Source organism: Lactuca saligna, chromosome 6 (genome assembly GCF_052625555.1).
Source record: "Lactuca saligna cultivar CGN05327 chromosome 6, ASM5262555v1, whole genome shotgun sequence".
Taxonomy (NCBI): Eukaryota; Viridiplantae; Streptophyta; class Magnoliopsida; order Asterales; family Asteraceae; genus Lactuca; species Lactuca saligna.
Genome location: NC_136422.1, coordinates 95185780 through 95329958, shown reverse-complemented (window position 1 = coordinate 95329958; position 144179 = coordinate 95185780). Strand labels below are relative to the sequence as shown.

General features: G+C 38.7%; 3 protein-coding genes and 1 long non-coding RNA gene across 4 annotated transcripts; 1 reads left to right on the top strand and 3 right to left on the bottom strand.

Annotated features, from left to right (window-relative positions):
- Positions 1-57820: 57820 nt before the first annotated feature.
- Positions 57821-58897, bottom strand: LOC145002125 (uncharacterized). Its single transcript, XR_013661832.1, has 5 exons — positions 58756-58897; positions 58605-58667; positions 58369-58514; positions 58216-58262; positions 57821-58129 (listed from the first exon to the last, which is right to left on the bottom strand). It is a non-coding gene; the product is annotated as an uncharacterized LOC145002125 (long non-coding RNA).
- A 528-nt stretch (positions 58898-59425) lies between these two features.
- On the bottom strand, positions 59426-61885 carry LOC145002794 (uncharacterized). Its single transcript, XM_078961990.1, has 2 exons — positions 61864-61885; positions 59426-60023 (listed from the first exon to the last, which is right to left on the bottom strand). The coding sequence occupies exons 1-2, from the start codon at positions 61883-61885 to the stop codon at positions 59524-59526; spliced, it is 522 nt and encodes a 173-aa protein (XP_078818116.1). The 3' UTR covers positions 59426-59523.
- Positions 61886-104180: 42295 nt separating this feature from the next.
- Positions 104181-104734, bottom strand: LOC145002793 (zinc finger BED domain-containing protein RICESLEEPER 2-like). The gene is made up of 2 exons (XM_078961989.1): positions 104730-104734; positions 104181-104640 (listed from the first exon to the last, which is right to left on the bottom strand). The coding sequence occupies exons 1-2, from the start codon at positions 104732-104734 to the stop codon at positions 104181-104183; spliced, it is 465 nt and encodes a 154-aa protein (XP_078818115.1).
- A 22188-nt stretch (positions 104735-126922) lies between these two features.
- On the top strand, positions 126923-128695 carry LOC145002792 (uncharacterized). Its single transcript, XM_078961988.1, has 2 exons — positions 126923-127672; positions 128045-128695. Exons 1-2 carry the CDS (start codon positions 126923-126925, stop codon positions 128693-128695), a joined length of 1401 nt encoding a protein of 466 aa, XP_078818114.1.
- The last annotated feature ends 15484 nt before the right edge of the window (positions 128696-144179 follow it).

The following is a 144179-nucleotide window of genomic DNA, read 5'->3' as shown; positions in this document are numbered from 1 at the left end:
GCAGCGACAGAAGTAATAGCAGCGTGGACTGCCACAGTTTTGTGCTTCTTGGAGGGTCCTTGTGAATTCTGATCCTTTCGCTTTTTCCAGAAAATGTTCTTATTCCCACTACACTCATTCAGATGCCCCTGATCACCTTCATGAATTTGGGGATACGTGTTACTTCCTGGTCTGCTAGACCTGTCAGGGTTCAAGTGCGCCATTACAGCCATCACTGCGGCAGTAACAGACGAGTCTGCTAATATGCTACGTCTTCTCCAAAAGATTTGCGGGATACCTGTCTAATGAAGACCTGAGAATACAAGCAGTTTTGAAAATATCAGCATAAAGCTGGTGAGTTCATAAGCGATTTGTTTCTATAAAAGAACAAGTTTCCTTTGGTTTTCTGTAAAAGTTGTTATCCAAGAAAATCCTATATTTTCTTATATGAAAAGTTGAGTTATATGTTTGTTACACAATTTGGTTATGAACAGTTCTGTAATCCCAGGAAAAACCCTTATTTTCCTTAAAAGTTTGTAGTTGGTTATCGATTCGGAATACGGTGTACAAGTATCTACCATACTTATAATGTTTGTGTGAAGTTTCCTGAAAGCCTGGTTATCCTTGAAAAGTACGTTAGTTTTAACACGTATATAAAACTATTGTGTGAGAAGTAAACTAATTCTTAAGGTTGTTAACTTACTAGGTTTCTTATTACCAACAAGTAAATCTATGTTATCTAAATTGCGAGTTCCATAACCATACGATAGACTAGATATGGCAATAAGAAGTCCAATATCATTTTATGACTTTTGTCACCCGTAGACCTGCAGGTCCCTCTGTAACTAGTAGCAAGGTGCGGGATAGTCATCCCCGTATAGATCTATACACTCAAGTCACGCTCTCCGTCCAGAAGATTCTGGTTATATGGGTGGTCCTCCACTCAGGTATCTCTGTGGAGTGTTTCAGAGGATGTGTCTCCAATTTTTAAGATTAATAAATTTACAAGTAATAATGTGAAAAATCCTATTTTAAGTTCTAGTTGCAAAGGGGGTCCTTCACTCGCGTATCACTGTGGAGTGTTACAAAGGACGTCTAAATTTCTAAGATTAATGATTTTAACAGTAACGAAGTGGAAAATCATTTGTGAAATATACAATATAACACTGTATAATAAGATTTGCAATCAGTTTGAAAACTAACTCTACAAGTCAAATGCTTGGTTGATACGGTTTCGATTGTTAAAAGCATACGAAATATGAAACATTTCAAATGAAATAATAAGTTTGAGTGTCACACCCCCAAACCAAGGATGGCGGAAACATCCGGAGGTGGAGGACTTCATGTATAGTATCACAACCACAATTTCAATAGTAATTTAAGCAAACACAACCAACATATATATAATTGAAAAAGTTACATCACTTGTATGAATTACATGTTTCAAAATCAATTACAATACGTTGACAAGATATGAAAAGTTTGACGCCTTAACGTCCCATCCTCAAAAGCACTTGATTACCTGTTTAGTGTTTTCCTGAGAATACAAGTTGTTTGAAAAGTGTCAACACAAAGGTTGGTGAGTTCATAAGCTTTTATTAATAAACTTAGTAGAAGTATTTCACATGTAAATGTCGCGTTTGTTTCAGAAAAATGCGATATTCTCCTTGAATTCCGTAAAATGTAGCCTTATAACCAAAGACCAAAATGTATAAGAAATCATCCTTACTTAGTAGAAATGTTGTGAGTTTAAAATGACATGGAAAGTAAATTTTTACTCAACCTAAAACCTACTTCGGTTTTATGAAATCCCGTAAACTTTATGAATTGTTAACTCCCTAGGTGAGTCGCTATAATCATACTGTGACTATGTGAACCTGCCACAACGTTTCTCAGGCGTCGCGAAAATGAAATGACATTTGTCACCCGTAGACCTGAAGGTCCCACTGTAGCTAGCAGCAAGGTGTGGGGTGTCAAACCCAATATAGATCTATATACAAGTATCACGTTCTCCCTCAAGGAGATTGTGATTATAACTACCAGGAATTATATCCCGCACTCGGACGTACGGGGAGAGAGAGAGTCTCACAACATAGGTTAACAAGTTTACGTGAAATGTGTGTGAATATAAATCTTTCTTGTATGAATGTACCCTTTTTGTACGAGTGTGTTGAGTGATGTATCATAAACTATACCTATTATAGTTTATCTAAAACGTATGTAGTATGTATGAATTCTTTTATGGAAATGTATTAGTGTTGTGAATTTATCAAACTATACTTTTTATAGTTAAATATACGTGTTCTAAAGTGAATGAATAATATTTAATATGAATGACTTAGTTTCAGTTCATAATGATAAACTAACAAGGAAACACATTCAAATATTAGAACTTATGATTATACACTTTGCTCAACATAATACAAAGTGTTATGATATTTACATGCTGTTGGCTAACTTTAGCCATTCTACCCTGTTTTGGAAAAATCATAAAAAACTCATACGAAGTTGAAAACTAGATCCGTAAATTCTGAGAGTTCACAAAATGTGTCTAGTTTACTCATAATTTTTATCACGATTTTTAATGACCTCCAACTTGGGTGAAAAAGTCCATAATCACAGACTGGTCCGGATTGTTGTTTGAAATGATAGGCAGTTTTGTAAAAATCACCATAAATTGTAGAAAAATCGTATGGAGATGTGCAAGTAGTCATTTTAAAGCTACAAACTTGAACTATTTGAACCTTGTACAGGTTTGAAAAAAAAAATGTTTAAGATGCCCAAAACAGTCCGTGAATGGAGTTGAACTTTTCTGATGAAGGCTGTTAGAAATATTTAGTTATGTTCTTGGTGTTTTAACTTGTATTTCCCCCCTGAAAACTTGAGAAAACATGAAAATGTAGGGGTATGAACTCACCTTAAGTGATTTCAGTAGATGATTGTTGAAGAATGGAAGTGTTTAGTTCAAGAACACTTGGAGATGCCTTGAAGATTTTCGAGAATCTAACATTATAGTTATGGAGTTTGTGTAAGCAATCAAAGATTTGAGTAGAAGGAAGTGAAATAATAATAGGGAGGATGAATTTTTTTACTTACTAAGAGTGGAAGAACACTTGAAATCAGCCTTGAATCTCGAAACTTTGTGTAGAAAAAGTTTGAGAGAAAAGTGGTGTTTGTTACTTAGTGGAATGAGAGAAATGAGAGAAAATGAGGAGTGTGGTTGTTTGTTCCAGCTCAAAAAAACGTGGGAGTGAGTGAAATTTGAGTGTAAGGGGACATTGAAGTGACATAGGTAAGGTGGGGAGGTATGGCTGGTCATAGAGTGGGTGTGGGGTGGTTGCTTGTGTCATAAGTTAAGGCAAAGTCAACACTCCACCTTAAATAAATCCCCCATTAGATCTTTATTATTTAGATAATGATTTTCATAAAAATGTGATTAAATTGTGAATATTTAGAGTTTATTATGTTAAAATATAATTGCTGGAGAAAATCCCGCGTTAAAATAATTAAAAACGGGCCTTAAATGCAAAACTACGCGAAAACCAGGAAGAAAGGCATTCCTAGCGAGACCTCTCGGTCCCTAGGCCGAGGTTCGGTCCTTGCTGGGGGCTGTAGCCGGAAAAGAAACGAACAGAGGGAAGCGAAAGGGGCGAGGAAGTGAGAGGCGAAGGCGAGAGGGGGGCGAGGTCCAGAGATAAGAGGCGACGCGTCCGACCGAAAGGTGCCGAATGAACAGTGGTGAACAGTACCTTCGGGTTCGGTTCCTCCTGGGCGAGGTTCGGGTTCGGTTCCTCTTAAGCAGGGTTCGGTTTCGGTTCCTCCTAAGCAGAGTTCGGGTTCGATTCCTCCTGGGCGAGGTTCGGGTTCGGTTCCTCTTAAGCAGGGTTCGGTTTCGGTTCCTCCTAAGCAGAGTTCGGGTTCGGTTCTTCTTAAGCAGGGTTCGGTTTCGGCTCAAGAGGGTTTGGCTCCTCCTTGCTCTCAGTCCCTAAGAGGACCTCCGGGTCCTAAGAAGCTTCTCTCTTCTCGAGAGGTTTCGGCTCCTAATGTCTATTTTTCTCGTTTTTACCCCGTTTTAAGCCGTTTTTGATACGGTTAAGCGTCGGAATGACCCGAATGATTCTAAAAAGTTACGGGAAACTTTGGAGAGAGATTTGGGAGAGATTTTACATACTTGGAGTGATTTGGGAGGGATTTGACATTCTTGGAGAGATTTCTCATACAGAGAGATATTTGAGAGAGATTTCACATACTTGGAGAGATTTGGGAGAGATTTCACATACTTGGAGAGATTTGGGAGAGATTTCACATACTTAAAGAGATTTGGGAGAGATTTGACATTCTTGGAGAGATTTCTCATACAAAGAGATATTTGAGAGAGATTTCACATACTTGGAGAGATTTAGGAGAGATTTCACATACTTGGAGAGATTTGGGAGAGATTTCACATACTTAGAGAGATTTGGGAGAGATTTGACATTCTTGGAGAGATTTCTCATACAAAGAGAGTTTTGGGAGAGATTTCACATACTTAGAGAGATTTCAAATAGAGAGATATAGAGTGAAAACGATTGAGAGAGGTTTCGAGTGTGGCATTTGTGAGTGTCCGGCTTCGCAAAGTAAGGTCCACAAACACTGTTAAGCCTTGTTTAAGGATCTTACACATTCCCGATGAGTATTCAACATGGTTTTTATCAGTTTAGTTCGTCGATTTACTCTAAGGCTCAGGAAATTTTAACACAAGATTTTTCCCAATTGAAGTTTTCCCATTAATATAGCAAGTTATACAGTATGAACATAACATAAACTCTAATACACAAGGTTTAATCGAGTTGACCGGTTTGACTTGATGACTCGACTTGACTCAAGATTGACGATTGTCATATCATCCCCCCGTTAGAGGGAATTTCGTCCCGAAATTTAAATTCGGCTGAGAACTTCAAGGGTTTGGGAAAAGATGTGGATACTTTTGCTTCATTTGATCTTCACGTTCCCAGGTAAACTCAGGCCCTCGTTTCGTGTTCCAACGAACCTTCACTATGAGTATGCGACTTTGTTTTGTTCTCTTGATCTCTCGATCCATGATCTCGATGGGTTCCTCCACAAAGTGGAGATTTTCATTAACTTCGATTTCTTCGAGTGGTATTACGAGTGTCTCGTCAGACAGACACTTCTTTAAGTTGGATACGTGGAAGGTAGGGTGTATATTACTAAGTTCTTGTGGTAGTCGAAGTTTGTACGCCACAGGACCAATCCTAGCAAGGATTTCGAACGGACCGATGTACCTTGGGTTTAGTTTCCCTCGTTTACCGAAACGTATCATCCCCTTCCAGGGAGAAACTTTTAGTAGTACCCAGTCTCCGACCTGGAATTCTAAAGGTTTGCGCGCTTATCCGCGTAACTCTTTTGTCGATCACGCGACGCTTTTAGTCTTTCCCGAATTTGAATGATCTTTTCTGTGGTTTCCCTTATGATTTCAGGCCCAGTAAGGGTGCTATCAGGGACTTGCCCTCTAGCTAGCTAAGTATCTCCAACTTCAGCCCAACACAGTGGTGATCTACACTTGCAACCGTAGAGAGCTTCGAATGGAGCGACTCCAATGCTAGTGTGATAGCTGTTATTATAAGAGAATTCGATAAGCGGTAGATAGGTATCCCATGCCTTACCAAAATCTATCACACAGGCTCTCAGCATGTCTTCCAATGTCTGGATGGTTCTCTCGCTTTGTCCGTCAGTTTGTGGATGGTAGGTCGTACTCATGTCTAGCCTGGTTCCCAGAGACTTCTGTAGGGACTGCTAGAAACGCGAGGTGAATCTACTATCTCGATCAGAGATAATGGATGTTGGTACACCATGTAGTCGCACGATCTCTTTAATGTACGTCCTGGTTAACTTCTCCATCTTGTCTGTTTCCTTTATTGGCAGGAAGTGCGCGGACTTGGTCAATCTGTCCACAACCACCCATATGGTATCCATCCCACCTGATGTCTTAGGCAGTTTGGTTATGAAGTCCATGGTTATTCGCTCCCACTTCCACTCGGGTATATCCGGTTGTTGAAGTAGTCCTGATGGCTTCTGATATTCCACCTTGACCTTGGCGCAAGTGAGGCACTTGCTCACATAAGTAGCAATTTCAGCCTTCATGTTTGGCCACCAGTATAACCTTTTGAGGTCGAGATACATCTTATCTGACCCAGGGTGAATGGAGTATTGAGTCTTGTGGGCCTCGTTCATTACAACGTCTCAGTACCCACCGAACTTCGGTGTCCAGATTCGATTCATGAGATAACGAGTTCCATCCCCTTTGACTTCCAAGTTCTTATCCATCCCCCTTAGTGCTTCGCTTGCCACGTTTTCTGGTTTCAAGGCTTCTAATTGGGCATCCTTGATCTGGGTGGCCAGTTGGGAGTGGATGGTCATGGCTAGGGATTTTACTCGGCAACCCGAGTATTCATTCCTGCTTAAGGCATCGGCTACTACATTGGCCTTGCCCGGGTGGTAGCGAATTTCACATTCGTAGTCATTCAGTAATTCCACCCATCTTCTTTGGCGCATGTTAAGTTCTTTCTGATTAAGAATGTGCTGGAGACTTTTTGTGATCAGTGAAGATGGTGTACTTGGTGCCGTAGAGGTAGTGCCTCCAGATCTTCAGGGCGAACACCACCGCTCCCAGTTCAAGTTCGTGGGTTGTATAATTAACTTCATGTGTCTTCAGTTGCCTTGATACATAAGCGATGACTTTTCCCCTTTGCATGAGCACATAGCCGAGGCCTTGATTCGAAGCATCGCAATACACCACAAAATCATCAGTTCCTTCTGGAAGAGACAAGACTGGTGCGCTGCATAGGGCTTGCTTTAGTGTCTGGAAGGCGGCTTCTTGTTTATCTTCCCATTCGAACACCACCCCTTTCTGAGTCAAGGTAGTGAGAGGCTTAGCGATCTTGGAGAAGTTTTGTATGAATCTTCGATAGTAGCCTGCGAGTCCCAAAAACTGTCGGATTTCTGTTGGCGTTGCAGGTGTTGACCAATCTTCGATTGCTTTGATCTTTGAGGGGTCCACATGTATTCCTTCTTTTCTTACTACGTGGCCAAGGAATCCTACTTCACGGAGCCAAAATTCACACTTTGAGAATTTGGCGTAAAGCTTCTCGGTTCTTAAAATCTCCAGAACTAGTCGTAGGTGTTGTCTGTGCTCTTCTTCGCTCCTCGAATAGACTAAGATATCGTCGATGAATACGATGACGAATTTATCCAAGAAGGGTCGACACACTCGATTCATCAAATCCATGAACACTGCAGGCGTGTTTGTTAACCCGAATGGCATCACTACAAATTCATAGTGCCCATAGCGAGTTCTGAATGTCGTCTTGGGGATATCCTCTTCCTGAACTCGTAGTTGATGATAGCCCGACCTCAGGTCGATTTTTGAAAAGTAGCTGGCTCCTTGGAGCTGGTCGAAGAGGTCATCGATTCGGGGTAGGGGATAACGGTTCTTGATAGTGAGTTTGTTTAGTTCTCGATAGTCTATGCACATGCGAAAAAACCCATCCTTCTTCTTTACAAATAAGACTGGTGCTCCCCAGGGCGAGAAGCTTGGCCTGATGAACGCTTTGCTCAATAGTTCACTCAACTGGCTGGATAGTTCTTGCATTTCTGCCGGTGCTAAGCGATATGGAGCCCTGGCGACGGGGGTAGCTCCTGGGATTAAATCGATTTGAAATTCGACTTGTCGTGCGAGTGGTACACCTGGCAGATCGTCTGGGAAAACATCAGGGAAGTTGCATACTTCTGGAATTTCTTTGATGTCCTTCACCTCCTGTTTCTTGTCTACGATGTGGGCTAAGAAAGCATGGTATTGCTTTCGGAGGTACTTTTGGGTTTTAACACAAGAGATGATTTGTAGGTTCGCACTAGATTTATTGCCATAAACGGTGAGAACGCTACCATTCGGCAGATTGAGACGGATGGCCCTTTCGTAACATAGAATGTCGGCACGATGAAGGCTTAACCAATCCATACCAATGATTATATCGAAGCTTTTTATGGTGACCGGCATAAGGTCAATTTTGAACAAATGGTTGTCTAGAGTGAGAGTACACCCTATGTAAATATCATTAGCGTGCTCAACCTTTCCATTTGCCATTTCTACGATGTAAGAATCTTCTAGTGGTTGAGAATTTTGCTTAAGTATATGTTTGAATTGGTGACTTATGAAACTTCTTTCTGCCCCACTATCGAAAAGTACGCATGCATAAGAGTTATTGAGGAGGAACGTACCAGTAACCACAGAGGGATCCTTGACTGCTTCTCCCTGCCCTAAAGTTACGACTCTCCCTACACCCCCCAGCATTAGGGGCTCGTGCCTTGGGGCAGTTCCTCCTGAAGTGTCCCGTTTCACCACATCCATAGCAGGTTTCGCTTGCTCCGGTGTTGGCGGTCGTAGCGATTTGTGCGGCGGGTTGGGTAGTCGCTCTACAGAATCGTGCGGTGTGCCCCTTTTTGTTATAGTTATTGCAGTGTAACTCTCGACAAGCACCGTTATGGTGGTAGTTACACTTGTTGCACTTGGGAAGAGTTCCCGTATACTGTTTCGGCGGCGCTAGAGCGACAACAGTAGTGGCGGCACGAACAGCAACAATCTGTTGATTTTTGGCGGGGTCCTGCATTGGTTGTTTCTTTTTATTGCCCCAGAATTTCCTCTTATTGTTTCCTCCTTTTGTTCGGTCGGTGGTGGTTATCACGGTACCACGGCTAGCCCTGTGATCTATGAGTTGTTGTGCCAATTCCTTGGCGCTCTCAAAGGTAGTGGGTTTCGAGGCCAATACACTATCTTGAATCTGGGATGACAGCCCCCAGAGATATCGTTCCACCTTCTTCTCTTCTGGAGTGACCATTGTTGGACAGAGAAGTGCTAGGTCGTTGAAACGGGCAGTATAAGTTTCAAGATCAACGCCTGTCATTCTGAGGTTCCAAAGTTCTTCTTCAAGTTTTTGTATTTCCCCCCTCGGGCAGTATTCCTTTAACATTAGGGCTTTCAAATCCTCCCAACTGATTGCGTTAGCTACTGCGGGAGTAAGTGATTTAACTCGGCCATTCCACCAAGTAAGTGCTTTTCCAGTGAATGTGAATGCCGCATACTTGACCTTGCTCGCTTCGGGACAAGCGCAGATTTCAAAAACTGCCTCGGTCCTTTCAAACCATTGCACCAGCGTGATAACGCCCCCGCTTCCATTGAAAGGGTCGGGTTTGCCATTCGTGAAGTCTTTGTAAGAGCACTCCTTCGTACGCCCCGTGCTGTCCCCATGAATGGAATTGGTAGCTCCGGATCCAGAACCGCCAGAACCATTGGTTCCCATTTGCGCCATTGCTGCCGCCACGGCTGCCGTTACTGCAGCCTGGAACATTGCAGGATCAAACTGCAGAGGTGGTGGTGGAGGCGGCACTGTGTTGTTGGAAGGCCTTGGTCTTTTCCTTGGTGGCATGGTTCTGTCATAAAAAAAAATGACCAGTCGGTAAGACTTCAATAGTGAACTGTTTGTGTGATCTGGTTATGATGTATAGTGCCAAACATTCAATAAATAAAACACATGCCAAATTTCATTGATAACTTTTAGTACATAACGTTTAGAGGGAAAAGTTTGACCTCATAAGGGTCTACATTACATCGTTACAAAAGATAGTCTTGGCATTACAAAAGCCCTTTGAATAGTGTAATCACATAGTCGCAGGGTCGACCTACATACAAAGAGTAGCACCAACGCGTACTCATAAAATTTTACTACCAAGATGTGAGAATAGTAACGAGTTCTAATCACTGCGACCCTTCTTTGACGGAGGTTGCGATGATGTCGATGCGCCCTGTAGTTCCGCCAATCTGCGTTCGGCTGCAACCATTCTCTCTTCGAGTGCCATGTATCTTTCCCGATACTCTCTTGTTTCTGCTTGAGCTGCGAGAAGGTCTTGAATGAGTTGGTCTCTGTGGTGGGAGTCTCATTCCAGGTCTCTAGTGCGATCAGTACTAGACTGTACGATGGCACTTAACTCCCGGACCTGATCGGTCGTCGTCCTACCACGATCATCCATACTTGCTATTCGTTGTATCGTGATGGGGAGAGCTCTGTCAGCCGGTCCACCATGAGTGAGATCATAGTAACCCCGTTGGTAGCCATATGGTGACCGCTGGCGTTGTTGTCGGCTCCATCTTTCGATCGTTGTTACCCAAGGGGGTTCAGGTCCGTCGTATCCAAAACGGTGCGCGGGTACCCTCGCGATGTAGGGAGGGTTGATTACTTCTGGTGGTTCCTCCGCTTCGTTCCAAAACATGACTATCTCATCACCTTCCTCTTCTTCCTCTTCGTCTTCCTCTTCTTCTTGGTCGTCTTCCTCTTCTTCTTGGTCGTCTTCCTCTTCTTCTTCTTGTTCGTCTTCCTCCTTGGGCTCCTCCTCGGGTTCCTCTTCGGGATCCTCCTCGGGATCCTCTTCGGGATCCTCCTCGGGCTCATCATCGATCCATCCCGCGTTTCCCTGATTGGGAAAATAGGGGTCCCCGGGTATATGAAATCCTGCCATGTCGTCTGCACGAGAAAGGGGGTTAATTAAGAAGCACATATCGGAAAATAATAATCTGGCGCTATAGAAACGTACAAATACTCCTATAGTATTTTTAAATGTTTATATTTGGTTCTTAGCGTGTTCTTTACGGATTGTAATTAGGTTATCAGATTTGTCGCTCATTACGACTATTCCTTAGTGTGCGTAATTTATTTCCTTGGACGGATATAGTTGATCAGGCTATATCCCTCCCAGAACTGATTACACATGCTAAGGCGTATTAATAATGTTCGGCTCCTCCTCTTTCAATTTATGTTCTCCTAAGTTATGACACCATGCTAGTATAGAATGCATGTAAGTATACTTTAAAACAAGAAATTATTTGTTTTCTAAAAGAACAACTCGTTAAAGCATTTTTAGAATCAGAGACTTTTAGTCCCAAATGTGTTTATAGTTTGTATATCTTATGTGGTTTGACATACTTAATTCACTATAAACCGTGCTCTGATACCAATCTGTCACACCCCCAAACCAAGGATGGCGGAAACGTCCGGGGGTGGAGGACTTCATGTATAGTATCACAACCACAATTTCAATAGTAATTTAAGCAAACACAACCAACATATATATAATTGAAAAAATTACATCACTTGTATGAATTACATGTTTCAAAATCAATTACAATACGTTGACAAGATATGAAAAGTTTGACGCCTTAACGTCCCATCCTCAAAAGCACTTGATTACCTGTTTAGTGTTTTCCTGAGAATACAAGTTGTTTGAAAAGTGTCAACACAAAGGTTGGTGAGTTCATAAGCTTTTATGAATAAACTTAGTAGAAGTCTTTCACATGTAAATGTCGCGTTTGTTTCAGAAAAATCCGATATTCTCCTTGAATTCCGTAAAATGTAGCCTTATAACCAAAGACCAAAATGTATAAGAAATCATCCTTACTTAGTAGAAATGTCGTGAGTTTAAAATGACATGGAAAGTAAATTTTTACTCAACCTAAAACATACTTCGGTTTTATGAAATCCCGTAAACTTTATGAATTGTTAACTCCCTAGGTGAGTCGCTATAATCATACTGTGACTATGTGAACCTGCCACAACGTTTCTCAGGCGTTGCGAAAATGAAATGACATTTGTCACCCGTAGACCTGCAGGTCCCACTGTAGCTAGCAGCAAGGTGTGGGGTGTCAAACCCAATATAGATCTATATACAAGTATCACGTTCTCCCTCAAGGAGATTTTGATTACAACTACCAGGAATTATATCCCGCACTCGGACGTACGGGGAGAGAGAGAGTCTCACAACATAGGTTAACAAGTTTACGTGAAATGTGTGTGAATATAAATCTTTCTTGTATGAATGTACCCTTTTTGTACGAGTGTGTTGAGTGATGTATCATAAACTATACCTATTATAGTTTATCTAAAACGTATGTAGTATGTATGAATTCTTTTATGAAAATGTATTAGTGTTGTGAATTTATCAAACTATACTTTTTATAGTTAAATATACGTGTTCTAAAGTGAATGAATAATATTTAATATGAATGACTTAGTTTCAGTTCATAATGATAAACTAACAAGGAAACACATTCAAATATTAGAACTTATGATTATACACTTTGCTCAACATAATACAAAGTGTTATGATATTTACATGCTGTTGGCTAACTTTAGCCATTCTGCCCTGTTTTGGAAAAATCATACGAAGTTGAAAACTAGATCCGTAAATTCTAAGAGTTCACAAAATGTGTCTAGTTTACTCATAATTTTTATCACGATTTTTAATGACTTCCAACTTGGGTGAAAAAGTCCATAATCACAGACTGGTCCGGATTGTTGTTTGAGATGATAGGCAGTTTTGTAAAAATCACCATAAACTGTAGAAAAATCGTATGGAGATGTGCAAGTAGTCATTTTAAAGCTACAAACATGAACTATTTGAACCTTGTACAGGTTTGAAAAAAAAAATGTTTAAGATGCCCAAAACAGTCCGTGAATGGAGTTGAACTTTTCTGATGAAGGCTGGTAGAAATATTTAGTTATGTTCTTGGTGTTTTAACTTGTATTTCCCCCCTGAAAACTTGAGAAAACATGAAAATGTAGGGGTATGAACTCACCTTAAGTGATTTCAGTTGATGATTGTTGAAGAATGGAAGTGTTTAGTTCAAGAACACTTGGAGATGCCTTGAAGATTTTCGAGAATCTAACATTATAGTTATGGAGTTTGTGTAAGCAATCAAAGATTTGAGTAGAAGGAAGTGAAATAATAATAGGGAGGATGAATTTTTTTACTTACTAAGAGTGGAAGAACACTTGAAATCAGCCCTGAATCTCGAAACTTTGTGTAGAAAAAGTTTGAGAGAAAAGTGGTGTTTGTTACTTAGTGGAATGAGAGAAATGAGAGAAAATGAGGAGTGTGGTTGTTTGTTCCAGCTCAAAAAAACGTGGGAGTGAGTGAAATTTGAGTGTAAGGGGACATTGAAGTGACATAGGTAAGGTGGGGAGGTATGGCTGGTCATAGAGTGGGTGTGGGGTGGTTGCTTGTGTCATAAGTTAAGGCAAAGTCAACACTCCACCTTAAATAAATCCCCCATTAGATCTTTATTATTTAGATAATGATTTTCATAAAAATGTGATTAAATTGTGAATATTTAGAGTTTATTATGTTAAAATATAATTTCTGGAGAAAATCCCGCGTTAAAATAATTAAAAACGGGCCTTAAATGCAAAACTACGCGAAAACCAGGAAGAAAGGCATTCCTAGCGAGACCTCTCGGTCCCTAGGCCGAGGTTCGGTCCTTGCTGGGGGCTGTAGCCGGAAACGAAACGAGCAGAGGGAAGCGAAAGGGGCGAGGAAGCGAGAGGCGAAGGCGAGAGGGGGGTTCGGTCCGGAGATAAGAGGCGACGCGTCCGACCGAAAGGTGCCGAATGAACAGTGGTGAACAGTACCTTCGGGTTCGGTTCCTCCTGGGCGAGGTTTGGGTTCGGTTCCTCTTAAGCAGGGTTCGGTTTCGGTTCCTCCTAAGCAGAGTTCGGGTTCGGTTCCTCCTGGGCGAGGTTCGGGTTCGGTTCCTCTTAAGCAGGGTTCGGTTTCGGTTCCTCCTAAGCAGAGTTCGGGTTCGGTTCTTCTTAAGCAGGGTTCGGTTTCGGCTCAGGAGGGTTTGGCTCCTCCTTGCTCTCAGTCCCTAAGAGGACCTCCGGGTCCTAAGAAGCTTCTCTCTTCTCGAGAGGTTTCGGCTCCTAATGTCTATTTTTAGAATGATTCTAAAAAGTTACGGGAAACTTTGGAGAGAGATTTGGGAGAGATTTTACATACTTGGAGAGATTTGGGAGGGATTTGACATTCTTGGAGAGATTTCTCATACAGAGAGATATTTGAGAGAGATTTCACATACTTGGAGAGATTTGGGAGAGATTTCACATACTTGGAGAGATTTGGGAGAGATTTCACATACTTAGAGAGATTTGGGAGAGATTTGACATTCTTGGAGAGATTTCTCATACAAAGAGATATTTGAGAGAGATTTCACATACTTGGAGAGATTTGGGAGAGATTTCACATACTTGGAGAGATTTGGGAGAGATTTCACATACTTAGAGAGATTTGGGAGAGATTTGACATTCTTGGAGAGATTTCTCATACAAAGAGAGTTTTGGGAGAGATTTCACATACTTAGAGAGATTTCAAATAGAGAGAGATAGAGTGAAAACGATTGAGAGAGGTTTCGAGTGTGGCATTTGTGAGTGTCCGGCTTCGCAAAGTAAGGTCCACAAACACTGTTAAGCCTTGTTTAAGGATCTTACACATTCCCGATGAGTATTCAACATGGTTTTTATCAGTTTAGTTCGTCGATTTACTCTAAGGCTCAGGAAATTTTAACACAAGATTTTTCCCAAGTGAAGTTTTCCCATTAATATAGCAAGTTATACAGTATGAACATAACATAAACTGTAATACACAAGGTTTAATCGAGTTGACCGGTTTGACTTGATGACTCGACTTGACTCAAGATTGATGATTGTCACATTTAGCACAAGATATTCTTGTACTTTTGCTTGTATCCCCCCCTAAAAACATTGAAAACACGGAAATAGGTGTAGGGGTATGAACTCACCAGACGAGAAATGTGTTGGTTTGATGCTAAGTGTCAGTTTGGGGCTTGAATACACACGAGGTTCCTATGAAATACGAAGAGGTACATGATTGTATTTAATTAGACTTTGAACCACTAATTAATTAAGATGGTACTCTCTGATGCGCAAAAACACTTCATTTCAAGTGTTAGGAGTGATTCGGGTAGCATCTAAGGAGGTGTATGGTCTAGATACGGAGTTTTCTCTTCAAGAGTAAACTCCAAAGGGCGTTTTCGGCCCAATGACCATATCCGCATGAGTTTAAGACCGTTGATAGCTTCATTTTATTTACTTATTTTTATAGTTTATTTTAGTACATTTCATTCGCATTTTAGTTAACTTTCATGCATATTTTCCCTTTTGTTATTTTTATGACCATTTCGGGGTACTTTCTAGTTTCTTGAGCATTATTGCAGATTTTCTTGGAAACTAGCGGGGCGGCACTCTTGCGAGGCGATTGGGCTTGAAGGGAATTGGAGATTTCATGCTTGATGGCTATGAAGGTGATTCATGGGGGTGGACTTGTCAATTGCTTGAAGGCTTGGAAGAATTGAGCTTTAAATTTGAAAGATGCGGGGGAACATTCAAGCGTATGAAAATTATTAATCGGGCGAGTTCACGAGCTTTGGAGGATTTAGAGAGGTCAAATTGGGCTTTAAATGAAGAAAAACTTGAAGAAAATGGGCTAGGAGGTGATTGGATTCGATCTGGGCTAGTGGGATATGCTTTAGAGGCCCAAAATCTCAAAGGAGCCCATGTCAGGTGCCACCCGCGCAGCAGCACGCGGGTCGCGCAAGGCCCTGCAGGGGCAATTTCGGAAATCCTTCTTTTGGGCTATTTGAGGAAGGTTGGTGCTCATCTTTTGGATACACTTGCACATCCGATTTTTGGAGATTCTCTCTGGAGTTTTGAAGACTTTTGAAGGCCAAGAACCCTTGAAGAACACCATATTTTTACCTCTTGATTCTTGCTTAATGTTTGGTACAAATTTCTCTAACTTTGTTTCTTTGTGTTTAGCCATGCTTGGCTAAACTAATCTTGGTTGACTTTTGTTTAATCCTTTGAACTTTTGTTGAATGTTGAAGAATCCATGAACATGTTCTTGAATCTTTATGGAAATATTTTGTGTTTTAACATCTTATCATTACTTGTATGTTTTAGTTCATGAGTTTAAATGTGTTTGTGGTGATTAGTTGGCTAATTTCTTGATTAAGTAAAGGATCCTCAAATTAGCAAGCAACAAATGATTTTTGTGTTGATTTTACTTCACACAATCATAAAAACATTTCCTCCAACATGGTGGTGAAAGCATTTGACCCCTCTTGGATTTGGTGACTTTTTGGTTCTTAATGCTAGTTGACTTTCACTAATTACATGCTATTTGGAATTAGTGACTTTGACTAAGGAAATTGTTATGAGCTTCTCTAGCCATTTCAACAATTAAGAAAAGTCTAGGTAATCTCAAGCTCCTTGGATTACTATAGCCAAATTGAGGATTTAAAACAAGTATTGCACCATTGAATTCTAATGATATGTTCATCAAAAGTCAAAGTGAGAAAACTTTAAGTCAACCATCTTTCCCTTATTGATTTTACATCAAATTCTTATTTTTGTTGCAATTGTCTATTTAAATCATAGTTAATTCTAGTTAGCATCAAGTATTCAAAACACCAAAACCCCCCATTTTATTTTTATTGTTATTTTACAAGTATTTTTACAAAGAGATTTTTCATAGAGTTAGAAATTGAACCAATCTCCGTGGATTCGATCCCTTTACCACTATACACTATTTTAGTGTGTAACATTTAGGGTTATTATTTGTGTTGGCCTCGACAACCACCAACCGTAAACTCATGGGTGGTGTGTTCTTGGTTGCTTAATGGTCTTACAACACTTGTGGGATAAGGCTAGGTTCAGTTCTAAGGAAAGGGAAGTGAATTGATCAACATATGGATCATTTTAAGGAGTTTACGAGAAGTGAATTGATCAACATATGGACCATTTTAAGGAGTTAACGGCTGTAAACAAGGATTTTATAGTTGTAAACTCTCATGTACCCTTTCCTTTTGTGTTTTGGTTATCCTATGTTAAGCACAAGTGGTTCTAGTCCAAAGTACAAGTCATGGAAGGAAGTTAGGGCACTGTTTGACCACTTTATAGGAGTTTACGGCCTAGGAACCATTCCTTGGGGGGTTTACGGCCGTAATCTCCTAAGGAGGTGGTTTCTCTCATGTTTAAGGTCCCTAACACAATGGTGGTTGGTTCTAGACATTATTCCAAGGCTTAGGAGGTGTTCAAGGGGCATTTTAACACCTTAATTGGTGTTTACAGTCCTTGAATGGGTGTTTACAGTCCAATCATGCTCTTGGGCCGTAAACTCATGTTTACTCCCCAAATGTTAAGATTTTGGTGTTCCAAGTACATTCATGTAAGCCCCTAAGTCATAGCTGAGCTCCAGAAGTGGTTTGGAAGGGTTTTGGGGCTCCAAAACCCCATGTAAGGGTGTTTACGGTTTGGGATTGTTCCTGGGCCATAAACACATGTTCTTGGTCCTTTTGAATGATTTAAACATGAATTTGAAAGCTAAACATGCTAAACTATAAGTTAGGATTGATCACATACCAAATTGGAGCTTGAAAAGGGATGGTTTTGGATCAAAGTTTGGATTTGTAGAGAAAGAGTTGTGAGAGAGTGAAAAAAGCTTCAAATGAGGTCCTCTCAGCTTTATATATGGTTTGAGTTTGAGATCCGGTGGAAATCTACCCGATACTAACGTTAAACGAGGCTTATGGTTGTACCCGATTTAGTCGTTGTAACCCGACGTGCTTGAAACTAAAAATTTTCCAAATAAAAATTTCGAGCGTTTTCACGTGTTTCAAATTGGTTTGGACACTCACGAGGTCATAATAAAAGTCTCAATTTAATTACCCAAATAAAAATGTTAACGGGAAAATTGGAATATAAGCGGTTTTATTAACGGGAATGGGTTACAGCGATGGAATAAATTACGGGTTGTCACAATGCCATCCTTTAGTTCTTCATCTAAATCCTTTCTTGTTCATTTTCAGGGATGAGTGCTGGCACTCTGTTGTTTTGGTAGACGCACGGGTGTCCTGTTTGTTTTTCCTGAAAGTAGGAATCTTCTAACAAGGGAATGTCTGAGTTTACCTCTTCTTTGCTTTCCTCGTATCCTTGTGGTTTCATCCTATATTAGAATTTAAAGTTTTTTTAGTATTTGGTATATCACACTATCTTGGTCAATTGCAAGTTTGTTGAACATTTAACTTATATTTTTACAATATTTTTAAGAAATCAACTACTTTGCTAACGTTAGATAGTGCATAAATCTGACCATAATAAAACTTAGGTGTGCAACTAGCTTTAGTTGTGGCATCTACTGGGGACCCTAGTTGAATATTTGATTTCTAAATCCTTGTATTCTTCTTATCTTGTGTTAGTGTTTTGTCATAGAGGGACTGAGCTTTTATATAACTTTATATCTTGCATTTGTTTGTGTATTATTAATTAATATTTGTTTACTTCAGGTCTATCTAATATTGTAACACCCCGTTCTTTAAGGATGTACTTATAAGTTCGTGAGATTTAAGAGGAAGGGTAATTCTGCTCCTTTTGTGAGAAATGAGTTTCATCCAAGAAGGTTTCGGGCTGGTGTATAGATCTATGTATATTGAAGCTTTGTCACCATTCTTGTCCCAAAGCCCTCACCTTGTTGCATATTTCGATTTGCTCAAGATTATTTGTCCTTTCAGACCTTTGGAGAGGTCTTGAGTGAGAAAAATGAAGTCCCAAGGGCTGTAGTTGTTCCATGTGTGAGATATATAGGTCTTAATGGATTAACACATTGGATTAAGAGCTTAAGGATGTCCCAAGTGATAAAGTCTGAGACTTTATAAATTCTAATCATATTTGGCCTATGGATCTGAAGTTTGGGCTTAAGAGCTTAAGCCATTAAGAGGTTAAAAGGACTTAATGAGCATTGCAGTTATGCCCCGCGTAACCTCCGAGTACGCCCTGCGTAGTGGGCCAAAGCCCCGATCCTCATTTGCGTTTCATTGCAGTACGCCCAACGTACCAAGGAGGGTATGCCCAGCGTACTCCTCATGTGTGACTTTCATTTTTGGGCTTTGAGTTTGGGTCGTTGATGGATAATTGGTTAATGGGCCAAGTCTGGGAATTTATGGATAGAGTATATTGGGCCCAATTATTGTTATGGACATTGGTTCTAGGCCCATTTGGTGAAGTGCGCCCCATTTAGTAAATTGGGCCAATGTTGGACTTTGTATGAGATTTGGTGTAACACCCCGAAATATCAAGAGTAGAGTTGAAGGGTTAAAAGTGTAAATCTTGAAGGGCAACTCGGCGAGTCCATGGATAGACTCGACGAGTAGGGTCGTGACTTTGGTCGCGTGTCAAGTGACCTACTCGGCGAGTCCAAAGATGGACTCGGCGAGTAGGTGCTGAGTGGAGAAAACCCTAATTCTCGGGGTTGAGCCCTATATAAAGAACTTAACATCCATTCCCCTAGCCTCTTTACTCATCCTCAAGTCCAGAAACCCTTAGTATTCGTGTGTGTGTGGTTAAAAGTGCATTTGGGAGCTTGAAGGGTATTTGTTGAAGAAATCTTGGGAGTTTGGAGGCTTGGAGCAAGGGGCTTTCCTTGGATTCGAGTTTCATTGCAGTTGGGGCGTTCTTTTGAGGTAATATCTTGTTCTTAGGCTGTTACTCATATGGATTCATCATTTTGGGGTTTATGGGAGCTTATCTTGGTATGTTTTGGAGTTTGGAGGTTAGATCTGAGGTTGCTACCTCAGATCTGGAATGGGGGAGGTCTAAAGTGCATTAAAGTCCCTGTGTTTGAATGCTTAGTGAAGCCATCATGTCCCAAACCCTAGCTCTAAAGTGTATAAGCCCTAGATCTCTTTGGATTCACGTAAAGTTTGCCACTTTATGTGATGGATGGGTTGTAGGAGACTAGATCTATGTTTTAGATCAATTGCATGGCCTGGAATGCTTCTGTATTGATTCAGACCGGTGGTACTCAGCGAGTCACAAGGGTGGACTCGACGAGTTGCTTGAAGATGAGCTGGAACTCGACGAGTTGGATGAACAACTCAGCGAGTAGGTTGAAGATAGCCTTAGACTCGGCGAGTCTTGTCGAAGAATCCCAATATTTTCTGGTTGAGTTGAGAATCGATGAGTCAAGGGATGACTCAGTGAGTTGGGTGCGAGTGGACCCAGAGTTATTGGACTCGGCGAGTCTCGGGGTGACTCGGCGAGTCAGGTCGCGGATTGAGGGAAGTTCTGAGCTTGGGGACTCGGCGAGTCATCGGGTTGACTCGGCGAGTATAGTCAGTCAGGGGTTGACATTGACCGTTGTCCAGAATTTACTAGTTTGACTTTGTAGTGTTAGTCAGCTAGGATCAAGGTGGTATTAAGTAGAGATATGCTTGTGTTGTAGGAGGACAATAGCTCGGGAGATCGAGCGCCAGTGATTCTGAGATACGCAAGGTGAGTCTTCTCACTATACTTTACCTTGATTAGGTAACCAGAGTTATGTGACAAAGTATTTGTATGCTATGTATGTTATGTGTTATACTGCATTATTTCTATGTGATTTATGATGTGCGTGTTTACAGAGTTAGAACCTGAGGGTTCACAGAGTTGGGTGCACGGACCCATAGAGTTATAGCCTCGAGTGGCTAATATGTGTTATATGTGGTATTTTGGGGAACTCACTTAGCTTTGTGCTTACAGTGTTTGATGTTAATTGTTTCAGGTACTAGTGATGATCGTGGGAAGGCGCCGGATTGATCAGTACACACGCACGGGATTTATGATTTTGAGATCTTGGGATTTTGTATTACTTGGATTGAACGATTGAAAATGGCTGTTTTCTGAATATTAAATGAATTATGTTTTATAAAAATTTGAAAATTTTGTTTTGAAATTTACGGTGTTACAATTTGGTATCAGATCCTTGGTTTGAGGGATTCGGATGCACCTTCGGTCGTATTTGAACTCAAACCGAGGATTTGAGAAATTTTACAACCAAAACTACAAATTTTCTAAAAATAAAAAGATGTTTTGGAGACAAGCAGAGTGGAAGGTGTGTACGGTCAGCCAGCGCCCGAACATTGAATCCCCAAAATACCCTTACTTTTGTGTTATGAAATATTTATGATGCACTTTGTGTGATATTATTGCATGCTAGAGACAGGCTAGGTATTCCATATCTAAGGACTAGAGTGGCTTGATTTGTGATGCCTTAGCCTAGGAATTGCTTTTTTATGCGATGTGCTTTTCAGTATGTGATGAGTGAGAATATTTAGTTGGAGTCCTTGAGGGGATTCGAGTAGAAGAGTAATCTAGGGGAGATACCTAGATAAGTACCGTGGTACTTAGCAAAGGAGTAGTTAAAACCCGCAAGGGAAAGAGTTGCAGAGTTCGGTGGTACTTTCGGGGATGAGCTGGGCAAGCGGAGTTATCACCCAGAGTGAGTTATATATATCCTTCGATGCTCAAATGCTGCTTGCTTCGTGCTTTGTGGAACTCTCGATGATGGGAGTCAGCTACCAAGCGAATATGACGATGTTCAGGAGGTAGATGGCTGGCATCATTAGGAGCTCTTCAGCAACTGATGGTAGAGAAGTGTGAGAATCTAGGAAGAGCCTAGGGAGTATCTGTAGCCAGATGAGTGCGCTGATAGAGTAGAGAATTTTGCTGGAGAGCAAGCACGCGACGAAATTGGGGATCGAGAAGGTCGAGTAGCTACTTAGGAGCTCTGGGATAGTCCGTGTGGAAAGTATGTGTAGATGTGGCAGGTAGTATGGGCCCGTACTACTGAAGGCAGAGGACCCATACTTGATACAGGGGGTATTCTGAAGTTTCTAATGAGCGTATTGAGGAGTGATGTTATGGTTCAAGTACAATACATCGAAGCAGGTGGAGGATTGATGCTATGGTTCGAGTACCATACATCGAAGCAGATTGAGGAGTGATGTTATGGTTCGAGTACCATACATCGGAGCAGATGAAGGATTGATGCTATGGTTCGAGTACCATACATCGAAGCAGATTGAGGAGTGATGTTATGGTTCGAGTACCATACATCAGAGTAGATGAAGGATTGATGCTATGGTTCGAGTACCATACATCGAAGCAGATTGAGGAGTGATGCTATGGTTTGAGTACTATACATCGAAGCAGATGAAGGATTGATGCTATGGTTCGGGTACCATACAACAGAGAATATTGAGAAGAGATGTCATGGAATGGGTACCATGGTTCATAGTGAATGATGCTTATGGTTCTCCGGTTATCCGGTCTCGATTGATGAGGTATAGATTGGATGTTGTGGGTTTTAGGCCTGTGGGCCATGATTGAGTTCGAAGAGGCGTCCTTAGAGAGGAAGGTTGAGAGCCTTTCAGAGTATTTTGGTAAGGAGTCAGAGGGAGGAGAGAATTTCGGTCTGAGTGGAGCAATCAATCGATAGAGGAGATGTCACCTTCTATGACCTGAGTGGTGTTATTTATGTTCGTATGCGAACATGAGAGGCATGATGTTTCAGTTTTGGGTTTGGGGGTAAACCCTACAGGTTGTCATTGATGATGATTTTCCCTCCAGAGTATCAGGTAGCATGTGTGCCGCGAGGCAGTGATTATCATGAGCAGATAGTCAGTTAGGACTGAGATAGTCGAGGACCACGTTACACCTATTTGAGTATAGTAGGGCGTATTGTAGTGGTATCAGTGGGGAGTCTAGTAGAGTTTATCAGTGCAGTGGTTTTCGATCTATGTTGGGTATTGAATATGGGAGTAGGTCCGTGTTCTTGGGATGATCCATGTGTTGGAACATTGGTTGATGAGTCGAGGTGGGGGAGTATGATGATTTGTGGTTCAGTCTATAGGTCAGTGATGTTATTGGACAGTTGAGTTGTTTGGTATTGGATTGGTATGAGACCTGGAACGACTAGAGGCCATCGTGACAAGAAGTTCTTGAGGATTTCATCTGAGGTTTAGAGTCCATGAGATCGATTGATTTCCTTAAAGGGGATTTTCGGGCGTTGCGCAGCACTTGCCAGGGGCAGGTGCGATTCTGCTGGTAAAAATAATTGGCAGGATGGTTGTATGCCAATTGGGGACGGTTCGAACCATAGTGGGGGAGAACCGGGTATTTTATTGAGGGAACCAGAGATTTGTGCAAGAGCGGTTAGGGGTTGAATACAGGAACCTGCAGCTTGAATTCATGGGATCAGGGTTAATCGTGATCAGGGAAAGTGGCAGGGCGAGAAAATGCAGGTAGTATATGTCTGAGAGAGAGAGAGATGGGCGTCTCCACGGCATGTGGCAAATGGACAGGAATCTGGCAGTGGCCAGGGTCGTTTCAAGTGGAAGGCTCGTGATGACAGTATGGGAAGTCGAGAACTTCTGGGTCGAAGTATGGATTGTTTATGCCTTTTTGGGGTGGTTAGAAGATCATCGAGCAACCAACTTCTGGGCCGGTATGTGTATTCTTGCATGGATTCTGAGCAGTAGAGGAAAGGATTCTAGAGGATCATCAGTGTGTTCTGAAGCATCAGCGCTTTCTTTGTATTCCAAGTGAGTTTCTGGATACACTAAAGTTGCGCATTGGGTACAAAGAAGAATTATTATGAGGCTCAGAGGAATGTATTATTGTATATGTATGGTACTGGGAGTAGGAGAATTAGTGGTAGAGGCAGGACATTGTGATGTTCGGTGATGGTGTTCCGTGGTTTCCGCGTATAGCGTCTTGATTTCGGAGTTATTTAGAGTCTTGAGTTTGAAGCGACTAGTGATGTATCATGTATCTATGGTTCTAGTGGGAGCCCTTCGCGTATTGTCATCAAGAGGGAATTATTTAAGGAAGTGGATCTCCGCAGAGATGGGTTTTGCGTATAGAGGTTCCCGCTAGAGTCTGTAATGCATATTAGGGTAAGTGTGTAACTACCTATGATAGTCTTCGGTACATGAGTTAGTGAGCATAGAGTGGCGTTGTAATGAGAATGAGGGTATAGGGTGATACTACGGGCGGCCGTAGTATTCGCCAGTCAGAGGGTATTGTGATGCTACAGGGAGCTGTAGTACTCACAAGTCAGAGAGTGGGAGTCGTGGTACTGCGGGGAGCCGTAGTACTCACTAGTCGGTTGGCGTTGTGGTGCTACAAGGAATCGTAGTACTCACTAGTCAGAGTCTGTCGTGATATTGCAAGAAGCCATAGAACTCGCTAGACAGCAAGAGAGTGTGATGATGGAGTGTTCTCTAATCAGTGTACGATGCAGAGGAGTTTTAGGCTTGAGTAGCCTTAATATTGAGTTTTGGAGCCTAGTGGTAAAACCGGGGCGAGGCTGGGGCCTCCGCCTCTGTCGAGAGATTCAGCAAGGTGCGCAGGATATATGCGCAGCAGACTCCAGAGGTCAGAGTTGATTCGATCCTCGATCGGATTGTATTATTCGTATGAGGAGAAGAGAATTTAGTGACTTGCGAGTCACTGGGCCGGAATATTTGTCAAAAGGAGGAAGTTGGTGTGATATCTTGGGTCATGATATGTGTGAACTTTGGAGGTTCAGTTGTGGGGCCAAAAGCTGATCTGGTGTTCAGTATCGAAGAGGGATATGAGAAATGAGGTAGAGTTTACCTTGGTGATGTCTGAGGACACTGCAGAGTAAGCGAGCGATTCAGATGCTCGAGGACATACTTCGGGCATATATATAATAGATTTCGGAGAGATTTGTGACACCTATTTGCCCTTGGCAGAGATTTCCTACAACAACAGCCATCAGTTGAGCACCATTGTGCCACCCTTTGAGCTGTTGGATGGGAGGAGGTGTCGTTAGATCGGTAATTATTGAGCAGCGTGATTGCGGTGGTGGTATGGAGTGACATCATGTTGGGGTGACTGCGGAGGACGCGGAAGGGATTCCACGGGTGTAGAGCCAATAGTCTCAGGATTGATGCAGGGATGGAGTCTGGGACTCCCAGCTTGATTCTGATTAGGGAGTTGTGTGTGTAGTGGTGGTTCCCCCTGGGGATGTTGGAGATGTCGTCAGTGTGACGGGTTTTCCTAACTTGAGAGTGCGAGGACTGGTGCAGCATGTGCATGTGATTGCAAGAAGAGGACTCGTGGGAGTTGCTCAGAGATTGAAGAATGGGTCTTTCGGTCAGCATGGAATGGATAGAGTGGGTTTCGGATCAGGGATCCGGTGGTTCATGGTTTTCTAGCTCTTATGGGTCGAGTGATTGTTGAGATTTGGAGCAGTGATGCATCATTGGAAGTACTCAGTTGTTGTGTGTGAATATCAGAGGGTAAAGCCGATGCCCGGGTTGAGAAGGTGGTCAGGACACCGCAAGGAAAGAGAAAGTGAGTTCGAGTTTCGATGGGTATGCCTTGAGGGACCTGGTCCGGTTAATGATAGGTGGCGTGTTGTGGGAGTATTTTTGGAGATGAGTTGTCGTAGGCTTCGAGGAAGAAGCCTAAATTAAGTGGGGGAGAATTGTAACACCCCAAAATATCGGCGAGTAGGTTAAAGATAGCCTTAGACTCGGTGAGTCTGTTCTTGGACTCGGCGACTCTTGTCGAAGAATCCCAATATTTTCTGGTTGAGTCGAGAATCGGTGAGTCAAGGGATGACTCGGTGAGTTGGGTGCGAGTGGACCCAGAGTTGTTGGACTCGGCGAGTCATCGGGTTGACTCGACGAGTACAGTCAGTCAGGGGTTGACTTTGACCGTTGTCCAGAATTGACTAGTTTGACTTTGTAGTGTTAGTCAGCCAGGATCAAGGTGGTATTAAGTAGAGATATGCTTGTGTTGTAGGAGGACGATAGCTCGGGAGATCGAGCGCCAGTGATTCCGAGATACGCGAGGTGAGTCTTCTCACTATACTTTACCTTGAGTAGGTAACCAAAGTTATGTGACAGAGTATTTGTATGCTATGTATGTTATGTGTTGTACTGCATTATTTCTATGTGATTTATGATGTGCATGTTTACAGAGTTAGAACCTGAGGGTTCACAGAGTTGGGTGCACGGACCCATAGAGTTATAGCCTCGAGTGGCTAATATGTGTTATATGTGGTATTTTGGGGAACTCACTAAGCTTTGTGCTTACAGTGTTTGATGTTAATTGTTTCAGGTACTAGTGACGACCGTGGGAAGGCGCCGGCTTGATCAGTACACACGCACGGGATTTATGATTTTGAGATCTTGGGATTTTGTATTACTTGGATTGAACGATTGAAAATGGTTGTTTTCTGAATATTAAATGAATTATGTTTTATAAAAATTTGAAAAATTGGTTTTGAAATTTACGGTGTTACATTTGGACTTTGGTCTTGGCCCGATAAGTGGACGTATGATTGACCTGATGCTTATTTTGTTATGTTGGTTAGTTCAGGATTTGCGGTGAGTTGGTGGTTCGAGAGTCCGTTTCTTCAGTTCAGAGTATCGGGATTCACGAGATGAGTTACCCTCACTATATCAACGGGGTCTAAGGCAACATGGCCGACCCTTTATTGGATTGAGATTCGGATATGGGTGTTATGTTATTGCTTTGATATGTATGCATCCTGGTAGCTAGGATGGTATATGCTAGAGACCTCGTTAAGGTTGATTTCCCAATATGTAGAGTGATGCCATGCTAGTGACCGGTTAGGTCGGTATCCTGGTTAGGGTAATGATATGTTATGTGATCTGCTTGATCGGTTTATGGACTATGAACTGTTATATGATTGTATGTTATGTGCACATGGTTGTTTGGACTGGAGTTGGGTTGCGGCAGGTCCTGCTTTGTGCTCTAGGCTAAGATACCCAGTGAGCGGTCCGGATAGGCTGTAGGCCCCACAAGGGCGGACCAGATGTGCCGAGGCTCGGAGAGTGGACCAGGCCGACTGAAGGCCCGATGCGAGCAGACCAGTCATACTGTAGACTCAGAGAGTGGACCAGGTGGGTTGAAGGCCCGGTGTGAGCGGACCAACCACATTGCAGACTCGAAGGACATGACTAGACACGGAGGGTGGACTGAAGGCCGATACGGCGGACCAGTCAAATAGTAGACCCGATATGCATAGCTGTTCTATGTTCTGTTATGTTATGTATGCTATTTACGTTATGGGCCGGAAGGCAATACGTTATGGGCCGGAGGGCAATATGTTTTGGATCGGAAGGTCGTAGCCTGGAAGGGTGTATATGTCGTTGGTATTTTGGGGGTATCTCACTAAGCTTTCGGGCTTACAGTTGTGGTTTAAATGATTTTCAGCTTCTTCAGGAAACTGTGGCAAGGCGAAGGCATGATCAGACCGCTCCTCGTGTTTATGTTTATGGCATGATTCTGGGAATACTCTGATAATAAATGTATTGAAAACCTTTTTGTAATAACGTTATTAAAATGGATTGTTTTTGAAAAGTTTAAATTGTGTTGAAATTTTTAGTCGTTACAAGTTGGTATCAGAGCCTTGGTTTGAGTGAATTGGAGGAACATTCGTGTGAATCCAGTCTCAAATCAAGGAGAGTTTTCAAAAAGAGAATTTCAAATGGTTTTCAAATTAAGTAAAAAGAGGATGCGGAGGTACGATTAGCCGGAGCCAGTAAGTAACCCCAAAATACCATAGATGAAAATTGTTTTCGAGCTTTGATAGAACAGCATGCTAGTAGTAGGCTAGGAATCTTCAGGATTTCATGATAATGTTGCGTGTTTTATGATGCCTGCTAGCCTAAGTTTTCCCTCTGTAGGAGATTTCCAGTGTTCCTGTAAGAGTGAGGATCGAGCGCTTGCTATGTATATTTGTCATTAGGGCGTTGTGGTAGTACTTCATACAAATATGGGTAGGTGTGGAAGGTAGTATGGGCACGTACTACTGAAAGCACAGGACCCATACGCGTATCAGGGAAACCATGACCCATAGGGTTGGGTTGAGAGTTGGTTCCCGGGATAGTGGGAAATGTATGAGGTTTTGTGGTTTATTTTCAGTATGGAGATTTTGAGGCTTGCTGGGAGTGCATCCGAGTCAAGATCGGATGCAGGAGAGGGAGTTCCGGACGGGTCAGTACCGCCCGAGGTTATCGGTCAGAGGAGTACGTGCGAGTTGGATGTGAGGATTCGTGAGATCCAGCATGATGAGGTTGTTGCATTGTTCTGGGCCGAGCTGCCAGGACTGTTTTGGTCGATCAAGACCGCCATGGTGGAGTATTTTGATGAGCACTATGCGGCTCTCACAAACACGGATGCCGCGGCGGCTACAGCGGCTGTAGCAGCGGCAGGGGGAGGAGCTAGTAGAGGTTTTCAGTATCGGGATTTCGATAATACGAAGCCTCCCACCTTTGATGGAGTTCAGGATCCAATCGTAGCTATGAGATGGTTATCAGACGTGGAGGGGTGTTTCTTCACGTGCTCACGCCCTGCTGATCAGATGGTGAGGTGTGCTCTGAACCTGTTAAGGCTCGGGGAAAAGGATTAGTGGAGATTGACCACGAGGCCATACTCGGATGCGCAGAGGGCTGCGGTTTCATGGGATCAGTTTAGAGAGATGTTCAGCACTCGTTATGTTCCGCAGGTCAAGAGGGAGAGGTTAGCTAAGGAGTTCCTTGAGCTAAAGCAGGATTCGGAGTCGGTGACGGAAATCACCAGGATGTTTACTGAGAGGGAGATGTTTTGCACTGAGTTCGCTTTGTAGCAGGCTCAGATGTCCCGATATCTGAGTATGCTAAAGAGAGACATCAGACAGTTTGTGTCCGCGCAGAGGTGCGAGACCTTGTTGGAGTTGCAGGAGGCCGCCATGCAGCATGAGTTAGAGATTGAGTTGCAGTTGCGTAAGCTGAGGCAAGCTCCGGTGCAGTCGTAGCTGGCAACGAAACGGTCTAAGACCGTTGATTCCAGGATGGGAGATCAGGGAAGCCATGTTATGGAATGTGTGGGAGGGGTCACACCAGAGTTTGTCGGTCCGGTGGTGCATGCCGCATGTGTGGAAAGGAGGGGCACTATGCGAGGGATTGTGGCTAGTCAGTGCCGGTTCGGGATTTGAGAATTTGTTATCATTGTCATCAGGTTGGGCACTTGAGGGTCAACTGCCCACAACTTGTTGCAGGACCAGTGCAGGCTCTAGCACCAGCCACTTTGAGGATTATAGGTGGAGGTCAGGGTGGAGCGGAGCCCCCAAGGGCTCAGGGCCGTGCTTTTCAGCTTTCAGCAGAGGAGGTCAGAGTAGTGTCGGATGCAGCTGCGGGTATGTTCCTTTCTTGATATCTTGTTATCTTGTGATTATTGTGGTATGTTATTCTCTGTTGGTCGTGTTGTATGGGTTTTTCATTTTGGTATCCGTTGTTCCTTGAGGGTTTGGTATGGTTATGGGTTAGTGTTTCGGGTTTTCGCTGGTTATCATTTGTGAGGGTTATTAGTGGATACGGCGTTGGATTGAATGTCGGGTAGCATCTGTAGTCTGAGGAGTGGATAATTAAAGATTGGGTTCCTTTCGAGCGGGATGATCAGTGTGGGAATGTGTTTTTGCGAAGGCTGCTAGTGCTAGTGGTAATCAGTCCGCGTGTAAGTGTTGGGTTTTGTGCACGGTTGTTTTGGGAGGTCGGTGATAGTGACTGGTGGTTGATAATCAGTGCCCTAAGTGAGGGAGAATTGGAAATTCTCCGGATGATCGATTGGCTTGGGAGATTCTTTAGCTGCTTGGGATTCGGCGGTATTTCTTTCAGCCGAGAGCAGGCTGGTATGGGTGAGTAGCAGGCGTGCGGGGTGGGATATAGATCTATGTCATTGATTGTGAAGGGCCTATGATCAGGCTGGGATCAAGTATGTAGGATGGAGATAGAGTTCGGAACACCTAGAGGGCTAGAACAGTATGCATGGGAGGATTTCCCGGAGAGATAACTCGGAATGATGAATGCTAGTTGAGCGGTCCGGATAGACTAAAGGCTGGTAGGCGTACCAATCAGGCCGAAGGCTCGGGGGATGGTCCAGCCAGACTGAAGGCCCTGGAGGGTGGCCCAGATTGGCTGAAGGTTTTGAGAGTAGTCCATATTGACTGAAGACCTGGTGAGGTGGTCCAGTCATGCTGAAGACTCTGCAGTTATTATCGGATCGGTTCGAGGAAATCGGTTGGGTATGTTGTGATGTGTTAGCATTAGAAGGTCTGGCCCTGAGTATTGATTGTGATTAGCGGAGGTGGTGCATGGACTCCAGAGTCCTTACGAGCAGGTTCAGGACATGTATGTCGCATGGTTAGCGGTCATGCTAAGGGAATGTAAATCCACGGAAGTGGAAGTAGCAGCAGGGTTAGGATGGGAGTGGTCCACTTATGGTCATTGAGCAGCAAGATTTTGGCAGTGGTATGGGAGCACATCCGGGTTGGATGGTTGCTAAGGCTCGGCAGGAATGCATGGATGGAATTTCAGAATTCCAGATAGATTTGTTAATGTGGTGAAAATGCATCCGGAAGGGTGTTCGGAAGTGTCAGCAGTGTATCGGGGTTTTCCTAACCCGAGGACACTAGAGCCAGTTGGTGTGGTTATGAGATTGCGGTGGAGAACTCGTGGGAGCTGCTCTAGGGATGAATCTTGTGTCATCCTGTCACGAAGAAAGATAAAGTTAGGTGTCGGATTTCGATGGTTGAGTCTTGGTTAGCCTGGTTTGGTGAATGCCAGGTGGTGCATTGTAGGGATAGTTTCGGAGTAGAGTTGTCGCAGGCTTCGAGGACGAAGCCTAATTTAAGTGGGGGAGAATTGTAACACCCTGTTCTTTAAGGGTTTAATTATAAGTCCCTGAGATTTAAGAGGAAGGGTAATTCTGGTCCTTTTGCGAGAAATGAGTTTCATCCGAGAATGTTTCGGGCTGGTGTATGTGTTAGAAGAATTTGGGCTTCTCGTCACCCACATATGAATGTAAAGTTATTTGGGAGCCAGTTTAGATTAGAGGAGTTGCGGTGTTTTGAAGTTGATCGTTGTTTATAGCTCTTGGTGGTATAGGTGGATAAAGGGTCCCATGCATGCATGGCATGCATGCAACATTTGGTGAAGTCTGGCAGGGTACGCCCAACATAAGCTGGACGTACGCCCAACGTAAAGGGGTGAAAAGTTGCGAATGGCCGGGTGAGTACGCCCAGCGTACCAGGGAAGTACGCCCAACATACTCTCAGAAACCCCAAACCCTATTTTAGGGTCAGCCACTATATAAGGAACATGTTGGTTCACCCCTTAGCCTCCTTATGCTCATCTTCATGTTGGGTTTTGAGCAATCTAACACTTCCTAAGTGTGCATGCAACCCTAATAAACCTTGGATCTATGTTTGTCTAAATACATGCAAAATAATAATTTTTCCAAGGTTCATAACCTATCTAACATGGCATGGGGTACTTTTAAAAATAAAAGAATTAGATGAGATTGCATACCTTTTGATGATGAGTTTAATTCCTAAGGAGTTTGAGGGCCAAGCACCAATAATGTGAATGCCTCAAATGGAATCACAAATCACCACAAACTCTTGGAAAACTTTGAGAGAGTGTATACACACTATAAAATCGGTCACACACAAACACACATACTAGTTACACTAGTTTCACTAGTGGCTATTTCATGCAACATAAGCATGCTTATATAGTGTACATGATTAGGGTGAAACCCTAATAACCCATGACCTTTCCTTTTCCAAGGATCCATGGGTTAAAAGCTCCATGGATCATCCATGGATTTTCATACAAGCCTAGCCCATTAACAAATGAGTGTTAGCCCACACCATATAAAACCATTAGCCCACAATCTAATTAGTCTTCCTTTTAATCTCTAAATTAATTCATAATTAATTTAAGACTAAGACTAATTAAATAACATGACTTCATATTAATATATTATAACTTATAATATATTAATAATCATATGTGTATAACTCTCATAATATTATCCATAAATAGTTTGGATGAAATGCAACCCAAATGGACCATGCCGGGTCGGGTCAAGTATATACCAAATAAGTTATGGACTTAGACACCTTATCCAACAGACTCCCACTTGGATAAGTCTAATAACTATATTTGCGTACGTTACTTCAGGAACCAACCAGCAATCGTAGCTCTCGAAAACTCTGTTGAACTATGAAGCGCCATTTTAGATAAGTGATCATATAATCCTCTGTTCTCATGATATCAGCCAGACAAATACCTGGAACAACGTCATACTTATTGTCCAGCAGTTTGGTTCCCGATTTTCGATTTGTTTGACAAAGAACTTAATCGAACACATCAATTTAGTTCTGACCTACCGGTATAAAGGTCACAACAAAATCATCGAGGGGCCTAGATATCGCTTCTATTTCTAGAAGGAACAGATAAACTTCGACTCATATACTTGTTCTACTACTTGTTGAATTGTACACAAAGGCACGTTTTATAACATCAAGTTACTGATGCGTTTACGTCCAATCAATGCACAACCAACTCATAGGTAACAACTCATATCTATAGGTTTGAAGATTTATATGATATTACCGTCTCACGATCACTCGAGATAAATTCCATGAAGTGATACAAGTGAGCGTGGGTTTATCCCAATACTCATAACTTATGAGCACTCATGAATGTTGTAGCAACCATTGCTATGACTAAACCCATTTAGCCATCTACAAACCCGATTCATGACAGTCTTGATTCATACCTACTTCCAACATATGAACGACTGTGGAGTGTTTAAATAACTTAGTCATTCGGAAAGAGTAACCTAGCTATTTTGGAAGTCAAAACATGAAACGTCAAACACAATAATAATCGAATCCAATATGGTCTCAGAACCCTTTTGAATATAAATAGAACCACCTTTTATTTATCACCATATTGATTACACATTATTCATTGTATAATGTTTCAAATGATCAACTTAAGACTTGAATATAAACAACAATCGTCCCATGCTCCTAGCATGTACACTTTGTTTTTCTAAACAATAGTTATGCCATACTCCAAGTATGCACACTATGTTTGTCTATGATCCTTACATTGTGATGTAGATCAATTGAACATGATTCCAAGGATACTCATTTCACAATCCCAAATCGTTATTGTAAATGTGAGAATCCCCGATTCCTATTATTTACCAAAAAAAATGTTAGATTTTAAACTTTTATGCAATGTTCCTCTTGTAATGATTATTCACAAAGTCACCAAAACCTTGTCACCAGTCATTATAGAGTATTCCAAAGAAGGTCAACTTCTATGGAACGGAAGTCTCATATTCAAAGTACATTGCTTTGAACATCCTTCTTGCATTAAGGTTTTCTAATCTTACATAGATTGAATAACTTCCACCTATGGAGACATTTCCATAATCCCATTTTCACTATCACTTCCGAACAAGAGTTACTTCGTTTCAGAACATGTCAATACGGTCCTTTCCGACAACTTACATCATACTTCCAACTTTCCCTGAGCAACCAATCTTTGGCGAACCTCAGATTGTCCTCGACAATTGCTTAATCACTTTAGTCATATCCAGTTCTAGACTTTTCCCTTCTCAATGCCTTAAGCATTTGGAAATTTAGAAAGGATGAATATTATAGCACATGAAATCGATCCTATATCCGAAGCATATGGGACACGATTCATGATGTCTCAAATAAAGACATGATACTAGACCAGTTTTTTGCAACAATATTTTTTATTTGCCATGTTTTCAAGATTTAACTATGAAGAGGGATGTCGTAGTCATAATTGAATTTTGAGAATGCAATATATATAGAATTTCCTTAAGTCGAACCATTCAGACATAAAATTCATATATATATATATATATATATATATATATATATATATATATATATATATATATATATATATGTCCTTGACTAAAGATGATTAAAATCTCAATCTAAGCTTTACAATTGAAATGAAGTATAATTTCCTCTCCCTTAATTATAGCAAAACAACTTTTCAACCCCTGCAACTTCATGAATTGAAACTTTTTTTTCTATAATTAACATTGCTTACTTGCAACACTAATCATAATTATCATGCTCCCACTAACATGATGATTATTAGCATAACACTTATGCTCCCACTAGCTTTGACATGTATTCAGAAATCGGTTGGACTTCTAAAATTTAGATTCATACACCCTTTCTTAGATAGCTCACATGTGAGTCTAAACAATTTTCAGAACTATGAAAAGGGATGCCGTAATCATAGTCTCAATTGCTTACGCATTTGCCATTTCTCACAAGTCCATGTTAGTGTGCCGGTTAACCACACGCGCTCCACTAACGACTTTTGAAAATGCAAATAACACAATTGATATCTACGTAAAATCTACTTAGTGAAAGCGTTTCCTCACCATCATTTTCATGAATCGGAGAGAAACCTTATGACACTTAGATTTTATAGTGTATGAGTTCCTATCCATGTGAATTTGTCAAAACCATAATCAAAAGATAAGGTTAGTGACAAATTCAGCCTTACACGGATTAAACTTGTTCAATCTTAGTTTCTTGTCACCTTGGTAGCACAAGGCCCACCAATGCTTCCAAGTTGAACTCTGATAACTCACATGAAAATTCAACTTATTTGAAGTAGGTACAGAAATAAGAATTATGTCAACATGATAGGTTGCAAACCTTAAGTCGTGTGCTATTGATAAATTACAGGTTTTACTCTTGATTAAATCTTGAAACTCTTTCAGGATCTTTAAGGCTCCCACTGTCCCCTTGACATATATGTTTCCCCAGTCAAGAACCATTCCTTGACAAAACAAATATTCAAGGGATAGTGCGGATTCTTATCAAGACTAACACTTCACACAATTAGTCTTAGTTGGTCTTTGTCTCATCCAAGACATCACAACTTATCAATCTCAAATGTACAAGAGTAGAAACATTTCACACTACATTTGATAAGTGTTTTAAACCTTACTTTATGTCACTCAAGGTTACAATCTTGGAGTATGACTCTAAGAATTGTTTTGGAACGAAGTATGACTCATCTTCTTGACCTTAACCAATCCAACAATTCATGACCTCTCTTCTTAGCCATAGCAATGCACTAGGATGTCATTAGAGTATGAATTTGTGATATCGTTTCATAATCATTAAGACGATCATGAAATATGATACTAAAGTACTCTCCCATCCTTTCAGATTTGAGAAACTTTTATCTTTCTTCCTAATTTGATTCTTCTCATTTGTTTTGTCATACATTGTAACCTTTCCAATGTTACATAATTATACTTAACCTTATAAGTATAATCATATTTACTAATCTTTAGTAAATCATGACAAATCAATCTTTGTGGTGGACCTTGACCAGTGCACACCCAGTGTACCTAATTCCTTAGTCCTTCAATTCACTCACATATACATGTGATCAAAGGATTAGTCTTAATTTTCAAAGATGAAAATTCTCATTCATCATACAATACAACTTGTATGATTCCAAGTTTCTGTCCAATTGAAACTTGGGTGATGAAAACCTTTCTTCATTTGGTAAATTCAGACACTACCACAAATGAAAGAATCAAATCCACTTTCCAATATTGCTATTACTGGAAACATATAAGGAACAATTTTCCATAGATGCCATTGTAAGGATATTTTTAAAATAAATAAATAAAATTAAAACCTTTTTTTCTTTTATTTTAAAACTTTGCGGAAAAACTTATCCTTACAATCCACATGAAAACCTTGTTGTTATCTATTCCTAAGCAATATATTATAACTCTTAAGCAAGAGCTCAAAATTCTGATTAAAGAACCATGCGATCGAAACCCACCTTCGCAATCAGAATCAACATATACTTACTTTAAGCTTCCTATATTTTCTTTGATTCTTAAAAACATCAGCATGTGACCCATTCACATTATGTAATAAGAATCTCCAAATAGGAACTTAATAGAGTTAGACAGTGGACTTCAACTGAAGTAGAGTCAAACTTTTTGACTTGATCAATCTTATGATCTTTCAGGTAAATATGGTAGCTTCGCAATCAGTGTCCCTTCCTTTGGCAACAAAACACATGGACCCTTTGGTAATGGCACATGAGACTATCTCAGACTTAGCCTTTCTCTTTACCATTTGGTCAACCGAGTTGACTATGGCCGATCCCTTTCCATTGGGAAGAGAAATCCTTTTCTAGATATCCAATGCTACCATTATCAATGTCCATTTAAGACTTGGGAAGTTGTTCTTTTAATCAAATTTACTTTACTGTTGTTCCAAATTATTGCTGATTCCACAACACCAAGCAAATAGATAACATTATTAAGGGTCATGCCATAGTCTGTCTCATAGTAGTCCCAAAGAGACTCACTATGTTACTAAGAAAGTGATTGAACATCCAACTTTCACGAGACTATGACATCCAACTCTCCCGGCTTGTCAATATGTGACTTTATCTCCAAGTTGTGAGCACACATAGACTATGCTTGCCAATACGGATTGAGTGACTTTAATGGGAGAAAATCAAGTTAGTTGATTTGGGAAGATCATAGTTGTCTGAACCAGACATCTATAATGGGAGAAAATCAAGTTAGTTGATTCAAAGTCCTTAATAGAACACCCAATATGAAATATTAAGGGTAGGACCCGACACAATATTTTATAACTTGGAAGAGGGATGCCGTAATCCAAGCTATAGAATATTTGAAGGTAGGCGAATGACGATTCACCAATTTCCACCATGAAAAACGAAATAATTTATTAGGTTTTAATTGGATATGAAATTCCTAGATCTTTTGAGATTCATTGAACTTTTCAATGGCATGTTTCAATCTCGAGTGTGCCCTCTCAAATTTTGTGACTGGCATGCCGAGGATCACAAAACAAGGTGTGAATAACCATACCAATTCACTTGGTACCCTTAATATCATCACCTAATCAATGTGCCGGTTAACCACACACGCTCCATTGATCTATGACAAACATTAAGACACCCTTTGTGGTCCTTACTAGTCCAAGTTAGTGTGCCGGTTAACCACACACGCTCCACCAACGACTTGGTAAGGTACAAAGTGTGAATTCCATGGGCTAGCATCAAATTCACATTTTTCCTAAAGTAACTAAGATTGGGAATTAAATAAAAAAATATTTAGTTACTTTATAATAATCATTATACTTTTAATGAGAATTTAAAGTCATTGTCCTACCCGTTTGGCTAACGACCCTCCACCGATCAAGCAAGCAGTGGGTGAGAGTGGACACCCATTAAGTCGCCATTTTATAGGCAACAACCTTATACCCACCTTATAGACCGGCTTCATGAATGAGGCCTACTAACGGTAAAACGACTTGTTCTTATACATATGTATATAATTAACCATTAATGTTATAAATATTGTAAGTGTTGAATTTTAACTTTTAAAATTCTAAGTGTTGGAATTAAAGTTTATTAAAGTGTGTGAAACTTTTCCAAATTCCAAAACTTGAGGGCAAGTTTTGTAACTCTTCAAAACCTTTCATTTCATAACTTATGAATTAAAGGTTCATAAAATGAAGACTCTTCATTTTATGTAACTTATGTGTTTTTAATGTGTGTTAAAGAAAAGTGACCTTTGGATATCCATAACTTGAGGACAAATTATGGACTCCATTAAAACAGATAAATGATCAAGAAGTAATCCTAAACAATTCAGCAAATAATTCCTATCATCTTCTAAATTCATAAGAACATGAACATGATTATCAAAGTTTCAAAAATTATATGAACACATACAAAGCATGAAATTTTGATATATGCTATTGTAAATGGATTAGAACAACCATTACACCAACTAAAATAAGTTTTAAAACATCAAAACAGTTTAGGGTAAAGTTTCTAGTCCATTTCCAGCAGTAAAAGTCGAAAATTTGCATTCTGAACCTTCTACTCGCCGAGTGCACGAACCTACTCGGCGAGTAGGATGAATTTTTCCTTGGACTCGGCGAGTCCCCCCATGGACTCGGCGAGTCCATCATTCAGACAACAAAAAATTTCGAATTTTTTCACTATTTTGCATCAAGTATCAAACAAGCAAGCCTAGGCTCTGATACCACTGTTGGGTTTTGAGCAATCTAACACTTCCTAAGTGTGCATGCAACCCTAATAAACCATGGATCTATGTTTGTCTAAATACATGCAAAATAATAATTTTTCCAAGGTTCATAACCTATCTAACATGGCATGGGGTACTTTTAAACATACAAGAATTAGATGAGATTACATACCTTTTGATGATGAGTTTAATTCCTAAGGAGTTTGAGGGCCAAGCACCAATAGTGTGAATGCCTCAAATGGAATCACAAATCACCACAAACTCTTGGAAAACTTTGAGAGAGTGTATACACACTATAAAATCGGTCACACACAAACACACATACTAGTTACACTAGTTTCACTAGTGGCTATTTCATGCAACATAAGCATGCTTATATAGTGTACATGATTAGGGTGAAACCCTAATAACCCATGACCTTTCCTTTTCCAAGGATCCATGGGTTAAAAGCTCCATGGATCATCCATGGATTTTCATACAAGCCTAGCCCATTAACAAATGAGTGTTAGCCCACACCATATAAAACCATTAGCCCACAATCTAATTAGTCTTCCTTTTAATCTCTAAATTAATTCATAATTAATTTAAGACTAAGACTAATTAAATAACATGACTTCATATTAATATATTATAACTTATAATATATTAATAATCATATGTGTATAACTCTCATAATATTATCCATAAATAGTTTGGATGAAATGCAACCCAAATGGACCATGCCGGGTGGGGTCAAGTATATACCAAATAAGTTATGGACTTAGACACCTTATCCAACACTTCAACCTCAGAGAAACCCTAGATCTCGTGTTCTCTCCATTATTGGGTGTGTTTGACCTTGGAAAACTCTTTTTGGCAAAAGAAAGGCTTGAAGGAGAAAAGAGAAGTTGTCGAAGAAGAAGAAGAACGTGTGGAGCTTGTAGATTTGAAGAGATACCATCCTTTGGAGCTTGTTTCAGGTATAAAGCTTCTTGCATGACCTTCATATTCTATAGATCTATGTATTTTGAAGCTTTGTCACCATTCTTATCCCAAAAGCCCTCACCTTGTTGCATATTTCGATTTGGTCAAGATTATCTATCCTTTCAGACCTTTGGAGAGGTCTTGAGTGAGAAAAATGAAGTCCCAAGGGTTGTAGTTGTTCCATGTGTGAGATGTATAGGTCTTAATGGATTAAGACCTTGGATTAAGAGCTTAAGGACGTCCCAAGTGATAAAGTCTGAGACTTTATGAATTCTAATCATATTTGGCCTATGGATCTAAAGTTTGGGCTTAAGAGATTAAGCCATAAAGCGGTTAAAAGGACTTAATGATCATTGCAGTTACGCCCCGCATAGCGGACCAAAGCCCCAATCCTCATTTGCGTTTCATTGCAGTACGCCCAACGTACTCCTCCTGTGTGACTTTCATTTTTGGGCTTTGAGTTTGGGCTGTTGATGGACAATTGGTTATTGGGCCTAGTCTGGAAATTAATGGATAGAGTATTTTGGGCCCAATTATTGTTATGGACATTGGTTCTAGTCCCATTTGGTGAAGTGGGCCCAATTTGGTAAATTGGGCCAATGTTGGACTTTATATGAGATTTGGACTTTGGTCTTGGCCCGATAAGTGGAAGTATGATTGACCTAATGCTTATTTTGTTATCTTGGTTAGTTCAGGATTTGCGGTGAGTTGGTGGTTCGAGAGTCTGTTTCTTCAGTTCAGAGTATAGGCATCGCGAGGTGAGTTATCCCACTATATCGACGGGGTCTAAGGCACCAAGGACGGCCCTTTATTGGATTGAGATTCGGATATGGTTGTTATGTTATTGCTTTGATATGTCTGCATCCTGGTAGCTAGGATGTTATATGCTAGAGACCTGGTTAAGGTCGATTTCCCGATATGTAGAGTGATGCCATGCTAGTCACCGGTTAGGTCGGTATCCTGGTTAGGGTAATGATATGTTATGTGATCTGCTTGATCGGTTTATGGACTATGAACATTTATATGATTGTATGTTATGTGCACATGGTTGTTTGGACTGGAGTTGGGTTGCGGCAGGTCCTGCTTTGTGCTCTATGCTAAGATACCTAGGGCGGACCGATTGTTCCGAAGGCCCAGCGAGAGGTCCGGATAGGCTGTAGGCCCCACAAGGGTGGACCAAATATGCCGAGGCTCGGAGAGTGGACCAGGCCGACTGAAGGCCCGATGCGGGCAGACCAGTCATACTGTAGACTCGGAGAGTGGACCACATGGGTTGAAGGCCCGGTGCGGGCGGACCAACCACACTGCAGACTCGAAGGGCATGACTAGACACGGAGGGTGGATTGAAGGCTGGTACGGCGGACCAGTCAAACAGTAGACCCGATATGCATGGCTGTTCTATGTTCTGTTATGTTATGTATGCTATTTACGTTATGGGCCGGAAGGCAATAGGTTATGGGCCGGAAGGCAATATGTTTTGGACCGGAAGGTTGTAGCCTGGAAAGGTGTATATGTGGTTGGTATTTTTCGGGTATCTCACTAAGCTTTTGGGCTTACAGTTGTGGTTTAAATGTTTTTCAGGTTCTTCAGGAAACTGTGGCAAGGCGAAGGCGTGATCGGACCACTCCTCGTGTTTATGTTTATGGCATGATTCTGGGAATACTCTGGTAATAAATGTATTGAAAACCTTTTTGTAATAACGTTATTAAAATGGATTGTTTTTGAAAAGTTTAAATTGTGTTGAAATTTTTAGTCGTTACAAGTTGGTATCAGAGCCTTGGTTTGAGTGAATTTGAGGAATATTCGTGTGAATCTAGTCTCAAATCAAGGAGAGTTTTCAAAAAGAGAATTTCAAATGGTTTTCAAATTAAGTAAAAAGAGGACGCAGAGGTACGATCAGCCGGAGCCAGTAAGTAACCCCAAAATACCATACATGAAAATTGTGTTCGAGCTTTGATATAACAGCATGCTAGTACTAGGCTAGGAATCTTTAGGATTTCATGATAATGTTGCCTGTTTTATGATGCCTGCTAGCCTAGGGTTTCCCTCTGTAGGAGATTTCCAGTGTTCCTCTAAGAGTGAGGATCGAGCGCTTGCTATGTATATTTATCATTAGGGCGTTGTGGTAGTACTTCATACAAATATGGGTAGGTGTGGAAGGTAGTATGGGCCCGTACTACTAAAAGCATAAGACCCATACGCTATCAGGGAAACCATGACCTCTAGGGCTGGGTTAAGAGTTGGTTCCCGGGATAGTGGGAAATATCTGAGGTTTTGTGGTTTATTTTCAGTATGGAGATTTCGAGGCTTGATGGGAGTGGATCCGGGTCAAGATCGGGTGCAGGAGAGGGAGTTCCGGACGGGTCAGTACCGCCCGAGGTTATCAGTCAGATGAGTACGCACGAGTTGGATGCGAGGATTAGTGAGATCCTGCATGATGAGGTTGCTACATTGTTTCGGGCCGAGCTGTCGGGACTGTTTTGGTCGATCAAGACCGCCATGGTGGAGTATTTTGATGAGTGCTATGCGGCTCTCACTAAGACGGATGTCACGGCGGCTACAGCGGCTGTAGCAGCGGCATGGGGAGGAGCTAGTAGAGGTTTTCAGTATCGGGATTTCGATAATACGAAGCCTCCCACCTTTGATGGAGTTCAGGATCCGATCGTTGCTATGAGATGGTTATCAGATGTGGAGGGGTGTTTCTTCACGTGTTCATGCCTTGCTGATCAGAGGGTGAGGTGTGCTCTGAACCTGTTAAGGCTCGGGGAAAAGGATTGGTGGAGATTGACCACGGGGTCATACTCGGATGCACAGAGGGTTGCGGTTTCATGGGATCAGTTCAGAGAGATGTTCAGCACTCGTTATGTTCCGCAGGTCGAGAGGGAGAGGTTGACTCAGGAGTTCCTTGAGCTGAAGCAGGATTCGGAGTCGGTGATGGAAATCACCAGGATGTTTACTGAGAGGGCGATGTTTTGCACTGAGTTCGCTTTGGAGAAGGCTCAGATGTCCCAATATCTAAGTATGCTAAAGAGAGACATCAGACAGTTTGTATACGTGCAGGGGTGCGAGAGCTTGTTGGAGTTGCAGGAGGCCGCTAGGCGGCGTGAGTTAGAGATTGAGTTGCAGTTGTGTGAGCTGAGGCAAGCTCCGGTGCAGTCGTAGCTGGCAACGAAACGGTCTAAGACCGTTGATTCCAGGATGGGAGATCAGGGAAGCCACGTTGTGGAAAGTGTGGGTGGGGTCACACCGGAGTTTGTCGGTCCGGTGGTGCATGCCGCAAGTGCGGAAAGGAGGGGCATTATGCGAGGGATTGTGGCTAGTCAGTGCCGGTTCTGGATTTGAGAATTTGTTATCATTATCATCAGGTTGGGCACTTGAGGGTCAACTGCCCACAACTTGTTGCAGGACCAGTGCAGGCTCCAGCACCAGCCACTTTGAGGATTATAGGTGGAGGTCAGGGTGGAGCGTAGCCCCCAAGGGCTCAGGGCCGTGCTTTTCAGCTTTCAGCAGAGGAGGTCAGAGTAGTGCCGGATGCAACTGCGGGTATGTTCCTTTCTTGATATCTTGTTATCTTGTGATTATTGTGGTGTGTTATTCTCTGCTGGTCGTGTTGTATGGGTTTTTCGTTTTGGTATCCGTTGTTCCTTGAGGGTTTGGTATGGTTATGGGTCAGTGTTTTTGTCTTTTCGCTGGTTATCATTTGTGAGGGTTATTAGTGGATACGGCGTTGGATTGAATGTCGGGTAGCATCTGTAGTCTGAGGAGTGGATAATTGAAGATTGGGTTCCTTTCGAGCGGGATGATCAGTGTGGGGATGTGTTTTTGCGAAGGCTGCTAGTGCTAGTGGGTATCAGTCCGCGTGTAAGTGTTGGGTTTTGTATAAGGTTATTTTGGGAGGTCGGTGATAGCGACTGGTGGTTGATAATCAGTGCCCTAAGTGGGGGAGAATTGGAAATTCTCTGGATGATCGATAGGCTTGGGAGATTCTTTAGCTGCTTGGGATTCGGCGGTATTTCTTTCAGCTGAGAGCAGGCTGGTATGGGTGAGTAGCAGGCATGCGGGGTGGGATACAGATCTATGGCATTGATTGTGAAGGGCCTGGGATCAGGCTGGGATCAAGTATGTATGATGGAGATAGAGTTCGGAACCCCTAGAGGTCTAGAACAGTATGCATGGGAGGATTTCCCGGAGAGATAACTCAGAATGTTGAATGCTAGTTGAGCGGTCTGGATAGACTGAAGGCTGGTAGGCGTACCAGTCAAGCTGAAGGCTTGGGGGACGGTCCAGCCAGACTGAAGGCCCTGGAGGGCGGCCTAGATTGGTTGAAGGTTTTGAGAGTAGTCCAGATTGACTGAAGACCTGGTGAGGTGGTCCAGTCATGCTGAAGACTCTGCAGGTATTATCGGATCGGTTTGAGGAAATGGGTTGGGTATGTTGTGATTTGTTAGCATTAGAAGGTCTGGCCCTAAGTATTGATTGTGATTATCGGAGGTGGTGCATGGACTCGAAAGTCCTTGCGAGCAGGTTCAGGACATGTATGTCGCATGTTTAGCGGTCATGCTAAGGGAATGTAAATCCACAGAAGTGGAAGTAGCTGCAGGGTTATGATGAGAGTGGTCCAATTATGGTCATTGAGCAGCAAGATTTCGGCAGTGGTATGGGAGCACATCCGGGTTGGATGGTTGCTAAGGCTCGGTAGGAATGCATGGATGGAATTTCAGAATTCCAGATAGATTTGTTTATGTGGTGAAAATGCATCCGGAAGGGTGTTTGGAAGTGTCAGCAATGTATCGGGGTTTTCCTAACCCGAGGACACTAGAGCCAGTTAGTGTGGTTATGAGATTGCGGTGGAGAACTCTTGGGAGCTGCTCTAGGGATGAATCTTGCGTCATCCTGTCAGCAAGAAAGATAAAGTTGGGTGTCGGATTTCGATGGTTTAGTCTTGGTTAGCCTGGTTCGGTGAATTCCAGGCGGTGCATTGTAGGGATAGTTTCGGAGTAGAGTTGTCGCAGGCTTCGAGGACGAAGCCTAATTTAAGTGGGGGAGAATTGTAACACCCCGTTCTTTAAGGGTTTAATTATAAGTCCCTGAGATTTAAGAGGAAGGGTAATTCTGGTCCTTTTGCGAGAAATGAGTTTCATCCGAGAATGTTTTGGGCTGGTGTATCTGTTAGAAGCAATTTGGGCTTCTCGTCACCCCCGTATGAATGTAAAGTTATTTGGGAGCCAGTTTAGATTAGAGGAGTTGCGGTGTTTTGAAGTTGATCGTTGTTTATAGCTCTTGGTGGTATAGGTGGATAAAGGGTCCCATGCATGCATGGAATGCATGCAACATTTGGTGAAGTCTGGCTGGGTACGCCCAACATAAGTTGGATGTACGCCCAGCGTAAAAGGGCGAAATGTTGCAGGTGGCCGGGTGAGTACGCCTAACGTACTCTCAAAAACCCCAAACCCTATTTTAGGTTCAGCCACTATATGAGGAACATGTTGGTTCACCCCTTAGCCTCCTTATGCTCATCTTCAACCTCATAGAAACCCTAGATCTTGTGTTCTCTCCATTATTGGGTGTGTTTGACTTGGAAAGCTCTTTTTGGCAAAAGAAAGGCTTGAAGGAGAAAAGAGAAGTTGTCAAAGAAGAAGAAGAACGTGTGGAGGTTGTTAATTTGAAGAGATACCATCCTTTGGAGCTTTTTTCAGGTATAAAGCTTCTTGCTTGACCTTCATATTGTATAGATCTATGTATTTTGAAGCTTTGTCACCATTCTTGTCCCAAAAGCCCTCACCTTGTTGCATATTTCTATTTGGTCAAGATTAACTGTCCTTTCAGACCTTTTGAGAGGTCTTGAGTGAGAAAAATTATGTCCCAAGGGTTGTAGTTGTTCCATGTGTGAGATGTATAGGTCTTAACGGATTAAGACCTTGGATTAAGAGCTTAAGGACGTCCCAAGTGATAAAGTCTGAGACTTTATGAATTCTAATCATATTTGGCCTATGGATCTAAAGTTTGGGCTTAAGAGCTTAAGCCATTAAGAGGTTAAAAGGACTTAATGAGCATTGCAGTTACCCCCACATAACCTCTAAGTACGCTCCGCATAGCGGGCCAAAGCCCCGATCCTCATTTGCGTTTCATTGCAGTACACCCAGCGTACTCCTCCTGTGTGACTTTCATTTTTGGGCTTTGAGTTTGGTTCGTTGATGGACAATTGGTTATTGGGCCAAGTCTGGGAATTTATGGATAGAGTATTTTGGGCCCAATTATTGTTATGGACATTGGTTCTAGGCCTATTTGGTGAAGTGGGCCCAATTTGGTAAATTGGGCCAATGTTGGACTTTGTATGAGATTTGGACTTTGGTCTTGGCCCGATAAGTAGAAGTATGATTGACCTAATGCTTATTTTGTTATGTTGGTTAGTTCAGGATTTGCGGTGAGATGGTGGTTCGAGAGTCTGTTTCTTTAGTTCATAGTATCGGCATTCGCGAGGTGAGTTATCCTCACTATATCGACATGGTCTAATGCACCAAGGCCGGCCCTTTATTGGATTGAGAATCGGATATGGTTGTTATGTTATTGCTTTGATATGTCTACATCCTGGTAGCTAGGATGGTATATGCTAGAGACCTAGTTAAGGTCGATTTCCGAGATGTAGAGTGATGCCATGCTAGTGACCGGTTAGGTCGGTATCCTGGTTAGGGTAATCATATGTTATGTGATCTGCTTGATCGGTTTTGTGGACTATGAACTGTTATATGATTGTATGTTATGTGCACATGGTTGTTTGGACTAGAGTTAGGTTGAGGCGGGTCCTGCTTTGTGTTGTAGGCCAAGATACCCAGGGCGGATTGGTTGTTCCGAAGGCCAAGCGAGCGGTCTGGATAGGCTATAGGCCCGACAAGGGCGGACCAGACGTGCCGAGGCTCGGAGAGTGGACCAGGCCGACTGAAGGCCCGATGCGGGCGGACCAGTCATACTGTAGACTCAGAAAGTGGACCAGATAGGTTGAAGGCCCGGTGTGGGCGGACCAACCACACTGCAGACTCGAAGGACATGACTAGACACGGAGGGTGGACTGAAGGCCGATACGGCGGACCAGTCACACAGTAGACCCAATATGCATGGCTGTTCTATGTTCTGTTATGTTATGTATGCTATTTATGTTATGGGCCGGAAGACAATAGGTTATGGGCCGGAAGGCAATATGTTTTGGACCGGAAGGTCGTAGCCTGGAAGGGCGTATATGTGGTTGGTATTTTGGGGGTATCTCATTAAGCTTTCGGGCTTACAGTTGTGGTTTAAATGTTTTTCAGGTTCTTCAGGAAACCGTGGCAAGGCGAAGGCGTGATTGTACCGCTCCTCATGTTTATGTTTATGGCATAATTCTGGGAATACTCTGATAATAAATGTATTGAAAACCTTTTTGTAATAACGTTATTAAAATGGATTGTTTTTTAAAAGTTTAAATTGTGTTGAAATTTTTGGTCGTTACAAATATGGGTCCAGTTAGGCAAAATAATCGGATGACATGACCATTTTGGCATATATCTATTCTAAAATCCAACAACTCAAGCGAGATTATCCTTCCTTACACTGCTCTCGTAAGTAGTCCGACAGTAAGATAGTTAATAATACTTAGTATTTATAGATTTATCCAAATAAATCTAGGTATATGGTATTAATATCAAGAGCCTAATTGTAATGTGTTACAGATCTATTGGGATAGACCTAGGAATTGTAGGTTAATGTAAGACTAGTCCTATAAGAGTAAGCCCTTATTCTATAGTTTTGTTCTCCTAGGGAAAGTAATATTCACTTAGCTCTGATACTAATCGGTTACAGCCCGATCGATGACGAAATCACCGAGGTTGCAATGCAAAACGGTTGATCATAGTTAACAACATATATCAAATATTACAGTATTACAATAACATTACATTCTTCCAAATTATGGATATGAAGAATTACATTGTTTAGTAAATCCCAAAAAATTAAAATTACATAACGCAAATTATAAAAAGCATCAAGAAACATATCAAATGGACAGCTTTATAGGATTTCGACTTTTAAGATGCTGAAGATACATACATTTAAAAATATGTCTAGAATAATGTCAGTCTTCTTTATAGGTTTTCGACTTCAATGTTTCATAATCAAAAAGTGTTTTTATGGCATTTAAGATTATAAAATTACTTTATAGACACTTTTAATCCCATACAAGTAAAATAGTTTAGTTTGTTATTTATAACTTAATAATCATAAGTTATAGTTATCATAAGTGTTATATTTAATACATTATAAATATAAATAATATGTCAACGGTTATCTGATTTGTTCAAAGGTTCTAATTTTAATTATAGGAATTCTAGATTAATATTTATGAGTTCTAATATAAACCTATAATAATCAAGTCGAGGTTTCTGTGCAAATACTTTTGTCTCAAACTACTACGATAGTTTTATTGACTAACCATTGTTTAGGATTTTGTGCATTTATCTTAGTCTCAAACTACTATGATAGTTTTATCAACTAATCAATGTCTCAGGTTTGGGTATTTGCCTTAGTATCAAACTACTAAAATAGTTTTATCAACTAATCAATGTCTAAGATTTTATGCATTTTCCATAGCCTAAAACTACTAAGCTACTTTTATTGGCCAATCAATGTTTAGGATTTTATATATTTGTCTTAGTCTCAACCTACTAAGATAGTTTTATTTACCAATCAATATCCAAGATTTGTGCATTTTTTTTAGTCACAAACTGCTAAAATAGTTATATCAACTCATCAACGTTTCATAGTTCTTTTATCATCATCGATAAATATACATATAATTCTGTTTGAAAAGCATTAATACTCACTTTCCTATAGCATGTTATATATATATATATATATATATATATATATATATATATATATATATATATATATATATATATATATATATATATATATATATATATTTCATCTAACGATATTTGTAAGTGTAAAAATATGTATATATAATGATATCACTAAAAGTGTTAAGAGTATTTCAACACTTCTTTATATATATATATATATATATATATATATATATATATATATATATATATATATATATATATATATATATATATATATATAGGGTTAGGTTATATTGTTTCTAGTAACTATTGTGTGCTAGAATGCACAGATCTAGACCACCGGATGGAATAGAATCAAAGGTCATGATCTGAGGGTCTATGATATTAGAATAGGATAACATGTACCATATAATCATACTAGTTTCAGCATAAGGGCATTTTAGTCAATTAACATATATTAAAAAAGTAAATTTTTGGATTTTTAGGGATAATTAATTCTTTTATTTTAAAATATCTAAATATTTTAAATTAATTCAAATTTAAAAATCCGATTTTATTCTATCAGAATGATAGAATGCCAACCATAAACTAGTAAATATATTTTTCGATTTTACTCCGTCAGAATGAAAGAATGCCAACCATGAACTAGTAAATATATTTTCGATTTTAGTCTTTCAGAATGACAGAATGCCAATCATAAACTACAAAATACATTCCGAAAGAATACACAAAATTGATTCTTGAACTAATAATATACCAAATAATTACATTGTATGATTATGATTCTCTGAATAATAACAACATTCTTAAAAAATAACAAGTGTAATTCCTAAAAAATAACAACATTCTTAATTACACTGTATGAGTGTGATCATTCTTTAATTCATTCTTCAAGCTTTTCCCATCAGGTCTTCAAGCCATTCTTCAAGCCATTTCTATAACAAATTTATTGAAAAATATTTTGTAGTGATACAATTGTAACAACTGCACATTAAACATATAAATAATTAACTACAATTCAATCAAAATACAACAATAAATATTCTTACAGAATAAAGTATTCTTGCATAATGGTTTTGAATATTCTATCAGAATCGCTATTTTACACCTATTTATTGTTTTTTACATTCTAAATCCAAACTAAATGACATTCATGCTAACAAGAAAACAAGCCTTGAGCAAGCTATATTTACAGACTCCAAAAACATATTACAGCCTTATTCTCCAATGGAGAGCAAAACACCTTTACATGGCGTGTTTATTAATAGACTATTCACAAATATCATACAAATCAATCATATGCTACTCCATTCACAACATTTTATGTAGAAAAAGAATCGATGAATAATAACAAAGACTTACATGTGCACCAGTAAAAGATATGTCAACATCTTCCCATTGTCGAATGCAATCGTGGGTTTACTTCAAGTCTTCTTTGCTCCTTTCACAAAAAGGTATAAAAGTCTGCATGTTTCTCCAATTCGGGCTTTTACTGAGTTAACTTTCTTTTTGTTCAGATTTACTCATGCCTTAAAGCTCGCGATAATGTAGCTTTGTAAATGCCTCATATTCACATGCTTTGAATAATGCTTCAAGAATGGAACCCCTTATAGAGTGCACTCATTGTCACTCTCATTCATTGAGGACTTTTCACAAACACTTTAAAGGCAGAATTTTGAAGACCAAATTCTAAAGGTATACCTACAATATACAAGATCAACAATAGAAATAAGTTGACAAACATATTATTATAAAAGATTTGGAATCAGGTTAACATTATTTGCGAAATTACATCAAGCCTAACATGTTCAAGTTAATTATTGAGTACAAGCTAAAGATGCAAGAAAAATTGAACTTGAGAATTAATAGAAACTTGAAAAGCAATTAAAAATCAAATTGTTCCACTATTGTAGTGAATAGAATGTCGGCTAAGAATCAAACCTCACCCTGATTGGTGTTTAATTGGTTTTACATTATTCGGTTATACCCCTTTCTTCAAATCGAACCCTTCTCAAGATTCATGTTGAAGCTATTTCTAATCAAACAACCATCGATGTTCAAACCGAAACGAAAATCTGGAAGATGAAGGCTGATTGAAATGGTTTAGATCGATGACAGCAGACGGAAATGATGGCAGGAAACAAAGGTGAAGGACTAGGTCAAATATATTTACTTTATTTCCATAATTGTAGGATTTCAATAAAATGATTTCCTTAATTAAAAGCAAAAAAAGGTCCAAAATACCCTTTAATGATTTATTTAATTATTTATTATTTCTTCAATTCTCATTGGTGCATTTAGGCAGACAATATTTGTTGGAGACATTTGAACCTATCTCTCTTTCTCTCTCTCTGTCTCTCTCTCTCTCTCTCTATATATATATATATATATATATATATATATATATATATATATATATATATATGAAAAGTAACCAACTTCTTTTTAATATTTTGCAAAATTCTTATATAAAATATCCATTTTATATCCAAATCGTTATACTTTTATAAAAGCCAATATATTTTTATAAAAATGTTACCAAACTCTTTGTGAACTTCCTTTTAATATAAAATACTAATTTTTTATATAAATCATCATATCTTTATAAAAACTAACATATTTTTATGAAAATGTTACCAAACTCTTGATGAACTTCCTTATATATATATATATATATATATATATATATATATATATATATATATATATATATATATATGAAAAGTAACCAACTTCTTTTTAATATTTTGCAAAATTCTTATATAAAATATCCATTTTATATCCAAATCGTTATACTTTTATAAAAGCCAATATATTTTTATAAAAATGTTACCAAACTCTTTGTGAACTTCCTTTTAATATAAAATACTAATTTTTTATATAAATCATCATATCTTTATAAAAACTAACATATTTTTATGAAAATGTTACCAAACTCTTGATGAACTTCCTTTTTGTATAAAATACCAATTTTATGTAGAAATCATCATATTTTTATTACAACTAACATGCTTTTATAAAAATGTTACCAAACCAAACTTTTTATGATCTTCCTTTTTATAAAAAAAATATCAATTTTATATACAAATCATTATAAACTAACACATTTTTATAAAATATTGTATAACTTTTCATAAACTCTAGTTTTTATGTATAACATCAATCTTGTGAAAATACTCATGTTTATATATAAAATCTAGTTTGGAACTTATTTTATATATATATATATATATATATATATATATATATATATATATATATATATATTTGATCTTACTTATAAATATTAATAACAAATTAGCTCCTATTTTTATATTTCTAGTATACTATGATACTAGAGAAATTTTTAAGTCTAATACTTTCTTTCGATCAACAAATACCATATGTATAAACTTTAGCATAATATGGTGCCCTAGAACATATATTTATATCTATGTCTAATGACATCAAAGAAATATATTCTTACTTCATGAAATATTATGAAAGTTACTTTGTAATGCATTTAATCATTTCATATTGTTATTTGCAAGCTAGTTTGTAATGATTTATGCTTGATTAAGTAGATCTATCCATAACAACTATAATCATCTGTAAATGTCATATAAATTTGATTAGAATCCTTTGCGGTAGATCTGAAACGTCAATACACATATGTATCTAATAGATCTAACAAACATTTACCTCTTTCACAAGATCCGGTGAAAAGGGATTTTGTCATCTTCCCCAAAAGACAAGACTTGCATTCATATTCTGGACTTAAGTCAAATGATTCCAACACTCCATCCTTTTGGAGTTGGGTGATGTGTTTCTTATTGACCAAGTCGACAATGCACAAGCATGCCTTGTCTAAACCATTACACAAATCAATATGAAAAACACTATTACCTAATCCATCAACATAAATCACAATTTCATACACACCATCACAAGGTAAAGCTTCAAATATAAAATAGCCATTTTTATAAACCAAAATCGATCAATTCATATCATTAAACTAATATTTAAAACCTTGTCTAAATCGTGCATGAAAAGAAATAATGTTTTGCATCATTTCTGAAAAATAGGAACAATTAACTAAATCTAATCTAACATCACTACTCAGCATAAGACTGTAAGTTCCAATCTTGGTAACAAGAGAAGATTGCATATTTTTCATTATCAGATATACCCTTCCATGCTCCACCACTTCGCTTTCTTTTAGTCCATGTAAATCAGAACAAATGTGAAAACCACATGCTTTATCAAGAACCCCAGAACGAGTAGGTTGTGAGTTATTAGTTTGAATAGTGTAAATACCTGCAAACGATGGCTTCAATTTGCGATCCTTTATATCCTGCAAGTACTTGGGTAAGCTTCATTTCCAATGGCCCTTATCATTTTATGAAAACAAATAGCCTCTTTAGGATCACTTACAGAAGAAATATAAGAATCGGGCTTCGTTTTTGGGCCATTTTTAGATGACCCAAATGAGCCTTTTGCTTCTAGTTTTGCTTAGGAACACCTTTCCTTTTCTTTCCTTTGTTTTTCCAATGGCAAGGACAGGAGCATTAGTAATGGTAGGAGTTTTCTTCATTCCTTATTCGGATGTTCGCAATATGTTGTGGAGTTGGGCTAATGTAGTTTCTTTATTGTTCAAATGATAAGCCAAAATAAATTCTTCATAACAAGGATGTAAGGAGTTAAGGACCATGTCAATAGCCAACTCATCATTGATATTCACATTGAGCCTTTCAAGGCGCTCCATATATCTTTGCATTCTTTGCACATGGTTTCATGCAGGCTCTCTTTCTTTCAATTTGCAAGCCAAAAGAGCTTTGACGACTTCATACTTTTCTTGACAAACTCTCTAGTGAAACTTTTCCACAAGATCCAAGTTCATTTCGTATGGCCAATAGTCCTCGTAGAACATTTGCAACTCAGGAATCATGGTGACAACCATGATGCAAGCAACCTTAGTCATGTCTTCATAGTGTTTCTTTCAGGAGTAGCAGTAACTTCATTGATATCGATAAGGTGTTTTTCAAAGACATACTCTTTGCCCTTGTATCGAAGAGCCATATTCATATTACATATCTAATCATTATAGTTGTTGTCATTCAATGTTACCTTGGACACGATCGAGAGGAGTGAAAAATGATGGGAAGATTTTTGAGGAGCGGAAGCATCACCAAAAGTAGACATCTATAGAGAAAAGAAAGTAGTTTTAGTTAGATGACAATAATCCATAATATTTTAACCCGTAATTAATATTTAAGGTTGGGATCCAAAATAGCAATTCAAAACTAAGAAGAGTGATGCAATAATCTTATCGCAAATTTAAGAAGGTATGTAAAAGCATTTCACAAAATTTGAACTATGAAACTCCTAGATCTTTTGAGATTCATTGAACCTTATCAATAGCATGTTTAATCTCATATTGTGCTCAAGACTGGGGTGACAAGGATCACAAACAATATATAAATAACCATACAAATATGTTTGGCACTCTCGATATCATTTATCATCTGTAATTAATGTGTCGGTTAACCACATGCACTCCATTAACAATGATAATTTTAGGATATGCCTATTACTACTCTTTATAGTCACTATTAATGTGTCGTTTAACCACACACACTCCACTAACTACATATAAAGCATAATGTGCAATTTTATAGATTGACATACTTTTCACATTTTTCCGAAAGTATCTAAGATTGGGTATTCCTTAAAATAGTTTAGTTACTTTATATCAGTATACTTATTAATGAAATTATGTCCTATCAAACTAGTTCGGCTAACGACCCTCCACCATACAAGAGACAGGTAGGTAAGAGTGGATACCAAATGACGGTCATTTTATAGTCCGTTTTCTTAAACTCTCCTTATAGCATGAATTTGTGAATGAGGTCTGCTATTGATTTAACTGACTTTGTCTTATACATATAAAATATATAAATTAATCTTTTCATTATACTTATAGTATAAGGTGTATTTTAAAACTTTTATAAAACACTAGGTTTCATTTTAAAATTTTGAAATTAATTATAAAATTAATATCACTTAAAATAAACCAATTATAATTTTAATCTTTTTCTTTTAATTAACCTAATAATTAAATGTAATTAAAACATAAGCATAATTCACAAATTCAAGATATAAAATATCTAATTACAAAGATAGTTATTCAATTTTACACAATTAAAAAACATTATCTAAAGTAATTTTCCTAAATAAATTCTGAATTAAGCAACAAAAATATCATTGATCAGAGGGTTCACCACATCGTGACAAAACGAAGAAAAGCACAGATCCAAAGATCACTACACGTGGCACAAGAAAACCATGACATTGTGCTACGACAGAATGACGATTATATCTTTCCTCGAAGTTGAGTTTTGTTCAGGTCCAGGTAAATTACATTCAATTATTAAATAACCATACACTCTAATACCACTGATGAGTTTTAAATGCAATAATGTGCATAAATGATTATACACTTGATGATACATGGAACCTATTAGGTCTAGTCATAACACTATTGAAGTAACATTCTATTGAACAACAATAACCCTATAACCCTAGCTAATTTCAAAATTCAAAGAAGATTACATACCTTTTAATTGTTATAGTAAACTATCAAACAATCCTTCTTGAAAAACTCTTGGAAGCTAGCACCAGAAATCTCATGTCTCTGATGTTTCACACCCAATCCCTAGCAATTAGGAAAACTTGAAGAGATAGGAAGAGAGAGATAGATTTCGGCTAGCTTTTAGCTAGAATGAATGGCCAAAATTGTAGCTTCATGGTCCTGGTAGGAAAGTCCTAGAAAACCCTTACTTGATTAAAATAATAATATCTTAAATCAGGTAATTATCTTAATTATCTCAAAGGCATATGCTACAAACCTAAGGAAGCCTCTAATTTTTAGCCTACCTAATATTATTCAAGAAACCCTCTCTTGTTCAACTATTGAACTATTACAACTTATGTCTATGCACTTTTAATTAATCCAATTAATCCCAAAATTAATTCTAATTAATTTTTGATTAATTCTTAATTAATAATAATGTTTCTAGTAAATATATAATTCTCATAATATATTAACAAAGTATTTATTGCTACTATTAATCATATAATAAATCAATAAATCTCTCTCTCTCTCTCTCTCTCTCTCTAAAACTTATCATATTTAATTAACAGGTTTGAAGGCAACTTAAAAGGACATTGTTAATAATTCAAGTATATACCAATTTAGTTATTGGTTTATACATCTAATCCAACATATGTATATATATATATATATATATATATATATATATATATATATATATATATATATACTACCGGTTTACCCGCACCAAACGACGGGTGTGAATATATTTTTCAGAAATAAATTTCTAGAGGCAATTAGTTCTTTTGCGGAAACAGATGGGTGTTTTAAGTTGTTGATAGTGTAGAGATCTTCAAAACATGAAGAGCTACTAATATGCGATAAAAGTAGGTAAAGGTAGACACTAATCGCTTCCCTCTTGTACCATAAAAATCAATCATATTGAGCTCGACACAAATGCTCAATATATCATATCGGAAGCTCCCAAATGACACTATGATGACAAATTAATTAAAGTTTTATGTTATTAATAAGGAAAAAGGAATCTAAAATGAACGTAAGTTGTTTTTTCTCTCATTCTAACCCTAATAGATGCATTATCAAGCTTATAATAAGGATAACAGGATCCATGATTACGGCTACATTTGACTTCTTTAAAACATTAGGTGCCAAATTTTTAAACTTACATTCATATACTAAATGATAGATATAGCAACTTATTTTCCTTTATTAGCAAGAAATTATAACACATTTTTATAAACCAAAGCAAGTTATTATTTCTTGCGATTAAAAAAATGTAATGCAATATATAGCAAATTACATTCATTTATTAGCAAGAAATAGCAGCTTACTATCGTTTTACAAATAACCATACACGATAGAGTCACATGCACACACAGTCACATACATATACAAACATGCAAACACTACATCTTGCATTGCAGTTGGTGTTACGTGATGTCAAATACAATGATGGCTTCAAACAGTTTTGTGTATTGCTATTATAAAACCAGTTGGTATAAACAACATTATGTATTAATATTATACAAAAATAATAACATTAGTTGTTGTATTCGGACCAAATGTTTTGGTAGCAACGATAAGAAAGGAGGAATGTTCTTCATTAGTTTTTTTCATTCCTTTTTAGTTTTCATAAATTTTTCTATTTAAAGTTTCTAATTCATTTTAAGACTTTAAATCATCATGGCAATTAGTTTTCAAGGGATTGGTTTTATTTCGATAAATAATTTTATTTTTGCGATTAAGTAAGATGTTAATTAGTTAAAAGTGTTAAAGGAAATCATTAAGACTTCTCATTCATACCTAGATAACATGATTTTCTCTTAATGCCTTTAACCCACTGTTTTATGAGTATTATAAGTACCCTTGTTGATTGGTTTAATAAGAGGTAAAATGTTTTGATTTTGTTGATTTGGCTTTTTAACAAAAAAGCAAGCCTACTCTAAAATCAAATAAGCTTATTCTAGATAGTGGACAAAAGCTTCGAAAGTTGCAGCTTGTGGAAAAAAGTCAAAACCTAACTAAAAGAACATAAAAGTGACCCAAAAACATAACTATTTTGAAAAACAATCAGACCATTACGAAAATAAATAAGTTTTTTTGAAAATAAAATAAATAAATCTAAAACAACCAATCAAAACATATTAAAATTTCGGTTTGAAGGTTTTATCGTACATTTTTTTCCCGGATTTTTAGTGTTTAAATATTTCACTGGTTTATGTGTATGATTGATGTGTATTATTGATGATTAAAAGACATATCATAGGCAGTTCATTCATATATTGATTCTAAATTAGTTTATAGGATAAATCGATCAAACTTATGCATAAAACATAATGTTGTTGACATTTTTAGTCTAGTGTGGGGTTTTTAAGTACTTAATTAGAAAAGACCAACCCAAACATATAAATTTTAATGTCAAAACTTACATGATAAAAAAACTTTTGTTGTAAATATAGTTTATGCTGTGTAGGATTAAATGCGAATATATTTTGTCCAAAAACCTACTTTACTGTATACATTAACAAAAACATGCTATTGCATGATAATTTGTTTAACTGATATGTTTTAATCATAGACAAAATTTTTAAAGTATTTTTCTTAATGATAAAAAAAAAGAATAAAATCATTGATCAAAGTTAAAATTACAAATATTTGAATAAAAAAAAGTTCCACTACTGTAAGAAAAAAAAAAACAAGAAACAAAAATCACTATTTTAAATTGTTCATCTTCCTGCCGCATGAGAAGTTAAAATTTTGAGGGAGAGTTATCAAAATGTCTATCACTCAAACCCATCAGATAAAAAAGGAAACAAAAGGGAAAGCATAGTACAATAATAAAATAAATGTGACAAAGGACGAATCTTATGCTAAGATCAGGAACTTTGAAATTAGATATATAGTGAGATGACACCATGGCTGCAACGTCATTTGCATTGCCCCTGCCAAGATAAAAACAAGTTCACACATCACTGATAGAATAAAGAGGATTAGCCTTTGAGATAGAGAGAATATTGCAGCATCAGGAACATAGAAACAATCAGTGGGCCTCAGAGCATCTGTACATACTTGTTGAATGTTGTATGTTATAAGAAACAAAAACATGAAAGTTGAATGTTGGATGTCCTGATTAAGAACATACCCAATATAAATGAATTTCTTTTGTCTTTCATACTTATTCCTCCTACCTTCTTTTGTAACTGTAATTAAATAAGAAATTCCATCACTTATATAATATTATAGTCATTAGTTTCCTAGATTATCCAGCCCCACGTTACAAGACACATCCTAGTAACAATTCTCCTTGTAAACACTACATTTAAACACAAAAAATGTCAAATGACTAAATTTACCCAACATTTGTTCCTAAATTATAGTTCTTTTATCTACTTTGTAGATCTACTTTTAAATAAAACAATATTCTTCCATATGTAGATATATAAATATGCTAATATTTATAGTCAAGTGTCATTAGGATACATGGTGAGGCAAAAGTTGAGAAGTGTCAACAACAAACATACAGGGCATGGACATGAACTATTATTAGTCTTATTGTTGACTTTAATGTCATCATCATCTCTATGAAACCCTAGGCCCTAACAAAACAAATTAAAAACACACAAAATCATATAAATTAGAAACAAAGAATGGTGTAAATTTTTTACAAAAAGGTAGAAATAAACCAACAAAAATCATGTATAAGTACAAAGAATCAGCTTGGAGTAATGTAAAAGATAAACCCTATAACAGATCTAGAGGACGAAGCTATGAAGTCTGTGTACCTTCCTGATCTATGATAGAAGATATGAAAGTCCATATCTCCATAAAATCCACTTCTATACATTACTAAATAAAAAGGCGACCTTCCACATAAAACAATACAAGGAAAAAGAGAGTAATATACACATATTTCTTTAAGTGGGCCAGTAAAAATAGAAATTTGAAGCAACCTTATAACCCCTGTGCAACCTCCCCATATTTGCTTCAATCTTGGCATATTGATCCTAACATAAAACAATACAAGGAATCAGTAAATGAAAGAAGTTAAGAAAAGAATATAATCATGCGACATGTTTTGAAGCATACTTACCTAAAGCATCAGAAAATTTCGAGTTTGAACTATTTTCCCATTTGCTACTACAAAGGCAAAAGAATTTTAAATAGATAAATGTTAAATATTAATAAACAGATTTCTTGGAATAAGCGATGTTAAGTGAGTATGAGAGAAAGAGAGTAAGAGTACCAAAGGCATTTGATCTATGTTTGCATCTTCTTCATGTTCAACAATCCAATTTGCACTAGTCTGGCTCATTCATCTTCTAAATTAGAAGTTGCAATCCATTCAATGGAGGGTTTCAACAAAAATGCAATGCATGCATGGAGAAGGGCCTGCACTTGATTTCAAGTTCAAGTTCAAGTCTAGTAACACGAAAACAAACATATTGTAATGTTATTGCAAAACTATAACTCTAACTGTACCTTAACAACACACAAATAGGAGTTTGTTAGGGCAACATATTTCCCAACCATTGCAATCTTCACCTGCAGTTGCACACCAACACGAAAAGGGACAGGGTATTAAGTAACTGAAATGCAGTAGTAAGTAGTAAAGGAAAAAAATGATACTAACAGAATTGGTAAGGTTGTCAAAAGTTTCTGCCCTGTTAGTCCACTCTTGTAAATTTGGAGGTCTTGCTACACTGAAGCAGAGAGAGAGAGAGAGAGAGAGAGAGAGAGAGAATAAATATTATCACATTCCTTCTACACATACTACTGACAATAAATATGTGTGTAGTGCTAGCTGTTTCAGGATTACGTCATGAGCATTTTGGTTTTGGAAAAATTTAGAGATGATGAGAAATATATCTATCTCAATTATCAAAGGAATACAAACATCCACGCACCTGAAGTAAAAGAGGAACATGACAAATGTTTGGAACATCATGTATATTAAGAATGTTGGCAGCCTGTTTGTTGACAAAATCAATCAGTCAATCAGAAATAACAACACAAAGCCAAGGACAACCTATTATCCAGAAACTTCCAGGTACATGAGAAAATTGTGAGAGTTTATGCTTTGTGTTTTCCAACAATGGCTGCAAGGTAAACCAATACTTTGATTGCTTAAGTCTTAACTCTTAACCACAACACACCCATTCATAAATCATACCTGTACGAACTACATGCTAAAAAGTGAGGGGTCAGGCCTAAAGCTCGCGATTCCCGAACACTGTGATGTGTCGGCTTAGTTTTCTGAAGAAAAAAACAGTCAGAGTGATTCAGTAGATAATTTAGAAAAAGAAAAATGTATTTCTCCAAAAGTAGAATAAACTGTTTGTTAAATGTTAGTCAAGAAATTTCCATAAAATAATTTAGAAAAAAGAAAGAGCACATGGATTCAGTAGAAGCTCCAGAGACGAAGTTCACAAGCTTCTTCATCGGAGGGATCAAACAAAGACTTGTTGTTCATCACATCAATGTACCTTGGGGAATCAAATACATTGCACCATGGTGCAACCATCGATATCAAGGTGCCATCAAGTGGATCGTTTTCAAAAGACAATCTGTGGCTTTTCTCATTAGATGAAGTTATTGATTGAGATGGTGAAACCGGTGATAATGGTGATGAATAAGATGGAGATGGTGGTGGAGATAGAGACGGACCGGTACTGGTGGCAGTCGCCGCTAGATTTGCAGTTGGGCCCTTAACGCATAAAAGGGTTGCATCATAGGCTCTTATTGCTGCTTCAGAAGTTGAGTAAGATCCTAACCATATTCTTGATTTCTGATTTGGTGCTCTTATCTCAGAAACCCATGAACCCCAACTCCTCATTCGCACTCCTTTGTATCTACCTCTTGTAATCAATGATGATGGTGACAGTAGAGAAGTAACATAAACTGACTCTTAATAGCTAGAAGAGTTAGGGCTTTTTCTTGTTTATGGTGTGCGATGTCTGGTGGCGATGGAGGGGACACTCTAGGGTTAGGGCTTGCAATTAGGGTGGAGATAGCGACGACTATAGGAGGGTGGTGTTAATGGAAGCCTATCGGAGATTGAAGAAAGTGAGGAGGTAGACGAAATAGATTTGGAAGAAGCTTTTGGAAGAAACGATGGTTGGAAGAAACGATGGCTGATAATGTTTAGAGGGTATTAGGGTTTTCCACGAGAAGCTTTGATAGTACGTTACAATGATACGTGTGTGTATACGTATACATTATAAGCTTAATAGATTGTACATGGTGCTATAAAATGTATATCTCTTAATTTTCAAGACATGGGCAATATGTATAATAATATAGTTAAGATATATATAAACCAAAGATCACAAACTATGCTTATGGTGTTAATTTTATCCCAAAAATAGTCCTTATGGAACATTTTTTGCGTAAATGGTCCCTGTAGAGCAAACTTTGCACACAAATTGTCCTTGTGACTAACTTTGTTACCAGATTCTGTTATGTGTTTTTGAAATGAAGAAAATATCTTTTTTTTTTCTTTGATAAACATAAAATTAAAAAAACTGGCCACCCACCCCCATCCAACTGGTACTTCCCATATATATATATATATATATATATATATATATATATATATATATATATATATATATATATATATATATATATATATAAGGTTAGGTTCATGTGAGATGGCCTAATTTTGTAAGACCGTGAGACGCATTTTTTTTTTATTTTTTTTTAGTTAATTCAAGTTCCGAAAATCATATTTAAAAAATGAATTTTTGGATTTTACCATTTGTTTTGCATATTAAAATTATTTTTTATAATATGTACAGTGTAATATTCTATTAAAATCTTTCACCTATTTTTCAAAAAACATGGGATTTTTTTATTTACTTATTTTTATTTTTTTTAGTTAATTCAAATTCCGAAAATAATATTTTAAAAAAGAATTTTTAAATTTTTCCATTTATTTTGCATTTTAAAATTATCTTTTAAAATATGTCAGTGTAATATTCTATTAGAATATTTCACGTATTTTTCAAAAAAAAAAAACGACATTTTTTTTATTTATTTGTAGTTGTTTTTTTTATTTTTTTTTAGTTAATTCATGTTCCGAAAATAATATTTTTTTTTATTTATTAAAATCTTACACCTATTTTTCAAAAAACATGGGATTTTTTTATTTACTTATTTTTATTTTTTTTAATTAATTCAAATTCCGAAAATAATATTTTAAAAAAGAATTTTTAGATTTTTCCATGTATTTTGCATTTTAAAATTATCTTTTAAAATATGTCAGTGTAATATTCTATTAGAATATTTCACGTATTTTTCAAAAAAAAAAACGACATTTTTATTTATTTATTTGTATTTGTTTTTTTTATTTTTTTTAGTTAATTCATGTTCCGAAAATAATATTTAAAAAAGAATTTTTTTTGATTTTTCCATTTATTTTACATTTTAAATTTATTTTTAGATTTGATTTCAGGGTCTCACAAAATTAAAATAGTCTTAAATGAACCTAAACGTGTATATATATATATATATATATATATATATATATATATATATATATATATATATATATATATATATATATATATATATATATATATATATATAGGAGATAGGGAATATACATTACAGCCCCACCTAAGCTTAAGTACTAAACCTCTAAAATATGTCGTTTTATCATGCTAAATATACCTGGTTTGGTTCCACTTGGTAAATATATCAACCTCCATAACATTTCTTTCTTAAATTATCGTTTTACCATCTTTGTTTTCTTTCTTCATTTATCGTTTCTCAAGTGAACATTACTAAACCCTAAACCCTAAATTTAAACCCAAAACCCTAAACTAAAACCGTAAACCTAAAATCTAAACCCTAAACCCTAACCCTAAGACCCTAAACCCTAAACCCTAAAGCTAAACCTAAACCTAAACCTTAAACGTAAACCCTAAACCCTAAACCTTACTGTGTCGATCATGAATTTACATCTAGAAATATTAATCGTGAATCCATTAATCGTAATCTTTATATAGTAAAACAATTTATTTTCAAGAGATCTAGTACCTAAGCTTACGTGGGGCTGTAATATATTCCCTTTTCCCATATATATATATATATATATATATATATATATATATATATATATATATATATATATATATATGTATGTATGGTTTGATTAATGTCTAAGTCCATAACTATATTTGGAATGTACTTGACCCGACCCGGCATGGTTCATTTGGGTTTCACCAACACAATTTATATGGATAGTCTTTTGAGAATAGTATATTTATGGTTAATATTAATATATTATAAGTCCTAATATATTAATATGAAATCATATTATTTAATTAGTATTGATCAAGAATTAATTTAGAATTAATTAAGTGATAAAAATGAACTAATTAAATATGGACTCTTATATATATGGAATGGGCCAGGTTCATTTAGGTTGGGATAAGCTCTCATGGATAGTCCATGGAGTGTTTAACCCATGGATCATATGAAATAAAAAGTCATGGGTTTAACCCTAGTCTCCATACTATATAAAGATGTCATTGGTTGGTGAAATTGCACTAGTGTGGGAACACTATGAAGGGCTAGCCGATTTCACTAATGAGAACCAAGTATCCATATTCTTAAAGTCTTCCAAGGTGTTTTGGAGATTTATGATTCCACTTGAGGCTTCCAAACTATTGGGGCTAAGCTCTTAAAGCTTGAAGACATCAAGCTACATCAAAAGGTATGTCATCTAACTAGTACTTTGTAGTATGAGATCTTCATAATATGCTAGCTAGGATTAAAGCCTTGGACAGTTCTTATTTGCATGTATAATAGAGAAAACATAGATCCAAGGTTCATAGGGTTGCATGTACACCATAGGAGTGTTAGAATGCTCAAAACCCAACAGTGGTATCAGAGCCTAGGCTTGTTTTCTTGTTATACTTGCAAAACTGCTTAAAAATCGAAGTTGTTTGCTGTCTGATCATCAGACTCGGCGAGTCCATCAGGAGACTCGGCGAGTCCATGCATAAAAGTTATCAAATCGATCCAACTCGCCGAGTTGGTTCATGCACTCGACGAGTTGGACCCCATACAGCATAAGTTCGACTTTTTTGGCTAGAATTGGACTAGGAACATTACCCTAAGATGTTTTTGGACTTATAAACTTGTTTTTGATGTGGTAATGTTCATGCTAATCCAATTTCAAAGATAATTGTCAATAGATTCATGTTTTCTATTAGTTTAAAGTTTAGACTAATTACATGAAAAAGTTTGATTTGAATTATCTTGTTCTTATGAGTTGCTTAGATTAATAGAAAAGTTAATTGAAATAGTTGTTTTCAATCCATTTTAATCTAAGAGTTGAGTATAAAATGTGTTTGTGTAACTTGTCCTTAAGTTACATGAAGAGTCACATTAAAGACTCATAAAACTCATAAAAGTTGGTAATGGTTACAAAAAATGAAGAGTCTTGTCATCATTAATTGTATTTATGACTCCATAACTTGTCCACAAGTTATGGAGGTTCAAGAGTCACTTCATTAAAGAAGAAAGTGTGTAACCTTAATAATTCCATAAGTTATAAAATAAAGAAAAGTTAGATTTTTTATTAAGTTTAAAGTCTTCCATAACTTGTCTTCAAGTTATAGAACTTGAAGAGTTTTTGGATTAAAACTACTTTAATCACATAAGTTATGGAATTAATTAGTTTTGAATAATTTCAAAACTTGCCCTCAAGTTTTGGAATTTGAAAAAGTGTTCTCTTATGAATACTTTAATTCCAAGTTAGCCCTTAGAATTTTTAAAGTTAAAATTCAACCATTTTACTTTATAATATTATAAGTTAATAATATATATATATATATATATATATATATATATATATGTATAAGAGTAAAGTCAGTCTTACAATTAGTATTCACGAAGTCGATCTATAAGGGGGGGGGGGGGGGGGGGGGTATAAGGTTACTGCCTATAAAATGGCAGTTTAATGGGTGTCCTCTCTCACCCACCGCTTCCTTGACCGGTGGAGGGTCGTTAGCCGAACGGGTTTGACATGACTATAATTCTCCCTTCATTAAAAGTATTAATGATAAATACTAAGTAACTAAACTCTTAACAATACCCAATCTTAGTTACTTAGGAAAATGTGAATAAGGTGCTAATCCATGAAATTACACTTTGCACTTTGTTTAAGTCGGTTAGTGGAGCGTGTGTGGTTAACCGACACACTAACTCATATTTAACAAGGTAGGCAAAGGGTAACTAAATGTTTATCATAGTATCGATGAAGCGTGTGTGGTTAACCGGCACATCGATTGAGGGGTAAATACTTAAGGGTACCAAGTAATTTGCATGGTTACTTCACACCTTGTTTTGTGATCCTCGGCATTCCAGTCACAAAACCTGAAGGGCACACTCGAGATTGAAACATGCCATTGAACAGTTCAATGAATCTCAAAATATCTAGGAGTTTCAAATCCAATTAAAACCTAATCATACATTTCGTTTATCTTGGTGGAAATTGGTGAATCATCATTCACCTACCTTCAAATATTTTATAGCTTGGATTACGACATCCCTCTTCTAAGTTATAAAATAGTTTGTTGGGTATTAACGACTTAAGATCAACTATCTTGAATATCTCCCAAAAGATGTCTATTCTAGACATTTATGATCTTCCCAAATCTCTTGAAACAAGCTTTCCTAAATGAATATGATGTCCTTTGGAAATCATACTTCTTTAAGGTCCTCTAATTATTCTCCCTAACCCACAAGTTCAAGGTCACTCAGGCCATATTGGCAAGGCAAGGTCTAGGTGTGATCATATCTTGTTGATGTAGTCACATATTGATAAGCCGGGAGAGTTAGGTGTCAAAGTCTTGAGAAAGTTGGTGGTTCGACTACTTTCTTTGGTAACATAGTGAGTTCTTTTGGAACACCTATGAAACAGACTATGACAAGACCCTCAATGATCTTATCTATTTGCTATGATCAACTTCCTAAAACTTTATGGACATTGACAATGATGACATTAGATATCTAGTAAAGCTCTGTCTTCCCAGTGGAAAGGGATCGGCCATAGTCAACTCGGTTGACCAAATGGTAAAGATAAAGGCTAAGTCTGAGATAGTCTCGTGTACCATTATCAAAGAGTCTATATGTTTATATTGCCAAAGTAAGGGTCATTAGTTGCGAAGCTTCCAAACTTACCTAAGGATGTTAAAGTCAATAAGTTTGACTCTACTTTAGGTAAAGTCCTATATCTAACTCTGCTAAGTTTCTATTCTAAGATTCTTGATATATGATGTGACTGGGTCACATGCTGATGTTTTAAGAATCAAAGAAAAGTGAAGAAACTTAATGAAAGAATATGTTGAATCTGATCGCATAGATGGATTTCTATCGCATAGTTTGAAGATTGGATTATTGAGCTACTTCTTAGGAGTTATGAGATATTGCTTAGGAATAGATAACAACAAGTTTTCATATGGATTGTAAGGATAAGTTTTTCCGCAAAGTTTAAAATAAATGAAAATTTTTTGATTTTATTTATTTTAAAATATCCTTACAATGGCATTTGAGGAAAAATTGTTGCTTATAAAGATTCCATTAAGAGCAAGAATGGAAATATGAAATGGATTCTTTCATTTGTGGTAATGTCTAACTTTAACAAATAAGGAAAGATTCTCATCACCCAAGTTACAATTGGACCGGAACTTGGAATCATGCAAGTTGTATAGCATGATGAATGAGAACTTTCAAGTATTGGAAAATTAAGACTAACTACTTGTTCACATGGATGTGTGAGTCAAGTAACGGACTAAGGGATCGAGTACACATTCTTGTGCACTGATTAAGTCCACCACAAAAGATTGATAAGATTATTCGTCATAGTTTACTAAAGCTCAGTAAATATGGTTATACTTACAAGCTTAAATGTAACTCTGAGACATTAGAAAAGGTTCCAATGTAAGGCAGAGCGAATAAGAAGAATCAACTTAGGCAGAAAGATAAAAGTTTCTCAAATCTGAAAAGATGGGAGAGTACTTTAGTATCAGTTTTGTGATCATCTTAATGATTAAGAAACCATAGAACAATTATTTCTCTAAGGGAATCTTAGTGCATTCTTATGACTAAGAAGAGGAATCTTGAATTGTTGAAATGGTTAAGTCAAGAAGATAAGTCATACTTCATTCCAATATAAGTCTTAGAGTCATACTCCAAGATTGTAATTTGAGTGACATGTCTTAAAGAAGGTTTAAAACACTTGTCAAATGTAAGAGTAAAAGTTTCCTACTCTTGTACATTTGAAATGGGTAATTTGTGATGTTTTGGATAAAACAAAGACCAACTAAGGCCAATTGTGTGAAGTGTTTGTCTTGAATAGAATCCGCACTATCTCTTGGATGTTTGAAAAGGGAGTCTTATAGGTCAAGAGGACAGTGGGAGTCTTAAAGGTCTTGAAAGTTTCGAGAACTAATCAAGAATAAAACCTGAAGTTCTTCACTAGCACACGACTTGAGATTTATAACCTATCATGTTGACATATTCTGTGCCCATTCCAGTTAAAGTTGGCTTTACATATGAGTTCTTAGAGTTCTCAATTGGTTGCGCAACAACTTGGAAGAAATGGCAGGCCCTTGAGCTGCCAGGTGGCAAGAAATCAAGATTGAGTTCAGTCCATATGAGTTTGGATTTGTCATTATCCTTGTCTTGTGACTATGGTTTTGACAATTCACATGGATACGAACACTTACACAAGTAAATCTAAGTGTCATAAGGTTTCTCTCCGATTCATGAAAATGATGGTGAGGAAACTCTTCCACTAAGTAGATTTTAGCTAGATACCAATCGTAATATTTGCATTCTCAAAGTCATTAGTGGAGCGTGTGTGGTTTACCGGCAAACTAACCTGGACTTGTGAGAAGTGGCAAAGGTCTAAACAATCGAGACTATGATTACGGCATTCCTTGTTCATAGTTCTTAAAATTGATCAGACACACAAGTGTGCTATCTAAGGAAAGGTGTATGGTTTTGATAAAGTTTTATCAAAGCAATCTAGTATCAGAAATCTGAAATATGGTAAGAAAGTCAATAAAGTATTGATTTCTAGAAGTCCAGTTGATTTCTGGGTACATGTCAAAGCTAGTGGGAGCATAAGTGTTATGCTATTAATCATCATGTTAGTGGGAGCATGATAATTATGATAAAGGTTGCAAGTTAGCAATGTTAATTATAGAAAAACAAAAGGTCTCAATTTGGAAAAAGTTGTTTTGCTATAGTTAAGGGAGACGATATTATACTTCATCTCAAATCTAAAAGCATAGATTGAGGTTTTAATCGTATTTAGTCAAGAATATATATATGAATTTCAAGTTGGAATGGCTCAACATAAGGAAATTCTGTATATGGGTCCATTATTTGCGTTCTAAAATTCGATTATGATTACGACATCCCTTTTCATAATCTGAATTATGAGAACTTGCCAAATTTAAATGGAAATATTATAGCAAAAGACTGGTTTAGTCTTTATGTGAGACATCATGAATCGTGTCCTATATGCTTTGGATATAGGATCAATTACATGTCCTATATTCATCCTTTCTAAACATTTCCTGTCACACCCCCGAACCAGACGGCGGAAACATCCGAGGGCTATTGTGACTCAATTGAATACCATCACATTGCATATACATGAAACATAACATTATACATCACCAACATTTGGAATGATACAATTGGTAGCGTTTACATCCATTACATTGTTCCCAAAACGTGACATTCTAAAAAATAACTGTTTGCTACTAAATTAAACCACAGCAAAACGTCATAGAGTACAATTCATCCTCCACTTTATCTGTTACCTGAGAATAGAAGTATTTTGAAAAACGTCAACATATGAAATGTTGGTGAGTTCATAAGTAATGTTTGAAATCCAATGTTTGTAATGTTTTGAGAAACACCAGAAAATCCGATATTTTATGAGAATAGTAAAGTCAAAAATGTGTGAAGATCCATAGGTATGCTTGTTTGTTTCTATACTTGTAAAATTTGTTCATTTAAAATTTGTGTGTATTCCGAATCCGTATGTATTGAAATACCCTAGGAAAACCCGATGTTTTCCTAATTCGTACATGGAAACAATTGCAACGTGTGAAGTTGTCGGTACCAGGCGACGTTGGATTATTGTTGAGCATGATTATTTGCTACAAACACACGTTACACAAACGACTAGTCTATAGCGATACTAACGATCCCGTAGGCGTCGTCCGTACTAATCACGTTCTCCAACCGCCCTGACTATGTGTAGTCCCACATCCGAAGAGAATGAGGACACGAAGGCCTCAGTAACTCCATTAGCCGGTTGGGGATAAAAGGTACGAGGGGTCCCAGACCCGCCTCGCATGAAAAGGTAGACTTTACTAGCAATACCAAAGGACCCTTGGGGACCAGTAGTATACAAGCCATTGAAAGTCCTTTTACGTTATGTTGGATCGGTGAAACCCAACACTTCGTAAGAGAGAGGTCTTCGGGCCTTAAGATCAGGTCATTGGGCTAGCTAGGCTCAACGAACAAGATTTTACACTTTTGGGGCCCAAAGGTGGTGCGTAGACGTCTGTGCACACTCGCATGTATAGTGACTTCCCAATCGTTATCGTAATGTCGTAATGTCATAGTGTTGTCGTGTTAGTAATTTCGGATTTTTATTGGTTCGAGACCGAACCAATTCGTTTGACAACGACTTTTGGTGTTGTAATGCATTGTATTTCGTCGATAGTTGTGGTATCATCATTTGATCAAATTGCATGTATTGAACTAGCCTTGAGAATTTTTCTGTTTTCAGCCCCTCATTATTTGTAAAAATTTACTTTTTCAACCCTTCATTTAAAAACTTCCCGGTTTGGTCCTTAAATCGATTTTCTTGACATTTTAATACCAACACTTATTGAAATAAGTATTTTCCAGCATATTTTTCATAGAAAATAGCTTAAGTCCCTGAATTTCAATTTTTCTCGGTTATAACCCTTCTTTTCGAAAGTTTATTTTGCAACTTTAGTCCCTTTTAAATTTAAAAAGCATTTTAAACCTTTGAAAAGGACTTGGAGCACTTATAGTCCACTGTTTTATAGAAAAATACAGTTTTGACCCTCCAAAACAGAAAATCTCGCATTCATTTTTAGCCCATTAAGCTTGAAGTTTATGTTTTTAATCCTCAAAATGAGTATATTTCCAGAAATTGATTTATTGAAACTGTTTTGACATAGTTTAACCATCAGAATTCGTGATTTGTCAATTTAGGCCCTTAAAGTTTGTGTTTTTCGCATTTTAGGTCCAAAAATGGTGTTTTTAGCTCGAAGAAATTGTTACTAAACCATATAGCCATTTTTTTCTAGAAATACTTTGTATGTAGAAATATAATTGATGCTAGAGTCTTTTAACTTGAGGTATATTTCGGTTTTGAGGGGTTTTATGGCTAGATCCAACATTATAACACACAAAAAGCACACATATAAGCATGGAATCATACAAAGCATACAAAATACATATAGATCTACACTTTCACTTGTATTCCCCCCCCCCCCCCCCCCCCCGCCAAAAAAAAACTCATGAAAATCGAAAATAGGGGGTATGAAGCTCACCTTGTTTGAAGCTTTCGGTTTTTGAAGAAAAGATGGAAGAAAATGAAGTGATTTTTCGGCCTTAGCACCTTTCCTTGGTAGATCTCGAGTTTGGTGACTTCTAAGGTGCATGATCACAAGTTGGAATAGATTTAGAAGAGGTTTTTGATGGAGTGAAGTGGCTAGATCATGGATATAAGTAAAAACTTACCTAAGATGATGATTAACTTGCAAGATCCTCTTGAAAGCTTCTTAGATTCACGAAAATTTTGAAGAAGGAGGGAGGATTGTTATTCTAGACTTAGAGAGTTTGGAAGAGATTTTTGTGGTGTGTGTGTGTTTGCTCGGCCGAGAGTGAGAGAGAGAGGAAGAAGAAATGATATTTGAGGTGAGGTTTGCATGGAGATATGAGTTTCTTGCATGGAAGTCCTTTAGTTAATAGTGAGGTGGCATGAGAAAGTCAAACCTTTCTCTTGGGCTTGTTTTGGGCCGAAAACATGGAAGGAAAAAGGAAAATTTGGGCTTTTTGCTCCTAAGCCCAATATTAGAGTTAGCCTTAAGTATTTATTGGCCTTATAAAATAAAATTATGATTTTTATGTTTTAATAAGCTAGATTAGGTTAATCATGGATCAAAGCTTTCAATTTATTTCATTCTAGGCCCAATATGGCCCATAATATTGAAATAAATGAATGTGGGTCCAATTAGAGCCCAATTAGGGTTCTAAGCCCATGATAGTCCAATTGGAAGCTTATTGGTCCATTTGGATCCAATAAGGGAATTCTAGTCTAAAGTGGACCTAAATAAGAACTTCTAGGGTTTCCAATTGTTTGTTGACCATTTGAATGATTGTATGGTGTATTTGCTTGAAATTTTGTTGTTACAATCATGGGTGTTACACATGTTCTTAAGCTTTTGATTCACTTTAGCTTGGGTGTATAGTTTACAAGACACAAAATTTCCAGTTGTGACATCATCCCCCCGTTAGAGGGAATTTCATCCCGAAATTCTGTTGGAAAGCTAGATTTGAGAATGCTAGAATAGGTGAGGGTACTTTTGCTTCATTTGATCTTCGCGTTCCCAACTGAATTCTGGTCCACGCTTTGCGTTCCACCGTACCTTCACGATTGGGATGCGGCTCTGTTTAGTACGCTTCACCTCCCTGTCCATGATTTCGATTGGTTCTTCGACGAACAGGAGATTCTCATTGATTTCGATTTCGTCAAGAGGAATGACAAGGGTTTCATCTGATAGGCACTTCTTTAGGTTAGAAACATGAAACACGGGGTGTACACCGTTTAGCTCTGCGGGTAGTTGCAGTCTGTATGCTACTGGACCAATTCGGGCGACGATTTCGAAAGGTCCAATGTATCACGGATTTAGTTTTCCCCGCTTCCCAAAACGAATGACTCCTTTCCAGGGCGAGATTTTTAACAGTACTTGATCACTGACCTGAAATTCCAAGGGCTTTCGGCGTTTATCAGCGTAGCTCTTTTGTCGGTCACGCGATGCTTGCAACCGAGCTTTGATTTGAACTATCTTTTCCGTGGTTTCACGGATGATCTCCGGTCCCGTTAGTGCTGCATCCGTTGTGTGTGTTTTTGCTAGCTGGGTGTCACCTACTTCAACCCAACATAACGGTGATCTACATTTACATCCGTAAAGTGCTTCGAAAGGAGCCACCTTGATGCTCGAATGGTAACTATTGTTGTATGAGAATTCGATTAAGGGTAGGTGGGTATCCCAAGACTTTCCAAAGTCTATCACGCATGCGCGGAGCATATCTTCGAGCGTTTGGATGGTTCGCTCGCTTTGACCATCCATTTGTGGATGATAAGCGGTGCTCATATCGAGGTTTGTTCCCATCGCCTTATGGAGTGATTGCCAAAATCGGGACGTGAACCTACTGTCCCTATCCGAGATGATAGATGTTGGTATTCTGTGAAGTCTCACGATCTCTCGAATGTATAAACGCGTCAATCTCTCCATCTTATACGATTCCTTAATTGGCAAGAAATGGGCAGATTTCGTCAGTCGGTCAATTATTACCCATATGGTATCTAATCCATCCGACGTTTTGGGTAGCTTGGTCACGAAATCCATAGAAATCCCTTCCCATTTCCACTCAGGAATTGCCGGTTGCTGTAACAATCCTGAGGGTTTTTGGTATTCCACCTTTACTTTGGCGCACGTAAGGCACTTACTGACATAAGTCGCGATTTCCGCCTTCATGTTAGGCCACCAATAGTGTTGTTTAATGTCCAAATACATCTTATCGGAACCGGGATGAATGGAGTATCGTGTCTTGTGGGCTTCCTTCATGACAACATCCCTGAACCCTCCAAGTTTAGGGACCCAAATACGGTTCATGAAATAGTATACTCCATTCTCCTTTGCTTCTAGGTTCTTTTCCATTCCGCGCAATGCTTCGCTTGCTCTATTTTCCGCTTTCATAGCCTCCGACTGGACTGATGCAATTTGAGTGGCCAGATGAGATTAAATGGTTATCGAGTGCATTTTCGTACGGCGATTAGTGTACTCTTTTCGACTTAATGCATCAGCTACCACGTTGGCCTTACCTGGATGGTACTTGATCTCGCATTCGTAGTCGTTTAGTAATTCCACCCATCTTCGCTGTCTCATGTTCAGCTCCTTCTGATTCAAGATGTGTTGGAGGCTCTTGTGGTCCGTGAAGATGGTGCACTTTGTACCGTACAGGTAGTGCCTCCAAATTTTTAGAGCAAAGACCACGGCTCCCAGTTCTAGGTCATGGGTCGTGTAATTTACCTTGTGCGTCTTTAGTTGGCGGGACGCGTATGCTATCACTCTTCCACGTTGCATGAGAACACAACCTAAGCCCTGATTCGATGCGTCACAGTAGACCACAAAATCTTCCGTTCCTTCAGGCAAAGATAATACAGGAGCGCTACAGAGAGCTTGCTTCAAGGTTCGAAACGCAATCTCTTGTCGGTCTGTCCACTTGAATGGCACGCCCTTTTGCGTAAGCAAGGTAAGCGGCTTGGCGATCCTGGAGAAGTTTTGGATGAATCTCCTATAGTAGCCTGCTAGGCCTAAGAACTGACGAATTTCTATGGGCGTAGTCGGGGTTGCCCATCCTTCCACAGCTTTGACCTTAGAGGGGTCCACATGAATTCCGTCTTGGCTAACCACGTGGCCTAGGAAATTCACACTCCGAAGCCAGAACTCACACTTGGAGAGTTTGGCGTAAAGCTTTTCCGATCGCAGGGTGTCCAGAATTTGTCGTAGATGTTGGCCATGCTCCTCTTTGCTTCGAGAATAGACGAGGATGTCATCGATAAATACAATGACGAAGTTGTCAAGGAACGGTCGACAGATTCGATTCATTAGGTCCATAAATGCGGCAGGTGCATTTGTTAGACCGAAGGGCATTACGACGAATTCATAATGTCCATAGCGGGTTCGGAAAGCGGTTTTGGGAATATCCTCTTCTCGAACCTTGAGTTGGTGGTATCCAGACCGTAGATCTATTTTGGAGAAATAACTAGCTCCTTGGAGCTGGTCGAATAGATCATCGATTTGTGGGAGTGGGTAGCGGTTTTTAACAGTGAGTTTATTCAACTCTCTGTAATCGATGCACATTCTGAAGGATCCGTCCTTCTTTTTGACAAAGAGCACCGGAGCTCCCCAAGGCGAGTAGCTAGGTCGGATAAATCCCTTGTCCAAAAGTTCGCTGAGTTGGCTGGATAATTCCTGCATCTCTGCAGGAGCCAGCTGGTAGGGTGATCTAGCGAGAGGAGTTGCTCCTGGAATAAGGTCGATTCGAAACTCAACCTGTCTCTCTGGGGGTACTCCCGGGAGATCTTCAGGAAACACGTCCGGAAATTCACATGCTACGGGAATGTCTCGAACGTTAATCTCCTCCTTGGTTTTATCCACCACGTGCGCTAGGAACGCCAAATTGTTCCTTCTTAGATACTTCTGTGCTTTGATGCACGAAACGAGGCGAAGGTTCATACTAGATTTGTCTCCGTAAATTACCAGGGTTTCGTGATTTGGGAGGCGAAGACGAACGGCCTTCTCATGGCACATAATTTCGGCATGGTGGGGGCTTAACCAGTCCATGCCGATGATCACATCGAAACTCCTAATTGACACTGGCATTAGATCTATTCGAAAGACGTGTTGATTAAGAGTTAGGGTACATCCGGTGTAGATTTCCCCAGTGGATTCGGTTCTCCCATTGGCCATTTCCACCGTATAGGTTTCATTTAGCTTTTGGGGTAGTTGTCTTAATAAATGCTTAAACTTATTGCTTACGAAGCTTCGTTCCGCTCCGGTGTCAAATAAGATGCATGCATAAGCGTGGTTTAAGGGAAACGTACCGGTAACAACAGAGGGGTCTTGAAGGGCCTCACCCTGACCCATGGTCAACATCCTTCCTGTTCCTCCATTTCTTAAATTGCTATTGTTAGGACAGTCTCGGCGGATGTGTCCAGTCTTTCCACATCCGAAGCAGGTGTAGCTAGGCCCTGCGTTATTGCCGCTGGCATGGGTGTTGTTGTTGTTGCGAGGGTTGTTGCTGTTGGTTCCCTGATTTTGGTTATGGGGAGGGTAAGCCTTGCAGTACTTTGCGGTGTGACCCCTTCGGTTGCAACTGGTGCACTGAAAATCCTTGCATTCTCCATAGTGATGGAAACCGCACTTGTTGCATTTGGGAAGATTACCGGAATAAGGTCTGGAAGCATTTGAAGTGGCTGAGGTTGGAGCATGTGGCGTGGCTGGAACCGGTGCGGTAACAGCATTAGCCACCACTGTCTGCTGCTTCTTGGAGGTGTCGGGGCCCTGGCGCCCCTTCCGCTTATTGTTCTTTCCCCTCTTGCCATCACTTTCCTTCGTCTTCTCAGTCTCCATTGGCTTCTCTCCCTTTTTGTTGTTATGGTCATACAATCTTTTTGCCAATCTTTTTGCAATGTCAAATGTTTCGGGGTTTGCAGCTATCACATTCCCTTGAATTGGTGATGTGAGTCCCCAGATGAATCGCTCAATCTTCTTTCCTTCTGAGGCGATCATACCCGGGCACAACAGAGATAGTTCGCTAAATCTCGATATGTAGGCATCGATATTCGCGTTCTGCACAGTGAGGTTCCATAGCTCTTGTTCCATCTTCTGTATTTCGCCTCGTGGGCAGTACTCTGCCATTAACATTTCTTTCATCTCTGTCCACAGCATAGAGTTGGCTACAGGGAGTGTCATGGATTCTACATGTCCGTTCCACTAGGTGAGTGCTTGATCCACAAAAGTGCAGGTTGCGAACTTCACCTTCATGTGCTCAGGGCAGTCGCATATCTCGAATACCGACTCCACCTTTTCGATCCATCGCTTAAGAGTGATCACCCCTCCAGTGCCATTAAAAGTTCGTGGTTTGGCGTTTGTGAAGTCCTTGTAGGTACATGTCTTGGTGAGTCCTTGATTCATTCCATTGTTTGAACTTCCGGCTCCTTGCCCATTGACTCCTCCATTGTTCCCTTGTTGAATTTGAGCAATCGCTGCAGTGACTGCTGCAGATACAGCCGCCTGGAAAGCGGCTGAGTCAACTTCAGGTGGGGTTGGTCCTGGGTTTCCGCGAGCAGGTCGGGGAGGCATCTTTCTGTCACAATACGGAAAGATGTTGAGGGTATGTTGTTTCGGTGAGGTCGTGATCCTACTGACTAGGTGCATGGTACGAACTTAAACACTACTACCATTGACCAATCAATAATAATTTCTCAACACATAGCAATTTGCAATATCGTAATAAAACACGTAAAAATTTATTAATATTATCCGCATTTGATACATGAAAATTTGCGCGTAGGAGCATACATGAGTGATACTAGTTCGACAGCATAACGACTCTATGAGTAGTGTAGTCACTTAAACATAGAGTCGGAGTACATACCATATTTCCTAACGACCTACTATGATAAGTCTATCCCTAACCGTGATGAGCTGCGTCCGGAGGTGGTGCCGAGGATATGGATGCTCCCTGAAGACGAGCCACCAAGCGTTCCGCGTCCCGGAGTCGAGACTCCCACCGAACCTGCCTCATGTGAAACTCTCGAAGGACGTCACGCGTCTCCTGCTCCGCACGTTCGGCCCTAGTCCTTAACTGGCGCACCTGATCGGCAGTGTCCTGGGCAAGGTCGCCCGTATTCCGCAACTGTTTCACCATGACTGGAAGGGCTCGATCGGCCGGTCCTCCGTCTCTCAGGTCAAAGAACTCGCGCGACATGCCATACGGGGGTCGCTGTCCCTGCTGTCTGCTCCATCTCCAAAGATCAATACCCCAGGGCGGTGTAGGACCAGTGGGGCCTATGCGATAGGCAGGTACTCTGATCGGGTAAAGGGGGTTGATGACTTCGGACTCCGCATCCGAATCACCCCCTTCTCCATCATTAGCATCCTCCTCGAGGCTTCCTTCATCTTCCTCTGATTCAGCCGGCTCGCCATCAACTTCGGCCTCCGGTTCCCCGTCAGATTCCTCTTCGGGGTCTTCCTCGGGCTCCTCCTCAGGCTCTTCCTCGGGCTCCTCCTCTAGCCATCCGTTGTTCCCCTGATTAGGGAAGTAGGGGTCTCCAGGGTGATGAAAACCAGCCATGTGGTCTGCGAGAGTGCGTAATTATGCTAACGTTATTCCTAGGATGCTACAATTATCGCATAGATCAAGTAGTCATTCTCTTTTCGGTGGTAGGGGTATGGTTTTAGATTCCCTAGAAATCCCGATCTCATCAGGACGTGTGTTAGTTTTACGTTGGACAGAATGTAGTTGATCAGGCTACATTCACTCCTTGGTATCACTAAGAACAGTTCCCGAATTAACCGAGACACTAGTATTATTTTTGTTTGGTTCGGCGTTATGTTCCTATTCCTAGTGCAAGCAAGGGTGTTTTATTCACTTGTTTTGTTCAGAGTTATGTTAGTCCCTCTTTTTGGTTTATAGTTGCATATCCATGTGTGGCTAGATATGCTAGTTCACTATAAACAAGGCTCTGATACCAACCTGTCACACCCCCGAACCAGACGGCGGAAACGTCTGAGGGCTATCGTGACTCAATTGAATACCATCACATTGCATATACATGAAAAATAACATTATACATCACAAACATTTGGAATGATACAACTGGTAGCGTTTACATCCATTACATTGTTCCCAAAACATGACATTCTAAAAAATAACTGTTTGCTACTAAATTAAACCACAGCAAAACGTCATAGAGTACAATTCATCCTCCACTTTATCTGTTACCTGAGAATACAAGTATTTTGAAAAACGTCAACATATGAAATGTTGGTGAGTTCATAAGTAATGTTTGAAATCCAATGTTTGTAATGTTTTGAGAAACACCAGAAAATCCGATATTTTCTGAGAATAGTAAAGTCAAAAATGTGTGAAGATCCATAGGTATGCTTGTTTGTTTCTATACTTGTAAAATTTGTTCATTTAAAATTTGTGTGTATTCCGAATCCGTGTGTATTGAAATACCCTAGGAAAACCCGATGTTTTCCTAATTCGTACATTGAAACAATTGCAACGTGTGAAGTTGTCGGTACCAGGCGACGTTGGATTATTGTTGAGCATGATTATTTGCTACAAACACACGTTACACAAACGACTAGTCTATAGCGATACTAACGATCCCGTAGGCGTCGTCCGTACTAATCACATTCTCCAACCGCCCTGACTACGTGTAGTCCCACATCCGAAGATAATGAGGACACGAAGGCCTCAGTAACTCCATTAGCCGGTTGGGGATAAAAGGTACGAGGGGTCCCAGACCCGCCTCGCATGAAAAGGTAGACTTTACTAGCAATACCAAAGGACCCTTGGGGACCAGTAGTATACAAGCCATTGAAAGTCCTTTTATGTTATGTCGGATTGGTGAAACCTAACACTTCGTAAGAGAGAGGTCTTCGGGCCTTAAGATCAGGTCATTGGGCTAGCTAGGCTCAACGAACAAGATTTTACACTTTTGGGGCCCAAAGGTGGTGCGTAGACGTCTGTGCACACTCGCATGTATAGTGACTTCCCAATCGTTATCGTAATGTCGTAATGTCATAGTGTTGTCGTGTTAGTAATTTCGGATTTTTATTGGTTCGAGACCGAACCAATTCGTTTGACAACGACTTTTGGTGTTGTAATGTATTGTATTTCGTCGATAGTTGTGGTATCATCATTTGATCAAATTGCATGTATTGAACTAGCCTTGAGAATTTTTCTGTTTTCAGCCCCTCATTATTTGTAAAAATTTACTTTTTCAACCCTTCATTTAAAAACTTCCCGGTTTGGTCCTTAAATCGATTTTCTTGACATTTTAATACCAACACTTATTGAAATAAGTATTTTCCAGCATATTTTTCATAGAAAACAGCTTAAGTCCCTGAATTTCAATTTTTCTCGGTTATAACCCTTCTTTTCGAAAGTTTGACAATTTTGGCCCAAATTGAAAATTTTTTGCAACTTTAGTCCCTTTTAAATTTAAAAAGCATTTTAAACCTTTGAAAAGGACTTGGAACACTTATAGTCCACTGTTTTACAGAAAAATACAGTTTTGACCCTCCAAAACAGAAAATCTCGCATAATGGGCCTCATTGGGCCTAAAATGTCATTTTTAGCCCATTAAGCTTGAAGTTTATGTTTTTAATCCTCTAAATGTGTATATTTCCAGAAATTGCTTTATTGAAACTGTTTTGACATAGTTTAACCATCAGAATTCGTGATTTGTCAATTTAGGCCCTTAAAGTTTGTGTTTTTCACATTTTAGGTCCAAAAATGGTGTTTTTAGCTCAAAGAAATTGTTACTAAACCATATAGCCATTTTTTTTCTAGAAATACTTTGTATATAGAAATATAATTGATGCTAGAGCCTTTTAACTTGAGGTATATTTCGGTTTTGAGGGGTTTTATGGCTAGATCCAACATTATAACACACAAAAAGCACACATATAAGCATGGAATCATACAAAGCATACAAAATACATATAGATCTACACTTTCACTTGTATTCCCCCCCCCCCCCCCCAAAAAAAAAAAAAAACTCATGAAAATCGAAAATAGGGGGTATGAAGCTCACCTTGTTTGAAGCTTTCGGTTTTTGAAGAAAAGATGGAAGAAAATGAAGTGATTTTTCGGCCTTAGCACCTTTCCTTGGTAGATCTCGAGTTTGGTGACTTATAAGGTGCATGATCACAAGTTGGAATAGATTTAGAAGAGGTTTTTGATGGAGTGAAGTGGCTAGATCATGGATATAAGTAAAAACTTACTGTAACATCATAAAATTGCCAACCAAAAATTTTCATTTTTACAACCATTAAGACATAAGTAATTAGTTTAGATTTCCAAAATCACGTCGTAGTCTCAAACGATTACATATCAAAAGATAAAATAGTTTCCCCGAGTGTGTGTACGATCACGCTGGCGCCTTCCCACGGTCCTCACTCGTACCTGAAACACATAAACAACAACTGTAAGCATAAAGCTTAGTGAGTTCTCAAAATACAACATTTGCACATACGCCTTTCCAGGCCTTGACCTTCCGGTCCATGTGTTCAGGGGACTTCCGTCCCGACTGGGTAAACCTTCCGGCCCTACCCACATCAATCCTTACAGTCCATATGACCACGCCTTCCGGCCCATATCAAACATATCATACATGACACATATAGCAAATAACTTAACACACATAGAGCATATATTCCATATCATATTCGACCTTCCGGTCACATAGTCAAAACCCTTCCGGGTACAGTATAGTGAGAAGACTCACCTCGTATGCCTCGCTAAGTTGCTACCCGCAAATCCTGGAATCACTCGGGCTCGAACCCTCGAGCTGAAATCCTCCTATGATATATATATACATCTATAATTATTACTTGTACCACTAAGGTGGACCATTCAACTCAAGTCAACACCGGTTGACCCGGTCAGCAGTCTTTAGTTAATTTGGACTAGACTCGGCGAGTGCACAATAGTGACTCGGCGAGTCTACGTGTTTTTACCAACTCTCAAGAATTTTCCCTTTGACTCGTCGAGTACTCCCCTGACTCGACGAGTTCCACCTGGGCCTGAATCGCAGGGTCACCGCGACTCAACTCGCCGAGTCTAAGGCCAACTCGGCGAGTCCCATCCTGACTCGGTCCACCTGCCAAAACCTTTCCAACTCTCTCTGCGACTCACTGAGTCGCTCACAACTCGGTCCAGTCTACACACAAGATGGTCTCAAGGACAATCTTCAAGTGACTCGTCGAGTCTGTTCTTCAGACTCGGCGAGTCCATGCCATGCACCAGCTAAAACTGGCTCCTGCGGTCAGATCCGTTCCATAGATACATAGATCTGGCCTTCCCAAGCTTATTTGTCACGTAAAGTCTCAGTCTTGGTTGCCATGCAATGCATACAAGGCTTATTTTGAAGAAACAACCTTCAATATGGCAAGTATAGCTTCTAACTCAAATGAATGGGCATAAAGCTTGTCATAAGGGGTCTCCTGGACCTGCTAAAGTCCAGATCTAGGTTCCATGTCTCCATGGGACCTCTCATACTTCTTATTCAAGCCAAGAAAGGCAAGAAGAAACCCTAGATTTGGCCCATCAACACAAAACACGAGGATTGGCTCAGAATGTTACCTCAAGAAGACCCCCTTGATGAAATAGCAACAGATCTAAGCTTCCCAACACTTCAAGCTTGCTCCTCTCCTTCCTTTCCTTGCACTATCACACAAAATGAAGAACAAAAGGCCTTCAAACACACACACAAGGGCTTACAGACGTATGGAGGCTCTTAGGGTTCAAGGTGGCCGCATAAGAGGGCCATAAGGTCCTTTAAATAGAGCTCAGGGTCGGGGAATTAGGGTTTCATTAAACAGCACGGACTCGTCGAGTCCACCCCTTGGACTCGCCGAGTCCGGACGCGAACCCCCGCTATAAACCGCGACCCGACTCGACGAGTTCAACCACTAACTCGCCGAGTCCCCTCACAGAATTCCAAAAATATAAGGAAATGGGGATACCTGGGGATCCGGGCTGTTACAAATCTCCCCCACTAGAATAAGACTTCGCCCTCGAAGTCCCGGTTACCCAAAAAGCTCCGGATGCTGCTCCCCCATCTCCCGCTCCGGCTCCCAAGTCATCTCTGATCCCTTCCGATGCTGCCACTGAACCAATACCAGAGGCACCTCCTTGTTCCTCAAAACCTTGATCTTCCGATCTCTGATGGCTACAGGCTTTTCTGCATAATTCAGACTTGCATCCACCTGAATATCTCCTAACGGAACCACCGCTGATTCGTCGGCTATACATTTTCGCAGCTGCGACACATGGAAAGTGTCGTGAATCTGTCCCAACTCTGCTGGCAAGTCTAAACGGTAGGCTACCCGTCCCACCCTTGCAATCACACGAAAAGGACCAATATACCGGGGCCCCAACTTGCCCCTCCTCCTGAATCGAATCACTCCTTTCCAAGGAGAGACCTTCAGGAGCACGAGATCACCAACCTGGAACTCAAGCTCGGACCGTCGCCTGTCTGCATAACTTTTCTTCCGGCTCTGAGCAGTCAGCAACCTCTGCCTGACTATCTGAATTTGCTCGGTCGTCTGAAGCACGATCTCCGTGCTACCCATAACCTGCTTTCCCACCTCACCCCAACAGATGGGGGTGCGACACCTCCGCCCATACAATAGCTCAAAGGGCGGCATACCAATGCTCGAATGATGGCTGTTGTTATACGAGAACTCTGCTAAAGGTAGATAGGTGTCCCAGCACCCTCCGAAGTCCAACACACACGCCCGAAGCATGTCCTCGAGCGTCTGAATGGTCCGCTCACTCTGGCCGTCTGTCTGAGGATGATATGCCGTACTGAAATGCAGCCTAGTACCCAACTCTTCATGGAATTTCTTCCAGAACCTGGAAGTGAAACGCACGTCGCGGTCTGAAATAATCGAGATTGGCACCCCATGCCGCGATACTATTTCCCTCACGTATAACTCCGCCAACTTTTCCGCAGAAGAGCTCTCACTTATAGCTAGAAAATGAGCGCTCTTTGTTAGTCGATCCACAATTACCCAAATCGCATCGACTCCTCTCGCCGTTCGCGGTAACTTGGTAATGAAATCCATAGAGATTTGTTCCCACTTCCATTCGGGGATCTCTAGCGGTTGCAGCTTACCGTGCGGTCGCTGGTGTTCGGCCTTGACCTGCCGACAAGTCAAGCACCTCTCGACGAACCAAGCGACATCCCTTTTCATACATGGCCACCAATACTCCTTCTTGAGATCCAAATACATTTTCGTAGCACCAGGATGAATCGAGAATTTCGATCGATGTGCCTCCTCCATCAAAGTAGTGCGCACACCGCCCACAAATGGCACCCAAATCCGCCCCTGAAAAGTCATAAGCCCCCGACCATCTGTAACAAATCCTGGTACCTGACCCACCACCCGTTCCTTCTTCTGGTGTTCCGGCTTTGCAGCCTCCATCTGAGCCCCTCGAATAATATCCAGAATCGGGGTCAAAACCGTCAACCTCATACAAATGTCTCGGATCGGGGCGCTATCCGCCCTACGGCTCAACGCGTCGGCTACCACATTAGCCTTGCCCGGGTGGTACAGGATCTCACAATCGTAATCCTTTACCACATCCAACCACCTCCTCTGACGCATATTCAGATTTGACTGATCCATCAAGTATTTCAAGCTCTTATGGTCCGTGTAAATCGTACACCGAACCCCGTACAAGTAGTGTCGCCAGATTTTGAGGGCAAACACCACCGCCCCCAATTCCAGGTCGTGCGTGGGGTATCTCGACTCATGAGGCTTCAACTGCCTCGAAGCGTATGCTATCACATGACCCCTCTGCATAAGTACCGCCCCTAACCCCGATATAGAGGCATCACAATATACCACAAAATCCTCCATCCCTTCCGGGAGTGCAAGCACTGGAGCCTCGCACAATTTCTGACGAAGCGTCTCAAACGAGGACTGCTGCTCCGGTCCCCATGAGAACGCGACACCCTTCCGGGTCATCTTAGTAAGTGGCACAGCGATCTTGGAGAAATCCTTGATAAATCTGCGGTAATATCCAGCCAAACCCAGAAAACTCCTGATTTCGGTGGGCGATCTCGGCACCTCCCACCTCAGCACCGCCTCAATCTTGGCCGGGTCGACCAATATCCCTTTCTGGTTCACAAGATGCCCGAGGAATTGGACCTCTCGCAACCAGAAATCACACTTGGAGTACTTGGCATACAGCCTCTCCGACCTCAACACCCGAAGAATCTCCCGCAAATGCTCCTCATGCTGGTCCCTAGTCTTCGAATATACCAAGATATCATCGATGAATACGATCACCGACCGATCCAGCATCGGTCGGCACACCCTGTTCATGAGATCCATGAATGCAGCAGGGGCGTTGGTGAGCCCAAAAGGCATCACTACAAACTCATAATGGCCATAACGAGTTCTGAAGGCAGTCTTTTGGATATCCTCTTCGCGAACCCTCATCTGATGATATCCCGACCTCAAGTCAATCTTGGAAAACCAAGATGCCCCCTGCAACTGATCGAATAGATCGTCGATCCTAGGTAACGGGTACCGGTTCTTAATCGTCAACTTGTTTAACTCCCGATAATCGATACACATCCAATGTGAACCATCCTTCTTTTTGACGAAAAAAATCGGCGCTCCCCAAGGCGAGCTACTGGGTCGAATGAATCCCTTCCCCAACAGCTCCTGAAGCTGCGAGGATAATTCCAGCATTTCCGGTGGAGCGAGACGGTAGGGCGCCTTGGCGATGGGCGCCGCCCCCGGAACCAAATCGATACGAAACTCCACCTGCCTCTCCGGAGGCACGCCTGGTAACTCCTCGGGGAACACATCCGCAAACTCGCGTACAACCGGAACGTCATCAATCGAATTGGGCCTCTCCGCGGTCACACGAGTATCCATCACATAGGCTATGAATCCATCACAGCCCTGCTGCAGACTCTGCCTTGCCCTTGCCGCTGAACAAAACGCTGACCCACACCGGGTCCCTTCACCATAAACTGTGAGCACTCCCCCACTAGGGTCTTGAATCATCACCAGCTGTTTCTCGCAATCAATGACAGCTCCGAACTTACTCAACCAATCCATGCCCACGATAATGCAAACATCCCCCATAGCTATAGGGACTAAGTCGATCAGAAACTCGACCCCAAAAATCTCGAGTACGCATCCTCGGATCACCTCGGTGGCGTATACTGCTCTCTCGTTTGCTATAGCAACTCGCAGGGGACGACTCATCGTCTCCCGATCGATATCGATGTAATGGCTAAAGGCCAGCGAAACAAAGGACCGACTCGCACCTGAGTCGAACAATACCAAGGCAGGCACATGATTCACAAGAAAAGTACCTACGCATATAGGAATATAAGCATAATGTCTCAGCATAAATGTAAATATGTGAAAGAATACATACCGGCCACTACATCAGGCGCCGCGCGGACCTCCTCCGCAGTCAACTGGAAAGCTCTCCCACGAGCCTTCGGGGCCTCGGTCTTCACTGGCCGAACCTCAGGAACCCTGGCAGCAGGCGAAGATCCCTGGCGAAGCTGGGGGCACTCGGCCTTCCGATGGTCAGTCTGGTTGCAATGGAAGCAAACCATAAATCCCTTGGGGCAATCCCTCGCGATGTGCCCCTCCTTGCCACACTTGTAGCAAGCACCCAATCGACACGCCCCCTCATGACCCTTGCCGCACTTCCCACACGTACGGCTCTTCTGCCCTCCGGATCTCAAATCAACGGACTTGGTCCGCTTGGCTGCCGACTGCGACTGCGTCGGCCGCCGATCCATCCGCTGAGACTCGGCCTCCTCCCTGGCCTGGGTCTCCAACTCGAGCTCCCGCTTCCTGGCATTCGCCTGAAGCTCAGCAAAAGTCTGATATGATGAGTTCGATACGAACTCCCGGATGTCTCTTCTCAGCACTCCCAAATACCGGCTCATCCGAGCCTGCTCCGTGGACACCTGCTCGGGGCAGAACATCGCCCTCTCATGAAACTTCCGCGTGATCACTGCAACCGAATCATTACCCTGCTTGAGGGTCAAGAACTCCTGAACCAACCGTTCCCTCTCCACCGGGGGAACGTACTCGTCTCTGAACATAGCAGTAAATCTCTCCCAAGTCAAGGCTGAAACCTCCGCGAGAGTGAAGTTTGCCATCACGAACTTCCACCAATCCTTCGCTCCCAGGCGGAGCTGGTTCAGGGCGAACCGCACCCTCAGATGCTCCGGACATGAACAAGTATAGAAGCATCCCTCAATATCGGCAATCCACCTCATAGCAGCAATCGGATCCTGAGTCCCGTCAAACTCTGGTGGCTTCGTGTTGCTGAACTCCCGGAACAGCAACGAGTCACCCCCCTGTGGCCTGGCAGCAGCCACAGCTGCGGTAGCTGCAGCAGCGGCAGCCTCGGACAACGCGGCATACCGCTCATCAAACGTCTCCATCAGCGTGGTCTTGATAGACCCAAACATTTCCGGAATCTCGGCCCGGATCGCTGCAGCTACCTCCTCATGGATCATCTGACGGAGCTCCTCGTCAGTCACCCCACTCGTGCCAGGTCTGTGTCGTGGTCCAACCATGATGTCTCTGAAATACAACAAAAGAATATCAGAGACCCTATCGGGCAAAAATCGCACTTGATAACGCAACCCTGCTCAGTTTTCGATACTCAGGGGTTCCCACTTGGCTGCCTACTGACCCGGTGTCCTTGGCAGTACGGGCCCAATACTGCCAGTTACACCGCGTCGGTATTCACCCAAGTCATCCTCCCCAACCTCGAATCCTGAGCACTCTATTCTTTTCATACTCTTGTTACCCACTCGCTCTCGAGCACCCCAAAGAAGCAAGTTTTCCCTAGACTAAGGCATCGCAAAATCAGGCCACTTTAGCCCTAATATGTATACCTAGTCTGCTAGCATGCGTATCATATCATAAATCGTAACACATATAATAAGAGTATTTTAGGGATTTTTACTGTTCGGGCGCTAGCTAACCGTACACACCTTTTCTTCTTCGGTTGTCTCACATTTCAAAATTTAAATTTTGATTATTTAAATTAAATTTTTTGTAAAAACAAATTTTTTTTTTTTTGTCTCCAATCCCCGGTTTGAGTCCAGTTACACCCGAAGGTGTACCCGAATCCCTCAAACCAAGGCTCTGATACCAACTTGTAACATCATAAAATTGCCAACCAAAAATTTTCATTTTTACAACCATTAAGACATGAGTAATTAGTTTAGATTTCCAAAATCACGTCGTAGTCTCAAACGATTACATATCAAAAGATAAAATAGTTTCCCCGAGTGTGTGTACGATCACGCTGGCGCCTTCCCACGGTCCTCACTCGTACCTGAAACACATAAACAACAACTGTAAGCATAAAGCTTAGTGAGTTCCCAAAATACAACATTTGCACATACGCCTTTCCAGGCCTTGACCTTCCGGTCCATGTGTTCAGGGGACTTCCGTCCCGACTGGGTAAACCTTCCGGCCCTACCCACATCAATCCTTACAGTCCATATGACCACGCCTTCCGGCCCATATCAAACATATCATACATGACACATATAGCAAATAACTTAACACACATAGAGCATATATTCCATATCATATTCGACCTTCCGGTCACATAGTCAAAACCCTTCCGGGTACAGTATAGTGAGAAGACTCACCTCGTATGCCTCGCTAAGTTGCTACCCGCAAATCCTGGAATCACTCGGGCTCGAACCCTCGAGCTGAAATCCTCCTATGATATATATATACATCTATAATTATTACTTGTACCACTAAGGTGGACCATTCAACTCAAGTCAACACCGGTTGACCCGGTCAGCAGTCTTTAGTTAATTTGGACTAGACTCGGCGAGTGCACAATAGTGACTCGGCGAGTCTACGTGTTTTTACCAACTCTCAAGAATTTTCCCTTTGACTCGTCGAGTACTCCCCTGACTCGACGAGTTCCACCTGGGCCTGAATCGCAGGGTCACCGCGACTCAACTCGCCGAGTCTAAGGCCAACTCGGCGAGTCCCATCCTGACTCGGTCCACCTGCCAAAACCTTTCCAACTCTCTCTGCGACTCACTGAGTCGCTCGCAACTCGGTCCAGTGTACACACAAGATGGTCTCAAGGACAATCTTCAAGTGACTCGTCGAGTCTGTTCTTCAGACTCGGCGAGTCCATGCCATGCACCAGCTAAAACTGGCTCCTGCGGTCAGATCCGTTCCATAGATACATAGATCTGGCCTTCCCAAGCTTATTTGTCACGTAAAGTCTCAGTCTTGGTTGCCATGCAATGCATACAAGGCTTATTTTGAAGAAACAACCTTCAATATGGCAAGTATAGCTTCTAACTCAAATGAATGGGCATAAAGCTTGTCATAAGGGGTCTCCTGGACCTGCTAAAGTCCAGATCTAGGTTCCATGTCTCCATGGGACCTCTCATACTTCTTATTCAAGCCAAGAAAGGCAAGAAGAAACCCTAGATTTGGCCCATCAACACAAAACACGAGGATTGGCTCAGAATGTTACCTCAAGAAGACCCCCTTGATGAAATAGCAACAGATCTAAGCTTCCCAACACTTCAAGCTTGCTCCTCTCCTTCCTTTCCTTGCACTATCACACAAAATGAAGAACAAAAGGCCTTCAAACACACACACAAGGGCTTACAGACGTATGGAGGCTCTTAGGGTTCAAGGTGGCCGCATAAGAGGGCCATAAGGTCCTTTAAATAGAGCTCAGGGTCGGGGAATTAGGGTTTCATTAAACAGCACGGACTCGTCGAGTCCACCCCTTGGACTCGCCGAGTCCGGACGCGAACCCCCGCTATAAACCGCGACCCGACTCGACGAGTTCAACCACTAACTCGCCGAGTCCCCTCACAGAATTCCAAAAATATAAGGAAATGGGGATACCTGGGGATCCGGGCTGTTACACTTACCTAAGATGATGATTAACTTGCAAGATCCTCTTGAAAGCTTCTTAGATTCACGAAAATTTTGAAGAAGGAGGGAGGATTGTTATTCTAGACTTAGAGAGTTTGGAAGAGATTTTTGTGGTGTGTGTGTGTTTGCTCGGCCGAGAGTGAGAGAGAGAGGAAGAAGAAATGATATTTGAGGTGAGGTTTGCATGGAGATATGAGTTTCTTGCATGGAAGTCCTTTAGTTAATAGTGAGGTGGCATGAGAAAGTCAAACCTTTCTCTTGGGCTTGTTTTGGGCCGAAAACATGGAAGGAAAAAGGAAAATTTGGGCTTTTTGCTCCTAAGCCCAATATTAGAGTTAGTCTTAAGTATTTATTGGCCTTATAAAATAAAATTATGATTTTTATGTTTTAATAAGCTAGATTAGGTTAATCATGGATCAAAGCTTTCAATTTATTTCATTCTAGGCCCAATATGGCCCATAATATTGAAATATATGAATGTGGGTCCAATTAGAGCCCAATTAGGGTTCTAAGCCCATGATAGTCCAATTGGAAGCTTATTGGTCCATTTGGATCCAATAAGGGAGTTCTAGTCCAAAGTGGACCTAAATAAGAACTTCTAGGGTTTCCAATTGTTTGTTGACCATTTGAATGATTGTATGGTGTATTTGATTGAAATTTTGTTGTTACAATCATGGGTGTTACACATGTTCTTAAGCTTTTGATTCACTTTAGCTTGAGTGTATAGTTTACAAGACACAAAATTTCCAGTTGTGACATTTCCAAATGCCTGGGGCAATAAGAAAGGAAATGGTTTAGAACTGGATATAACTAAAAGGATTAAACAATTGTCGAGGACAAACTAAGGTGTACCAAAGATTGGGTGCTCAAGGACAGTTGGAAGTATAGTGATAATTCTGGAACGACCATATTGACATCATCTGTAAGGAGGTAGCTCTTGTTCAGAAGTGACAGTCAAAATGGAATCTGGAAATGTTTCAAAGTTATAAATTTTCAATCTGTTTAAGATTAGGAAACTTAATACAAGAAGGATGTTTCCAAGGAGCTGATCTCCTTTGGAATGCTTTGTAATGGTTGTTGTCAAGTCTTTCTGACTTCGTGCATAATCATTACAAGAGGATCAATGCATATAAGTTTAGAATCTAACAGATTTCAGTAAATCGCATGAATTTGGAATTCTTGCATTTGTAGTAAGGATTTGGGACTGTGAAAAGAGGATCATTGGAGTTATGTTCAATTGATCTAGTTCACAAAGTAAAGATCATAGACAAACATAGTATGCATACTTGGTGTATGGCATGACTAGTGTTTAGAAAACATAGTGTACATGCTTGGAGCATGTAACAACTATTGTTTTAAATTCAAGAATAAAGTTGATAGCTGAAACAGTATACAATGAATAATGTGTAATCATATGGTGATAAATAAAATGTATTTTATTTATGTTCATAGGTTTTGATACCATATTGGATTCAATTATTATTGTGTTTCATTTTGCATGTTTTGACTTCCAGAATAAACTAGGTTATTCTTCCGGAATGACTAAGTTATTCAAACCATCCATAGTCGGTCATATGTTGGAAGTAGATATGAATCAAGACTGTCATGGGTTGGTTTGTAGAGGTCTAAGATGTTGGACAAAGGGCTACAACACTCATGAGTGCTCATAAGTTCTGAGTATTGGATTCAACCCACGCTCATTGGAATCACTTCATAGATTTTATCACGAGTGATCATGAGACGATAATATCTTATATTCTTCAAACCTAGAGATATGAGTTGTTACTATGAGTTGGTTGTACATTAATTGCACAAAAACGCATTCGGTAACTCGGTGTTATAAAACGTGCCTTTCTATATGATTCAACAAGTAGCAGAACAAGCCATATGAGTCGATGTTTATCCATTCCTTTTACCTTCGGGATAAAAACGACATCAGTGGGCCCCTCGATGATTTAATGATGACACATGTGAGTGTTTGGCCAAGCCAAGACTGATTTGATTTGTTCAATTATTCAGTCGTCATGAATCGGAAATCGGGAAACAAAAAATGGACAAAGAGAATGACGATAATCCATGTCTCAGTCCATATGTGTCACACCCCGAAAACCGAAGGCGGAAACATTTCCGGGGTTGACACCACGTGGAGTATCAAATCCAATGCACATAGTAAGTAAAGTAAAACAACCATTACATTACATACGAAAAGTTTTACAGTTGGTTCAAAAGTAAAGTTTGTACAGTTGTGGTACATAGCATATATATATATGAACAAAATGAAACGGGTCTTCTGACTACTCCGTCTTCAAGCAAAAAGGATCTTCGGGTACCTGTTCTAACGCTGACCTGAGAACACAAGCAGTTTGAAAATCAGCATAACGCTGGTGAGTTCATAAGCGGTTTTTGTTTGTGAATTTGTTCAAGTTTCCTTTCTGTTTCTAAAATGTTACGCACACCAAGAAAATCCCATATTTTCTTAAAAAGGTTGGTTATCGTTTGTCAACATGTACAGTAAAGTTGTACACTGAAAAACATGTTTTCTCTTGCAAAGATGTATAGTTAGGTTATCTGGATTGACGTACTGTTCTGGTTATGTACCAATGTATTCCCAGGAAAGTCCCATACTTTCCTGATTGTTTTACCAATTGTAAAAGATGTAAAGTAAGGTTATCTGATTTGTTACCCTTTCTGGTTATGTAAATGTTTTCCCCAAGAAAGTCCCGTACTTTCTTGAAAGTTGGTTATCATTGTAAAAGATGTATCTGTAAAATATGGTTATGTTCAATGTTTACCCCAGGAAAGTCCCATACTTTCTTGAATGTTGGTTACCTTATGTAAAAGATGTATTCATGTTAGACCTGGTTATGTACTAGGTTTCCCAGGAAAGTCCCATAATTTCCTGATTGTTGGTTATCGATGTGAAAGATGTATACCGAAACCTGGTTATATTGTGAATTGTATAAAGTAGTTCATTATTACCATAAGTAAATCTCTGTTATCCTAATTGCGAGTTCCATAACCATGCGATGGATTAAACCTGTGGCAATAAGTAGTCCACATACTTATGACTTTCGTCACCCTTGAACCATTTCGGTTCGGCTGTAGCTAGCAGCCAAGTGTGGGGTAGTCAGCCCCGTATAGATCTATACACTCAATTCACGCTCTCTAAATCCCAGAGATTTTGGTTACGGTGTAGTCCTCCACTCACGTATCTCTGTGGAGTGTTCGCCGAGGACGTGTCTCCAATCATACAGGATTAACAAATTTACTAGTAATAATATGATAGTCCTCCACTCGCGTATATATGTGGAGTGTTACCGAGGACAAAACAGTGTACAGGTATTATGTTCAAATGTTCTGATACCATGCTTTTAACTGATAAAATGTGGAAAACCATTTGTGAAATATATGTAAAACATAGCAGTTTCAAACCCATTTCACAAATATATGTCACGTGATCTGCATGTTCAAGCGGTTATCAGTTGTAGAAATTAGTGTTAAAAGCATATAATAATGTGAAACACACAGTTGAAAACATGTTTTTAGTACAAGTAATCCCTTGTACTTTGCTTGTGTTCCCCCCTGAAAACAGTGAAAACGGTGAAAAAGGGTAGGGGTATGAACTCACCAGACTCGGAATTGCAACGGTTTCTGACACTAGACACGGTTTCAGGCCTTCATTATTCGCGATGTCCCTATGTAAAATGAAATAATATCCATATATATTCAATTAGGGATACATTCAGTAATTATATGGAACATTACACTCCAACGAGGTTAAACACCTCAAAACGAGCGTTTGAAGTGACCCGGGTGACATCTACGGACGTGTATTGGTACTAGGGACTTGGGAGTTGAGTTTACTCCCCAAGAGTAAGCATTTAAGTGAGTTTACAACCACATATCACATACATACATGAGTTCACGTCCGTGAACTCATGTGGGTGTGGTTTTGAGGGTTTAATGGCTTATTTGGACTTGGGGATTGTTGGAATGACTTACTAAAATGCCTTGGAATAGATTGAATGAAATAATATCATTTAAAAGGGAGTTCACAGCTGTAAAATTGGAGTTTACGGCTGTAAACTCTCCTAGGGTCAAGAAAAATTGATTTGAGGCACAAAGAGCAATCACATGTGATTCAAATTAATTTATCAAGGCTTGGTATCAATTTTGGGCACCGTATAACATCAATTTAGGAGTTTACGGCCCATATGTATACACTCTGTCCATAAACTCTCATATGTTCATGAATAATTAATTTATGGCACTTGAAACAATCACATGTGATTCTAGAAATTTTTCCAAGCCTTTGAGGTGAATTAGGGGCATGATTTGGCATGTTTTTATGAGTTTACGGACAAAGGGTATGTGCCTAGGCCGTAAACTCTTATATGTGTCATTTTGATATGTTACAAACCCCCAAACTATTTTTAGATGGATCTAGGATTTACCACAAGGCTATTGGTTAAGTTACAAGGCATTTTGACATGTTTTAAGGTGTTAAATCCCCATTTTTGAGGAGTTTACGGCCCAAGCACATGCCTTGGCCGTAAACTCTTGTTTGTCCCTCAAAATGCATGTTTAATGTGTTCCAAGTCCAGGTTTGTAAGCCTCAAGGTCATATCTAAGTCCCAACTATGATTTGGAAGGGTTAAATGGCTCAAAAACCCCATTATTGTGTGGTTACGGCCCAAGCTTCATCCTTGGCCGTAAACACATGTTCCAGGTCCTAAATCCTAATTTAAACATCAATTTGAAGGCTAAAGAGGTTAGATAACAAGTTAGGGATGTTACCTCTTTGATTTGGAGCCTTGAATCTTTGTTTTTGGACCTTTGATTTGGATGAGGAGAGAGAGGTTAGAGAGAGAGTAGTGAGATGAAGCCAAAAGCTTCAAATGAAGGATTAGAACACATTATATAGTGTCTAAGTTTTGGACACGGTGGAATTCTACCCGATACCGGCGTTAGGCGAGGCTTTTGGTCGTACCCAATTAGGTTGTTGTAACCCGATATGGTAAATTCTAGAAATATTCCGATCACTAATATGGGGTGTTAAAAATGATTTCTAAATGTATTAAGACACCCATTAAGTCATTTTAGATACGTACAAGTTAATGACTTAATTAAACAAAAAAATCGGAATCGAATTTGGAAACGACGATTGGTTGCTTGAATTGAACTAGAAAATAGTTACAAGAAGTGGTACGGAATTTCGGGTTGTTACAATATGATATCTAGAATGGAGGAATATATGATCCCTTATCTAATGGACAAGTTCATTGACAAGATCAGAGTTCGACAGTGGCTTTAAGATCTACGATTTCCAGTTAGGTTTTGAAGTCATACTCAATAATAGTTTTAGACTTATCCAAGTGGGAGACTGTTGGATTAATGTCTAAGTCCATAACTATATTTGGTATGTACTTGACCCGACTCGGCATGGTCCATTTGGGTTGCACTTCACCAACACAATTTATATAGATAGTCTTTTGAGAATAGTATATTTATGATTAATATTAATATATTATAAGTTCTAATATATTAATATGGAATCATATTATTTAATTAGTATTGATCAAGAATTAATTTAGAATTAATTAAGTTATCAAAATGAACTAATTAAATATGGACTCTTATATATATGGAATCGGCCAAGTTCATTTAGGTTGGGCTAAGCTCCCATGGATAGTCCATGGATTGTTTAACCCATGGTTCATATGAAATGAAAGGTCATGGGTTTAACCCTAGTCTCCATACTATATAAAGATGTCATTGGTTGGTGAAATTACACTAGTGTGGGTACACTATGAAGGGCTAGCCGATTTCACTAGTGAGAACCAAGTATCCATATTCTCTAAAGTCTTCAAAGGTGTTTTGGTGATTTGTGATTCCACTTAAGGCTTCCACACTATTGGGGCTAAGCTCTTAAAGCTTGAAGACATCAAGCTACATCAAAAGGTATGTCATCTAACTAGTAATTTGTAGTGTGAGATCTTCATAATATGCTAGTTAGGATTAAAGCCTTGGAAAGTTCTTATTTGCATGTATAATAGAGAAAACATAGATCCAAGGTTTATAGGGTTGCATGTACACCATAGGAGTGTTAGAATGCTCAAAACCCAACATATATATATATATATATATATATATATATATATATATATATACCATCTTATAAAGCATACATAATAATGTCTTAAGTTCATTTAGGTTGGGCTAAGCTCCCATGGATAGTCCATGGATTGTTTAACCCATGGTTCATATGAAATGAAAGGTCATGGGTTTAACCCTAGTCTCCATACTATATAAAGATGTCATTGGTTGGTGAAATTACACTAGTGTGGGTACACTATGAAGGGCTAGCCGATTTCACTAGTGAGAACCAAGTATCCATATTCTCTAAAGTCTTCAAAGGTGTTTTGGTGATTTGTGATTCCACTTAAGGCTTCCACACTATTGGGGCTAAGCTCTTAAAGCTTGAAGACATCAAGCTACATCAAAAGGTATGTCATCTAACTAGTAATTCGTAGTGTGAGATCTTCATAATATGCTAGTTAGGATTAAAGCCTTGGAAAGTTCTTATTTGCATGTATAATAGAGAAAACATAGATCCAAGGTTTATAGGGTTGCATGTACACCATAGGAGTGTTAGAATGCTCAAAACCCAACATATATATATATATATATATATATATATATATATATATATATATATATATACCATCTTATAAAGCATACATAATAATGTCTTAAGTACAAATTTTAAAGCCTAAGGTACAAAAAATTATGCATGTTATCTTAAAAAACAAGGAAATCAGTTATGGACCTTTAGATCAAAAATGAACGATTAGGATTTAATTGTTGGTGATCCGTGTGAAATTCTTTCGACCAATAAAAATAAAGAGTTTTAATCTATCTATCTATCTTTACCACTCACATAGATTGCCAATCGGGCATGGTTACGGACCGTTGATATCCTGCTACTATCTAATGGCTGATGTTCTTAACTGATAACAAGACAAACACAATCTCACAACCATTATCGTTTCAAAAATTGAATTTGCGAATAAGTTCCCCATCCTCCACAAACCCTAAACGAACTCGATCGTCGTCTCCACCATAACCAATCGAAACCATCACCGCATTAACCATCATCCAAACATCAGCCACCATCACCGATTTCCTAGGGTTCTCCAGACCCATCGTCACCAATAGAAAGCCCCATGTTGCTTTAGTGGGTATTTTGTTATCCCAAACGATTACTAAATTTGGAATTCTTTTCACAGGGCGTTCTGGGTGGAAGCTACAATTACCCAAGCCAAATGATAGCCTTTAGGTGAGTAACATCAAATTAATTTCTGTAATTTTGATATGATTCTTTGAGTAGATTCGTTTAAGAAAGGGCAATTAAAATGAGATTTTTGTAGAAAATGCACATGCCCTTAGTTATGAGGAGCGTTGGCACCGCCTCTTCTTAACTCAAATTTTGCCTGCTATTCAGCTTCAGCTGTCAGGTAAACTTTCGTTTTCTCTCGATTTCTGTTTATTAAGAAGTAATTCGTGTACTCTTCTTTCTTCTGTAAAATTTTTATCTGATAAGAACTTGATGGTTTCCATTATGTAAGCTATAAGTTTGCATGTTAATTTGATTTCATTGTGGATTTTAGTTCCGTTTACATGTTAATTTCATTTCAATTTTGTGTATGTATTGGATTTCATTACTCATGGAGACGATTGGACCCTACCACGACCATTCCTCATTCCTACTATTTTTCCAGCTACCATCGCTTGAATGCCCCTCTTTTTAATCAGGTTATGTTTTTCTCTGATCCTGAGATTTGTCCGGTTGTAACTATTGATGCTTCCTATTTCTCTTATTCCCCATCCTTGAGGTAAAAACCGTAACTTTTTAGGTTCATTTCCAGCTTTTGTTTGAAGTTTTAAAGGCATCTGCTAAAGGGTGAAATTGTCAATGGCCTTATCTCCCTTTTTAGTCCAAAAGAAGCAGCGAAGGACACACTCATCCAGACATTCATTTTTTCTGTGGTGACTCTGTTTCTTCAAAAGCCACTCAGGTACTTAAAGAAAAAGTTAACTTGTACTTTAATCCTTTTAATCTTATAGATATTATGATAAAGATTTATAGCTAATAAATTATGTCGCTTCTTTTAGATTCCAAGACATGAACCCACTTAAGCATTGGATTTAGATAAAAGAGTCGGGTCAACAGGTAACATCTTTTTTTTTCTGTTTAGACAAATTTTCAAGTTATTTCTAGGTAACAAGGTTGTAATATAATTAAAAAAAAAATATTATATGCACGCCAGGACACTATGATGTTTGCAAAGGATTGGAATTAGCTATAATTTGTTCCCAAGTCTTAGAAAGGTGAATCATGTCTTCCGATTTTTAATCAGGTTTACTCTTTCACTCATCACTTCTACACATTGCTGAAACTTCATATATGGGTATATCGATAGTTTACCAGTTTTCACTTTTGCAGCCTTCATAATCATTTCTTGCAACATCGGACGAAAAGATGCAAATTCACCTATTTACGAATCTATGCACAAGTTGACATAAGATTTGTGCGAGTCAAATGACAATATTGTCCTTGCCTCTACACCTCTGCCTCCCCAGCGACTTCCAACAACTTGGATTGCCTCCCCAACAACTTTCAGCAACTGGATCTCTGGTAATTTGTGTAGAATAATTTATCAATATAATACTTTTTAATTATATAATAGTATTGGCGGTTGTGTAATTGGTTTACGGATGCTAAATATAGCACATATATGATTAATTAGTTATTTTTATTTCGTTAATTATATATTCTTGCAATTGTTTTCTAGGAAAATTTCCAGTAATAGCAACGTACTTGACCATGAACTTCATATTTCTTAATCATAAATAACAACTTTTTTACATAATTTAGTAAAAAAAATTACTTTTGTTACTTGATTGTCAGTATGCTTCAATAGTAATTGTGTGTAGCTTTATTTTTTATATAATTTTGTTATTTTTTACTTTTTATAGATCGAATGGACGAGAAGTAGAAGATCCTGATCTGTTGCTGAGAATCAGCCTGACCATTATAAACATTCTCTTGAAGTATCATTCGGTGTTTATCTTTGGTGTTTCGTTGGAGGTACAAGTACCACCTCTGCTTCATTTTGTCAATTACAAATAACATTTATTTTCATATATGTTTGAATTTGAATGTATCAATATTTAGTAGTGATTTAATTTTGTATTTTCTAGGAGATCAATCATGGTGGTGTAATTGGGTTGTAGGGAGAATCAATAAAAACCTCGCATTGGGGTGGATAGGATTGGCGGCGGAAGCGGTGATGATGTTGTGACCGAAGGTATTGAATTAAGCATGCCTGAAGGTGTAAGTTCCCATGCTCTTCCTTTTCATTTTTTAGTTTATCTAAAACTCACATATTTGGCTTTTACCTGTTTTTGTATGCTTTAGTGCTCATCGACTCTTACCTATGTTGTTGGTAGCTAGCATAGACTTTCTTTGTACATTTTTCCAGTTTAGACTTTCTTCTGTTATGTTTCCGAAAGATTTCATACAATTTTGAAAACAAGGGTATTATGGTCAATTTAGACTTTCTTCTATTATAAAGTCGGTTGGCAACCAAATTTGACTGATAAATTTATGAAAGCATTCTCAAATGTTGTTAAAGAAGTAAGAGTTGGCAATGATTTATTAGAATGCATGACCCAGGTAATGATGATTTTGAAAAATTTAAAATTACCTAATTACCCCCAAGTTTAGGCATCTTAACTGACTGTGCATCTTAGTTTTTACATTTTCATTTTTTTTTATTATAGTCTGCCACTTTTCATTATTTTTTCTTATTAAAACATTCTACTTTTTCAAAAAATAATTTCAATTTTTTGGAATAACACAAATTAAAACACTAATATGCAAGAAAATAACATTTTATGAAAAAATACGACTACTTGGTCAGATATAAGATAGAATGCCAAAAATGAATATAAAGCTTATTAAGAGAGTGTTTGAGATTTTATTTAAAAACAACTTATTGATTTTTATAAAAGTCAATAAGTCAAAAAATGTTTGGCAATATAAAAATGATTTCTAATACAAATTTATTTCCCAATTTTCTAAACTCATTATAACTGTAACTATTTCAGTTGTAAAAGTCAAATTCCTCTAAAAACATATATAAACTTTAATGTTTGTCATATTGTCGAATCTATAAACAGATATCATTATCTATTTCAAAAGAACAAGTACAAAATCCTTAAGAAACTCCTTCAAGAACAACTGATAAACGATCACACCATCTTTGACGTAATGTCACCAAAACAATTGATCAATAATCCCTAATTTTATATACTGTTAACATATGGGTAGAAGTGAGATACTTTTACCATAAGATTTGCAACAGTAGAGGGATGTTGGAAATGCCAGGTAAAACAAGGTCATCAAATCCAATCCAACTATCTAATGCTCCAATAAATACAATCAACTGAATTTGGTTTTTGAAATCTGTCTCAAGTTGTTGAACAGATTGGAAACCAAAGGTGGAGTGTTGAGGTGTTTGTAACATTTTTTGTTATGTTTCCAAATAAAATGACTAATTTCGTCCCTTATTGTAACTGATTTTTCAATTTTTGTGACATTTTTTTGTTATTACCAAAATTAATTACAAATAACAGAGAATTTCAAATATTTAATTATTATTTATTATATGTTTGAAAGTCAATGTTGAATTTTTTTAGTCCTTTCAGGATTATCTCCAACAATAGAAAGGGTGGGAATCCCCATTTGCTTATTGGCCACTATTAAGAGATGAAACTGTATTTGAATACATATGCTGGTGGTTGGGGCTCCAACAATTGAAGAACAATACATCTGTTAAAATGTAACGTTGAACAGACAGTTTACACTGCTACACTTATGTCTGGTGCTTGGAGGAACGAATGTAATGTTGAGAGTGATAATTACAAAAAAAAAAAAAGGCATCGGTTCTACCGAAATAACCCTTCCATTCTTAAATTATTTTCATTTGTATTTTATATTCATACTTTATTATTTTATATGATTATTATAACTTATGCCAAATGAATATATACATTTCAAACTATTTAACCTGTTTTCATTATTCTATTTATTTATTAAAAAGCATGCCAAAGGAATATATAGATTTCAAACATATTAACATGGTTTCATTATTTTATATATTTATTATAATTTATGCCAACGAATATATACATTTCAAACACGTTAACATGGTTTCAAATTCCATAAAATGGGACTCACAAACATTACTTTTTTTGAACCTATGTATTTGTTCGTCATTTTAAATAAAAAATGCAAAACAGCCATATAAGGGAACAACACATTGGAAAAACGTAAAGACATAGAGACCTTCAGTGTAATTATTTTTTTTGTAAATAAAATAGCTGTGTTTTAAAATTTTGTAGATATTTAGATAGTTATGGGAAGTATAAAACACTTCAAATTTTGAAATTCTATTGATGGTAGTAGGAAGTGTAAAACTTTATGATGTTTCTTATTGTCCATATTTATACAACATGTTTATAATTTTGGTTTCCACGTTTACCTTTATTTTAAATTCAAATATAAAATTACCAAGGCATAATATAAATATTATGAATAAGCAATTTTAAAAGATGACTGATTTTATAATAATAAAGCTTTAAGAAAAAAAAAATACTTTTCATCTTATTTATAAAATATCATTGTTTTCTAAATCAAATAAACAAAAAATATATTATATATGGAATATGTAGTAGTTCAATTATTAAAAAATATTTAAATTTTTTAAAAAGACTTGCCAGGTACAAATTACATGGTATTGTATTCTAATGAACACATTATACGTATCTCGATGATAAATTAAGTTTTTTTCGTCGGAAAATAAAACATTCAATAAATGTTTATACCAAATAATCGTAAAATCTATATATAATTTAATCCAAGTGATTTTTCCATGGCTACATGAAAGGGTTTGGAGTTTCATTGTATAAATTAATAAGCTAAAAAGAAAAGTAAACAATAGATGACATAATGTTGCAAAGCAATTTACCGTAAAGAAACTAATTGCAACAAAAAACGATTACGGAAACAAATATATTGCTAAAAGTATAATTTTTCGTCGCCCCATCGTGAAATAAAAAGCAGAACAATAGATGACAACGGATAGGATTTATTCCGCCCAGCATCTATGTGCATCTATGTACCTGTCTAGAAATTATTCGTCGAAAGGAACCATCCAGAACAAAATAATCTGCCACAAGGCTAAAACTAAGAAAAGAAAATTAAATGCCGCATAAAAAATATCTACCGAAAGGAACTATCTGCTACCACCGCCGCATCGTGCAGGTATCCTACTAGTGTGTATATATATATATATATATATATATATATATATATATATATATATATATATATATATATATATATATATATATATATATATATATATATATATATATATAACTTCATCTTCTTCATTTAAACAGTTGGAAAGCTTATACTTTTTTCCAAATTAGGGATGACGAATTAAAGGGACCAAGAAAACTCAGATTGGCACTACCCTTTTACTCCTCTGAGTTCCTCTTATGCTAGATTATAACTTACAAAGCGACATGAGTTCTTTCGATCTTTTGGGACATACCACATTTATATAACCACTAGGTTCAACCACTAAAACCTATTAGAAACATCGTCGCATGTTTTCCACATATTTCCTATGCTCATCTAAAGTGGTTGCATCAATGGACAATATCACTTTCCCTTCAACTTCTTCCACTTCTTTCAAAACCGCTTTTAGTATTTCCTCAAACGTCATACCAGGTTCACCAATAAGAACAAGATTGTTCTTCGCCATTCTTGATAAAATCCTAATCACTCTCCTGGTATCCTCATCTCTCCCAATTACAAGGTCATGCTTCCTAACTTGCTCTACGTGACCACGACCATACATCTTAAGTGCTTGGAAATTAGTATCCTTTGAAGCACTTTCCACCTTCTTCCCTTCTTTACCCCGAAGCTTTTCTACCTCCCTATTCAGTCTTGATGAACCAAATGAGTGTTACCACGAGATTTTTGTGAAGATTGGCGCGAATTACTTTTTTCTTCACCATGAACATTGTTTACTGCTTCTCAAAACCAAAACCATCGATCTTTATTGATGGGGTTGAAACCTAGTGAGAAAGAGAGATGAAAACTAAAAATGAATACTATGTTGTTAGTGCACAGTAGTACAGGTTCTGTATGTGTATGTGTTTTCGTATGTGTATGTATATTTTGTATGTCTATTATGTATGTAAGTGTATTTGTATGTGTACAAATACATACAAATAGCGGCGACACCTTTAGTGGCGACAGATAGTATTAGCAGCGATACGCCTTTAGCAGCGACAGAAGGCAATAGCGGCGACCAGTGGAGCATTAGCAACGAATCAATAACAACGACTCTTTAATACCTTTAGCGGCGATGTCTGTCACCGGTAATACTCTAATGTAGATAATATATTGCGGACGAATAAGACGAAAACACAGATTCAATGGTTTTAAAATGTAGATAATATAAAACCCATAAGCCCAAAAAGTGAATTCTTTTTAATTGAATAGTTGAAGTGAAATACATAGGAGATTGGTCGAATTCCATATATCCAAAATATTCTCTATACTTGATTCAATCAACGTAACTTTTTCCGGTTCTCCATGATCTTCAATCTCTGAAAACCCTTTTCCTATTTTCATCTTCTTTTATGCGAGATTATCTAATTAGCCATGCTAAATACCGGAGAGGGAATCACATTTTAATCTTTTTGAAAACCCTTTGCAAACATAAGATAGACCGAGGAGTGAGAATGATTTAAATTTTTTTTTAATTTTAAATTAAAAAAGTATTGAAATAAATATATAGAAAATAAAATGATTTGTCGTCATTCTACAAACGTTTAACATAATTTTTGACCCATTTTTGAACAAAGTTAGTCATAAATAACATTGATGTGTAAGAGTTGTTCTAAAGAGACATTTCACATCAAAAGATATAAAATAAATAAATCATAAGGGCTTGTTAAAGACAAAATCAAAACCACTAGGAACTTGTGAAATTTTGTTAATAAAATATCATTAAATGTTAGTCCAAAGCCCGAGGTGTTTAGGTTCCAAATGATCCGCGATACGCTGACAAGTCATGTTTTTTTTTTTAAACCAGCAATATGTGATATATATTAAAATAACTCCACTCGCAAGCAGCTAGTAGAGCATATAGTTACAATACATCAATAGAATAAAGGGGAGGAGTTTCATACTCTCCAATCTATACTATTATTTGCTCCTTTATGTTTAATCCACACATATGTCAAAGATTTTACAGCCCCCACTATTCTCTCTGAATTTAAGATAATTTTTTTAAATATCCTATCATTTCGGGTTCTCCATAAACACCATATGGTACCAAATAAGATCGTAGTTAATCTACTTCTCTTCTTAGGACAGTTTCCCCATCTAGATGCATAATCAATTATGCCCGACACTGAATGAAAATTCGTCTCCGGCAAACCACACCAATGAAGGATCATCCGTAATACATCACTCGCCAACGTGCATGTTGCAAGAATATGGTCACCTGTTTCATCTGTCATATTAAAGGAACCACAGATAGTTAAGTCCATTGTAACTCCCCTGGTTTTGAGTAGGGATGGCAACGGGGCAGGTTCGCTCTAGTTTCTAGTATCCTCATCCCCAAAACCAATAAGCTTTTTACTCCCCAAAGTTGTCCCGATCCCCGTCGGGGACCTTAACGGTGATCCCCATCGGGTATTACGTTTTACCCAATCACCATTAGGGAACCCGATAAGGGTAGATAATCTTATTACATATATTTTCTTTGATGGTATTCAACATATTAGACCTATATTAAAGTAAAACTGAATTTTCTAAAATAATAGCTTAAGCCAAACTAAAGCATAAAAATCTCAAACATCATAAAAAATAACAACAAACTGGACAAACACCATCAAAACCAAAAAAAGGTACGATTACATCATAAAACCACAATACTAATGTCTCAAAAATCATCACCCTTACATAATAAATACTACATGACTCAAAAAACAAGCTGAGGACACAAATTACAAACTCAAATTCTCAAATCAAAAGTTCCAAACTGGCTAATTTTAAATCTCACTTTCTTTGTTTTCTTGCAAATTATCAAACCGTCTATTAGTAGAGTAAACAATTTAGTAATAAGTAGAGACCTTAACCAAGAAAATCACAATAAGTCGGTAATGTTATTATTAAGTTTATTTACCTCTTCCACATCATAATCATACTCAACAGTGCGACAATAAGCTTCTGATTCACCCGAACAAGTTTCTATGAATAAAAAATACAAACATATATTAATAAAATTTAAATCCAAAAGTTAACAGGGAATTTTTAAAACCTAAAATTAAATATGGCGTACCTCGTATTTCATTCAAGAGCCAACTTTGAGCACACATTAATGCCTCCAACGTCTTTGTGTGTAGTCTACTACGATGAGGGCTTACCAATCGTCCACTGGTGTTGAATGCAGATTCTGACGCATCAGTAGAAATAGGAATTGCTAAAATATCTTTTGCGATTCTTTGTAGTGTTGGGTACTTCAACCCGTTTGTCTTCCACCAACCTAGCAAATCAAGGTCCACATCTTTTGGCAAAAGTTTCTCTTTCAAATAATTATCCAACTTTGTTGTAATGCCAGTATCATCATGTTGGCTAGCAATCGAAGCAATACTCGAGAAGGTTTCTTAAATTCAACACGATAACCAAACAAAGACCCTGAAGTGAAAGATGAACAACCAACACCCTCATAACTAGTTCTAGTACCAGGAGAACTGGATTCATACTCTTGAAACAAACTATAGACTAGTTCTTTAAGTTTTTCAATTTCACTCTCTAACTTCTCTTCTCCATAAAGCACTGGAAAAAGCAACTCAACAAATTTTAGTTTATACTGAGGATCTAAAACCGCTGCCATCCCCATAATCCCATGTATAACAGACCAATACTTATCAAAATTTTGAAGCATCTTAGTAGCCATCTGCTTAATAACTTCATTAGAAGAACACTCCTAATCAACCAAAGAATATCTAATTTCATACACACACACACACACACACACACATATATATATATATATGTATGGAAAAAAGACATTTGTTGTAGGATAGTTTGTACCTGAAAACATTAAAGTTACCTAAGAATTACAGAATAAATAAAAATTAGTGAGTTATCTAAGGATAGTTTAAAATATGATACGTTACATTACACAAAATATCATATAAGAATAGATTTTACCTCATAAAATAATTGCAATCTATCACAAATTTCTTTGGCCAACTCACAATCACGCTCACTTGGCAAACACTTATATTGTCATTCTCCTTATTTTAACCTCTTGAAGACTTCCTTGTAAACTATACCAACACTCAGCATTAAAAAAGTAGAGTTCCAACTAGTCTTACAATCAAGTGCTAATTTTTTTGCAAATGGTATTTCCAAGTTGTGAGCTGTTTCCTCAAATCTTTGCTGCCTTTTTGGTGTTGCAGTCCAAAATGCCACACTATCTCTAATCTTTTCAATCTCATCCCTAATGATATCTAAACCATCTTGAACAATTAAGTTCAACATATGCGCACAACATCGCATATGAAACAACCTATCCCTTTGAATAAGTGAACTCAAAGGAAGTTTCTCCAACAATATGTTAATAATTGCATCATTTATAGTGCAGTTATAAACAGTTATTATGGACAACTTTCTATCAAGTTTGCAATCACACAAATTGTCATATAGCACATCAGCAAGAACATCGGATGTATGCGGACAAGGCACATAAATAAACCTAGTTCAATAATCTATAGGTTAATAGAAATAAAAATAACCAAATTAAATCCTGTTTTAGTTGAACAAACAAAAACAATAAATATGTACCTCATAATTCAACTTTGCATATTCCAGTTTTGATTAATAAAGTGAGCAGTTATCACCATAAATCCTTTCTTTTTGTTGTTGGTCGTCCACATATCGGTTGTAACTGCTACCGTACTAGTGTTCTTGTCCAACAACTTCAATGTCTTTTGCTTTTCAATATCATAAATACTCATTATATCGCCTTTAATCGTATCCTAACAAGGAACTTTAAACAAAGGTTGGAGATTTCCTATGAACTTCCAAAAGTCGTGATGCTCTACTATTGAAAGTGGATATTCATGAATAATGATCATCTCTTCAAGATCTCTCCTTGAATTATTCGCATTTTAGGTGTAGTTGGAGAGACATGATGAACTACCATTGACCTTTTTTTTGTTGTCCCACAAGAATATGTTGGCGTATATCTTGAAAGGGTTGTCTTATACAAACTTTAAAATGATCATGTAAATGCCTTGTACCATTTTTACTAGACCCTCCCAACTTCTTCTTGCAATACTTGCACTCCGCTTTTTATATTCCATTCACTTTCATCTTATTAAGGTGACTCCAGACACCTGAACTTTGTCTCCTCTTCCTACCTACTTACTCAACTTCATGTACAACATCATTAGGAGTTTCATTCTGTGTCACAAAATCATTTGCAATAGGTGTTGATCGATTAGGCTTATTAACGCCATGATTGTTATCTTAGGGATTATTTGTCTTAGAGCTATCAGCTTGTTGTTCCATACCTAAAACAATAATAGAAAAAAAAGCTTTAACAATAAATATAATAAAACCTCACTTAATTGTAAAGCTGAAAACATAAGCAAAGTTGAAAATATGAATCATAACATGTAATCATCTTTGACAATATAAAATAAAGATAGTCATGAAGATATAATTTATGATACATATGTTTAATAAATCTTACATAATGACCCGGTACGGATAAAGGCTATATTTCTTTCCATATTTTCAAAACACGTTTGAAATAAAAAAACCCCATAAAAATGACCAGGTAAGCAAAAAGGCTATATTTCTCTTCCTAGTTTCCATTCTCAATTATAATAAGCTAAAAAAATCCCACATATTTTCGACTTTATTAAAGATTTTTTTATGATAAACAAATAATATGTCAAGAGAATCGATATGTAATCAGAAAGAAGGAAGAAATTGAGAAAATATTTACCTTGTAATCAGAACTAGACTATGACCCGCGTAAAACGCGGTAAAACATATAAAAACTACATATAAAAGTATAAAAAGTTGGCATAATAATTAAAAATAAAGTAATAGAAATATAATTAGCTTTATTGGTAACACTGCAAAAAAATAATTAAATGTTTGAATATCTATACTCGATTAAGGACCTCTTTGTAAACAACGTTTTTTGTTTTATTAGTTGAACGACTTTCCTTGTCACATATGAGTTACCTTCAAGACCATATCTTATTAATTTATACTCTTCTTAGGTTCGGGAACCAATGTCAGTTGTCTTTTTTCTTTCCATTTGATGTATCAATGAATGCAATACAAATTGGTGCTACAGTTGGAGCTTTTAGTGTTATTAGTCGATTTGTTAATGATATTCCAGTAAGTTCATGTTTTTTTTTTCTAACAAATTACAACTTTTTATATTTTTTTCGAGTTACTATTTTATTTTTGATTTGTAATAATGATAATAATAATAATAATAATAATAATAATAATAATAATAATAATAATAATATGATTGGTGTAGGAGGGTCCTCAAACACTTGTGGGAATTACATCTGACTCATTGCAACATGTTTTTTTTTTTTTTTTTTAAATTAACCTTTCAAAAAGAATTATTCATTAAAGCTCGTTTGCATTTTTCATTGCAGTCATTGATTTTTTTAGTACTAGACATACATGATGTTTACACTCCTCTCCCCTCTGATGTTATTGTTCAACTTTTTAAGGTGATGAAGTTATCAAAGACTTGTGTTGATGATCATTGGACATTAGCAAATAACATAAATGGTTTTTCAAGAATCCTGTAAGTAAATCTGTTTCTAACTCAAGTTACGACAATGCCCTTGTGTTTGTCTATCGTGTGTTTATCATAACATTTATTAAGGGTATTACTATCAATTTGTACATATCTCCAAATATAAGTCAATTTTGAGTTGGAAAAAAACTTTAACCTAAAGAACACAAGTGCGACCTATACGAAAAGTGTCAGATGTCCTCTAGAATCTGAAATGTCATAAGTTGTCTTTTTAGTTGAATTATTTGTCATCGTTTATTTTCATTTAAGTTCTTTTTGGGATTAAACAAAAGGAAAAACAACGTAATTTCGTTGTATGAAAAAAAATTCGGAGTACAAGTCTACAATTGGTATAAAACCCAAAAATGATAGTTCATACCATTGGCCATACTCATCTAATTTTGTATCATACACTAAAAGAACAAATAAAAGAATAAAAAAGCAGTTGCAATGAAAACATTGTTTTGTGTACCAATAAGCTTGCATAAAACTCAACAGTTCTTGAATATAGGAAGAGTCTACTCTTCAAAAATGAAATTAGAAACTATAATAAGTAATCGGTTCGTATAGATGTGCAGTACGTAATCAAATCCAACCGTCCGAGAATACCTGAAGGGCTAATTTTCTTATGAGAGAGCATGACAAAATCACCAATGAGAAATTTCTTTGGTGGCAAGTTAAAAAGCTTTTTGAATGTCGAATTCATATGAGGTGACTTCAAATTGAGTTGTCAAGAAGTTAGAATAATTTGTATAGATGTGCAGTCCATAATTAATACTCCTATAATGCAAAAGTTAAAAGATTTTACAAAAAAATGAAAATAAAACGCCCTAAAAAAGAGATGTAAAGGGGTCATTTGCCAAGTTTTAGATGGCTGGAAAAAAAGAAATGCTCTTTGTTCATACTTACTTCACACATATATCATTTTAATAATGCAAATGTCTATTTATGTATAAGGAAATTAAAAATAAATAAATGATCCAAACATGAGTTCCTTTTTGACAACATATGCATCCGACTAAACTATATTAGATCTTGGAAAGAAAATGTATTGGTTAATGCAAGTGAAGGCTACGGAATTGATTTTCCAACATCCATTTTTGGGTAGCATCCACTTTCATATCCCTTTTACACATACTTTTGTCTCATCATGTGCGATTCTTGCTTCTATTAAAAATACAAAGTTATACATACAACCATATAATCCAGATAAGAATTGCACTTTTAGAAAGCATGCATAATATGGAATAAGGTTAGAACATGTTTGGTCTTCAAATGTAAGAATCTTAATAATGACCTAACTACAAATATTCCCAAGTATAGTGTCCCACGATTGGTTTTTTATTCCAGTGAAGGGGATTGTATCCCATTACCACGATTGTATATTATCTAAGAAAGTAAGAAATAAGGCTAATTGGAACTTGATGGAAAAATGCCATTCTTTCGTTGGTTATACTGAAAAATATATAAATTTTATAAATTCTTGGAAGTGGATATATTCTGTTTTGATAATCAACCTTCTATACATAAAAATCACAAATCTTCTCGATGATAAACTTTGATAGTACACGGTCATTACAATTTTTTTTTTGTCTCAATAGCTTAAGCATCTAATAATGGCTTAAGGATATGAATATAAGCTAAAGAACTACATACAATACATACCTAATAACCTCAAATGCTCTAGAGCTTCTGGAATTCTTCTCACGTTTCTTCTCTCAACTTTTACATAATTATGGCCAGTCTCCAATAGGTTGAAGCGCTTCGAAACTTATGAAAATGTTTATAATTTGCAATGATAACAAAATAGTTTTTAATTTTAATCCAAATATAAATTCTATTCGAGTACCTAAAAACTACATTATTGTGACCCTGCTTTACAGTATTAGAAAATTATATAATAAAATTCATATATTTTTTGCAACTTTTTCATAAACTGCATGAAAAGATCTATTAATTTTTTTCTAGTCAAGTAATTAATATTCCTCGTCATACAAAAATCATAGTATATTAAAGAATCATGATTCATCCGAGCCAATTGCAAGGTTTCTAGGATGATGATCAACATGAAAGAAACCAGTTGGTATTTACATAAAATAGAAAAAATATATTAAAAATTCAGTAAAAAAATAAAAGCATTTTTCATTTTTTTAATAGGCGTGATCATCTGAGTGTTGGGCGTGTTATTTTGGGAGTTTTTCTAAGTTTTGTGCCCCAAGATACTATTTTTTAGTCCAAAAGAAAAGTTTCATTTTATTTTAGAGGTAAGATTATAAAATTATTTGACCACTTCTATTTTTTATGATCATACAGATAAATATTGACCACTTTTTTATATTATTTTACCAACCACTCAATCAATCTGCAACTAATAACTCACCTAATATCTTTTGATGATAACTTCTCTGTTTATTCTATCGTTTTCTAAAACTAAAAGCAAATACAAAAAAGAGATATATTTAAGGGTTTAGGTCATCTTTTGTCATTCAACTTTTGGTTTTATACTCATTTGGTCACTTAACTCTTTTTATGTTTTAAAAGGTCATCAAACTTTTGATTTTGTACCCATTTAGTCACTTAACTTTTGGTTTGGTCACTTAACTTTGAGATTTGTGTTCATTTAGTCACTTAACTTTTAAAATTGTGCTTATTTAGTCACTAAACTTTTGAAAAAATCTAATGTCACACCCCCAAACCAAGCATGGCGGAAACGTCCGGGGGCGGAGGACTTCATGTATAGTATCCCAACAATGAGTATAATAGTGCTCAAAGTAACTACAACCAATCAAAAATATAATCAGAAATGATTTACATGGTTTCAAGTATTACAAATTTCAATGATTGATCACAACATGATATAAAAATAGTTGTTCAACGCCGTAGCGTTCCATCCTCAAAAGCTTGTGGTTACTTGGTTTCGTTGATTTCCTGAGAAAACAAGTAATTTTGAAAAAGTGTCAACAATTAAGTTGGTGAGCTCATAAGCTTTTTAGATAAAGAGTTTGGAAACCGTTCTTTGTAATGTGTGGTGTGTTACCAAGAAAAATCCAATATTTTCCTTATAAAAGTTATGTGGTCCTAAATGTCGGGACCGAAAATTAACAAGTATTTGTCATACTTAACGATATAAAAGTGGTTTTAAATTGGCATAAAACCCTTTTTGATTTGAGAAAAATCCCGTAACGAATGGTGTGTAGTCTTAAATACCAAGACCGAAAGTATACAATAATATCTGTAATTATTGATATAAAAAGTGATTTTAAATCGACATAAAACCCCTTTTGATTTATGAAAATCCCCGTAAACTTTGTGTTGTTAACTCCCTATGTGAGCCGCTATAACCATGCTATGACTGAATGAACCTGCCACGAAGTTTCTCATACGTCGAAAACTATTATGACATTTGTCACCCGTAGACCTGCAGGTCCTACTGTAGCTAGCAGCAAGGTGTGGGGTGTCAAACCCAATATAGATCTATACACAACTATTAGTTCTCCCTAAAAGAGACTCTGGATATAGCTACCAGGAATTTGGATCCCGCACTCGGACGTACAGGAAGAGAATGTCTCACAATTTAAGTTAACAAGTTTACGTGTGGTGTGCATGAGTGTAAAACCTTTTTCTGTGGGAATAAAACCTTCCGAAATGTGTTTGTTGTTTTAATGGAAACATAAACCATACCTATTATAGTTTATCCAAAACGTTTAAATATAATAGTTATAACTTTGTTTATTATGGTCAACTACTGTATTTGTGAAGGTAAAAACCCTTTTGTTTACCGATATGTATATATACCTTTTACTAAAGTGAAGCAACATGCAATGTAATAACTAATTAATTACCATACTTTTGTAGGTAAAATGCATTTGTTTTCTAATGTGTGACTATATATTAAGACAAAGTGTCATCTATTTGCAAAAACATATATTCACATAATGATATACACCTCGCTCAACATGTTACAAGGTGAAATGAAATTGATAGCATTTTTTTGTTGTTAACATTTATTTTCACTGTTCTTAGAAATTTATAGAAAAATCATCAAAGGTCCAAAGCAGAATCCGTAAATTTTGAGAGTTTGCAAAATGAGCCTAGTTTGTTGATAATTTTTATTATGAATTTTAATGACTTCCAACTTGTGTGAAAAAAGTCCATAATCACAGACTGGTTCGGATTGATGTTTGAAATGTTAGGCAGCTTTGTAAAAATCACCATAAATTGTAGAAAAATTGTATGGATATGTGCAAGTACTTATTTTAAATCTAAGAACTGGAACTGCTTTCACCTAAAACAGTTTGAAAACAAAAATGTTTTAGTTGACCAAAACAGTCCGTGAATGGAGTCCAATTTTTCTGATGTAAGTTGTTAGAAATATTTAGTTGTGTTCTTGATTATTGAAATTGTATTCCCCCCCCCCCCCCTAAAACTTTAGAAAACATGAAAAGATATGGGTATGAACTCACCTTGAGTGATTTCAGTAGATGGATGATGGAGAAAAGAAATGTTCAACTCAAGAATACTTGAGAGGTGCTTGAAGATTTGAAGATCTAACACAAATATGACGATGTTTGTATAAGTAATCTATGATTTGGATGAAAGATGGTAGAATATCTAAGTGTAGGAGGAAGATACTTACGAAATGTAGAAGAAAAGCTTGGAAACAAGCCTTGAATCTCGAAATCTTAGAGATGGAGGGAGTGAGAGAAAATAAAGTTGTCACTTGGTGGAAAAATGGAGTAATGTGAGGAGAGAGGAGGGTTTTCCAACTTTTGTTCAACATTATGGCTGAAAAAGAGTGGGAAAAGGACAATGATTAACTAGGTATGGGTGAATAGTGACTAGGGGTTGTACTATGAAGGTATGGGGAGGTTGTTTGTGTCATACACTAAGGCAAAGTCAACACTCCACCCATAAATCTTACTTACTAGATTTTATTCTTAGGCAAAGATTTTCCCCCAAAATATAATTAAAATATGAATTTTTGGGGTTTATTATGTTAAAATACAAGTCTGGGTGAAAATCCCGCATTAAAATCTCGAAAAACGGGCTCAAAACGCTAAAAATAATTAAAACCGGGCAAAAACTGCCAAATTCCAATATTTACGCCGAGGGTGCAGAGGTTCGGCTCCATAGGAGCTTAGAACCGAAAGTAGAAGGGAGAGCCGAGAGGTGAAGAGAGACCGAGAGAAGGGACGGAAGGAACCGAAAGGAAGAAGAGGGAACCGAAGGTGCGAGGGGAGGGTGGTGAAGGCGACATTCGGCTGGGCGGTTAGAACCGAAAGCGAGGTTGTCTCTGGGTTCCAAGGTCTCCGTTTCGGTTGCTGAGGTTTCGGCTCGTAAGAGGGTCGACTCTTAAGAGGAGTTTCAGCTCAATAAAGTTGTTTTACTCGTTTTTACCCCGTCTCAAGCCGTTTTTGACCCGGTTAAGGGTCGGGATGGTCCGAAAGACTATAAAAAGTTTAAGGAACTTTTGAGAGAGATTTGGGAGAGATTCCACATTGTTGGAGAGATTGCTCATACAAAGAGAGATTTGGGAGAGATTTCACATACATGGAGAGATTTGGGAGAGATTTGACATTCTTGGTGAGATTTATCATACAGAGAGAGATTTGGGAGAGATTTCACATTCTTGGAGAGATTTATCATACAAAGAGAGATTTGGGAGGGATTTCACATTCTTGGAGAGATTTCTCATACAGAGAGAGATTTCACATTCTTGGAGAGATTTCTCATACGGAGAGAGATTTTTGAGAGATTTCACATTCTTGGAGAGATTTCTCATACAAAGAGAGATTGGGGAGCGATTCTAAATAAAGAGACATAGAGTGAAAACGATTAAGAGAGATTTGGTGACTGACATTTGAGAGTGTTTGGCTCTGCAACGCAAGGTCCGTAAGCCCCGTTAAGCTATGTTTTAAGGTCCTACACACTCCCGATGAGTGTGCAATAGTGTTTTATCGCTTTGGTTCGATGTTTAGCATATTCACGGCTATGGAAATTCAAACATACGAATTTTCCAATTGATGTTTTCTCATTAAAATAGCGAGTTGTTTAGTAATTACATAACGTAAACCCTAGTATACAAGGGTTAAGTGAGGTGACCGGTTTGACTTGTTGACTTTATTTGACTTTGACTTGACTGGAATTTCACAGTTGCCACATCATCGCCCCGTTAGAGGGAATTTCGTCCAGAAGTTAGCACTTCGTCCGGGACTTCATGAATTTAGAGAAAAGATGGGGAAAACTTCTCGTAGTACAAGAAATTGATATGGCGGAGACCCATCCGCCTAATATTAAATGATGCCTTGGAATTTCTTATTGTAACTTGAGCTAAGTCAATTTAAAGGATTTATTGCGTTGAAATGATAGTGTATTCTATGTTTGCCTTTATGCTCCCCGCTACAAAGGGAAGACACTCGCTCATTTCGGTTTCGCCAAGTGGTAAGTGAGCATTCACACGCTTTACCAAAGTTAATCACCGAAGCTATTAACACGTTGCCCGAGGTTTGTACAGTCCCTTTTGTTTTGCTCGTTGGTTTGCTGTTGGTAGGCCATACTCAAGTCTAACCTAGTTCCCTGTAAGGCTTGCTAGGGTCGGGAAAAGAATCTACTATCTCTGTTAAAGATAACAAATATTAACAGACCCTGTGGTCGCATAATCTCTTTGATGTACGTTGTAGTCGATTCCTCCATCCTGTCGATTTCTTTGATTAATAGGAAGTGTGCGGATTCAGCGAGTCTGTCGACGGTTACCTAAAAGGTATCGAGACCATCCATTGCCTGGGGTAGCTTGGTTATGAAGCCCATGGTTAGCCGCTCCCACTTCCTTTCAGGTATCATTGGTTATTGTAGGAGACGTGAAGGTTTCCTTTATTCTCTCTTGACACTGGCACAAGTCTGATACTTGCCCACATGTGTAACGATGTCTGCTTTCCTATTCGCCCACTGATGGTACTTTTTGAGGTCCAGACACATCTTGTCCGAGCCTGGATGAAGGGAGTAGCGATTTTTCGTGTGCTTCGTTCGTGACATTATTTCTGAATCCATCAACCTCGGTGTCCAGATCCGGTTCATGGGATAACATGCCCTGCCGTCCGTGCCTTCTAGGTTCTTATGATCGGTGAAGATTGCATGCTTTGTTTCGTGGAGATAGTGGCTCCCGACCTCTACGGTGTACACTACCGCTCCTGGTTTAAGGTCATATGTGGCCTAGCCGACCTCGTACGTCTTTTAGCTGTCTTAAGTTATAAGTAATGACTTCTCCTCAGAGCGTTGCATAGGGCTTGCTGTAGCGTCTACCATTTGATTAGATCGGTTAAGTACTTATGGGTTCGGATTACACTACTAGACTTACTCGGTGGGTTAGCTGAAGGGTCCTTTCGTAGTTGTTAAAGCGGGAAGATGACGACTATACCAATCAAAATTGAATGGTGACAATAGTATCTCTTTTAGGTAAAACATGTGTTAAGTTGTATTCGTAAGAAGTGCTCACTAGAATGACAGAGTATCTTGTGTTTCTTTTCCGTGTGTTATGTTTTGTTCAATATTATTCTTATTGTAGATGATTCATACCATAGTGTCTAGCACTGGTAGTAGGTGTGTTTCAATAGCTAGGAATGATACTTGATATCATGATCCCTGACAGGTCATTTTGTGATCGAGCGGTATATGAATGTCGTATGTAATTAAGATTGAAAAGGTAATTTAATAAATGATTCTTTAAGCTCACATCCCAATGAGGAAAATAAGTAAAAGGGGAATGAGAAATTCTAATCCTGTAGAACCTTGGTTATATACCGCTCTTGTGTATACATTATTCAACGATAGATTAATCATACGGGTCTTTCGGTTGAACTTGTTCTACTGCCCGAGTGGTACTTCGGGGAGGTTTGTTGAGGTTTCTTTGGAAAAGGATCAGAAACCTGAGGTACTCTAACCATGGGTACTTCGGAGTTCTGGAATGACGGCTTCGCTAGAAAGATGATTTCGGAGGAAGAGATTTACGCATGAAACTTGTATTGTGAGTATCGGATGGACTCCAGTTGTATGATAAAAATCGTAGTCACTTGAAATAAAGGCACTAGATTTGATCATAAAGGCATTACAGACAAAACACAACTATGTAACTTTTAACAGAGTTACAGTGCTACAGATTTACTATAAGACTATTGATGCGAGCTAGGTATACTACAAAAGACAAGTATACGCAGCGCGAGGGTCCCTTTACTGACGGGATCTCGCAAAAGATAAGACTCTAGTTGCACTAGTTTTAAGCAGTTTATGAGTCTGTTACAACGAATGCTTTAGATATTTTTGACGAGATCCGGAGTAGTTTCTCCTGCGGCAGTGATCCTTGGTATCTTCCTGTCTGCGCCGGAGTTCTTTATTATTGGACACTCCTTTTGAGGTGTCCTATCTCGCCGCATAGGTGACATATCTGGATCGTACTAGCATTGGTGGTGGAAGTGAGGTGTTTAGTCAGAGTTACATGGACACGGGTGCCCTCCTCGATCATCCACTTTGAAAATTTCCTTTTATAGGGTCCGGTTTTACCACCACCTTTGTGTGCAGGGTTGGTCCCTATGCTAGGGACTTGAGGAATGGGTCGTGTTGGTGCTGAAGGGGCAGGAGTTGCCACTCGCTGCTGTTGCATGGCAAGTCTTTTGGATCGTTCGCGCTCCTTTTGAGTTCGGCGACTTCGTTTACTCCTCTCAGTTTTACAACTTCGTATGGTCATGACTGTTTCCCTTTGTTGGCTTCCTAGATTGATACATCAATCGGAATTTTGAATTCCTTCATTAATCATGATTGCGTTGCCAGCATTGAGGTGTACAAGGACAGTTGTCATGGCAGCTGTTACTGCGGATTGGAATGTAGCAGTAAGGTGTGGGGTGTCAAACCTAATATAGATCTATACACAACTATCACGTTCTCCCTACAAGAGACTCTGGATATAGCTACCAGGAATTTGGATCCTGCACTCGGACGTACAGGAAGAGAATGTCTCACAATTTAAGTTAACAAGTTTACGTGTGGTGTGCGTGAGTGTAAAACATTTCTGTGGGAATAAAACCTTCCGAAATGTGTTTGTTGTGTTAATGGAAACATAAACCATACCTATTATAGTTTATCCAAAACGTTTAAATATAATAGTTATAACTTTGTTTATTATGGTCAACTACTGTATTTGTGAAGGTAAAAACCCTTTTGTTTACCGATATGTATATATACCTTTTACTAAAGTAATGCAACATGCAATATAATAACTACTTAATTACCATACTTTTGTAGGTAAAAATGCATTTGTTTTCTAATGTGTGACTATATATTAAGACAAAGTGTCATCTATTTGCAAAAACATATATTCACATAAGGATATACACCTCGCTCAACATGTTACAAGGTGAAATGAAATTGATAGCATTTTTCTATTGTTAACATTTTCTTTCACTATTCTTAGAAACTTTATAGAAAAATCATCAAAGGTCCACATCAGAATCCGTAAATTCTGAGAGTTTTGGATATGAGTCTAGTTTGTTGATAATTTTTATTATGAATTTTAATGACCTCCAAGTTGTGTGAAAAAGTCCATAGTCACAGACTGGTCTAGATTGATGTTTGAAATGTTAGGCAGTTTTGTAAAAATCACCATAAATTGTAGAAAAATCGTATGGAGATGTGCAAGTAGTCATTTTAAAGCTAAGAACTGCAACTACATGCACCTAAAACAGTTTGAAAACAAAAATGTTTAGTTGACCAAAACAGTCCGTGAATGGAGTCCAATTTTTCTGATGTAAGATGTTAGAAATATTTAGTCGTGTTCTTGATGATTTAACTTGTATTCCCCCCCCCCCCCTTCTTAAACCTTAAGAAAAACATGAAAAGATAGGGGTATGAGCTCACCTTGAGTGATTTCAGTAGATGGATGATGGAGAAAAGAAATGTTCAACTCAAGAACACTTGAGAGGTGCTTCAAGATTTGATGATCTAACACAAATATGACGATGTTTGTGTAAGTAGTCTATGATTTGGATTAAAGATGGTAGAATATCTAAGTGTAGGAGGAAGATACTTACCAAATGTAGAAGAAAAGTTTGGAAACAAGCCTTGAATCTCGAAATCTTAGAGAGAGAGGGAGTGAGAGAAAATGAAGTTGTCACTTGGTGGAAAATGGAGTAATGTGAGGAGAGAGGAGGGTTTTCCAACTTTTGTTCAACATTATGGATGAAAAAGAATGGGAATAGGACAATGATTGACTAGGTATGGGTGAATAGTGACTAGGGGTTGTACTATGAAAGTATGGGGAGGTTGCTTGTGTCATACACTAAGGCAAAGTCAACACTCCACCCATAAATCTTACCTACTAGATTTTATTCATAGGCAAAGATTTTCCCCCAAAATATAATTAAAATATGAATTTTTGGGGTTTATTATGTTAAAATACAAGTTTGGGTGAAAATCCCATGTTAAAATCTTGAAAAACGGGATTAAAACGCTAAAAATATTGAAAACCAGGCAAAACACTAAAAATATTGGGGTTTAGAACCGAAAGTGGAAGGGAGGGCCGAGAGTAGAAGAGAAACCGAGAGAAGGGAAGGAAGGAACCGAAAGTAGGAAGAGGGAACCGAAGGTGCAAGGGGAGGGAGGTGAAGGCGAGGTTCGGCTGGGCGGTTAAAACCGAAAGCGAGGTTCGGTCTTCAGGCGATTTTGGTCTTCGGGGTTTCGGTTCTCAGTGTTTCGGTTCTCAGGGTCTCGGTTCTCGGTTGTTTCTCAGTTCCAAGGTCTCAGTTTCAGCTGCTGAGGTTTCGGCTCCTAAGAGGAGTTTCGGTTCAATAAAGCTGTTTTACTCGTTTTTACCCCGTTTCAAACCGTTTTTGACCCGGTTAAGGGTCGGGATGGTTTGAAAGACTATAAAAAGTTTAAGGAACTTTTGAGAGAGATTTGGGAGAGATTCCACATTCTTGGAGAGATTTCTCATACAAAGAGAGATTTGGGAGAGATTTCACATACATGGAGAGATTTGGGAGAGATTTGACATTCTTGGAGAGATTTCTCATACAGAGAGAGATTTGGGAGAGATTTCACATTCTTGGAGAGATTTCTCATACAGAGAGAGATTTGGGAGAGATTTCACATTCTTGGAGAGATTTCTCATACAGAGAGAGATTTGGGAGAGATTTCACATTTTTGGAGAGATTTCTCATACAGAGAGAGATTTGGGAGAGATTTCACATTCTTGGAGAGATTTCTCATACAAAGAGAGATTTGGAAGTGATTCTAAATAAAGAGACATAGAGTGAAAATGATTGAGAGAGGTTTCGTAAGTGACATTTGTGAGTGTTTGGCTCCGCAACGCAAGGTTCGTAAGCCCTGTTAAGCCATGTTTTAAGGTCCTACACACTCCCGATGAGTGTGCAATAGTGTTTTATTGCTTTGGTTCGATGTTTAGCATATTCACGGCTATGGAAATTCAAACATACGAATTTTCCAATTGATGTTTTCTCATAAAAATAGCGAGTTGTTTAGTAATTACATAACGTAAACCCTAGTCTACAAGGTTTAACTGAGGTGATTGGTTTGACTTGTTGACTTTATTTGACTTTGACTTGATTGGAATTTGACGGTTGCCACATCTAAAAGTTTAGTGACTAAATGAACACAATTTTAAAAGTTATGTGACTAAATGTGACAAAAACCAAAAGTTAAGTGACTAAATGAGCACAAAGCCAAAAGTTTGATGACCTTTTAAAACTTAAAAAAAGTTAAGTCACCAAATGAGCACAAAACCAAAAATTAAATGACCAAAAATGACATAAATCCTATATTTAACTATCATATTTCGTGTTCCGTCACTAACAAATATATATATATATATATATATATATATATATATATATATATATATATATATATATATATACATATATATATATATATATATATATATATATATATATATATATAGGAAGAAACATATTTGAAGATTGAATTGTGTCCTGATTTAAATCGACTCCTCTTTTTTATTCCCTTTTTTGTTTGTCTTCATCTAACGATACCATCAAAAAATGGTATTTGCAAGATGGTGTTAAATGTTCTTGAGGTATTGAATGAATGCCAATTGACATCAAGAACACATATTATAATTGTGTTCAACAAAAACCCAAAATCAACATCAAGATAGCCCTATAGAAAAAAGCAAGCACATAAAAGCTATATAAAAAAAACAGAAAATGGTAAAAAAAAATGAGGGAAAATGTAGAAAACAGTAACAAAAAACATACGCATCATTGAAATTAGTGAGAGAAACTTTCTTTTATATATATATATATATATATATATATATATATATATATATATATATATATATATATATATATTCAACACCATTGATCTTATATCTTCTTCCATATAATAAATTGAAAATAAAATAATGTTTGTGTTTGTGATTTTCAAATCAGAACAAAATAAACATGTAATTAGTGGTGGGGTTGACCAATTGATGATGTCATTAATAGATTTCCTAATTTTAATAGTAATTTTATTTTTGGTGAAATTTAATTGTCATTAATTGATTTATTAATTTTAAAAGTAATTTTATTTTTGGTGAGATTTAATTGTCATTAATAAATTTTCTAATTTTAAAAGTAATTTTATTTTTGGTAAGATTTAATTGTCATTAATAGTTTCTTAATATTAAAAGTAATTGACATTAATAGAATTTCATAAAATTGATGGACAAAAAAAAGAGGTTGACCAAATGATGATGTCAACATAACGATCTAAAGGTGGAAAAAATAGGAATGAAACACAATCAACGACTCTGATTGTTGAAAGTGATGTCACAAGGTTTCTCTTTTAATAATATTTAGAGATATCGGATAGAAGCAAGAGAAACCGAGAACAGGGGGCGACCGGAATGGAGCAACACAACAGTGGACGTCGGACTTCAATACTCGATAGTCGATCACTATTAACTGTAATGTCAATGTCGATTGTAGCTTGGGAGAAAAAAGACAAGAAGAGAATAACTATTGAGAGAGGGATACCGATGGTTGTATAGGGTTTTACAAAGTATAAAATATTAACATTTATATATAGAGTGACTGCTGTGTACTCGGACGAATTCGGATAGTCATATACGATTTTATGAGTATTGGGGGAATTCGACTAGTTACATACGGTTCTATTATATCATTAATTTATTATATGACGGTAAAATATTATATATATATATATATATATATATATATATATATATATATATATATATATATATATATATATATATATATATATATATATATATATATAGGGCCGGGCCGGATCAGTTGTCCCTTCTCCATTACCATCCCCGAACCCAATAAATTCCCAAATTTCAGATCCCGAAACCGCCCCAAACCCGATAAGAAATCCCCGAAACCTAGCCAAAAACTGCGGTTTTCGGTTTTCACTGTCGGTGTCGGGTTTTTTTTGCCATCCCTAGTTTTGAGTGCTTCAGTTGAGGGTATTCGACTTTGTTTCGCTATGTGGCTTCAAATCCTAAACACAATTACACTTCAAGAACTTGATGGCTAGCTTCCATGTAACATCTTCAAATATTGTAATAAATGGGTTATATCGCAAATATATGTTTTAATATCCGAATGTATCAGATAGTTTATCTAACTTTTTGGTGAAAAATACAATCCCACAATGCAGATGGTAACATAGAGCCGAGTATAATAATATTAAATATATTTAAACAATTTTATTTATTTTTAGAAATTGACATAGTCCACAACATTTTATAACATTTATGACCGCTTAGCATGTAATTCAATCTAAATGCTATTTAACATTTATCATGTTTTAGGTAATTATAAGCATAAATTTGAATAGATGTTAATAGGACATTTAGAAACTCAATCTTGTTCGCTAGCGCAAAAGACAAGAATCACTCCCTCGTCCTTATTATCATTTCAAAATTTCCTTAAAAAAAAAAAATCAAATAACAATAACAAATTTGAAATAGAAATTTAACGCAAAATAGAAATGAAATGACATAATAAGATTGAGAACACTAACAAGATGGGACTTTAGGCTCTCCTTGATCTCCAAACTATAAATGACATAAAAAAAAATGATAAAATCCCTTCTCACGGTCAGAATAATATAAAAAAAAAAAAAATACCCTAAAAATGTTTGCCTAACAAACATAGCAAAAAACGCATTCGAATGCTACTTAGGCATGTCATGTGGCCAAATATAAAAAGTATAAATAAGCTTCCATGTTGGAAATTATAAAGAGAATTTTGTAAGTTGGCAAGTTTTATCTATCTTACATTAGTAGGGGAAGAAACCTTTAGTGGGTTTATATATCATTTCTCATGACATGTCTTCAAAAGCTTTAGTGGATTAAAGGAATTGTCCAAACTCACGTGCGCGCCTAGCCTAGCCTAGCACTAGCCGACACCACAAAATGGCACGATTTAGGCGCCCTTGGTACATCGCACGACACATTGGTCGTTAGGAGTTGGGAACTTCTATTTTTGGCGAATTCGTGGATATAGCAACATAATACTCTGGAAGGGTAAGAAAACGGCTAGCTTGGAAAGCAAGTCGTCGCCCTAAGGTTTCCAAGGGCCGGTCCATGTGCTCTTTTCTGCCTTCTAGGGTTTTGATGCCTATAAATACAGCTCCCTAGGAGCCATAATTTATACTCACGAAAATTGAAAGCTCTCTCATTCTTTTTGTAATTTCTTCCCGGTTTCTTAGTATTCATTTTGCATTTATCGTTTTCCGTTGTTGTTGGAAACTCGGTAAATTTGCATTAAATCCTAGGATTTTATTCAGTTGTTTACAGCCGATAGAAGCGATGTAAAAACCTTTAAGGACAAGAGTTCGATCCGTACAGTTATTCAACAATCAAGATCCAAGATCAGCCGTCAACATGTTTGTTTTATATTATTGTCTTGTTTTAATTTTGTCTGATAACTGGGCACTTTCCTTCTACCTTTCTTACGATAAGATCTAATCGAGAAGGATTAATCTGGTTTTTGGGCAAAATTTAGAAAGCATATTTATAATAATTAGATCTATTATTCACAACTAATCGACATATAATTTTCAATATTATTTGTTAGTTTCCTTGCGTGTCGGTTGGTTCTGATATACAACAATCTTAAAGATTTTTAAATTGTTTATAAATCAACAGACTAATGGATACCCAAATCCCAATTGCTATCTCCACTACATGAACCAAGAGTTTGTCAAGCTCGACCAATTCGATAGTCAGAACCACCCCCGCTGGGCTGACAAGGTTAAGTTCATGCTTCATGTGCTGAAGCTCGCCTATGTTTTGGATTTAAAACTAGACCCAATTAATGTTGATCCAATACCCGAGGCGGGGAAAACTATGGATCCAATGATCGTCTCTGATCTTCATAGCAAAGGGATCTACGTAGAGAGTCTAAGGAACTATGTGTGAATCACATCAAGAACTCACTGTCTGATCGGCTCTATGATCTTTAAATGTCGGTCAAAGATTCGATAGAGCTATGGAGTGCTTTGGAACTCAAGTACAATGCACATGAGGAAGGTACCAACAAGTACCTAATTTCAAAGTACCTAGAGTTTCAAATGGCTGATGACAAACCTATCATAAAGAAAGTGCATGAACTCTAGGTAATGATCAACAAGTTGAACGCTCTCTCCATTTCGATAGCAGAACTCTTTCAAGTTGGTGAGATCATCACAAAACTGTCACCCTCGTGAAAAGACTTCTCTAAGAGAATGATGCACAAATCTGAGGACTACTCCTTGGATGATCTAATGAAACACCTTCGCATTAAGGAGAAAACTCGCATCAGGAACAAGCATTGTAAAGTCGGATCGAGTGCACCATGTATCAGCTGGGGGTTCTGGTTATATGTAATAACTTGTGTCAAAATATATATATATATATATATATATATATATATATATATATATATATATATATATATGTGTGTGTGTAATACATATTATTTGATTATATCAATTTAAAAGAAAGAGGATTAGTTCACAATTAATGGGTTAATTATATACAAATTATGAGGCTTGATGATCAAAACCGTCATTCTTCAATATGGCTTTAAATTCGAGCAAACGAGAGGACTCCTTCAGTTTTTGAGTTAGGCATTATATATAGCTCAAAAAATAGAGTGGAAACCCCACTAGAATTGCAAGAAACGACTGAGATTCGAAGGAGAAATTGGGTCTGGAAGTTGTTAAAGATTTTCGGAGTTCTTCTTGAAATTAAGGTATAACCACTCGATTTAAGCTTGATTAAGTTGCTTGATTAGGTTTGTTTGATTCTATTATGTGCTTTGGTTCCATATCACGTTTCTGTTGGGGCCAATAGTGATTCAATTGATAAAAAAATTAGAATGTTAAGTTCTTGAAAAAAAAAGTGAATAATGTCTTACCTAGGTGAATTACTGAAAATTGTTTATGGGTTTATGTTTATACGATATGGAGATAATTAGAAGTGATTTTACATATTTATTTGCCATTATATTGGGTTAAATCAAAAGCTTCAGTTTTTCTGTAAAAATGGTGGAAAAGAAACATTGAGGGGTTAAGAAGAAGAAGACGTCGGGGTGCTTGTTGGTATAACATTCAGAACTTTATTTACAACTTACAAATGGTTAATTTGTAACGTACAAAAGATGTCAAACATGTTTACCATATGTTTTCTTTTCTTTTGTTCAAATGTGTTAAGATTATGGAAATACCATTTTTTCGAAGAAATACATTATTTATTGTTATATCAAGTATTTTCCAATATTAACGATTAAAGGTGAAACCTTGTTATTTAATTATATATATATATATATATATATATATATATATATATATATATATATATATATATATATATATATATTTCGAGAAGGTTATTATAAACATCCTATTCAACATATTTAAATAACAATCATTATTTTGGTCGAATGAAACACGTGGATATCGGAACCAAAATGATCGCATAGGATGTTTTTCTTGAATTGTTGCCTTAGGAAAATTTGTTGGTGAAATGTAGGGTGCATGTAGCGTGTCAAGCTTTGGTTAAGACCTAAACGCGAAGAAGGTGAGTTTCGTGTGAATTTTGTGGTTGCTTGCATGAAAAGTTGATTCTAAATTATTTGCAATTATATGTTACCGTTCTTATTGCTATGAATATTTGTGTGAAATTTTTTGAATTATTTCATATAAAATGGTAAAAATGGTGGGTGACATATAGGGAACAGGTGTATTTACACGGTCTTATTATTAGTCGTCGTACAGGGTGTTAGTACGCGGCGGAGAGCTTACGCTCTGTTTATCTAGCCGTAAGCATATTTGTTGTGCCCGGCGGAGGGACTTGTTCCTTGGAAATGACAGTAGTTCCCTAATGTGTTATTAAGGGTGGAAAGAAATGAAAAGAATTATATTGATAAATTCTTGCATATTTTTTATTTTATTGACGTCAATATGCATGAAAACCACGAACTCACTAAGCCCTAGGCTTACCCATTAGAATCTTTAAATGCACGTAACCCAGGAAATAACTTAGCAAGTGGCAGCGGGAATGGAAAGGATAAAGTTCAGACTTGAAGAAGGCGACAAGTTTTGAGGAAGACGTAGCGTACCAACTGTTTAATTAAATTTCTATTTGCTTCCGCTATTATTATTAATAATTGCATTAGTATTTGAATCTTTATTTTTGGAAGTTTTGGGACTATGTTAAGTTATATTTATATTTGAAATTTAGGGCGTTACAAGTTGGTATCAGAGCATGGTTTAAGCAGATTAGCCGTTGTTTAAATGCCTAAGCTTAAACGGGAGGAGCGGTACATCGCCTAATTTGGAATGCGTCTCGTTTGTAGGTACTATGGGTCGTGGAAAGGTAGTTGTCGATGGTGGGGTGTCAGTTGAGGGTACTAGTGGGTTACTTCCTCACGAGAAGTTGAAGGTCGAGTTAGAGCTCTCTGACTCGGAAGGCAGTCTGGAACCAACGACCCCACTCAGCCTCTCTGAACGGGATGAAGAAGACGAGGATGTGGAATCCGAGGTGGAGCCCGAAGAAGATCTTGAGGAGGAGCCCGAAGAAGATCCTGAGGAGGAGCCCGAAGAAGACCCCGAGGAGGAACCCGAGGGAAATCACGTGGAGTACCATGTGGAACAAAGCTACGAAATGTTCCATATACCCTATGTGGAGTACACGCCAACTAGTCCTGGTACCTATTGGGAGCGACTTTATAAAGATGAAATGCCTCAGGCACAACTCGAGATTCACAGTTTGAAAAGAAAGATTAAAGAGATAGATGAACATAGGTCAAGGCTCGTACAGGAGAACCAAATAAGGGTTGATGTTGCTGAGAAAAGTAAACGTAAGATACGAAGGTTGGAACAAGAGGTGTTGGAGCTAAGGAAACCCACTATCACTAAGTTGTGGGAAGGGTTTGTGGCTTGGGCAAAACAAGCCAAGGCCGCGACTTATGGATTCCTAGATAAGGTGGTTGGAAGAGAACCACCTCAGGCCGAGGTGCTGGTCATTCAAAGTGGTCCCGAAGATCGAAAAGCTAAAAAGATAAGGAAGTACTTGAAGGAGGGAAAGAGAATATTGAAATATGATGACATCGTTTATAAAAATTAGGAAGTAGGAGTGCAATGATTTGTCTTTTTTTTTATTATTATTTCTCTTGGTTGTTAGCTTGAGTGACTTGATGTGAACAAGACATATGTCTATTTTTGAAGTTTTAATAATTTGGAATAAAATTTATGTTTGTTATACTTATTGTGTTATAAACATGAATATGTAGTTGATATGTCTTCACGAAGATCTGGGAGGTTCACTAGGGTCACTTCGGAGGAAGAGCGCATCCCAATTGGAGCTTATGTTAGAGCACCAAGATATTTCCAGAAACCCCACTGAACCCAAACGCTAGTCGTGGACGGGGCCAAGGAATAGGTAGAGGTAGGGGAAGAGGCTGAGGGCCTGTTACAGCACCAATACCTGTACAATCGGCCCATGGTAGCTCTGGATCCCACCGCGGTCAAGGTCGAGGTCATGGAAGGGGTCGTGCGGCAAACACGATCACTAGAGAGGAGTTGGCTAATGAGATTGCTCGAGCAATTCGAGACACCTTACCAGATGTAGTTGCTCAAGCACGAGAAGCGATAATGGGTGAGTATGAAGGTAACTTGGGTGGAGGTGAAGAGGACTACGAGTACAGTACACCAAATATGAGTCGTAAACCAAGTATTGCACAACCCACAAGGCATCATGGCAACCATGATCGGCGGGGTTGTAGTTACAAGACGTTCATGAACTGCAAGCCACCCATTTTTAACGGAGAAATTGATCCCATTTTGTCATCAACATGGATCATGGAGATTAAGGGAACGTTCGATACTAGCAAGTGTGCGGATGAGGACAAGGTGATTTATGCTGCGACAATGCTAAAAGGGGAGGCAATACATTGGTGGGGCATGGTGAAGGAGGTTCGGGCATGAGGTAGCCAAGAATATGTTATGGGATGAGTTCCTAAGAATTTTTAAAGAAAAGTTTTTCCCTCGTACAGCGGTTAAACAGTTGGAGGAATAATTTTAAAGGTTAGAGCAGGGGAGTATGACTATGCGAGAGTACACCACTAAGTTAACGGAGAAGGCTAGGTTTTCCAAATTTTATGTTTCTGTAGAAGAAAGAAGAGTGGCACGCTATATATGGGGATTGAGAACAACTATCCGTGAATTTGTGCAAATTCAAAAACCGGGTACTTTCCAGTCTGCTGTTGATGTTGCAGAAGGTCGCGAATGTGAGAAGAATCGTCCAGGTGAAAACAGGGCTTTGGGGAAAAGAAAATGGGATGGTACGAATAATGATTCGAAGAAAGGAAAGACTTCAGGGCAAGAACGTAAGGTTGATCAAATCTCTGGAGTAAAGCAATGTCCTGAATGAAACCGTTATCATAGGGGGGAGTGTAACATGAACTAGAAAGTTTGCTACAAGTGTGGGAAGCCAGGGCATATAGCTACAGAATGTAAGACATGAAGGGTATGTTACGGGTACGGTTCCCCTAAGCACATTAAGTCGGAATGTCCCCAGAGTAAAGGTAACAACAATCAAGGCAGGGTAACAGACAATCGGTCGACGAATAAAAAGGTTGACACTGGTAGACCAAAAGCTAGAGCTTTTCGCATGACGGCTCAGGAGGCTCAGGAAACCCCGGATGTGGTGACAGGTACTTTCCTAGTAAACTCAATTCATGCTATGGTGTTATTTGATTCTGGTGCAAATAGATCTTTTATGTCTACTACTTTTTGCAAAAACCTGGGTAGAAATGCAAAGACTCTAGAACATGCCTTAGAAATTGAAACTGCTGACGATCATTGGGTAGTAGTAAGGGAGGAAAATGATGATTGCTCTATCAAAATAGAAGGTAGTGTGCTACCGTTAAAACTATTACCTATAGCCCTAGGTGATTTTGATATTGTTATGGGGATGGATTGGTTGTCGAAAAACCAAGCGATTATAGATTGTGAAAATAGGATTGTTCAAGTTTGGGTGCCAGAAAAAGGAATGGTAAAGATTTACGGTGATCGGCGAATTAAGGACTCTATTTTGATATTAGTGACTAAGGCAACTCGTTATCTAAAGAAAGGGTTCCAAAGTTATTGGGCATATGTTCTCGATGCCAAGCAGGACAAGCCTGAAATAACACATATACTTGTTGTACGCGAGTTCCAAGATGTGTTCCCTGATGACCTAACTAGCTTGCCACCGGATAGGCAAGTGGAGTTTCGAATCGATCTTACCCTAGGAGTAGCACCGATAGCTCGTGCGCCCTATCGGTTAGCACCAACCGAAATGAAGGAGTTGATGGCTCAGTTGCAAGATTTGCTCGACAAGGGTTTTATTCGGCGCAGTACCTCACCGTGGGGTGCACCAGTACTATTCGTCAAGAAGAAGGATGGGACAATGCGAATGTGCATTGACTACAGGGAGTTAAACAAGGTGACTATAAAGAACCGGTATCCATTACCGAGAATTGATGACCTATTTCATCAACTCTAGGGGGTAAGTTACTTCTCAAAGATCGATTTGCGGTCGGGGTATCACCAGCTGAAAGTCAGAGAAGAAGATGTGTCGAAGACAACCTTTTGAACTAGGTACGGTCATTACGAGTTTTTAGTAATGCCATTTGGTTTGACCAATGCACCAGCTGCATTCATGGATCTGATGAACCAGGTGTGTAAGCCATACCTAGACAAGTTTGTAATTGTATTTATCAATGACATATTGATATACTCTAAAAGTAAGGCAGACCATGAGCAACATCTACGGCTAACACTTAGTCTATTGAGGAAAGAACAATTATTTGCCAAAATTTCAAAGTGCAAGTTTTGGCTTCGGGAAATCCAGTTTTTGGGATATGTTGTAAACGAACATGGTATCAAGGTGGACCCAGCAAAGATTGAGGTGATTCAAAAATGGGAACCACCAAGAACCCCATCAGAAGTTCGAAGTTTTCTTGGGTTGGCAGGATATTATCAAAGGTTTATACAAGACTTCTCGCGCATAGCTGCACCGCTAACTACCCTGACAAGGAAAAATGTGAAGTTCGAATGGAGGCCAGAGCAAGATAATGCCTTTAACGTCTTAAACGAAAAGCTTAGCGGTGCACCAGTATTATCTTTACCAGAAGGCAATGATGGCTTTGTTGTTTATAGTGATGCATCTAAGTTAGGCTTGGGGTGTGTTTTGATGCAAAACGGTAAGGTGATTGCTTATACCTCACGTCAGTTAAAGGTTCACGAGCGTAAATACCCAACGCATGATACAGAGTTGGCTACAATAGTGTTCGCTTTAAAGATTTGGAGACACTATTTGTATGGGACAAGGTGTCAGATCTTCACTGATCACAAGAGTTTGAAATACTTGTTCGATCAGAAAGATTTGAACATGAGATAGCAACGTTGGATGGAACTATTAAAAGATTATGACTGTGAGATATTGTACCATCCAGGGAAGGCAAATGTTGTAGCTGATGCACTAAGTCGTAAGGAAAGAATAGAGTCACCGAAGACTCGGATGATGAAGATTAGCATAACCACCAACTTATTAGATGGTTTGAGAAAGAATCAAGAGGAGGCATCGAAGGAAGAGAAATGGAAAAGTGAAAGGGTGGCGGGAGTAATACAATCATTAGAAAAGGATGGTTGTGGTTTGAAGTGTTTCCAAGGAAGGGTTTGGGTACCACGAGTGGGTGAAGTGCGTAACTTACTTCTCAAGGAAGCGCACATGTCAAAGTACTCAATCCATCCGGGAACAAACAAGATGTATCAAGACTTACGAAAATCTTACTGGTGGCCTGGTATGAAAAAGGATATAGCCTATTTTGTTGAAAGGTGTTTGACGTGCTTGAAGGTGAAGGCTGAACACCAAAGGCCATACGGTCAGTTACAGTTAATGGAGATTCCAGTGTGGAAATGGGATCACATCACAATGGACTTTGTGACCAAGTTACCAAGGACACCAAAAGGATATGACGCGATTTGGGTAGTTGTGGATAGATTAACTAAATCGGCACACTTCCTTCCGATTAAGGAGACATACCCGTTGGAGAGGTTAGCTAAATTGTACGTTGACGAGATAGTGAAACTGCATGGAGTTCCACTGTCTATTATTTTGGATCGGGATACTCGTTTTACGTCGACATTTTGAGGTAGCTTCCAACGAGAAATGGGTACTTGAGTGAAATTGAGCACGACATACCACCCGCAAACAGATGGGCAAAGTGAACGGACAATACAGACCTTGGAAGACATGTTAAGGTCTTGTGTTATTGATTTTGGAGGGTCATGGGAAACTCATTTTCCGTTAATTGAGTTTGCCTACAACAATAGCTATCATGCAAGTATAAAAGTCGCACCATATGAGGCTCTATATGGCAGGAGATGTAGAACTCCATTATGTTGGAATGAGGTGGGGGAGAAACAGTTGGCTGGACCTGAACTTGTTCAGAAAACTACTGACAAAATCCATGTGATTAGGGATAACATTAAGGTTGCTCAGGATCGGCAGAAAAGTTATGCAGATAAGCGGAGAAAGCCAATAGTGTTTCAGGTTGGTGATAAAGTTATGTTAAAAGTGTCCCCATGGAAGGGCGTTGTGCATTTTGGTAAGCGGGGGAAGTTAAGTCATCACTACGTTGGACCCTTTGTAATTAAGGAATGAGCTGGAGAGGTAGCCTATCGATTGGAGCTACCAAGGGAAATGCAGGGCATTCATAGCACGTTCCATGTCTCTAATCTAAAGAAGTGTCTAGCGGACGCCACCATGGAGGTGCCACTTCAAGAAATTAAGGTTGATGAGAAGCTACGATATACAGAAGAACCTGTTGCAATTATAGATTGAAAATTCAGAAAGTTAAGGAATGTGGAGATACCTCTAGTGAAAGTTCAGTGGAAGTATCATAAAGGTTCATATGCAACATGGGAGACTGAGCAAGATATGATGACTAAATACCCTCATTTATTTGATTAGTTCAAAATTCCGAGGAAAATTTTTTTCTAAGGGGGGAAGTTTGTAATAACTTGTGTCAAAAAAAATATATGTAATACATATAATTTGATTATATCAATTTAAAAGAAAGAGGATTAGTTCACAATTAATGGGTTAATTATATACAAATTATGAGGCTTGATGATCAAAACCGTCATTCTTCAATATGGCTTTAAATTCGAGCAAACGAGAGGACTCCTTCAGTTTTTGAGTTAGACATTATATATAGCTCGAAAAATAGAGTGGAAACCCCACTAGAATTGCAAGAAACGACTGAGATTCGAAGGAGAAATCGGGTCTGGAAGTTGTTAAATATTTCCGAAGTTCTTCTTGAAATTAAGGTATGACCACTCGATTTAAGCTTGATTAAGTTGCTTGATTAGGTTTGTTTGATTCTATTATGTGCTTTGGTTCCATATCATGTTTCTGTTGGGGCCAATAGTGATTCAATTGATAAAAAATTAGAATGTTAAGTTCTTGAAAAAAAAAAGTGAATAATGTCTTACCTGGGTGAATTACTGAAAATTGTTTATGGGTTTATGTTTATACGATATGGAGATAATTAGAAGTGATTTTACATATTTATTTTCCATTATACTGGGTTAAATCAAAAGCTTCAGTTTTTCTGTCAAAATGGTGGAAAAGAAACAGTGAGGGGTTAAGAAGAAGAAGACGTCGGGGTGCTTGTTGGTATAACATTCAGAAAATAATAATAACAATAATAATAATAATAATAAAATGCATAAAGAGTGTGAAACGTAGTTGGTCAAACTTCAAAGTCTCTCACCTGACTCATTCTTCGAAACTACATATTACATATGTGGTCCTTTGTTTTCTTATGACTTGCCATTTCTTTATTTCCAACTTACAAATGGTTAATTTGTAACGTACAAAAGATGTCAAACATGTTTACCATATGTTTTCTTTTCTTTTGTTCAAATGTGTTAAGATTATGGAAATACCATTTTTTCGAAGAAATACATTATTTATTGTTATATCAAGTATTTTCCAATATTAACGATTAAAGGTGAAACCTTGTTATTTAATTATATATATATATATATATATATATATATATATATATATATATTTCGAGAAGGTTATTATAAACATCGTATTCAACATATTTAAATAACAATCACTATTTTGGTCGAACGAAACACGTGGATATCGGAACCAAAATGATCGTATAGGGTGTTATTATAGAATTGTTGCCTTAGGAAAATTTGTTGGTGGAATGTAGGGTGCATGTAGCGTGTCAAGCTTTGGTTAAGACCTAAACGCGAAGAAGGTGAGTTTCGTGTGAATTTTGTGGTTGCTTGCATGAAAAGTTGATTCTAAATTATTTGCAATTATATGTTACCGTTGTTATTGCTATGAATATTCGTGTGAAATTTTTTGAATTATTTCATATAAAATGGTAAAAATGGTGGGGGACATATAGGGAACAGGTGTATTTACACGGTCTTATTATTAGTCGTCGTACAGGGTGTTAGTACGCGGCGGAGAGCTTACACTCTGTTTATCTAGCCGTAAGCATATTTGTTGTGCCCGACGGAGGGACTTGTTCCCTGGAAATGACAGTAGTTCCCTAATGTGTTATCAAGGGTGGAAAGAAATGAAAAGAATTATATTGATAAATTGTTGCATATTTTTTATTTTATTGACGTCAATATGCATGAAAACCGCGAACTCACTAAGCCCTAAGCTTACCCATTAGAATCTTTAAATGCACGCAACCCAGGAAATAACGTAGCAAGTGGCAATAGGAATGGAAAGGATAAAGTTCAGACTTGAAGAAGGCGACAACTTTTGAGGAAGACGTAGCGCACCAAGTGTTTAATTAAATTTCTATTTGCTTCCGCTATTATTATTAATAATTACATTGGTATTTGAATCTTGATTTTTGGAAGTTTTGGGACTATGTTAAGTTATATTTATATTTGAAATTTGGGGCGTTACATTATAAGAACAAGTTTGTGGGACAAAACAAAAGGAACTTGGGACCCAAGAAACAAAGCTTCAAGAAACCAAGTCATCAAGATCTGAACTCAAAGCCAAAGAGGGTTGAAACTTGCCACGTCCTTTGAGAGATTGGGCATTATACGAGAGAATGCAAAGATCGCAAATCAAGACCGGTTTCATATGCAGTCGAGCAAGTCAGTGATATGGTGGCTGTAACAGCCCGGAATTTCAGGTATTTTTATAATATTGTTTTGGGGTGTTTTAGGAAGGGACTCGGCGAGTTGGAGCCAGACTCGCCGAGTAGGAACACAGACTGGGTCGCGGGTTCGCAACTGGACTCGACGAGTCCATTATGGACTCGGCGAGTCTACGCTGTTCAGTGGAAACCCTAGCCGTTTGGTTTTGGATCGTATATAACGCCTTTTAGGCCGTCATTGTCCGTCTTTTAGCCGATTGAGAAGAACCCTAAGCGTCTGTGGACATCTAGAGCAAGATTTGAGGCTATTGGAACTTTGAAGAGATTGTTGGGCAAGAAGGAGAGGAGTTTTGGCTAAAGGAACAGCAAGGGATCCGAGTTCTGAGGTTTGGGGACACAGAGAGTACGTTTTTCAGGTAATACTTCGGATCATTCCTGTTATTTTGATGTGTACACGGATTTAGGGTTTATGAAACCCATTTGGTGATTAGATGGATTATTATGTTGTTACCCAAACGTTTATACCCCAGTAATAGGATGTTTAGAGGTCCAGAAAGTCCCATGATTGTGTATTTCGGGACCATACGTATTTCAGGAAGCAGTTGATCGACTGCATGGCATGGACTCGCCGAGTCCAATGAACAGACTCGGCGAGTAGCTTGAAGATTCACTGGGACTCGCCGATTTGTTCTTCAGACTCGACGAGTGGAGTTGGGGTGGCCCCGCGATTCTTCCACGTGGATCTCATCGAGTCAAGGGGGATACTCGACGAGTAGAAAGGGAACATCAGGGAAAGTTGGAGAGGACGTCTCGACTCGTCGAGTCACCTTTGCACTCGACGAGTCCGGTCCAGTTGACCGTTGACCAGAGTTGACCTGCATATAATTTCTTAGGGTCAGTTGTCTTGAATGATAAGAGTATTAATAAGGGTATATGGTATTATAGGGAGTCTGCAGATCGGCGGATCGAGTGCGAGTGATTTCAAGAGTTGATAGTTTTCATTACCACGAGGTGAGTCTTCTCACTATACTACACCCGGAAGGGTTTGACTATGAGACCGGAAGGTCGGACATGATATGTGTTATTTATGCTATAAATAGAAAGGTAGTTGCTATGCATGCTATGTGTGTTAATGGGCCGGAAGGCAATATGTTATGTGACAGAAAAGACAGGTATGATATATGATACATGTGTTTATGTGTTAGAGTAAATGTATTATGTGCTGTATATGTTTATGGGCCGGAAGGCAATACGTTATGGGCCGGAAGGCGACATGTTACGGGCCGGAAGGCAATATGTTATGGGCCGGAAGGCGATTATTTTACGGGCCGGAAGGCGAAGTGTTGTGGACCGGAAGGTCAGGGCCTGGAAGGGCATATGTGTGTAAGTCGTATACTGGGGAACTCACTAAGCATTTATGCTTACAAGTTGTTATGTATGTGTTTCAGGTACTAGCGAGGACCGTGGGAAGGCGCCGGCATGATGCATACACACTGCTTCTATTTGAGATCTTGGGGATTTTATATATGTATTTGATATGAAACATGGAATAAATACTATTGGTTGAATGAAATCACTTTATTTTAAATGAAAATTTTATTTGAAAATTTGCATTGTTACAATTGGTATCAGAGCCTTGGTTTGAGGGATTCGGGTGTACCTTCGGGTGTAACTGAACTCAAACCGAGGATTTGAGGAAAAATCTTTTAAAAATAATAAAGACATAAATTTTTATAAATGGTAAAGTGGTAAACAAGAACAGAGCAGTGTGTACGATCAGCCAACGCTCGAACGGTAAAGATCCCCAGAATACCTTACAATGTTATGTTATGCACTGAATTATGAAATGTTATGCATGCTAGAAGACTAGGTATTCATGATAGGACTAGAATGGCCTGTTTTGTGATGCCTTAGTCTAGGGAGTTTGCTTATATGAGATATTCGATAGCGTGCAGGTAGATAGTGCATACTAGAGGTAGAGTACTCACTATTCGGGGTTTGGGGAGGAAGATTTGGGACGAATACTGACACGGTGTGGTCGGTAGTATTGGGCCCGTACTACCGCAAACACCGGGTCGGTGGAAGACCGAAGTAAGAATCCCTGGATATCGGAGACTGAGTAGGGTTGCATTATCGAGTACAATTGTACTTGATGGAGTCTCTGATAATTTTATGTTGTATTTCAGAGACATCATGGTTACCACACGTCATGGGGCGAGTTCGAGCAGTGTGAGCGACAAGGATATTCGTCAGATGATTCAGGAGGAGGTAGCTGCAGCGATCCGGGCTGAGATCCCAGAGATGTTTGGGTCTATTAAGACCACACTGATGGAGACGTTTGAGGAGCGGTACGCTGCACTGACTGAGGCTGCAGCCGCTGCTGCTACCGCAGCTGTGGCCGCTGCCAGGCCGCAAGGGGGTGATTCGTTGCTGTTCCGGGAATTCAGCAACACGAAACCCCTGAGTTCGATGGGACGCAGGATCCGATGGTTGCGATGAGGTGGATCGCCGACATTGAGGGGTGCTTCTACACTTGCTCATGCCCGGAGCTCCTAAGGGTACGGTTCGCCTTGAACCAGCTCCATCTGGGAGCGAAGGATTGGTGGAAGTTCGTGACGGCAAACTTCACTCTGGCGGAGATTACAGCGGTGACATGGGAGAGGTTTACTGAGATGTTCAGGGATGAGTACGTTCCCCCAGTGGAGAGGGAACGATTGATTCAGGAGTTCTTGACCCTTAAGCAGGATACTGATTCCGTTGCGGTGGTCACACGGAAGTTTCACGAGAGGGCGATGTTCTGCCCAGAGCTGGTGTTTACAGAACAGTCACGGATGAGCCGGTATTTAGGCGTTTTGAGGAGGGATATCCGGGAGTTTGTGTCAAACTCCACCTATCGTACTTTCACTGAGCTTCAGGCGAACGCCAGGAAGCGCGAGATCGAGTTAGAGACTCAGGCCAGGGAGGAGGCCGAGTCTCGGCAGGTGGACCGACGACCGGCTCAGTCTCAGCCAGCAGCCAAGCGGATCAAGTCCGCTGATTCGAGGATGGGAGGTCCGAAGGGCTGCACTTGTGGAAAGTGCGGCAAGGGTCATGAGGGGGCGTGTCGAGCTGGTGGTTGCTACAAGTGTGGCAAGGAAGGACACATTGCCAGGGATTGTCCTAAGGGGTTCATGGTTTGCTTTCACTGCAACCAGATAGGCCATCGGAAGGCCGAGTGCCCGCAACTTCGTCAGGGATCTACACCTACTACCAGGACTACTGGAACCCGACCGGCAAAGGTCGACGCCCCGAGGGCTCGCAGGAGAGCCTTTCAGCTGACTGCGGAGGAGGTCCGCGCTGCGCCCGATGTTGTGGCAGGTATGCTGTAATTCACGTATTTACCTTAAAGTCGAAATGTTATGCTTATGTTAATGTATGTGTAGGTACTTTTCTTGTGAACTCTATGCCTGCTCTAGTTTTATTTGATTCGGGTGCGAGTAGATTCTTTGTATCTTTAGCTTTTAGTCAGCATATCAGCATTAGTCGTGAGCCGTTAAGTCGGCCTCTGAGCGTTTCTATAGCGGCCGAGAGGGTGGTTTGTGCCACAGAGGTTCTTCGGGGATGCGTACTAGAGATTTTCGGGGTAGCGTTTCCGATTGACCTAATTCCTATTGCGATGGGGGATGTCTGTGTCATCGTGGGCATGGACTGGTTGAGCCAATTCAACGCTATCATTGACTGTGAGCGCCAGCTGGTGACTATACGAGACCCTAGTGGGGGAGTTCTTACGGTATACGGCGAGGGTACCCGTTCGGGATCAGCTTTTTGTTCGGCCGCTAGGGCGAGGCAATGCCTACAGCAGGGATGTAGAGGTTTTGTGGCGTATGTGATGGATACGCGGGAGGCTTCCGAGAGACCGAGGACAGTGAAGGAGGTTCCAGTGGTGCGCGAGTTTCCAGATGTTTTTCCTGAGGAGTTGCCGAGAGTACCTCCTGCGAGGCAGGTAGAGTTTGGTATCGATCTGATTCCAGGGGCTGCGCCTATTGCAAAGGTGCCTTATCGTCTTGCACCTCCAGAGATGCAAGAGCTATCCTTGCAACTCCAGGAGTTGCTGGGGAAGGGATTTATTCGGCCGAGTAGCTCGCCGTGGGGAGCACCGATTCTGTTCGTCAAGAAGAAGGATGGTTCACACCGGATGTGCATTGACTACCGGGAGTTAAACAAGGTGACGGTCAAGAACCGCTATCCATTACCGAGGATCGATGATTTATTCAATCAGTTGCAAGGGGCATCTTGGTTTTCCAAGATCGATCTGAGATCAGGGTACCATCAGGTAAGAGTGCGGGATGAGGACGTCCAGAAGACAACATTTAGGACGCGATATGGGCATTACGAGTTCGTGGTGATGCCTTTCGGGCTCACCAATGCCCCGGCAGTGTTCATGGACCTCATGAACAGGGTATGCAGGCCGATGCTGGATCGGTCTGTGATTGTATTTATCGACGATATCTTAGTGTATTCACGAACTAGAGAGCAGCATGAGGGACATTTAAGGGAGGTCCTTGGGGTACTGAGGTCGGAGAAGCTATATGCAAAATTCTCCAAATGTGACTTCTGGTTGCGGGAGGTCCAATTTCTTGGACATGTTGTTAATCAGGCAGGGATATTGGTCGATCCGGCCAAGGTCGCGGCAGTGATGAGTTGGGAAGTACCGAAGTCACCTTCCGAGATCAGGAGTTTCCTTGGGTTGGCAGGGTACTATCGGAGGTTTATTAGAGACTTCTCCAAGATCGCAGTACCACTCACCAGACTGACCCGGAAGGGTGTTGCATTCTCATGGGGACCCGAGCAACAGACTTCCTTTGAGACACTACGTCAGAGACTGTGCGAAGCCCAGGTATTAGCCCTCCCGGAGGGGATGGAGGATTTTGTCGTATATTGCGACGCATCGATTTCGGGACTGGGTGCAGTGTTGATGCAGAGAGGCCATGTGATAACTTATGCATCGAGGCAATTAAAGCCTCACGAGGAGAGATATCCCACGCATGACTTAGAGCTGGGGGCAGTAGTGTTCGCTCTCAAGATTTGGTGCCACTACCTGTACGGGGTTCGTTGTACTATATACACGGACCATAAGAGTTTGAAGTATTTGATGGATCAACCCAACCTAAATATGCGTCAGAGGAGATGGTTGGACGTGGTTAAGGATTATGATTGTGAGATCCTATACCACCCAGGCAAGGCTAACGTGGTGGCCGATGCATTGAGTCGTAGGGCGGAGAGCACTCCATTGCGAGACGTATGTCTGAGACTGATGGTGATGTCTCCAGTATTAGATGCTATTCGTGGGGCACAGGCCGAGGTTATGAGATCCGAGATGCAGAAGAAAGAGCGGGTCGTTGGGTTAATTTCAGAGTTCGTTAAGGATGGACGAGGACTTCTGACGTTTCAGGGTCGGATTTGGGTACCATTCGTGGGCGGTACGCGTGCTACTTTGATGGAGGAGGCTCATAGATCGAAATTCTCGATCCATCCCGGTGCTACGAAGATGTATTTGGACTTGAGGAAGGAATATTGGTGGCCTTGTATGAAGAGAGACGTCGCATGGTTCGTTGAGAGGTGTTTGACCTGCCGTAGGGTTAAAGCCGAGCACCAGAGACCGCATGGTAAGTTGCAGCCCTTGGAGATCCTGAGTGGAAGTGAGAGCAGATTACTATGCATTTCATCACCAAATTGCCGAGAACTGCTAGGGGAGTCGATGCAATTTGGGTGATTGTGGATAGATTGACGAAGAGTGCACACTTCCTTGCCATTAGCGAGAGTTCATCAGCGGAGAAGTTGGCGGAGTTATACGTGAGAGAGGTAGTATCTTGGCATGGAGTGCCGATCTCGATTGTTTCAGACCGTGATGTACGCTTCACTTCCAGGTTCTGGAAGAAATTCCACGAGGAGCTGGGTACTAAACTGCATTTTAGTACCGCATACCATCCCCAGACAGACGGTCAGAGCGAGCGGACGATTCAGACATTGGAAGACATGCTTAGAGCGTGTGTGTTATACTTCGGGGGTAGCTGGGATGCGCATTTGCCTTTGGCTGAGTTTTCCTACAACAACAACCATCATTCGAGAATTGGTATGCCACCTTTTGAGTTGTTGTATGGTAGGAGGTGTCGGACTCCCATTTGCTGGGGAGAGGTGGGACAGAGAGTGATGGGAAGTACAGAGATCGTACTCCAGACGACAGAGCAGATTCAGCAGGTTAGGCAGAGGTTATTGACCGTCCAGAGCCGACAGAAGAGTTATGCGGACAGACGCCGGTCCGAGCTGGAATTCCAGGTTGGTGACTTCGTTCTCCTGAAGGTTTCTCCTTGGAAGGGAGTGATCCGGTTCAGAAAGAGGGGCAAGTTGGGGCCCCGGTTCATAGGTCCATTTCGTGTAATTGCAAGGGTAGGTCGGGTAGCTTATCGGTTGGAGTTGCCAGCAGAGTTGGGACAGATTCACAATACCTTTCACGTATCACAGTTGAGGAAGTGTATAGCCGATGAATCGGCAGTGGTTCCGTTAGAGGATATTCAGGTGGATGCGAGCCTGAATTACGCCGAGAGACCGGTAGCTATCAGGGATCGGAAGATCAAGGTTCTGCGGAACAAGGAAGTACCTCTGGTGTTGGTTCAGTGGCAACACCGGAAAGGATCGGAGATGACTTGGGAGCCGGAGGGTGAGATGCGGGAGCAACATCCAGAGTTATTTGCAGAATGAGACTTCGAGGGCGAAGTCTAGTCCTAGTGGGGGAGAGTTATAACAGCCCGGAATTTCAGGTATTTTTATAATATTGTTTTGGGGTGTTTTAGGAAGGGACTCGGCGAGTTGGAGCCAGACTCGCCGAGTAGGAACACAGACTGGGTCGCGGGTTCGCAACTGGACTCGACGAGTCCATTATGGACTCGGCGAGTCTACGCTGTTCAGCGGAAACCCTAGCCGTTTGGTTTTGGATCGTATATAACGCCTTTTAGGCCGTCATTGTCCGTCTTTTAGCCGATTGAGAAGAACCCTAAGCGTCTGTGGACATCTAGAGCAAGATTTGAGGCTATTGGAACTTTGAAGAGATTGTTGGGCAAGAAGGAGAGGAGTTTTGGCTAAAGGAACAGCAAGGGATCCGAGTTCTGAGGTTTGGGGACACAGAGAGTACGTTTTTCAGGTAATACTTCGGATCATTCCTGTTATTTTGATGTGTACACGGATTTAGGGTTTATGAAACCCATTTGGTGATTAGATGGATTATTATGTTGTTACCCAAACGTTTATACCCCAGTAATAGGATGTTTAGAGGTCCAGAAAGTCCCATGATTGTGTATTTCGGGACCATACGTATTTCAGGAAGCAGTTGATCGACTGCATGGCATGGACTCGCCGAGTCCAATGAACAGACTCGGCGAGTAGCTTGAAGATTCACTGGGACTCGCCGAGTTGTTCTTCAGACTCGACGAGTGGAGTTGGGGTGGCCCCGCGATTCTTCCACGTGGATCTCATCGAGTCAAGGGGGATACTCGGCGAGTAGAAAGGGAACATCAGGGAAAGTTGGAGAGGACGTTTCGACTCGTCGAGTCACCTTTGCACTCGACGAGTCCGGTCCAGTTGACCGTTGACCAGAGTTGACCTGCATATAATTTCTTAGGGTCAGTTGTCTTGAATGATAAGAGTATTAATAAGGGTATATGGTATTATAGGGAGTCTGCAGATCGGCGGATCGAGTGCGAGTGATTTCAAGAGTTGATAGTTTTCATTACCACGAGGTGAGTCTTCTCACTATACTACACCCGGAAGGGTTTGACTATGAGACCGGAAGGTCGGACATGATATGTGTTATTTATGCTATAAATAGAAAGGTAGTTGCTATGCATGCTATGTGTGTTAATGGGCCGGAAGGCAATATGTTATGTGACAGAAAAGACAGGTATGATATATGATACATGTGTTTATGTGTTAGAGTAAATGTATTATGTGCTGTATATGTTTATGGGCCGGAAGGCAATACGTTATGGGCCGGAAGGCGACATGTTACGGGCCGGAAGGCAATATGTTATGGGCCGGAAGGCGATTATTTTACGGGCCGGAAGGCGAAGTGTTGTGGACCGGAAGGTCAGGGCCTGGAAGGGCATATGTGTGTAAGTCGTATACTGGGGAACTCACTAAGCATTTATGCTTACAAGTTGTTATGTATGTGTTTCAGGTACTAGCGAGGACCGTGGGAAGGCGCCGGCATGATGCATACACACTGCTGCTATTTGAGATCTTGGGGATTTTATATATGTATTTGATATGAAACATGGAATAAATACTATTGGTTGAATGAAATCACTTTATTTTAAATGAAAAATTTATTTGAAAATTTGCATTGTTACAGTGGCAAGTGTGAACCTTGGAGATATTTTCATGATCTCTTTGCTTACCCGAGCAATATGTGCTTGAGGATGGTTCGTAGACACTGGAGCCATGGTGTATGTTTATGGGCAACGAGAGAGCTTCTGCACTTACCTTCCAATGCCACCAGGAATGGTAGTTGTTTGTACTAATGGTCACAGAGCTGAAATTTAAGGTAGACTTGACGTTCGTATGAAGTTCACATGTGGTGAATGGATTACCCTTCGAGATGTTCTTCATGTTCCTATTATCTTAAAGGGGTTGGTTTCTGCAGACAAGTTTACCAAATGTGGGTTCAAGATGGAGCTTGAGAAAGGCAAAAATATGATCACTAAGGGAAGAAGATATGTTGGAAGGCCGAACAACTGTTCAGGAATGTATCATCTTACCCTTAGTAATGAGGGTAGTGAAAGTAGGTCAAGTGCTGAGAGTGGTGGTTCTAATGTTGAAAATGTGTCTTGTGTGGGTATGAATGTGTAACTGATGGAATGATTACTAATGTGAATGAAGTAAACTTTTTTGGTTATTTTGTTTGTTCAATTTCTTTATGGCATAAACGTTTAGCACACACTAATGTTAAGAACATTGAAAAAAAATGCAAACTAAAGGAATGCTAAAATATGACTCAAAAGATTTAGAAGAATGTAGATCATGTGTGAAATCAAAGTTTACAAAGAAACCATTTCCATCAGTTAAGATAAATACATCACTACTTGTGTTGATTCATTTTGATATATGTGAATTAAATGGAATACTTACTCGATGAGGAAAAAGGTATTTCATCACATTTTATGATGACTCTATTCGATATCTACATGTTTATTTTTTGAGATCAAAAGATGAAGCTTTTGATGCATTTAAACTGTATAAGGCCGTAGTCGAAAATCAACTTGGGGGACACATCAAATTTATTCGCTCGGACAAAGACAAAGAATACTTCAACCAAGAGTTTGACACATTTTGTGAAGAGAATGGAATCAAACATGAGAGAACTTCATTACATACACCCTAACATAATGATTTGGCTGAAAGAAAGAACCGAACCCTTTGTGAGATGGTCAACCAAACAATTTGTAGGGGAATCACTATTGACTACTTACTATGTTCATAATAGCATCACTAGTCATGTGATTCCTACAAGCCCTTATGACTTATGGAAAGGTAGAAAGCCTAACCTAGAGTATTTAAAAGTGTGGGGGTGTGTTGCTTATTATCGGACTCTTGATCCTAAGCGAACCAAATTGGGAGCACGAGCTAATAAGAGTATATTTATTGGATATGATCACAATAACATGGCTTACTGATTATTAGATATTGAATCGGGTGTTGTTGTGGAATCCAAAGATGTGGAATCCTTTGAGGAAAATTTTTCTAGGGATGATGAAAAATCTAATCATACAACATCTACAAGTACTTCTCGAGAAATACTCCCACCTCCTCCTATTATGGAGGAACCAAGGAGAAGTACTAGGGCTAGAATAGAGAAAAGTTTTGGGGACGATTTCTATTCTTATTTGGTCGAAGGAACACAAAAGAAAGTAATAATAGAGGTTATATTTTCCACTAATTTGGATGATGATCCTAAGACCTTTACTGAAGCCATGATGTCTAGAGATGCTCCTTTTTGGAAGGAATACATAAATGAAGAAATAGATTTAATTATGGGTAATGGAACTTGGGAGTTAGCTTATCTAACCAAGGGGAGGAGACCCATAGGATCCAAATGGATATTCAAGAGAAAATATAATCCAAATGGATTCATATATGCCTATAAAGCATGATTAGTTGCTAAAGGCTATACGCAGCAAGAAGGGATCAGTCTTTTTGATACATATCCCTCTATTCCTAGGTTTAGTTCTATTAGAACTCTCAGAGAAATATCAGATTTGAAAGGATAGTAGATTCATTAAATGGATGTGAAGACATCCTTTTTGAATGGTTATCTCAATGAGGAGATTTACTTATAGCAACTTGAAGGTTTCGTGATACCTAGACAGGAAAATAAAGTGTATAGACTTATTAAATCCTTGTACGGATTGAACCACGCTCATAAACAGTGGCATGAGAGATTTGACACCACTGTGACTGTTTTCGAATTTCAGCACAACAGTGTTGACAGGTGTCTTTATTATAAATACACATTCGATTACATTGTAGCAAAAGGCTTTTATGTTGATGATATGTTGATCATTGACACTCACCTAGAAAGTATTATTGAGATGTAGAAATACCTATCCTCGAACTTTAAGATGAAAGAACTTGGTGAAGTTGATACAATTCTTGGTATCAAGGTGAAAAGGACAGGCTGTCAAATTTCTCTGAGTCAGTCTCATTACATAGAGAAAATTATGACAAAGTTTCAACATTTGAATATTAAGGAATTCAACACTCCTTTTGATTCAAGTGCGAAACTAAACGTAAACTCTGGACAATCAATGGCTCAACTAGAATATGCAAGTGCAATTGGGAGCATGATGTATGCTACACATTGCACTCGACCTGACATTGCATTCGCTGTAAGCAAACTGATTCAATATATTGTGAATCTAGGGACGGAGCACTGGAAGGAAATGGGTAGAGTACTAGGACAACTGAAAAGGAAAAGTACTTTTGAGTTGACATATTTGTCATCTAACAGAATACTAGAAGGTTATTTTGATGCTAGATGGATAAATCACACCAGTTATTCAAAATCCACAAGTGGTTCGATTTATACTCTAGCTGGTGCTGCTATTTCTCGGGGGAGCAGGAAACAGGCATGCTTAGGTCATTCAACGATGGAAGCAGAGCTAATTGCCTTAGTAGTAGCAGGTAAAGAGGCAGAGTTGATTTGAGATCTACTTATGGATATCCGTTTGTTGGATATTCCAATGCCTTCAATAACCATGTACTATGACAGTGAGGCCACACTATCTAAAGTATATAATGTCATATATAATAGGAAGTCAAGGCATGTAGGTATATGACACAATTTTGTGAGACAACTAATTGAAGGTGGTACTGTCACAACTATAAATTTTGAGCCATGTAATCTATGCATTCAAGTACATGTGAATCAAAAACTTCAATCAAATACAAGATACAAGTACTATAAGTAGTCATGAAACAATTGGAGACCCTAGAAGTTCTTGTTAAGTCCATTTAGGACTAGGACTTCCTTATTGGATCCAAATGGACCAATGAATTTCCAAATTGGACTATCATGGGTTTAGGACCCTAATTGGGTTCTAATTGGACCCACATTCGTTTATTGCAATATTTTGGGCTAGGTAGAACCTAGAATGAAATAAAACACAAGTTTTGATCCATAATTTAACCTAACCTAGCTTA

Excerpts from the sequence above, each read along its gene's own strand:
- LOC145002794 (XM_078961990.1), bottom strand. The coding sequence starts at position 61,885 with ATGAAGAAAGAAAACAAAGATG. Across the intron at positions 60,024-61,863 it reads GAAGAAAGAAAACAAAGATG|TTTATGTTACTTCTCTACTG; the intron begins GTAAAACGATAA and ends ATTAAGAGTCAG.
- LOC145002792 (XM_078961988.1), top strand. The coding sequence starts at position 126,923 with ATGACGGCTCAGGAGGCTCAGGAAACCCCGGATGTGGTGACAGGTACT. Across the intron at positions 127,673-128,044 it reads CCTCACCGTGGGGTGCACCA|GCAGACCATGAGCAACATCT; the intron begins GTACTATTCGTC and ends TCTAAAAGTAAG.